The sequence below is a fragment of the Candoia aspera genome, chromosome 3 (assembly GCF_035149785.1).
Source record: "Candoia aspera isolate rCanAsp1 chromosome 3, rCanAsp1.hap2, whole genome shotgun sequence".
NCBI classification, from domain to species: domain Eukaryota; kingdom Metazoa; phylum Chordata; class Lepidosauria; order Squamata; family Boidae; genus Candoia; species Candoia aspera.
Genome location: NC_086155.1, coordinates 102,451,993 through 102,557,367, shown reverse-complemented (window position 1 = coordinate 102,557,367; position 105,375 = coordinate 102,451,993). Strand labels below are relative to the sequence as shown.

Here is a 105,375-nt window from a genome sequence, read left to right as displayed (position 1 = left end):
AGACAAAGGAATGAATTTAAATCTAAACTATGATGGATTTTATCATTTTATGATGAAGGTTTGAGAGAATTAGTGAAGGATACAAAGATGATAAATTCTGAATATGGCACAGACCATTTTTTGGTACTGTGAAAACTCCCCCACCCCAAAAAAGATTCCTACTGATTGCTGATGAAGGAAGATCCTAAAGTCCAGTGGACCTGTCCCACCACACTTTTAGGGGAGCAATTGGTGGGGTGTTTTCTCATCCATAAATGATTCTGGATTGGGAAGAAGAAGCAGGGATTCCATCAATCACTGCCCTGAAACTACACTGTGTTCCATGTGTGTGGGCAGCAACAGAGACTGGCCCCATTGCAGAGTCACAGTAAAGTGCACTGTGGGGGCAGTGCTTTTAATTCTCACTCAGAGATGGGAGGAAACCACAGTACCATGGATATATGGATCGACCCAGAGTCAAGAAAGAATAGTGTTGAATGAATCTGGCTTTTATATAAAACAGTTCTACAAGAACTCACTACAAGTAGTGCATTAAGATGGTTTGATCACATAGAAAATGAATGAAAAAATCCAACATAAATATATGAAGGAAGAGTGGGATCAAGAGGAAAGGGAAGATCAAGAAAATCATGACTGAATGGAGTTGGTAAGATCCTCAAAAAGAGAGAAGATTAAAGAAGAAAAGGTGAGGTTTGTAATTGTATATGGATGTCATGGAAGCAAGGGTAGTTTGCAAGGACTGAAAGCTATGGAGAGGTAAAGTGAATCATGTTGCTGAAAGTACTGTTTTCTCTCTTCTCCTCACACATTTTTTGTCTTGGTACAATCTAGTGTCCTTCATCAACAATATACTGTAGCTGACGGCATGGTCAGAAGTTGGAATCTGGCTCCTACTGTCCTCTTTAGGCTGCTGCTGCGGGTGTGCTCCCTACCTTCCAGTCACTGGACACTACCCCACAAGGCCTTTGGGGTTTGGGCTGCTGGACAGACCAGATGCCTGACTTCTGCAGAGGCAGCTGCTCAGGAAAGCTTTCCAAAGCACTTACCTGTTCTCATGCAGGATCCCTATTCGGATGGATTTAGAGTTCTTTGGAAAGAGGCTAGTCCAATTTTTTAAACATGGGTTTAGCATTTATTTGAAAGAATGTTAAACCTGTGTTTTAAAAATGGGACTAATAGTCTCTTGAGAGAGTGCTAAGTTCTATGCTGCAGAGAAGATCTATTTGTATTAGGAGACAGAGCTGAATTCTTCCAGCTGTGTGTTTCTGGTTCAGTCATCAACGGATGCATTACAGTTGTTCACTGATTTCATTGAAAAGGTATGCCTGGTTATCCTCTTTACTATCTTTGTTACTCTGGGGAAAACAGTACCGTGTTGCTTACTCCTATGCCACTTTGACTGCTTCTGGATGCCGCCAGCCATGGCTGCTCATTATCAGCATTGCCAGTCCCTTGAAGCAGTCCCCCACCTCTTATCAATCACTTCCTCCTCTTCACCCCACAGCCCCTCCTGCCTGTGACTTGTCAGCTGGGTTATTTTTGGATAAGGGTTTAGGGCTCTTTCAGAAGAGTACTACACCTGACGTAACACTTGAGAATATGAATAAGTATGTGTCACTTTGACCATTGTCTCAAGAAAAGGGTAAAGAACTTGTGAGTCAAAGCTACCAAAACTGGGTTACAAAAATCTGGTGGCCCCTAGAAAAATGGCAAAGAAACAGACTCTAATTCTTTCCTCCATATGGTGGTTGTCTGGATTTTTGCAGTCCACATCTGGCAGCCTTCTGAGTGCTGCTAGATGTTTCTAAACTACAGTTCCCAGCCCTCCCAGCCAACATGGCCAGTAGTGAGGAAAGTTGTGAGTTATAATTCAGCAACATCTAGGAAGCTGCAGATTCTAGTTTGATCAAAGTCAGCCTTCCAAACCTGGTTTTCCCCAGATAACATCTTATTCTGCTTTATAGTTCCTAAACCATGATGGCTAATGGAGGCAATAGCAGCTACATCCCAATACATCTAAAGAGTAGATAAGGCCAGCCTTAAGTACGTGAGATAATTGGCTGCCTTGGATGTCCTTTTGGAACCTCCTCCTCCTCCTCATCCTTCTTCTTCTTCCATGTCACCCTACCTACTCATTGCAACCCAACTTCTTTTTAAATCTTTGTCTAGGAGTGAAAATTCCAGTTTGTCAGCTTATTTTAGGTATGAATAAATAAACTTAGAATAAGATGTTAATTCAGAAGAGTTTTTTTAAAGGAAGTTCATGACGCTTATGTCACTGTGAAAAGTCACAGCAAAAAATAAAGTATCTTGAAGAGGCAAAGTATGTGCTGTCTATTTGAGGGAGAGAGGAATATATTAATTCCTGCTAGGTTTGTTGGGTTATACAAAATAATGCTATGCATATTTTGCAACACTAAGTGATTCCATAAAGTTTTGCTATTATATAAAAAGCAAATGTATAGCCAGAATGAAATTTCAGAAGTAAAAAGTATGTGTCAGAATGTTAGTAGCCCATGTGAGCATTTTAGAACCCTAAATTTTGATGCAAAAATTTCCATGAAGTCTTTCTTGGATTAAAGTCACAGCATGCACCTGAAATCGGGTTTTTTTTTAAAAAAAAACTGTGCCTAATATTTCCACTTTTATTTTAAAGGGGTAAAATAGCATTGTGGAGCCTCACATTTCTGAGAGACAGGAAGTCAAAAGTGCAAAGAACAGCAGATATTGCTTTCAGTTCTTTCCTCTTCCTTGCACACTTTCTCTGGACAACGGAAATAATGTAGATCGAAAACAATACTTTTAATGAGACTTTAAACAATTAGGGAGATAAGAGAAATCACTGTAAAATTACAATAAAGTACATAGTGAGAAGATCTACGATTATACAGTTAAAAACCCCATCCAAAATACAACTGTCTTCAGTTTCTGACTAAAAGGATTCAGAGGGGTCCTGGTGAGTCTCAACTAAACATTATTTCACAGCTATGGGACCAATGCAGAAAATACTCTGCCTTTCTTACTGACCCAGCTTAAGAGCAGGAAACTGAACAAACTTATTTGAAATGTTCGAGCAGATTTACATGAAAATAGGCAGCCCTGAGAAACTTTGGGGATCTCTGAACAGGGCCATCCTAGCTATTAGTATGGATCCCCCAGTTGGCCCAGATATTTTGCTACTTCTCAATTAAATTGGCATCAACTCTTCTGAACCCAGGCACCCTTTGATGTGTAGACTTCAACTCCCAGAATATCTTAGCCAGCATGGTTATTTTTTAGCATTGTAGAAGATGTGGAAGATGGAATAAGGTGAAGATATTTTAAAGATTTAGATGGTATTCATAAGGGCAGAGGAAATGGCAGAAAGGAGTGATTTAGGAAAATTTCCTGATGGGTGGTCAGAGGAGTAATTCAGCCTCTATAAAGTGCTGGGTTCTTTCTGTGTTGGGTGAAAATAATGCCATGAATCCTCTCTCTCTCTCTCTCAGGCCAGGCAACACTATAGAGGTTGACCCTGCTGTTGTTCAGTAAAGCTCAAATTAAGGGAACAGAATGCTACCCTACTGTAAGCCTCATTAGGCTGGAGAAACATCAGGTGATGATCTCCAAACAATGCAATAGTGAGAGATCGATCTATTTTTGTCAGTCTGAAACCTGAAGAGCGCCACACCCTTATGACCTAAGGTGTGGGCACCAGCTGTTTGGGTGGAGCAGCTGGGTGCAAAACTATTGCTGGTGAAACAATTTGCTTCCCTTATTCCCTTATTCATAGAAATGAGCCGGTGATATTTAGTGAGAAGCTGGCTCTAGTCTCTTTATTTTTCCATTACTGAGCTGACTTTTCTGTGATCTTTCTTTCTCATGTAAATTCAGCTTCTATATCAACTCTTCTTTTATTTGATTAAACAAAGTTTACAATTACCACTTTGGAGGCTGATTTTCAGCTTGATGGGCTGTTCAAGGCAATTGGGTACAGACAAATGTTTTCCCACATGTTTGAGAGAGCAGCCAGTAAGTTCTTGTCTTTTGCTGGTGCTGTAAAGGTATATTGCACATAAAGCTGCCGTCAACCTATATCCACAAAGAAAATGTGATGTTTTGTTATGCGCACAAAGAATCTAATACCTGTAGCCCCTTCTTTTGCTGGATTTTTTTTTTTAACCAGAAAAGCTGGGGAAAGAATTGGGATAACTAAGTGCTAAGCTTAAGGTTCTTTATTTCTCTGTACAAATTAAGAAATTGTGTTTTATATCGGACATGGAGCATACCTTGAAGTGTACATGAGGATTCTCTTTCTTTCAGTTTTCGTGGCAGGTTTTTCAGAAGTGATTTGCCACTGCCATCTTCCTAGGGCTGAGAGAGTGACTGGCCCAAGGCCACCCAGCTGGCTTTGTGCCCAAAGCGGGACTAGAATTCACAGTCTCCTGGTTTCTAGCCTAATGCCTTAACCACTACACCAAAACAGATTTCCTAGCTTTGTTAGTGGCTAATTTTTTGGACTGAACAGACAGAAAATTCAGGAAAATGGGTTCATGCTCAAAACAACATGCATAAACAGTGCCATGTATTTCTTTTTTTATAATTTAGTAGAGATTATAATTATATGTATAAAAACTAATAGAAACTATAAACAATTAAGAACAAAAAGAAAAAATATAAAGTACAAGAAAAAAGAAAATATAAGTGCCATGTATATCTGACAAGAAATCTTGTTCATTCTTCCCCACTTTCCTTTTCCAAAATAAGATCAATGGATAATAGTATTGGAAATGTAAATATAGGTGATAATTATATATATGTTAACCATCTATGTATCATTGCTTAAGATCCAGGTATAAATATGATTTGAGAATGCAATCCTATGCCCACAGCATTATAAATAATAATGTGGTTTAGCGTGTTGTGCAAACCTAGACAACTGTGATTTGTTCAATAAAACACAGTAAAGCAAATCACAACTTTAATGTAATATGTGACCAGATCTGGAGTTTATTTTTGTGGAAATACACATCAGATTGTCCTGCTAAAGAATGCATATAATTGTAAACAATTGGGAGGGAATTCAGCAGAAAGCAATTAAGTTGTTCAGAAATGATTGCAAATGGGAGGTGGTGGTGAAGAAGAGAGCCATAAGCATTGCATGACATTTGTGAAATTGAATTGGCAAAATATAGGCAATTCTTGAAAACACTAGCCAACTTTAAAATAGACTTTCTGCATAAAAGTTGAAGATCTTGTGTCATACAGTAAATGATATCTTCCAGGATGATTTCCTTAAATAATGAATCTTCTTTATGGGAAATTGCCTTCTGGACCCATCTCCCCCACACGGGGGACCCTGGGCAGTCCACAATAAATGCTTTCTTGTTACAGATCCTATGAAGACAATGCCCTTGGCATGGCAGTTTTTCCTGGCTCTTTCCTCTGGAGGACAGCCTATTGTAACTTTATTTTCCCCTCAAAGAATTATAGTCAAAACTTGACTGAGTCAAGACTTGCAGTCTCTCACTTTCCAAAATGCTTGAGAAATTTTCTTAGAGACTTGAACAGTGGTTCTTTGAGAATTAAGGCTACAAAGAGATATGGCTAAAAACCTGTTGCTATGGCCTGCTTTGAAGGAAATTTCTATATAATAAAGAGAAAGTCATTACTTACATGTTGGGTGCAATTAGGAGCTCTTAAGGAGTGAAAGCAGAGGTTGCATTTACTGGCAAAAGAATGTGGTACTAAACTGTGCTCTGTAAAAGAACTCTCTTTGTTCAGCATTTCATTGTTGAGACCAAATGCTTTGGTGGTCAGTAACTCAGCTCTGGCTCACCTACAATCTGATTTTGCCCAATCTGGAGTCAATATTTTCACCATGATTTTTTTTTTAATCAATAGGCCAGCCACTTACTCAGCATCAAAAAATAAACCCAAAAGAGAGCATAGATTAACATAGTATTTCCACAGGCTGATTTGTATGTATGTATGCAAATTAGAAAATTATTATTTTAATTTAAACAAATGCATTTTCTTCACTACAATGGAGAAACTGGTCTCTCCAATCTGTTGTCCTACTATTAAAAGACAACTTCAGCTCCTCTGCTGTCTCTCCTCAGTGTAAACTGAACTTGGAGAACAGCCTTTTAAAAGGACAATGCCTTCAAATAAGGGTCTATCTCTTGGAAAGATACTTTTTTGAAAGGGAAAAATATGGCTATGAGATCAGGGCTGCAGAAATCCAAATGGTACTAGATGGCAGCAGCAAAGAGTTAGAATTTTCTGTCTCTCTGCTGCCATCTAGCATCTAGTTGTAGTTTTACCATCTGGTAGCCCTAAAGAGGAGAACTGTGTAAGAAACACTAGTACCTTACTTACTTATCCAATTCTCTCAAACAGAACTCTTTGATCTGTTTTCTGCAGCCCACCAATGTCATCAGTCTCCAACCTTTTGAAGAATCTCTTCCTGTAAGGTGTTACTGACGGCATTTTGTGAGCCCTAATGAGCATAGAGAATAGACAACAAACCAGGAACTTGCCTGACTTCTGCTACAAATTTAGTGGATGGTTCTAGCTGTCTCTCCCTCCACAATATAGAGAATGTTTTGAAGACTTTGTAGATAAGTGTGAAATACTATTATAAAAGACTCTTCTTGCCAGCTATGATATCACTGCAAATTGTTCAATAAATATTGCCCCATTGCAAGGATGGAAAGCTAAATACAGTCCAAGATCTGTGTTTGCATTTACTTTCACATGAATAGCTGTAATAACCGCATGTTGATTTGCATAGATATTTTAGTCACTTAGCCACAACAACCTCAGTCTATACCTTTGCTTTCAGTCATATGTAATACTCTTTAAAAAAACAACCTTTATTCTACTTGTATAGCAAATAGTATAAACACTGCTCCTAAGAGGCCACTTGAACCTGGATAGGGAGCCCAAAACCACCACCAAGGCAACCACAACCTGATCCACATTATTGAGGGCCTAACTGACAGTGGGCTTAATTCACAACTGGCTTTTGTCTTGGGACAGTGGTTATATGATCTGGAACTGTAGGATATTATCATCAGTCCCTTGGTGTGATCAAAATATTCCTTGTTAGCTTTGAAGTTCTCTTTGGTTTCCCCCTGTGGCAGGGAGGAAAGATCATAGAATCATAGATTCATAGAATCATAGGGTTGGAAGGGACCTTGGAGGTCTTCTAGTCCAACCCCCTGCCCAAGGCAGGGATCCTCATACCATCTCAGACAAATGGTTGTCCAATCTATTCTATTCTATTCTATTCTATTCTATTCTATTCTATTCTATTCTATTCTATTCTATTCTATTCTATTCTGTTCATCTATTTGATGGGTCTGGCTCAGGAGCCTGATGGATCCATTCGAGTTTCAGAGGGAATTTGGGGGGAGGGGGGAGTGTCCCTGAGGCTGTTTATGGTTTGACTGTTGCTGCATGGAATGAGAAGACAATAGTAGCCTTACATCAGATCATGCCAATGTGGATTCTCTGTGTGCACAGATCCCAGAGGGACCCCTGGTTTTCAGAGGAACTCCAGGAGAGACACCTAGGGCATACCAATTGAGTTGGCAGTTTCAGGGTTCTCTTGGATTCACAGTTCAGTTGGAAAGCAGGTGGCAGCCATGGCCTGGAAGGCCTTTGCAAAAATCCATCTTGTGCACCAATTGCTCTCATTTCTAGATTAGGAGCTCATGGTCACTCATGCCAAGGTACCTCCCGCTTGGACTATCACAATTCACTCTACATGAAGCTACCCTTGAAGAGCATTCAGAAGGTTTTTGTCATGGGGGGCTCAGGTTCAGAGTCCATGGGGGTGCTCGGGCTCGGGGTCAGAGTCAGATGACGAGGAGAGGCAGCCAGCCTCTGACATAGAGTTGGAGGGCAAGCAGACAGCTCTAGATAAATGGCCGCCTGAGCAGTCAGAGGAGGCAGGGCTGGTCAGTGACCAGCAGGCACAGGTGCTGCTGATTAGTGAGGATGAAGACTCAGAACTGCCGCCCCCTCCCAGTGCTCAAGAAAGGAGAGAGGAAAGGAGGGAGGAACAGCGGAGGTCGGTGAGGCAACACGCAAGAAAGTAGCCCCGCCCTCCTAAATAAGCTCCACCCACGTCTGCCTCCATAAAAAGGGAGCCGCAAGCCCAGATCGATCATTGGAGACAACCTTCTGCTTACCGGGCTCCATGTGCCTTGACTCCTGACTGGAAACTTTGTGACCTGACTCTTGACTCTTGGACTCGCTTGACTGATCTTGTTTTGAATGTGAAACTCTCTTAAGGCAAGCTCACAGGACTTTTAGGGCTTGTTTCTGTAGAGTGTGTGAGTTTGCTCTTTCACTTCTTTGCCAGCTGTTCGTTACCTCATTAGTTTACCTCACCAGTTTCTCAGTAAAGTTTTACAACTGCCTCCCTGGTGTATTGTGTGTGATTGGGCTGGGACAGGACATTGTAGTTGGGCCAGAATGCAGCGGTGTGTGCCCTTTCAGGCCTATAACACAATGCCCACATAACACTACTGCTTCACAACCCACAGTGGCTCCCAGGAGGCTTCTGTATGAAAGCCTCACTCCTTTTGGACTTGTGTTGTGACATCGCCCACATCTCCAAAAGAGGCAGCACTTGCAACACAACAAAGCAACACTGTTTTGTCACTTTGACAAAAGCAGCAGGAGCCTACAGATCCCCATGAAACGGGACCCTAAGTTACTGTAAATTTTGATACAGATGATATGTTAAAGCACTATAATTCTGCCCCCCAATAAAAGAAAAATAAAAGAATATCTCAGTTCTCTGTTTCTTCCTGCTGTACCTTTCCATATTCTCATTACATTAAATCCTTTTAGTAGGGTTGGGTTATACAGCACATGCATGGACGTTTCTGCATTATTGTCCATTCTTTCTGCATTTTATCCCTTGCCCTGTGTCATTTCTGTCCATCTCACCTGGCAACGATATATCTAACAAAGTCTTAAGTGTAATTACTTGAAGCAGGGCAGTCTGCTAAGGCGAGGGCAGGAAGGGAATGTGTCAAAACAGCTGATGGCAGCAACAACTGTGCAAAGTCCCAACCACCCCCTGCAGCTGCCCCTGAGTTGAAGATGAGACTGCAGGTTAGAAGAAGGAAATAATCACTGGCTTTGGGTGTCTTGCATCACATCTGAGTTTCCTAGAACATTCGATTCTGAATGAGAATTAGCCAAAGGCAGGACAAGACTGAAATATTCTGTTCTTCTTCCTTCTTTAAATTTGATGGGCCCTGGCAATCCCTTTTTAAAATCTGAAGTTTTGTTATAGAAGAACAGTTAGTAGGACTTGTTTGCGCTGCAGTTAGAGAGATGTGAGGAGGAGCTATCTGAGAACAGTTCATTGCTGAAAGCATTAGCTACAGTTTGGGAGCCCAGGTGACTGGTTAACTTCATGCTTGATCTTGGATTGTTGAGTTCTTGATCTTCTGAGTTTGCTTCTCTTTCTGCAGGCATTTCCTTACCCAGCTAGGTAACGTCATCAGTGCATGGGGCAGGGAAATGTGCTGACTATTTATATGTGGCTGCTTGTTCTCCCAGCCTTGATTGGGGTATTGTTTCTTCCTTGACTGCCCCCATGCACTAGTGATGTTCCCTAGCCTGGTCATGAAATGTCTGCGGGAAGAGAAGCAAGCTCAGAGAACACCAAGAACCCAGCAATTGTTGACTCCAACAGTTCAACCCTGAGTTACATATATTCTCTACTATGATCTTAGACTGCCTGGTATATTGACTCCTTGCTGTTGTTGGACTCTGGGACTTTGCCCTCTGGATTCACCCTTCGGAGTCTTGAATGGGACAAGGGATGGCTCCATACAACATACAGGACCAGAAACTACCCAGCTGCATTTTACCCTATTCTAGTGTCTTGTTTAAAATCAGACTTCCACACATCCCTTTGGCTATTAGAAAGCCTTAGGGGAAACTGGACTGAAGAACTACCTTTTTGCTGTTCTTAGTCCCAGCCACAATGCAGAGCTGGACATAAACCCTTTTGCTGGGCAAAGCAGAGGAAATGTTTCACTTCCCATTCCTTCTTTCCTAGCCTGGCACGTCTATAGCAGTGAGGACAAGAGTAGTGGACCTGCAATTTGGGCCTATCAGCTTCCCTCCTTTTTGCAGCCCCCAGACCATGCCTCTGAATTTGGGTAGTAAAGTACAAAATTTGGTAGTATGTTTTTTCAGGATTTTTTGTGGGGGGAAAAACAGACTTATTCAATTCCCTCCTGTCCTTGAAAAAAGGGCCAAAATTCAGGCCCTGCTATTTGGGTCACGGTAACATGTCACTGTTTTGCTCTCTGAACCTCTTAGAAGATGTTTTTAAAGAATTTCCAGCTGCAGAAGGTTTGCTTGTCCCTTTTAGCCCATACACATTATCTTTCTGCATTTTTGAGGCATGCAGGTAGATTTTCCCCCATTTGGTCTTTGTCTTTTGTCATGTTTCTTCGTTCCTTCTCCGTGAGTCACTGATCAAAGGTAGGTAGTGAGCCATTTCCTCAAGCCAGCTTTCAACCCCTCTCCAGTGCTATGGTGCTATCGGAAATGCAGTTACCTGGCAACAGCAGTGCTTATTTTTACTACAAATATCACCCCTACACCCTAGCATGAGAGTAAAAAGGCCTATTAATAGTAGGGAGCACCAAAAGAGCCTTATCAAAACGAAAACAGGTTTTGGATCCTTTTGCTGTTTCCTGGACTCTTTTAGAAACAGAGTTAAGGGTGAGGGGAGGGGAGGGAGGAATCATATCTGTCTTAAAAATCAAGGGCTTAGAGTATGATTTTCCAGGCCTTGCAGTAAAGGAGGGTCCAAAGTTATTTTGTCCCTCAAAAAGCTTGCCTTGTTCCCTCTCAGAATAGGACATCCCATTCTGCAAGAGCTGACAGCTAAGAAGCAGCTGCTGAGGAAGTCCCTGTTTTGACTTTCAGCTCAACGACACAAGTTCACTAGATGGAATTAAGCAAATATTTGTTCTTTCAACTTCACACATCCACCACCCCATCTCATTTCTTGCAATGAAGGGATAATACGTCATCCTACATAATCAAAAAGTTGTTTGGGCTATCACTTAAAACATTTGAAATGCACTACAGTATGTTAACCAATATTTAAACGCAAAAAATTAAAGCTGGAAAATAGCAATATGTCAGAGTCATGTCAAAGCTGAAACCAGCCCATAAAGCCAGAATCCACATTTTATTTATTTGCTTGCAGAGCTTAAAGGACGCTCCAATCAGCTAAACCTGAGCAGTGCATGACTAATAAATTCTTCCAAAAGCTATGCTAATCTTACTCAAACAATCACTTGTTTTTTAGGTTACAATTCTATGCACATTTGCACATTCATCTGAAACTAAGTCCAACTGAACTCATTGGGATTTACTTCTGAATACCCATATACAGGATCTCTCAATTCATATGATGAACCCTAACTGAAGGCTTGCAAGCCACACACCCTTATTGTAATAGATGCTTTTTTTAAAAAAAAAAATCTTCTTGTATTCCAGAATATTTTAGCAACTTCAGGGCTTTCTTTGCAACAGTCACCATCGCTCAGCCCATTTTTCACTGATTATTCTATTCAGACCCTGTAAGTTTTTTCACACAACATGCTAAACCTGCCTTAATATAAGCCATGTGAATGTTTTACTTTCGGTTCATACCACCATTTTGCTGTTTTGCCTCTTTCTAAAATTGCTTAGTAAGGAGTTTCCACATTGCTGTTTTCAACTGAATGTGTTGTCCAGCTGGGAAGAAGAGGCTTCAGCTCCTCTCCCACTCCTGAAGAGGCTTTACCTGGCTCCTGGTGATCAAGGGGCACTTCCATACCTTAGTATGTCCCCTTCCCAATCTGTCACAAAACCTTTGACAACAATCTTTATTCAACGTCACTTTGGAAATCTGAAATCATTAAGAACATGCAAGAAATGCCATAAGCCAATAAATTTTCACCTCTTGTTGACCAATAGAAGGTAAAAAAAAATGGCATCCAACCAACTGTTTGAGCTACTAAGTTCCTGGAGCAACAAAAATCCTTCAAATCCATTCCTCTTAAGAATGAAATAAAATGCATTGCTGATACTCCCCCACCCACATTCTAGTTCATGAACTGAGCAGTTATCTGGTTTTCTGAAAAAAAAAACCAACAACAACAACCCCCTCATGTACACACACACATCCTGCCCAATAAATGTTAGCAGCTGTTATGAGGAAAGTTTGCAAGCTGTGAAGGTGAAAAAGTAACCAACTCTACCCAATACTGTACCTTTAACCCTCGTTGCATGCTGTTGCAGTGAGAGAAAGAAATTTGTATTCCAAACAATGCCTACAGACAGGGATCAGGAACATGGTATTAAAGCTTTAGGGGAGGGAAGAAAGAAATGGCTGGGTTAAGCATAACAGCCAAGAGATGAAGTAAAGAAGGAGTTCTCACCAGTGGGAAAGCCAATCATTCTGCAAAATAAAAATTCAGCTATGCTGCAGTTGCAAATAAATTGGCATAGAATGACAGCAACATTCCTCTTAAATACTGCTGAAATCTTAGGAACGTTACAGTTCTGAGCCAGTCTGAGCTGGCGAAAATGCCTATGTGGAAGTACCTAAAATGTGATAAGAAATTTGCTTCCAAGGTAATTCAAAAGGGAAAGAAAATGTTAAAAGAAAGCTCACACTTTACTGTCATTTCTCTTTGGAATTTGTTACAATATCACTATTACGGTTGAGTGGACATGTTCTGTACATCTGAAGCTCTTATGACACATTACCATCATCAGTTTTATTATAGAGCTTTGAGCTTAATGAAGTCTTTTTGTTTGGCAAAATACAAGTTTATCATACTGACCAGTGCTTGAAGCAGATGTCCTGAGAATACAGTTCACTCCAGAATAGACTGCTTGCTTAATGGCTTTTGATAGCTGGCAGCTACTAGGTATTTTGGGGACAGGAACTGAAAGTAATGTTGTGCCTTTATGTATGTGCTTGAGATGGGAAAATTGTAATGTGATCAGCTGGAAAAGAAAATATCTGATTTTCAAAGCTGTCTGAAGGGCCCCAGAACTATGTCTTATTTTAGGAAAAAGTTTTGCTATTTTAAAAGACTGTATGTCTTGATGTATATTTGTTTCTACATTTACAACTTGTACATTTGTAAGTCAACTGATATCACAAAACACCATCAATGCTTTCATAAAGGAACTGTCAAAGGTTGCTGCCTGGAACTTCCTACTGCTCTGCTGGTAACAGTTGACTTTCTGGAACAGGGAGATAAACCACAAACTATGGTGCCAGGCCTATGTCAGATCTGAGAAAATGACTCCCCTGATTTCCAGGAAGGAAGGAAGGAAAGAGGGAAGGAACAGAGAGAGAAATAGTCACTCAGTTGGGATTTTGCCTGGACCTGATATTCTGTCAAACAACCTTCTGCAAACAGACATAGAAATGAAGATACTTGACTAACATATCTTTTCCTAACTTGTGAATCAATCAGCCAAACACTTAAGAAAGCATATTTTACCCCCAAGTTAGCATTCCGTGATAAGATTTAGGACTGCCAATGCATTGCAAGTCAAGGGAGGTAATAAAATAAGTGACAAAATAGATGTTCCACTGTTTCCATACTGCCCTGTGGCAGGTTCAACAGCATACTTCTAGGGCAGCAGAAGGCTAGGCTCATATACTGTTATAAGTAACCATAGTTCAAGTTCTGACCCTGTATCTACCCTCATATAAATTGAGAGTGAATTTAAGGACTCTCAGTAGAGACGCAAAATGTTCACATTCACATTTTGCAATGCAAATGCACCTCTTGGTCCTCCAGATCTTTAATTCTACCCAAAAGCACTAAAAATCTTGAACCAGTCATATACTACTAGACATATTGTTCAGGGAGACTTTTTTTAAAAAGCAGAAGGCAATGTAAGCCCCAAACTATATATTGTGTACAATTATGAATATTATTAACCCAGTGTCCTTTTTCATTGCAAAAAAAAAAATGATTTGCTGAGAAATATTCAAGAACTGGTCAGGAGCAGAGATGATTGTTTTCTACATCTGCGTTTTTCCTACTTTACATAGCAGTTTTGTCACCTTGTAAGAGGGCTTAAATGCATGCTTACATTTGTTTGGAGCCATTGGTGATGGGGAGAATATCAGACAGGATTTGGAAGGTAGTATTACAGTATCTACCTCTCTCTCACACTCACACACACCAACTTCTCTTTGTTTCCCACTTTGTCATTCACCAGAAGAAACGTTTCCAAAACTAAATGGTCTGTCAAGTCATCATTACATCCATATGTCTATGTTAGACCTAACATAAATTTAAAGTATGTTGGGTACGCTTTCAATTCCATACAAACCTCCATACACCTAGCTTTAAAGATCTCAATAAAATCAATGTAAACACAGTGAAGAGGTAAAAGAGACTTCTCGACCACCTGTTGCATGTTGTATGAAAGTGTATTGCTTGTTCTGTGTTTTATGAATGCTCTGAGTAACAGAAAATCTAAAGAATCACTTACTTGAAGCTACATAAGTTCCCATACTATATTCCACTCTGCAATAGCCAAACGTTGTTTTTGCACATTATTCAAGCTCTATACCACATATTGTCATCAAATTGTTATTATTCTCCTTTATTTTCTCTGTGCTTCTTCCTACCACTTTTCAGACAATGGAAAATCTTATTTCTTTTGAAAGAACAAAGTAGCATAATTTTCTTAAGCGCAGATATCCTTTGCCTCAGTATTCCATTTTTTTTTAAAGAGAGCATGTGTTTTGATGTGTTCAGTAATATATCATCTTCAGCAAAGGATCGTTACCTTGTCGTGGTGCTGGAGCTTGAGCAGCTCAATGATGCCATGAGCTAAACCATGAAGGGCCACCCAAAACAGGAAGGTCATGACAGAGAGGTCAGACTAAATGTGATCCCTGGGGAAGGTAATGGCAACCCACCCCAGTATTCTTGCTGTGAAAACTAAATGGATCAGTACAACCAGAGATATGTCGGTATACCATCGGAAGATGAGACCCCCAGGTCGGAAGATGGTCAAAATGCTACTGGGGAGGAACAGAGGATGAGTTCAACTAGCCCCAGACGTGATGACGCAGCTAGCTCAAAGCCAAAAGGACGGCTAGCGGCCAACGGTGCTGGTGGTGAACGGCGAATCCGATGTTCTAAGGATCAACACGCCATTGGACCCTGGAATGTAAGATGAGCCAGAGCAAATTGGATGTGGTTATTGGTGAGATGTCAAGATTAAAGATAGACATTTTGGGCATCAGTGAACTGAAATGGACTGGAATGGGCCACTTCACATCAGATGACCACCAGATATACTACTGTGGACAAGAGGACCACAGAAGAAATGGAGTAGCCTTCATAATTAATAATAGTAAGGACAAGAGGAAGGACAAGAGACCTCTTCCAGAAAATTAGAAACATCCGAGGTAAATTCCAGGCAAAAATGGGTATGATCAAAAACAAAGATGGCAAAGACCTAACAGAAGAAGAAGAGATCAAGAAAAGGTGGCAAGAATATACAGAAGACCTGTATAGGAAGGATAATAATATCAGGAATAGCTTTGACAGTGTGGTCAGTGAGCTAGAGCCAGACATCCTGAAGAGTGAGGTTGAATGGGCCTTAAGAAGCATTGCTAATAACAAAGCAGCAGGAGACGACAGCATCCCAGCTGAACTGTTCAAAATCTTGCAAGGTGATGCTGTCAAGGTAATGCATGCTATATGCCAGCAAATTTGGAAAACACAAGAATGGCCATCAGATTGGAAAAAATCAACTTATATCCCCATACCAAAAAAGGGAAACACTAAAGAACGTTCAAACTATCGAACAGTGGCACTCATTTCACATGCCAGTGAGGTAATGCTCAAGATCCTGCAAAGTAGAGTTCAGCAATTCATGGAGCAAGAATTGCCAGATGCACAAGCTGGGTTTAGAAAAGGCAGAGGAACTAGGGACCAAATTGCCAATATCCGCTGGATAATGGAAAAAGCCAGGGAGTTTCAGAAAAACATCTATTTCTGTTTTATTGACTATTCTAAAGCCTTTGACTGTGTGGACCATAACAAATTGTGGCAAGTTCTTAGTGGTATGGGGATACCAAGTCATCTTGTATGCCTCCTGAGGAATCTGTATTACGACCAAGTAGCAACAGTAAGAATAGACCACGGAACAACGGACTGATTTAAGATTGGGAAAGGAGTACGGCAGGGCTGTATACTCTCATCCTACCTATTCAACTTGTATGCAGAACACATCATGCGACATGCTGGGCTTGAGGAATCCAAGGCTGGAGTTTAAATCGCTGGAAGAAACATTAACAATCTCAGATATGCAGATGATACCACTTTGATGGCTGAAAGCGAAGAGGAACTGAGGAGCCTTATGATGAAGGTGAAAGAAGAAAGTGCAAAAGCTGGCTTGCAGCTAAACCTCAAAAAAACCAAGATTATGGCAACCAGCCTGATTGATAACTGGCAAATAGAGGGAGAAAATGTAGAAGCAGTGAAAGACTTTGTATTTCTAAGTGCGAAGGTTACTGCAGATGCTGACTGCAGTCAGGCAATCAGAAGACGCTTAATCCTTGGAAGAAGAGCAATGACAAATCTCAATAAAATAGTTAAGAGCAGAGACATCACACTGACAACAAAGGTCCGCATAGTTAAAGCAATGGTGTCAGGGTCAGTCTCGCTTCGCAATAAGACACAGACTCACTTAATGGGTATTAAGGATTTCTGGTTTATTGGAATGATAGCTGACAGAACGAAAAATGGGAACGGGGGTGGTGGTGCGGAGGTGCCCCTTTTATACCCTTTTGTATTGCCCCGGGCTCCCCCACCCTGCATTGTCCTGATCCCTCTTGATGGGACCCTTGATGGCTGCCTGGGCGTTTTCCCGGTGTCTTCCTTTGTCTCCCGGCGTCGGTTGTGTCCTCCGGGGCACCAGGTGCGGCTTATCTCCGTTCCTCCGACGCCCTTCTTTTCAGCTGCCTATGGGTCCATGGGTGTGGGTGCTTTTGGGTGCTTGTGTTAATCCCTAGTTTGATTATCTCCTTCCTCTATTTCTTAATGATCATGATCTACGTTGTGAGGCTCTTTGTGCCTTGCAACGATGTCATGACAATGGTGTTCCCCGTAGTAACATATGGCTGTGAGAGCTGGACCATAAGGAAGGCTGAGAGAAGGAAGATCGATGCTTTGGAACTGTGGTGTTGGAGGAAAATTCTGAGAGTGCCTCGGACTGCAAGAAGATCGAACCAGTCCATCCTCCAGGAAATAAAGCCGGACTGCTCACTTGGGGGAATGATATTAAAGGCAAAGCTGAAGTACTTTGGCCACATCATGAGAAGACAGGACACCCTGGAGAAGATGCTGATGCTAGGGAGAGTGGAAGGCAAAAGGAAGAGGGGCCGACCAAGGGCAAGATGGATGGATGATATTCTAGAGGTGACGGATTCGTCCCTGGGGGAGCTGGGGGTGTTGACGACCGACAAGAAGCTCTGGCATGGGCTGGTCTATGAAGTCACAAAGAGTCGGAAGTGACTAAACAAATAAACAACAACAAGTGGCTCCTATCATGCAGGTGAGCTATTATTTGCTGTTTCCTGACTTGTTTGTGGTATACTGACTCTCTTGGAATAACTAGCAACTACAGTAGCACAGTATCAACTGGTATTTGCTAATAGTTTTTCCTGCTACAGTGTTTACTATCAGACTGTATCAACTATCAGATAATATTTTGAAGTTTATTTCATAAGGATTTTCTAGTGCCCCCAAAACAGCTGCACAACTATTGTCAGTTGAGATACTTTTAAAAAATGGCATTAAGGAATCAGATAACTAGACTGAGGTGAAAATTAGTTTTCACATGGTCAAATATAAACAGCCAGATATCAGATCTGGTTGTTACCAAAACAAGGAACTGATAAAACCGGTTATCTCCTGCTCCCAAAACGATTACCTCTAGCCCCTTGTGTAAATCAGGAAGGAGAAAGAGAAGCAAGGACTTTGAACACTATTATAAATAGAGTTTGTATTGGATACACAGCAGTGACTGAAATTCTTTTGTACTGGTCATTAGCTTTTCTAAAATAAAATAAAAAATCAGAAGTTTCTGGGTTTTTGTGTGCCTGTTTAATTATTTCTAGTCCAGCCTGAGGAAAAGCCTGACAATAGGAGACTATATGGAAGTAGAAATGGAACATTTATAATGTTTATAATAAAAAGCTTGTTAAAACAGAACCCATTGTAGAAAACATCTGATTTAGCTGATTAGGACATTTAGGCTGAGAAGAAGAAGTACTACCATTTTCATTCCCAAATCCCTCAAATTAACTTCACACCAGTTGATCCAAGAATATGTCAACTCTGCTCCTGAATAAGGACAATGAAGCTGGACTGTGGACACCTGCAGCTGATCCTGAAGCAGTGCAAGGACTGTGTGCAATGCGCAAATGTCTGCAGTTTCAGCTAATAAGCCCAGGTCTTTGTTCTGCCAGCAGAACTGTCTTTCAATAAGCACCTGAAAATGGTGATACCAATGAGTAGATCACCACTTGGGAATGGAATTCAAGCCTTCTGCTTAAAATGGAGTCTTTCTCAGCATATATATTGGCTGTTTGAATTCCACTGTTAAATATAATGGTGGAATTTCATTTCAGGATCAAGAGTCCATGCTTGTGGCTCACATAGCATGCATGACTACTTATTCATAAATAGCTCTGTTGAGTTTTGTGTATGTGAAAAGGCTAGCAGGAGAAGAAAGAATCAGAATATGTTGCTTCTGGAAGAGATAAGGTATGGATTCTTCTTGCTGCACATTATAAAAGCTGATAAGGATAGTTTCCTTTTTTTTTATTATGTCTTCTAATCTTGGATGCTTTCATTTGAAAGTATTTCTTCAGGACATTTTGCTGTACAAAAGCAAAGTGAAATTCAGCCTGTGAATTCATTCCTTTTCCTCTCTGTTCTGCATTCCTGTGGAGTTTATACTTTCATCAAACTTCTAACAAGTCTGCCGAGCTTAGATCCCCTTGCTCTGCAAGTTGGTGTCCTTGAAGACTCAGAATTTCCACTTCCTTTGTAAAGACATATACCATAATTTCAGGGAAACTAACCAGCCTCACAAACATCCCAATTTACCCTAAATATCTCTACGGAAAAAAAATCAGCAAATGCTTTGATGATTGTCAAAAAGGAGGGGGTGGACATAAAATAACAATGCTTCATTTTTTACCCTTTTAATGTTTCTCTTCCTGACATATTCGTGCTAAAATCAAACTCAGTCCAGCTGCCCGGAATAATCTGCTTATTCATTGTGTGGTCTTCCAAACAATCAATTACATATTACACACCTACATTAATTTACACATCTGGAGAATTGTTTTCCTTTTACAACATGAAGTGGAGAGGAGAAAATTTGCAGGAATGAAGCAAAAGGGAGGCAGAAAAGTGATAATGCTTCCCTTGTCTAGCACTTTTTCACTGCAGTGTTTTTTGCCATATTCTACCCAGCCAAGGTTCCAGAGAGGCCTATGGCAGAAATGAGTATCTGGAGCCTCAGTCAAGTGAGTGGGGCATAAGAGCAGGAGGAGCAGTGGCAAGGATATATCAGCCAGGAGCAGGGCCGCAACTGGGGGGGGGGGGAAGCGGTGCATGTGCCCCGGGCACTGCACTGGGGAGGCACCAAAATGAGCACGGGGGGGCACCAAAATGGGCACAGAATCCATGTTTGCCCCAGGTGACACAGAGCCTAGTTGCGGGCCTGGCCAGGAGAAGGATTAAGCATTTAGTTTTTTGTCCCCACTTCCCTGAAAATTGCCATTGTCCAATGTTATTGTGGATTGGGAAAGAAGGAAAGGCAGCACTTCCTTAGGCTGTGGTAATCCCCCTCCAAATGAAATGTTTCCCAGGGCAAATTTTTTTTAAGGCTTCAGTCGGCACCAATAGAAAAGTTTTTAAAATAATTTTTTAAAAAGAGGCTAACAGATTAGAAGGCAAGGTGGCTAGATACTGTCACTGATGACATAAACCTTCATTTATAAGAACTGAAAGAGTCCTGGTGGAATGCTGTGGCTCATTGGGTTACAAAGAGTTGGAAGTGACTGAACAACAGCAACAACTGCCAGAAAGGAAGGAAGGAAGTGGGGGAGGCAGCCATGGCTTCAGGACCAGATATTCTTTGGGGGCTTCCCTAAACGCTTCCTCAACTATTAAATACTTCATCCTTTCTCCAGCTTGGAAAATTCAGTTCAGTTCTTCCTCTGTCCAATATTTGGGACAGAGTCCCTCCTTGTGGGAGGATGGGTGGTGATAAAAATTTGATAAATAAATAAATTTTCTGGGCAATTGTTTTTGTCTACCCATCCTGGATTTGTTGTTTATTCGCTTCCAACTCTTCATGACTTCATGGACCAGCCCACACCAGAGCTTCCTGTCGGTTGTCAACACCCCCAGCTCCCCCAGGGATGAGTCCGTCACCTCTAGAATATCATCCATCCACCTTGCCCTTGGTTGGCCCCTCTTCCTTTTGCCTTCCACTCTCCCTAGCATCAGCATCTTCTCCAGGGTGTCCTGTCTTCTCATTATGTGGGCAAAGTATTTCAGTTTTGCCTTTAATATCATTCCCTCAAGTGAGCAGTCTGGCTTTATTTCCTGGAGGATGGACTGGTTTGATCTTCCTGCAGTCCAAGGCACTCTCAGAATTTTCCTCCAACACCACAGTTCAAAAGCATCGATCTTCCTTCTGTCAGCCTTCCTTATGGTCCAGCTCTCGCAGCCATATGTTACTACTGGGAACACCATTGCTTTAACTATGCGGACCTTTGTTGTCAGTGTGATGTCTCTGCTCTTGACTATTTTATCTAGACATGTTTCTTTTCCAAACCAGGATATTTAAAGAAAAAATACTACAGTATCCTATTGAAATCCTGCATTTAGTGGCATGATTTTTAAAATGTCCTTTAAAGGATCCACATTGAAATGAGATGCCCTGAGTATCTCTCTTCCATTCTTCACTTGCTTTTCCCCTACATATTTCTGGGCTTAAGATAGAATTGCAACATAAAGTCCTGGGCTATTTGTGAGAAGCAGCAGCATCTGCAGGAAGGCAGAGAAATGATGAAAGCAACATTGCACTAATGCAGTGGAGGCTCTGGCCTTTTTGTATTTGTATTGTGATGTTGCATGCACAAACAAAAGCAGCAGGGCTTGTGGCATGTTGACATGATGCTACTTTCATCATTTTGATGAAAACAGTGGATCCTGTGGATGCTTCTCATGGAAAAGAAGATGGTGGCTGCTTCAGAGCTGCCTGACCTTGTGAAATTTATTTCCAATTAATTTAAAATTTAAATTCCTGGACTGGCCAAAGTGGCTTTCTGAAGCCTCTGAGCTGAGATATTTTCCCGGCATTCATGGGCTGGATGGGAAGGTGGACTCATCTGGCCTGCTGCTTGCCATTTCCTTGCTTATACTTTAAGGAAATGTTGAATAATGGACAGCTGCCAGATATTGAACTTCAACTCACATGAGCCTAAAATAACATGACCAATGGGGAGGGAGGACAGGAATTGCAGTTCAACATTTGGAGGGCTACAGGTTACCCACCTCTTCTAGGATCATTTCCAAAATAGGTGTGCACTTCTCATTTAGGGAGGTTGAGCTCTGCCTCTCAAATGAGATTTGGGGAGGTGGAGATAGAAGCAATGCATTTCAGTATTTTGTTTCAGTGGAATAGAGCTGAAGCAAAAGAGCTTTGTGCCAGCCTTTTACATTTCCAAACAATATTTGACTCAATTAGCGACACTGATATCCCATAATTACAAACAATTTGGGACAGGTCTGCCATGTTCTCAACTTTGCTTGTTAAAAATGTAACTGCCAGTTACTTTCCAATGTGTTGTAAACAAGAAGCCAATCCTACTTCCTTTGAAAACAGTAACATGTCAAAGTGACAGCCACAAACTGACAGGAACATGGTGTTTAACAGGAAAGGAAGAGATGGGAATGTTTTCCAAATGAGCATAGTTATGTGTGGGTTTAATTATATCTGTGCATTTGTTATTTTGGAAACCAGGGCAGCGGCTACCCAGAGGGATCAACATTGTCAGTGGCAAAATAAAGCACAAGGTGTTCCAAGGAAACGGAGAGACAACAAGTGGCAAACAGGATACATTTAAAGAGCACCATCAACTAGTATTGCCATTCATGCAATCAAGCTTTCATTTTATTGAATTTAATACAATGTCTTATATCAGGCTTGAAACCTGCCAGACCTGAACAAAGACTGAGGTGGGGGATCTTGACCAAATGGGGAAAGGTGGGTAAAATGATGTACATAATGAGTACACAGCCTGTAGCCAGGGATCAGGCTGCCCAAGGACTGCATGTAGTTGTATGTATGATCTCCTGCTTTTTTTCAGCAGCCACTGATTTTCAGTAAGTTGAAAGAATGGAGATAGTGGGAGAGGGTGGGTGGAGGAGAATAATTTTATTTTTTAAAAGTTGATGGAGTTTAAGTAAGACTTGGTCTTTATTTTGGATATGTGCACACTTTCTGCTTAGAACACATTCACTCTCCCATCTAATATGACTTCTGATGTATTCTACATAGTGCTTCCATGATATTCAGGACCAGGGACAGTTCCCATGGGAGAAATATGTTGCTCTGAGAATGGTGGGCGTGAAACAGAAACCTGGTAGCAATGTAAACAAGCATTAATCTAAACCAGGGCCATGATCTTTGCTAACTGTCCTTCAAGTATATAATTTATCTTCACAATCAGAATAACAGATAAGTGAAGAGAATTATAATGAAGAATGATAATAAATGAAGAATGATTGAGCTATAGATTCCATTTCTGCATTTGAGGAATCCACCCCGATCTTGAGGGGCAATGTCAGACATTATGACCTCCCCAGGATGGGTTTCAGGATTCTGTTTCTCAGAAGGGTCCTAGGTAACCCAGGACTGAACCCAGGACTGAACCCTGTTGATCCTTACACACACAGACTCCCTTTGGACCAGAATCATTACTCAAAGTGCTTAAGAACAACACTTAATAGAGCGGAATTTCCCAGAGTAAGACCACTGGGTCATGGCTAAGGGCCATCTTTTTTATATTAGTGAGAACAATGGTCCTACTGGCTTCATATAGAATTAATTACAGTACAAAAGTACAATCTGGTTTGATCTTCTCTTTTATAATGGGAGTGATAGCAAATGAATGGGAGCTGTGCATGAGGAAATTCATTCTCCATCCATCCATTAAATTTTTATGGACACCCATCTCACCTAAGTGACTCTGAGTAGCTCACAACAATTAAAACAATATCCAAACCACAAAGCAATAAAAAAATAGAAACATACAAATCATCAGTAAAAACCACATTAAAACAGAAAAACTATCCATAATCAGCAGCCGCATCCAGTCAGTACCTCACATTCAACACAACCATTGAAGAGGCTCTCCACTACCACCAGCCCCCAGGTGTGATGGCAGAGCCATTTTTTCAGGGCCTTCCTAAAGGCCAGTAGGGTTGGGGCTAATGTAAGCTCTGGGGGAATGATGTTCCAAAAGGGCAGGCACCACAGCAGACCCTGTCTTCCTGGGTCCTGTCAGATAACACTCCTCCATAGACAAGACGCACAGCATGCTTCTCCTGCCAGACCTGATGGGATGGGTAGATGTAACCAGGAAGTGGTGGTCCCTCAAGCATCCCAATCTCATGCCAGGGTTTATAGATCATTACCAGCAACTTGAATTGAACTCGGATGCATACTGGTAGCCAATGAAGCTCGTGGAGCAGAGGTATAATGTGTGCTGATCTAGGTGCACACATAACTGCCCATGCTGCTGTATTTTCCACCAGCTGCAGTTTCTGGATGTTCTCCAAGGGCAGCCCCAGGAAGAGTGCATTACAGCAATCCATTTGAGAGGTGACCAGGCATGAGTGATTGAGAGAAGAGCCTCCCAATCCAGGAAGGGGCACATCTGGTGCACAACAGGAAGCTGTACAAAGGTTCTCCTGGCCATGGCTGTCACCTGTGAGCAGGAGTCATGAATTCATACCTTACTGTTTTCTAAAAGTTAAGGTTACAACTAGCATGACTGCTACTGGTTCCCTCATTACTTTGATGACAGCAATAATAATTCAGGCTGCAAGGTTAACTGGCTAATTGGTAGCTTAATCAAATTTGAAACATTAATTTAATGGAGTGCTGATTTTAATTGGCAAGGTGAAAAGTTAAGATCGTACCTGTTTCTTAGGCTTTAAGAGTTCTATTAAGTTAGAAGTTGTTAATAAAATATTGAATACGGGCTATTTAGTAAGGGGGGGATTTCTTGATTAAATTGTAAGTTACCTCAGCTTTTGCTTCATTTTTTCAAAAGGGCATCTATATTAATGATTTGGCTGTATATGTATTTTTTGAAAAATTGATCAGCACTCAGATAAAGGCATAGGAAACAGCACCATTCCTAAAAGACATGAGAATGTTCATACTGAGTCATGTCATAGGTCTTCTTAGCTCTAAACCATGATAATCAATTCACAGCTATTGACAGAAGTCTTCCTCACCCTAAAGAGAAATCAATGCCAGGAACTGAATGTGGGATCATTTGTACAAGTTCATTTTTCTTTCTTTAAAACAAAAGAGTGAGGTGCTAAATGGATGTTGCTGAATGTGAGGCTTTCATATTGCCTGCATAACTCCTTTCTTCTTCCCTTCCCCCCCTCATATCAAAATGAGATTTTTGGCAGGAACAGACTGAAGTCCAACTCAGACAATTAAGAACCTCATGCCTAGTAAGTTCATAAGAAGGCTTCTTTTTCCAGATGGTATCTATGCATCCATAGGGAAGCCTTGCTAGTGATGACTAGGAACCAGGACCAATTGAGCAGCAGATTGGAAGCCACTGATGATTCATCTCCTTACTGAATCCAGAAATTGAGAAATGTCCTTTAAGTAGCAAGAGAACTATCACTTAAAGAGACCTCCATTTTCTGAATGTTCTGGATTTTTGTTTAATTGCGAAAAGGTGAATCTTGGAGATAGTTAAGCCACCACTTGAAAAGCCGCAGTTTCTAAAAGATCTCCACACATCTGTTGTTAACATTTTAAGATAACTTCAGGGCTTCAGGGAGAGGTATGGTGAACTGAAGATGGCTCTGTGAAAGTGGAGCTGATGACCACAACAAAGACCAAGGAACAGGTAAGTAGACCAGTTCCTTGGAACCTCTCCGGATGAGGAGAGGATGGGAGATTGCCCACATGTGCTCTGGACATCTATTCCTCACGAGGAGACCACTGGACAGCATTTTTCCATGGGTTTGAGTGCCAGGAGACTATGGGATTAGCCATCTTGCTCACGACCATGGCAGAGACTTTTAAAGGACACTAAGTTCGCAAACCTCACTTTCTAATCACTTTTGGAAATTGCTTATCAACTACAGTACTTCTAAGCCATTAGAGACCTTCAGAAAGACAAGTTTAAAAATGCCAGGTGAGTCTGCCTTCCATCTTGAACAAATGAAAATTTTAATCATAAACTTAAAAATTTAAAGAATCTGAAATAAACAGCAAAAGCTAAATAAGATTTTGATTTTAGAAATTTATAAACAGACTAAGGGTCCAGATAAAATTGGAATGTTGAAACGTTTACAATAAGATTTTGGAATTAATTATACAGGCAGCCTTGACCTACTAAGGCAACTGGGGCCATAAAGCTGCAATTTATGATGGCAATTTATGCGTTCATAAAGCACAACTGCATCACTTAGCAACAGTCCCAGTTGCCATTGTTAACTGAATCCCACAGTCGTTAGACTAGGCAACTTCCTTACGGCTTCCCACAAACAAAGTCAGTGAGGAAGCTGGCAGGAAGTTGCAAGTCCCAGGCTGGCAGGCAGGTAAGTGGCTGCTGCCAGCTGAGGGAGGGAGTGAAGGGGTGCAAGTTGGAATTGAGGAGGGTGCACAAATGGCTGGTGTGGTACAAGCACAGAAGGGCTGGGGGAGGGTGCACAGGTGGGGGAGACTCAGCCCAGTGACTTGCAACCTTCCCTGCTGGCTTCCCTACTGACTTTCTGGGGAAGCCAGTAGGGAAGGTTGCAAATAGCAATCATGATCACAGGGCATTGCAACTGGTCATAAGTGCGAACTGGTTGCCAAGCACCTAGATCATGATCACATGACCATGGGGGTGCTAGGACACCTGGAATTCCAAGGACCAGTCATAACCACCATAAGTTCAGCGCTGTTGTAACTTCAAACAGTCACTGAATGAATGGTCATAGGGAGAGGAATACCTGTAAAGAACAAGCAGCTTCTTGTGGGAAATAGGTCCTGTTTTGCTTTTTATAAGACATAACAGAGATAAGCAATTTCATGTTTTCAAAAACTGGATGTTAAATGGGACTAAAGATTTTAGGTAGAGGAAAGTTATACAAGCCTACAATATGATGCAAAACATTATAACAATAAAAATATTGAAGGAGACTTTTGAAGAATGGAATCAGAAAATAGTAGCCACACTATCAACAATGTCAGTACTGATGTCTGCTTCAATGGATAGACTATGTCCAAAAGATGTTACTGAAGAAATGTCAGTGTAGAACAAATTTTATCTGGCAAGGTAGAGATGGTATCAAAAGTGGATTTACAACTGACAGGCCAAGAGAATGACTTAGAAAAGGTTCTTTCACTAGATCTACAAAAGAAACTGGCCAATGCTTTAAAATTTAAAAGAGAAATACAAATGATAAACTAAGAGAGTGACCTGGATAATTTTTTTCCTATTGGACTTACAAAAGAGGCTTGTTAAAGCCTTGAAGAACTCTGTGTGATGGGACAAAGAAGAAATGCAGAGAAATCAAATCCTACAACAATATTTGAATGAACTAAATATCAAGACTGTTAGAAGTAAAAAGAAGGAATATAAAGTTGGTTTATTTGATCACAGTTAAAACAAGATATGCTGTTACTCTTGGCAACCCTGTATGGACTTTCTGCTGACCCCAGGATTGAAAGATTATGTTTTATGGATTTGTTTATAGATAAGAGATGGGATATGGGATGAAGAGATAAATGTTTGTAACCCTAGAGGGGGTGAAGAGTCACTAAATTTGTTTATACTTGTGATGAAGGTTGGAAGTCACTTCTTTATATATTTCTTTTATCTTCCTTTATTATATGCTTTTCTCTTCTCTCTTTTTTAATTTTTTCCTTGCACTTTTTACTTCTTTTTTCTATTCTCTTTTCTTTCTTTAAGTTTAGTTACATTAGATTTTACTATTATAATTATATAGATATAGATATATAGATATAATGACTGCAGTTCCTCAACTTACTCTTCCAGGTTTCTTGTTTCAGGACCATTAACCCATAAACTTCTCAAAAATGTTCTTTTGGACAGAGAATTGGAGACACCATATCACTCACTTTCTCCAACAGGAAGAAAACTTCCATAACATTTTATTAAGAATGTGACACTAAGATAGCTTCTTAATGGCACAAGCAGGCCCACTGGTAGAGAGGGATTATGGGGACTACCCGCAATCTAATTTTTCCTTGTTAAATTGTATGGCTCAGGCTGGCTCAAAGAAGGAGGATTCTTTGTCTGTCTTCTAACACTTCGGGGTTTAGCTTCAAGCCTGGAACTAAGGTATCTCCCCTAAGGATTTCTATTTCTCTGTGCTTCTCCATAAATGCAGTAGCAGCAATTGGGATGACAGCCTAGTTACATTTTCAACCTCCACAAGATCCTGAGCCTGCTGCAGTTAAACTATTGACCTTTAACTGGGTTGCACGATCTGACCACAAGTGGGTGTCATTAGAGATGCTGCCACTATTTTATTTTGTCTTTCTTTTATGTCATCCACAGTAGCTGCAAGCTTGCATCCCTTTGACAGGTGTAGCTCACAAATGAGCTAAGGAAATCATCTGTGCTGTTAGGCATGCACCTCCCTTGCTGGATCAAGGGGAAATATTAAGGATTTTAAGAAATGTGTAGCCATGAACCACATCCATTATAATTTGTGTGTTCGTCATACAAATTCATTACAATATTATACATCTTCCAGGCATAGGAAATACTTAAATTATCAGGCATTTCTCTAAGGCAGCATGATTTGTGTTGAAATATTTCTAGCTGTCTCTTTTTAAAAATGGAATCACTTTGATTTTCAGAGAGTCCCTATGGAAACGGAAGGGAGTAGTCCAAGAAACAGACATGACACCTCTCTGCAAATACAGACACCTTAATGATTCTCCTAACTAATGAGCTCAGGGAACATTACTGGTGTGGCTGCACTGTAGAAGGAAGAAATACAGATGTCATTTACATCTGTAAGTGGTGACTTAAATTTTCTGCAGCCTGCAGCTCTCACAATGTGGTGTCAGTTTGAGACTGTTCTCAACTGACAGCAATTTTAATAGACTCTTGAGCTTCAGCAGAGAAGCACCTGGCCACATTTAGGGAGTGTGAAGGGACTGGAAAATGAGGATGCCTTTTGCTCTATGGTTACATGGCTCCTTATGTAAGGCATCAGATGCTGAGATAGGTTGGACTACCATTCCCAGAATTCTGAGCCAGTATGACTGTTTTAGAGTGTATTAAATAGGTTTTAAGAAATGGCTATATAGATATGCCAGTGGTATGTTATCCCCTAAAGAAGTAGTGAAATATACAATAAGGAAACACCCAGAGCATTGCTAAACAACCAGGAGCCTTGTTACCAAGTTTCAGCCCTTCAGGGTAGACCAGAACAGGAAACAGATTCCAAGGAAGACTAGAATTACCATACACCAGACTGGTTATAATAACAGAATCTTGCAAGCCTGATTGTGCTTTACATCCCTTCCCTCTTACATCCAGTGAATCAGGGAGGAGCTCTGGAGTCTCTTCCAAATACTATCTTCTTTCTGAGGACTTAAGGAATGTTTCAGCCCTCTTTGCTTACTCATTGTTTTTTGCCTATTTCCCTCAAAGTCACCTCCCTGATTCTTGACACCAATCTGCTGATTCTATAGTGTTTACAACATATATTAGCATCTTAACAAAGAAATTCTTCCCAAATTCTGTTCCTCCAATAAGGCATGCTTTAATGACCTCTAATTGGTTTTATTGATACAATTGTTAGGATCCAGTAAATTCCAATTACAAATAATAAGGCTTCTCCATTTTAAAATATAGTTGATGTTTTTAATTTCACATAAAATTGTGAGTATTAGTGTTTGGTTATTACTAGATTTGTGTGTGTGTGTGTGTGCCTTTGAGTCAGTTTTTGACTCCTGATGACTGCCTGGACAGGTCCCTGCAGTTTTCTTGGCAAGGGTTGTTTTTGGGAAATGGTTTGCCATTGCCTGCTTCCTAGGGCTGAGACAGTGACTGGCCCAAGGTCACCCAGCTGGCTTTGTGTCTAAGGCAGGGCTGGAACTCATGATCTCCTAGTTCCTAACCTGGTGCCTTAACCACTACACCAGACTGGCTCTCTATTACTAGATACTATCCAGCCTTTTTATTCTTTCCAACCCAATGGGATATTGGAAAGAAATTATATAGGGGACTCATGACTTTCATCTGTCCACCTATCTGCAAGCAGGATAACTCTCTGAAAAAGAGAATGGAACCAAGTTTCATGTAATAGGAGAAGCTGGCAAAAGAAAGACTACTTTGTGGGCCAGATATGACAGGAGGATGCAGAGAGAAAAAAATCTCCCAATAGTATATTCCTGTGAACAGTGATTTGGAATGTTGTCACTGCTTCATTCTGCTTAAAATCTCCTCCCTGATCCTTCCTGATTACATGACCTAGAGTGAATTTGCTATTAAGGGTTGGGAAGAATTCCAGAACCCATGTTCTGTGTGCTTTCTCTGCCTAGTTTTAAAATATATTTAATACAAAGAAATTTAAGAAATTCACTGTCAGGTCTCCTTTCCATCACTTTAATTTTAAATTTAATTTAATATTCAATTTAACTTAATTTTAAATTAAATTTAACTTCATTCTGCTTTTTTTATTTAGACAAAAACCAGGTATAAGCTGCTCTTGAGTTAGAGAACTGTTATTGTCTTCAGACATCCAGAAAGTTAGGGGTATCAGATGTAGATTGCAAAAATCTGGTCAATGACAACCACTAGAAAGCACCAAAAAGAAGTCTTTTGTAACTTCATCTTGCCATCTAGAAATGCCATCTGGATTTCTGCAGCACAGATCTGCTAATCCCAAAATAAAACTAATGTCATTTAAAAAATGTGTAGATGACAGTGTCCTAGAGAGCAAACTGAACAGTGTTCTTTAGAAAAACATCTGGCTGTGACATCTATCACCCTGCTGATCACCAGGGTTAATTTGGCAGATCTGGCTGGCTAGGGAGGTGTCCCCTTCCTACCTCACTGCTCCATGTGCATCCCTCCCAAAGCTGTGTACTCAGTGGAAGAGTATGACCATCCCAGATGGAGTGTATCGATCTTCTGTCAAGAGTACACAGTAGCTGCACTCCCCTACTAGAACCTCCAAACAAGCTTTAACATAGCATAATTTTAAAAAAAAACAAGTAGCTGGAGTGATGCCCTGGTTTTATGACTCTTCCCTGGCCAGAAAATTAAAGAATGATTCACAAGATTGGATTCTTCTTTCACAAGGTAGGAAAGTTTTGGGTCCACAAGGAACTCATTTATTTATTTATTTATCAATCATATTTTTATCACCGCCTATCTCTCCCACACAGGGGGACTCTGAGCGGTTCATGAAAGCCATATCCCCAAAGTATGTGTCAACAACACACTTGGCTAGAATATACCAATGTTTGGTCTGATAGGGCTCCTGAGAAAATTTCTGGGCCTAAAGCACATAACTGTTTCCTTGTTCATTGAATCATGTTAGTAGCTGAGCACAAATAGCAAAATGATTCTCTCTGCAGGAAGGAAGGGACAGGAAAAGGGTTTAAGGAATGGTCTCCCCCTGATCTTAGCCCACTGGCTCAGAAGGTCTTGTGGGCTGCATTCGATACATAGGCCAGCCCTGCCTCCCCCCTCTCTTCCCTCGAGAGATGAGGAATTGGGTTTGGAAGAAATGCAACTGTAACCAGTTCTGACACTCAAAATAGATTCCTGGCTCAGCATTTGTTGAAATGTAAGTGTAGGGCTTTTGTCCCAGTCGGTGAGATTCTGCTTTTTTAACACAAAAAAAACAAAAACTCCTAGGAAAATGTAAAAACTCTCAGGGCAGCCACCCCATTTAGTTTTCAGTCATGGAGATCAACTTAGGTGCCTGGATGGGGACTGGTTTTTAGAACTCATTTTGCTACCAGGCCCACATTCATAATGGTTCTGGGCCTTTGTGTAATGGTTGCCTAATCCCAAATACTCAGTCTCACAAGCTCGGGCTTAAAGATAACTGATTTATTAAAGGAATAGTATGCAAATACAGAGAAAGCTGAGAATGAGCAAAAGTGCGCCAAATACAAACTTAAAAGCTTTGCCTGTGAGCAAGTTCCGCCCCAATCCCTCGTCAGTGCGCACCCCCTCCCAGGTGCTAGGAACCGTTAGACGCGCCTGGGAAAGTAACCTTGAACAGGAGCGCAAACCCAAACACACATTCCAAGCCTTCAAAACAACGGAGGGCGGAGGAATGGAAAAAGCCTGGATGGGCGAAGGAACACGGGAAAGAAGATGACATGTGAAACGTTACAATGTTAACAGAACATTGAAATGGGTAACATGACACTTTGGTTTCAAATTTACAGGCAAAGTTTTTGTGGAAGAGGAGAGGAAAGAGTGAACTAAACACTGCAACAAGGGGGCATCATAACTCAGTCCAAGTAATAAATATGGATAACTTTCTACATTCAAAGATAATCACCTTAATAAGAACACAATACATGTGCCAAGGGCTTGACCTATATCTGCATCACTAACCAGAAGGAAGTTTGATCAGTAGAATGGTCTTTGCCAGAGGAATTAAAACACACAGCCACACATATACGTACAGAGAGAGCCTGGAGCTTTTCAAGTTATAGCCCTGAGAACAACGTTATATGCCTCAATATCCCACATTTCCCAAGAGAATAAGGGTTAAAAAGTGTCCCCAGAATATTTCATGAAAATATTGCTTCATTGCCTCTTTTTTGTATTGGAGAATTTCAAATGAGTCATCCTTTATTCCTGAATAATCTTGGAACGAAGTCTTCTCTGTCAATTGAGAACCTGAGCTTCAAGCAGAAAATAAAATTATAGCTTGTCACTTCTTCCATCAGGCAGCAGTGAGAGATAAAAGAGACTAATGTGCAGAACAAGAAGAAAACAGTAATTAAAGAAGTGGGGGGGGGGTTAAATTATATATTGTTAGTTGGAAGAAAAATTATTGAAATGCATGCAATATGTTGTCATACTGTATCAGGAGAAGCAATGCTACTTTTCCCCCTTAAAATATGGATTCATCAAGACAAAACAACTCTGTTAACAGCATTATGTAATATGGCAACATATTTTCATAAGCTGTAACAAAGTCTTCTCTGTCTGGCAAGATTGTAATACTTAAAATATTGCACCTTCATAGGAGACAAGCAAATAAATCCCTTTTCCTGAGAGATTTAACTGTTTTGTAAAAGAGAAACTGTTCCTCATCCTTTTTCCCACTTTCTCTTCTGGTAAATAGATCTGTTTTTTACATCAGACCAGATGAAACATGACCTTCTTGTTCTCTGCAAGCAGTGTTTCTCAACCTGGGCAAGTTTAAGATGTGTGGACTTCAACTCCCAGAATTCCCCAGCCAGCATGGGTTAAAGTAAAAAAAAAAAAGTTCAGGATGAAGTATCATCAATATGCTGATGATTCCCAGTTATAAATCTCCACCCTGGACCAAATGGGAGATGCAGTAGATGTCCTGAACCAATGCCTGGAGGCACTGGATGGAAAGAAATAGGATTAGACTCAACCCAAACAACATGGAGTGGCAGTTAATACAGAAGCTTACTGATTCCAGGACTGTACAATCCTGGTTTTCCTTGTTCTCTCAGGGTCCTTCAATACCATCAGTCATGATATCCTTCTGGACCCACTACAGTGATTGGAACGGGGGGCACAGTGTTGCAGTGGTTCTTCTCCTTTCTCCATGGCTGGCTCCAATCAGTATTGATGGAGAGAGCCATCCCTGATCAGAAGGGTGCCACAAAGCTCAACACCTCCCTGCTTCTGTTTAACATCTACATGAAGCTGCTGGGTGAAATCATCTGTTGGCATAGGGTCAGGTATCATCAATATGCTGATGGTATTTGGCTATATATCTTGTTACCTGGATGACTGAGTGAAGATTTTGTTCCAGTGCCTGGAGGCTGGTGGGGTCTGGATGAGGAGGGACAGATGTAAGCAAAGATGAGTGTCTATGGGTGCCAGGACCTTCTGGGTCCAGGGACTTTCCATGTCTGGTTCTGAATGGGGTTGCACTTTCCCAGACAAAACAGGTATACAATTTGGGGATCTGTCAGACTCTCAGCTCCTGCTTGAAGAGCAGGTGGCAGTTGTGGTGAGGAAGGCCTTCGCACAGATTTGTCTTGTGTATCATTTGTACCTGTTCTTGGACTGGGTTTCCTTTCTCACAGTCATTCAAGCCTTAGTCACCTTGCATGTGGATGACTACAATGCACTCTATATGGTGCTGCCTATGAAGACTATTTGGAAACTTCAGCTGGTCCAGAATGCAGTAGCACAAGCAGTTATGTGCATGCTGTAGTATGCCCATGTAACACCTCAATTTGGGAACTGCACTGGTTACCAGTGCAGTTCAGGGGCAATTCAAGTTGTGGTTATCTCTTATAAAGCTCTACGTGGCATAGGCCTAGTTATTTGAGAGATCATCTCTCTTCCATTGTTTCTGCCCATTCTGTAAGATTAGATAGAGCTGACATGTTCTGGGTCCCATCTATTAAACAATGTCATCTGATGGGACCTGAAAATATGTTGTCTCCACTTTGGAGCCTGCCCTCTGTATCCCCCAGAAATTCAAATGGCCCCAACCCTGCTGTCCTTTAAATGAGCCCTGAAAACTTGGCTCTTTCTCCAGGCTTTGGGCTAGGTTGAGATGTGGTTTCCTGTTAGAAGTTTTTATATCTGATCCACTAGAATGATGGTCTCCTTTTTCTACATCTGATGCTGTTTTACATGATTGGTCTTGCAGGCTATACATTTACCCGGAGTCACTGAGAAGCTGGATGGCTTTAGAAATATGAATTATCTATCAGTCAGTCAATCTTGATGGGCTTGCAATCTGATGTCCCCCCTGGACTAATGCTCTTGCAAGAGGATCAGGTGGAGACCATGGCTAGGAGGGCCTTAGCTCATGTTGAGCTGGTGCACCAACTATGGCTTTACCTGGAAAGGGAAGCACAGCTATTCATGTCCTTGCCATCTCTCATTTAGATTACTGTAATTCATTCTGCACAAATCTGTCCTTGATGGCCACTTGGAAATTTCCATTAGTATAAAACACAGCCTTACTCATCAGTCTCAATACTCCCATATTATACTAATGCTGTAGGAGCTGCATTGCCTACCAGCGTGTTTTGAAGTGTAATTCAAGGTGCTGGTCACCACGTTTAAATGGTTTAGGGCCTGGATATCTAAGAAACTGCTGTTCTTTGATCAAATCTGCCTACCCAATCCAGTCAGAACACCACTGAGGATCTCACCTGTCAGGAGGTGTGATGGGAGGAGGCTCAAAGGTGGGCATTCTCTATAGGGGCTTCCCTCCCATGGAACAGTTTAACCTCTGAGATGGGGATAGCCCCTGACCTTATGGCCTTCTGGAAAGACCTTTTCTTCTGGAGGGTCTTTCAAGATTGATTCTGAGACATCAATGTAAGTCAATGATATATATTGTTTATATTTTATATTACTGCATTGTTATTACTGTATTTTATTATATAAGTTGCAAATGGCACAGGGTCCAATTGAAGGTAAATAAATTTTCTTTAAAATGAAATAAAATAAAATGCCTTTGCAGAACTTCATATTCACAAAGCCCTACAAAATCTATTTTATCAGAAGCAATAGTAGAATCAAAGAAACATACAAACTATGGAAAACCCTCTCTTAAACTGCTGTCAAACCATTATAGTCCAAAGCTATGCACCTCTACTCAGAAGCAAATCCCCCTGAATTCAGTTGGGCCTCTTTCTCAGTAAAGTTAACATTTCCCAAAGTTGAGCATGACTCTTGGTCACAACATGGAGCATCCATGTCATTTTCTTGGCAGCATTAGAGAAGTGGTCTGCCCTTGCCTTCTTTGGGGATATTTTTTCAACTGCCCAGTCTAGCCTAGAGTCCTGGGATATCCTGCTGGTCTCCCATCCAGCTACTAGCCAGGCCTGATGCTGCAAATTTGAGATCAGACAAGGTCAGCCAGTGCTGCACTTATTTCCAAAAAAGCATCTCTATAGCATGACTGTCTTAAAAGCTCAAAACACACAAGCATATTGAGAAGACTGGTCTACTCACCGCCACCAATTCAAATGCAGCTGTTAAAATGTTTGACTTGAACTGTAAGGATATAGATTGTCTTCCATGCAAATCCCTCTCTCATTTCTCTCAAAAACTCCAAATTTATCAGGAGAGTCACTTGTTGAGATGGCTGCTATAGAAATCAATTAAATAAACTTCCCAAGATCAGGATATAGAAGCTTGAGTTCCTTTTGGCTAGAAAAATCAGACCCTTGCATTTCTTCTGGAGCTTCCCAATTAGCCAAATACATTCAGCTGATGTTCTTTTTGTTGTTGTTCCAGATCTTAGACATTTTCACACTTGAGATATTAAAAGTGCTTTTTTGCATTACTTCCATCCTTAATTCAAATAAATGTGTTATCTTTCACCTTTTCACTTGGACCTGCATTTTAGTTGTGATATTTATTTTGGGTATGTGGTAATACTGCCACCAGGATCCTCATTCATTTCACTCAGTGACTGGCCCCAACTAATAATTAACACATCATATTAGCATGTAAAAATAGCAATTAACCCATCTATTTGTCATAGTGAGCCACGCGCATAGCATTTATTTAAATTGTCATTAACTTTTCCAGTGCCTAAAGTGTCAGCAAATGTTTGTGCATGACCACAGTCAGGTGCCCAATTACATGATGTTTTTGCAATGCCAATTAAATAAATGAATGAACTGCCACATCTCACTAAATAGGCATAGAAATATGGAAAGACCATTTACAGAGAAGGGAGGAAAAAATTGTGTAGGGGGCTTTCAATCTGTACTGCTCTTTATATTGAGAGGGGGGAAATGGTTTCTCTATGTGGCAGAATTGTTGTTTACATCAGTGTTTCTCAACCTTTTTTTGCCCATGGCCCCCTTCCGACCTTGTTTTTCTCCCATGGCCCCCCTGTCCAGGTCCCATTACTGGTGAAAAAGATTGCCACCTACACACTTGGCTTATAAATAGAATATATACTTTTGTTTATGATAATTTTAGTAATGCAGTTTACAGCACAGAATTACATACAAAATTTTACTCTTAATGTAATTTATTAGTCGATTAATGTAACCCTTGTGACAGTAACTGGGGCATTTTCTGGTGTCAACAAAACAGTATTTGCAGTATAATACACTTTGCTTTTCTGTGCTCCCTCAGCACATGTAATGGGGGGGCTGTTACATGTTTTTCACCTGTGGCCCCCTTGAAAGATCCAAGGGCCCCCCAGGGAGGCATATGGCCCCCGGTTGAGAACTGGTGGTTTAGATGACTTGAATATTTTATTCATATAACATCAATTGGTAGGGATGGAAATGAAAGGAGACAGAATCCTCTTGTGTCCCAGAAAGCACATTTAGATATTAGGAAACCCTGTTGTCCACAAAATGCATACTTAGGACATTGCACAGCATCAGGACTTCGTACACCTGCTCATCTTCTAGTGCAATATACATAATCATTTACCCACACTTCTCCACTTCACTATGGATACAAAAATGAGTGGTGTCTAGTGAAATAATTGGACTAGCATTTATTGAATATTTTTTCCAAAGATCGAGAGACCACAGCTTATCATACTTTGTTAAATCAACTCACCAAAGCCAGAATATTTGTTACACTGAACATACTGAATAACTGCTCTCTATAGGTAAACTATCATTGCACATACCGTTTGCATTTCATTTCCCTCTGACTGCATACATCATAGCTGTATTCAGGTAGTCCTCACTTAGTGACCACAATTGGGACGAGCAACTCCATCACTAAGTGCCATGGTCACTAAGTGGAAAATCACATGACTGCAATGGACTTATGACATCACTTCCCATTCAGTTTTTAAGTAAGTCACTGTGGTCATTAAGCAAAACATCACATGACTGCAAGTTCTGATTTTACTTCTGCGTTGTCCATTAATTCTGCTTGTTGCAAGCCAGTTGGGAAGCATGCAAATGGTGGTCACATGACCGCAGGACGCTGCAACAGTTGTAAATGCACACCAGTTGTAAAATGCCCAAATGGTGATCACGTGACTGCAGGATGCTGCAATGGTCATAAATGCGAGGATCGGTTACAAAGCTTTTTTTTTGCACCATCGAAATTTAGAATAGTTGCTAAATGAGGCAGTAGGTAAGCAAGGACTACCTGTATATACTCCCTTTTCAGGGGAATGCTCCATACATTTGATAAAGTAGATTGTAGTTCAGGAAAAAGTTTGCCATAATAAATGTGTTAGTTCTGTGCCATAATATTCTTTGTTGTTCATGAATACTGTGGCTGCAGTTGAGCATGAATTAGGTAATGCCTTAGGAAAAGCTTTCTTGGGGAGTGAGATACAGAAGAGAACAGCAATGAGGAAGTACAGCAATGGAGGTAGTTGGACCCAGAACAAATTAAAAGCCCTCCAAAAAAATAGACAAAAACTGAGCATAAACATTTTAGAGTATTTTTCTATTACTGAAATCCTATTATCTCAGCCTGTTTCTTTACTTTGTTAATATAACAGATTTCCCAGAGCTGCTAGGTTCTGATGCTGTTAAGGAAAAATTAGATGCAATTTTCACAGCAGCTTGTATTCATTGCCAAGAACTCCCTTTCTGAAGCTTATATTGCATATGGGTACAAAATATTGGCCTTTACCGTACAGCTTGTCTTTAAAAAGTAATTTTCTCCCTTCCTGATGCCGGAAAAGGGCAATCAAAAGGTCCTTCTGACTGAAGTGTCAGTCAAGAGATGTGTTTTTTGTAAAGATTTTCAGCTGTTAATCTTATTTCTCAAGAAGTGTTAAAATGTTATTTCTGGGAAGAGAAAGCATGAACCTGAACATTAATCAAATCTGAGCAAGTTGCTGAACCGTTGGGTGTGACAGGCATAGCACCAGGGAGACACCTCGTGCTCAGTCTTAGCAATATTCCTGACTATTAGCTAATCAAGTCAAAAGTGAGTTTCCCAGCATATGAATTGCTCAAACTATAGTCAATTACTTTCTGAATATATTTTTGCTTTGCCCACAGTGACTTCATCTTTCCAGGATGCTTTTTATTTGGATAGGTCAGATCCCATCAAAACATATTCCAGCCTTTGTTTCCTCTGTTGCTAGGTCTCTAATTACAGTCTCTCAAGACCAGCAAATACCTACAGCCCATTCACACACACACACCCCAATCTTTATGGAGAAACAGAAAAATTGTAAGCCTAAAGATGGAAGTGTTGTGGAAATTTTATATTCCTGTATCTTTTCTCTGCTAATTTTCTTACTTTTATGTTGCTGTAGCTTTAAGCTTTTCTTTTTTCCTTATTTTACTCATGGCCATCTTGGGTTGTAGAAAAGGACAAGTCTACCTCCCTTGTTCCTTGAATATTGAATATATATTGATATTCCTTGAATATCCCTACCTGCTTGTTCCTTTGTTATTCCAATCTTCAGCATTGCTGGATCTTTCCTCCACCACTGAAGAGAATAAGTCTCTCAGATGAGCTCAACTAAGACTGACCTTTACATGCCCAGGAGGATACCTTATTTAAAATTCTTCCTGTTTATCCTCCTCAAGACTTCTGTTAAGTCTTAAGTGCCTGTATATCAATAGGTATTGTCAACAGTTGGGCTAGCATTCTTCTTAATCACTGTTAATAGCTCAGCCTCTTGATCACTAAATCTCAACAGGACATTCCCTCTGTCATTGTTTCTATGATTTTCTCTTCTCTCTTTCTCTTGTCCTGTTGATTTCAAGTTTGTGTTCAAGAAATATATAAAAATCTGTATTGGTATGCTGTAGGGTGGAGGGGTAGCAAGTCAAAGAAAGAGGTTCCTATGCTATAATTCTCCCAAACCTGGAATTTAAAATAAAGTATCATTGCCTTTTGCCCTGTCTACAAATTTCATTAACAGAAGCTCTAGACTTCTGTCTTAGTAGGATAGGTGGTCCTAGTTAATCAAAGATTCCTGTGGACCAAGATATAGGTTTTCCTATTTCTGGGATCTTGCTGTTCGCTAAGCATGGTTTTCTTCTTGCAGACCCAAACTGACTCCCTTGGGTTAAAGCACCAGTGCTGTTACTCAGTTTGGCAATGAAAGGTTTGCAAGAAGAAAACCAAGCTTAATGAACCCCAAGATCCCAACAGTCCAACTCTGAGCAATACATATACTCCCCAATTGTTTCCTACTTCTGCCAGGTAGAACCATAGCTTCCCCCTGCTTCAAAATACAAGGTCAATGGGTATCAGATTTGAAAAAAATAAGAATGGCTGCTAGGATAAAACTGGGTTTATCAAGAGCTAGGACTAATGGCAGGAAAAAGAATTTTGTAGTACTAGGGTTATTCAATATTGAGCCCTTTCTGTATTTTGTGGACTAAATCTAGTCCATCCTCCACTCTCCAGTTACAGTACTTTGTAAACTGATCTAGCAGGACCTTCCAGAAAAGTAATCTCTGAATCCCTCTCTTCTGTGTCTAGGCACGATTTGTGACTCAGGAGTTTCTCTCCCAGTTCCTTTCGAGTACGTGCTCATCTTAATCAAGCTTTGATTCTGTTTTCTGCCAAATGCTGCCTACCCAGAGCTTTTCCTCACATTTATTTATTAATCACATTTATATGGCACGTGCACCTATCCGTGGCACAAACATGCCCCCACAATATTTTTATGCCATGTCATCACGACACTGCCTTCATCTAATTCTCCATCCATATCTGAGGTTGCCTATCATGAAGAAAATCCATCTGCTAAGAGCTGACATTGACTTGATGGCAGATAATCCATCAGTCAATCCTAGGCAGCCTTAAATTGCCCTTAGCTGTTTAGGTGTTTTTCCCTCTTTATCTGTGTTTGTTTCCCATGGATGTAATCTGATGTGCTTCATTGAGTATTCTGTGGGTGCAGCAGTCAGGTGACCCTGGGATGGACTGGCCCAGCTCCCATTAGCCCCTTTAGATGGCTTGCACAAAGGCTGGGCTCCCATTCTGTCTTTGGGTACACACACATATAGCTGGATTGCTGCCAGCTGGACAAACCGTCAATCCTAGGTGTTTCTTGGGGGTTTCACAATAATACTACCAGGCATGCCACCTCCCCTGCCTGTCACCAGGCAGCATTTCACCTACAGCAGATTACAGGAACTGGTAAAGTACTGGATAGACCCTGTTAGGTAAAACAGTCCTACATCCTGTTTGACAGCAGGAGCCCTGTCAGAGTGTAATGTGACAGTTGCATTCAGGCTGTCACATGAATTCCTCTTATTTGCAGAATTGTCTTGCAAGTAACTCTGAAGCCTCTTGGTTATAATGATTCAAAATTTTCTAGTAAGTCAAAAATGAAGAAAATAAGAATAAACACAGAATTATTATGATTGCATACACAATGACATGAAATCACAGCTGCCAGTTCTTTAGCTGATGTTGGTCTTCATTCTCCAGTTCTTCCCAAGAACCTAGGATGTTGTAATGTATCAGCATAGTACATGTGTGGACCCAAGCAGTGTGGTTTTTTGTAACTGGCAGATGCAAATTTTGTCATTGCACAGATCTTCTAAGTGCCAAGGTTTTTTTGGTATGGCACCCAGTGTGCCGATAACCACTGGGACCACCATGGCCGATATATGCCATAATCTTTATTATTTATTATTATTATTATTTTATATTTTTATCCTGCCTTTTTAAATATACAGTATATATACCACTCAAGGTGGCAAACATACCTAATTTTCCCCACAACAACAACCCTGTGAGGTGGATTAGGCTGAGAGAGAGAGTGACTGGCCCAAGGTCACCCAGCTGCCTTTGTGCCTAAGGGAGACCTAGAACTCAGTCTCCTGGTTTCTAGGCCAGCATCTTAACCACTACACCAAACTTGCTGTCTTTAATGTAATGTAATGCCATTGAACATAAATTTATCAAATTAAGCAATCCTAGCCCTACCCTATGTTAGCCACACACTCTATGTATGAAATCCTGACCTGAGCTACTTACAAATTCTCCACCTCATTTACTTAAATTTTGTCTCTCAACAAGAGCTGAAATTCAGAAACAGTATACAGATATACAAATGTACTAAACAATGCACGCTTTCTGACTGGATGTGTGAGCAAAGATCCAATTTCAGAAGTGAGGAACCTATTCTAAAGACAAATGAATTTTGCTACATCTTTCTGCACTTCTACTTCAATTTTCCATCATTCTATTTTTTGTTACTAATTTTAAGGAAGTTTGTTTGGAAGAGGCACTCTTTATTTCTAAAGGATTTCCTTAGGTTTGGCCTGGGATATACTTGCTGATTCCCAAACAGGTTCTTTCACAGGCACTGACAGCCACAGAAGTACTTTAACTTGTTTTGCCTGAAAAATAATTTTTCCCAGCTCTTCTGGGATGCGTATCAGTGGAAATCTTACAGGAAGATTTGAATCTGAATGAATCTGATCCCCGAGTAAGAAACAAGAGACTTGGAAGTCTTTTCCAAGTTCAGCTGCCTCTATATTAATTTCCCAAAGTGCTGCTGACAGCAGGAGAGGAATCACCAGCAAGAGGGATTGGCATGTGTGAGGACTTGGTTTTTAGCTCACCAGGGCTCCTTCGCACTGCACAGGGGTCTAGTATCTTCAGGCCAGTGTTTCTCAGCCTTGGCAACTTTAAGATGTGTGGACTTCAACTTCATGCTGGCTGGGGAATTCTGGGAGCTGAAGTCCACACATCTTAAAGTTGCCAAGGTTGAGAAACGCTGACATAGAGGATTGTGCTCCAGGCTGCTCTTTCCAAATGCGGGGTTACATGTCTTAAAAATAACTATAGCCTTTTTTTAAGCAGCGACGAACATCCTCTTCACAACAAAGCCCTCCTCAGTCTCCGTAGTGTATAAGGGCACGTATGTTTGAATTTCACTCCGCTATGAATCCTGTTCGACAACCCCGCGCTTGGAATTTAGGAAGTGACTTTCTGCATAAAATGTAGAAGTTCAGCTTCTACCAAGGAACTCAGCCGGGTCTCGATTGAACAGTTAAAATCAAGGCAGCGGACTCACGTGTTGTTTCCGAGCATGCTCAGTGTTTCCAAAAGGAGGGAAAGAGGAAGAGCGGGGGGAGGAGGCGGTGCTTCTGTTTGGCTGTGAGTTTATTGAAACCCGTGTAGGACCGTCTGGATAGGGGAGAGGTAAGTTTGTTGTGTATTGTGTCTGGAGATTGCTGACTTAGCTTAGGTTGGGAAAGGAGAGTATCAGGATAGATCCCTCCATTGGGTGCAAAAGGCTCTTTAAAAAATTGCATGACAGCTCAGACTGGGCAAGAGAAAGTACTGACCGGCTGATCATCTGTGCTGTAGTAATTGATCTTGTTTTGATGACCGTTTACAAGAAGCACATGACGTTGAATGTATGCAAAAGCAATGTGTTTGGGCGCAGGGGAGGCCGTAGTGAAAGTATATTTTCACATGGGCTTAGAGGAATTTAGGAAGTGACTTTCTGCATAAAGTGTAGAAGTTCAGCTTCTACCAAGGAAGTTGGGTGTGCTTCTGCCCGTTGTGAAACATTAGTAGCCCAATGCCTTCATTAGGATGAAACTTACGAAATACTGGAGTTAGCAATGAGTTTCATAAATTTTTCTCAGATTGGATGATTGTGTTTGATGCTATCCATAAGGTTGTGGCACAAATTCCACCTACAATATGTTGCTGCCTGTTGAGTATTTCTGAGAAAATCCTGATTAAATTAGTTTACTGTATATAGAGATGAAGCAATGACTGCTCTCTGTTTGAAAACATGAAAATAAGAGATTACTCTTTGGATTACCTTTGTTCTCTACAATTAACAGGAACCCACAACATTAGCGCTCACTCTTTCATAGTTGGAGAACATAAGTCTAATAATAAAAATAAAATAGCTCTACAGTATTAACCAAAGTAAATTATTCACTGAGTTGGTGGAAGACAAATGCCAAATGTGATAGCAATATTGAGTAGTTGTCTAAGAGGAAAACCTCAGGGCTCTTCATTTGATGGGAGAAAAAAAAATTCTTGTTTTTGTAAGATGGAGAAAGGATGTGTTTTGAATTATGTAACAATGCCTAACAAAATCCATAGACCTGTGAGCCTGAAATTTAGCAGATTTCATATCCTCTTATGAGGCTACTATTCCTGAAAATTATATCCATTAAAAAACTTAGGGATGATGATGATGATGATGATGATGATGATGATTTCCAATTCTAGTCAGGGAAAGAGACCTGAGTTGAATTGAGAGCCCTCTGAACCAGCCCAAAATGAATAAGCCTGTTTTCCAAATCCACTGAATTGGGGTCCAAACCAAAACTTTAGGTTGGTGCTCATCTGTAGAAAGATCCTTGAGTATCTTCCATCTCCTCAAGAATATCTTCTGGCCCTGGTCATTCAGTGCTAGCTCAAATCTAGTCAGCCAATAGCGTCAATGTGTTACATTCTCTAGTTATTATATGTTGTTGATGAAATCCTCAAAGCTGTTTAAGTCTGTGATGTTGGTACAGAATTTATGGCCAGAGCCCTTGTTCTTGCTATTTATACCAGAAATAATAAGTTACATTCTTGGAAGATGTTCACACATTCTTTTGGTCCTGAACTTTGTCTTAAAGTTTTAGTATTAACAGAAGTTACTCAGTGCTCAGTGCTGATTTTTTGCTTTTTCCAGATGGATTTCTTCTGTATCTCTGACTCAGCCTGTTCCATGGCACCCCAGAAGAAACTGCAGGGTCTGGTTGCAGCCATCATTACCCCAATGACTCAGGACGGGTAAATGTTTCATTGGTGTTAAAAGCAATGTTAGTTTAGTTTGGTGGGCTCAGAAATTAATTAATTTAGTTGCACTGTTCTTTTGCAAATTTCTTCTAAAAAAAAAAGGGCCGTGGTCTTCTGAATGGCAATAATTAACTAGTGCTTTGGGTCTTATCATATTTGTTTTTTGGTTCTTGTAAGTATTTAACTTGCCTCATTTGCTTGAAATACCTTTGTTCAACTATAGAAATGATGGAATTTGCACTTTGCAATTTTCCCTTCCTCTCTTCTACATTCTCTATAAAAGCTTTTATCTTCCCTGTAGTTAACAATAAACAAAACCCACTACACCCTCACCCCCTAGTTCATCCTTAACTGTTAAGGATATATACTACTCAGGACTTAAAGTAAACTTAAGAACAGTTCGTGGACTATGAGGCTGCTGCTGATATTGTGCAAGGATGAATTAATTGCATTCTATACACCCAAAATTAGCCTTTCTCAGGCTGTTGAAGATAATATGACATTGGCTTTCTTTTTGTGGAGAATGCTTTAGTTCTGAGCCAGATATAGAAAATTTGGAGTAAGTATCTATACCATAGAGGGCAATGCCTTTGGTCACTTTCACATTTCTGGAAGAAAAACTATTATCTGTCTCTAGCTGGGAATACTTGAGAGCTTTTTTTTCTTCACTGATCCTACCTGGGTTTTAATAGGAATTGTGAATAGGTAGGTGACAAAATCATGAAAGTGCCCTTTCTATGCTATGCTGAAACTTGGGCAGAAGAAAAATCTTGAAAGTCAAATCAAAATTCAGCTCTTAGTAGGTTCTGTCTTGAACCACTTTCTGCTTATTTTTATCAGCTAACTTCTTTCCCCTTCATAAATGTACTTTGGGGGAAACAGTAGAAGCTGCTTATTAGATCTTATTTAGTTACTCAATATTTTCTGCCAGTGACACAAAACAAGGAAGACACAAAAACAAGGAAAAAATTCTGATTATTTAAAGCAGGAATGGGCAATCTCTGGCCTTCCTTATCCTCTTGAACTACAATTTCCAGCATCTCTTCTCATTGGTAAGACTGTGATTTTTGGTAGTTGAAGTTCAGTGACATTTGGATGGAATTAAATGTCACTAGCAATTGCTTATCTCTGACTTAAGCCTCCATCTTTTTAAGAACTTTAGTTTGTAAGATGTTACCTGAAAAGGATTTTTATAACTAGCTACATCTGCTCTGCTATGTTCCTTTTTTCTTCTTTTTAGAAACATCAATCTCTCTGTGATCAGCCAATATGTGGACTACTTAATAAATCAGCAGGGTGTCAGGAATGTTTTTGGTAAGACATAGATTATAACATGTGTTCCAAGGAAACTTTCTTTTTGAATAAACGGAACAGCTTCTGGCTCAGAAATGGATACAGTATCAAATGCAGATAACCAAGAAGAGATAACTATGAATTGTGACTTACCCAGCATACAAACAAACAGAGTACAAGTGCATTCAGTCCATTTGTTTCCACTTTGCCCCTCCATTTGTGTAAGTGACTAACCAAACTAGGAGAGGATAGTCTAAGTTTGGGATTATGTGCCCAAGCAAGCCAAGATTTAAAAGCCCTCAACTGTCTTAGTTGGCACTCTTTAGAAAGAAATAGGCTGGGGGCTTATGACCAGGGCAAACAGGAGAGTAAAAGGAAGTTTTACAAGGAAACTAGTGAGTTGTGGAGCTGATCTTCCAAGGTTTTGCAAATGATGCTTAGCTGATTATGAGCAACTGCTTGTTGTTTTTTGTTGCGGGATGCTGTGGTCACTTATTTGCTGAGCACATGATCTGAGGGGGAAGGTCTTTTAGCTTCTGCTGACTTACTGATCATACCTAGCTAGAGGGTGGGCCTGCATTTGTTGGCTAGCCCTCTGTAGAAGGAGGATAGGCAACTCAGAGCTAATGACTGGAGTAAGGGTACAGGGGAATAAGCAGGAGAAAGGTTTGTGAGGAAGATTAATAGGAGAAGGAACCAGTGCATCTCAGGTACTCTGAAAGGATAGGCCAGTGTTTCTCAACCTCAGGAACTTTAAGATGGGTGGAATAATAAGCAATAATAGTAATAAGCAAGAGGATGTCCTGTCATCTCTGCTTGGTTTTTCAAAAGCTCCATTTTGACTTTTCTAGTTTTAACTGCTCCTGTTGGTTTGGATGACAAACAGTTCTGCACAATTTTGCCTTCTTTTTATTTCCAAATATGGTTGGTGTGAATGCTCCAAATAAAACTGTTTTAACCTGCCATCTGAAGTTTTTGAAGGAAGTAGCCAAGTGAACGCTAGGGAAGAAGCCGTCATTAGGAGTCATTTTGATATTTACAACCACATTAGATGACTTGGTAGGCAAAGGAATGTAAAGCAGAGCTTTCTTTAACCTTCTTTGTTAGTTACTTTAAAAACATACTCTATTCTTTTTATATGTCAAATGTATATATTTTAACAACAGTGAATGGAACAACAGGAGAAGGTCTATCCCTAAGCATTCAGGAGAGGAAACAGCTGGCAGAGGAATGGGTGACCCAGGGCAAGGAGAAGTGAGTAATTCTTGGGGCAAAGGTTGCAGTGCTTTGTGTGAAATTGCTGCCTAGCTAAGCAAAGACCCTAGATTGTGAAATCTGCATTCTCTGATTGCTGCTGTTGCTTTTTTTTTGTTGTTGTTTTTTGGAGTGGGGGTTAAATGCAAGTGAGTGGGATTGTTTTTTTCAGAATATTGCTGAAGTGATCATTTATAATAAGTTAATCTCTACTTGCAAATTCCCTGCATCTTCCTGTTGTTGAACAAAGAGTTAATATAGGAAGTGATTCCTATGACAGCCCTCCTCAACCTGGTCCATTTCAAAGCTGCTGACTTCATATTTTGTAACTCCCAGTGGTTGACCATGCTGACTCAATTATGGAAAGTTCAACACATCCGGAGGGTTCCAGGTTGGATACACTGAATTAGTTGTATCCGCCTTATTTTGTTTCAAGCGGAATTGGGAAAGTCTGTGAGCCTTTGAATGCTGCTGAACCACAACCATTGGTCATGTTGGCCGAGGCTATTGGAAGTGGTAGTTCAGCACTAGCTGTAGACCCAGAGGCTGAAAATGAGGAAGAAAAGATGATAAGTGGGGAAAGGGAGAATATTGCTGACCAAGGCGGGATTCTTGGTGTGCTATAATTCTGGTTCAGAAACAAGAATGACTCCTATGTGAACGCCCCTCCATGACAGCATTTGCACTGTGGCTTTGTAGCTGCCTGTCATTGTGATCACTCAGACTCTATGCAAAGACCCTTTTTTCCAAGGACAAAACACCAGACAGAAAAATGTGGATCTGGCAATAGGGGAGGGAAATGATGGAGGATTGTTGTTCATGCTGTCTTATTGATAAGCTGGAAGTTGCACCGATGGGCCATGTGAAATTCTGAGCATTTCAAGGGTGTTTTCCCCTTGTCTGTTAGAATGTTCTCATCCTGTTGGTCAGCCAGCAGAAAACTAAATCAGCATAGAAGTTCCTGTTGTCATTGCCAGTCCCAATTGCCTCTGTTCCTACACCTAGCTGGGGGTCAATGTCCTCATTTCCTATGCCAGGAAGACTGCTTCCTCCCCCACCTCCTCTTCTTAGTATCGCCAGCCAATGAGAAAAACATCCACTGAACAAAGTACTAGCAATGGTTTGGACAGATGGCTAGATACACAGGTTTAGCCATCTGTCAGAACTCTCTCTTTCACCTGCCAGTTTTCACCACCAGGCTGGGAGAGGCAATGGGCAAAGAGGAAGAGGAAGTTCTTCACCCATTAGGTCTCCAGACCTGTTTCCAGTCTGGAGGCCTACATCACCTGGAATGCAGGAGTAGCTGACACCCTGAACAATAGCTGATAGGGATAAATTTAAGCTGCCTCAGGTATGGGTTGGGGATAAGATGAAGGCAACTTAATGGGAACATGGCAGGATGCCAACCCATGTCCATACCATGGTTAGATACTAGTAGGGAAAAACCACAAATTGCTGGCAGTGAAAATGATCATGAGTTGGCTGAAAAAGTTTCTGAAGCTTTGGAAAATGAACATGGTAGTATAAATGCCTTTTCTAGGAAATGTTCTCAACACTTAACAGATACAAAATAATTAGAGGTTTGACTTTTTTCACTTAATATATAGTTTCAGATAAATGGTTCTGGACACCTGCACAAGTAAGATTACAGGATATGATGTGATTGATTTTGATTTGTTTTGTATATGTGTAAAATATCACCTCCAAATTTTGGAATTCAGAGTTGATTGCAGTGAGATGACTGTAGGGGATGAAGCCAATGTATCAGCCAATTCTGTGGGTGGGTGTTGTTGTTGTTTTTAATAAAGCAGGCATGTTAAGCTGACTTGAGGCTTGATGCACCCATTTAAACACTTACTTCTCCTATTCAGCAGTGTAATTTTGGGTAGCTGCAACAATGGGCCTAAGAGCTATTTGCAACCAGCAGGCCATGAATTATTTGCACTTCATTTAAGGGAATATAACGCTTCCTTCTCCAGCTTTTCCCACATAGCATTGCTGATATGCGAGCTTCTCAGTGATAGACAGCAGGTCCATATAACACATAGAGCAAGATAATACTGTGAAATGAATGTAATAATACAATAATCTTCAGGTGCTGGGCTAGAAACCAGGAGGCTGTGTGTTCTAGTCCCGCCTTAGGCATGAAAGCCGGCTGGGTGACCATGGGCCAGTCCGTCTCTCTCAGCCCAACTCACCTCAGAGGGTTGTTGTTGTGGGGAAAATAGGAGGAGGAAGGAATATTAGGTGTGTTTGCCGCCTTGAGTTATTTATAATAATAATAAAGGCAGGATAGAAAATAAAATAAATAAATATTCCCTGATAATATCTGCCTGACATCAAAAACATTTTAAAAAATAATTTTTCCTTTCCCTGCAGGCTGGATCATGTAATAATTCACGTTGGAGCACTGAGTTTACCTGAATCAAAGGACCTGGTGAGTGTGTCTGTCTGTGGACTTTTTCCTTTGGCCATGGTTTGATTTTTGCACATCAGAACACTGGAGGGCAAGGAGAAAGCTTTTCTGACGAGGAGGCATTATTCCCAGATATCGTCTGAGAGATCAAAAAGGGAGCTAACTTCATTATCACTGTAGGTTTGCATTCAGATTGACTGAGATGATTCACATCAGAACTATCTTGATGCTTGAGTGTCCTGTAGACAGTTGTTGTGTAATAAGAGAGGCCACAGTTTGCCAGGTGCTGAATCTGTTGAACACCTTCCCCTACTCTGAAAAAGTTCCAAACCTCTGCATACTTATTTAGAAGACGGTCTCACCAAACTCAGGTCCAGGCTAGATGGTGTTTGTTTTAAATGCTAAGGAAGCCCTTGTATTATATTGAAAGAAATTATGCTGGTTGAGGGGTGCTTTAACATTTTCCCATCCCTGTTTTATCCCCAACTTGGAGCCACAGTCTGCTGAAAAGGAGAGGAGACATTGGTAGAGAACAATGTTGATTTTCATGTGGCATAACTAGCTGGGCCTTCCAGGTACTTCATTTCCAAGTAGTTCTGCATAAGGCAAATTCTATTTAGATGAGCTGTCAGGACTTTTTCTCTACTTGCTGATGTACTCAATGAAGCTAATTCCTGACAAGGTTCATTCAATTACTCTGATGCAGGCACCTTTAACTGCAGGGTGGACGTTTCTCTGAAAAAGTGCCTGTAAAATTCCATGAAACTTCATTTGTATTGGCCAGTGGTATAAAAAAACATCTTAACAGGGGAGGTACTATATTGTAGATGATGTCTAACAGATGTGGATATGGGCAGAAAGCCAGGGTAAACATTGAAATAATGATATTAATAGTGTGTTTTGCAAAGGTGGCATCACTGCTTTTCTAGTTTCTCTCACCAAACATGGAAGCAGAGACTCCTGTATTAAAAATGATACTAAGGAGGAAGCCTTCATTTTAGAAATGGAATGTATTGGACCAAAAGGCTTAGAGCAGGCATTTCCAATCATTATTGGGGTTCGAAGTACATTTGGAATTTTGAGAGTATGTTGTGGTTGCTCACACAAAATAGCTACAGTGGGAAGACTTGACCGTTCACAAAATGGCTGCCATAATGAGCATGACCAGGCACAAAATACTTATTTAGCAGAAGGGAAACTGGGAAGTTACACTTCTCCATCCCATCTAGTTCCCTGGATGTTGTCTGTTACTGGCAACACTTATTTATTTCCTTACTGTGGGCAGGTGGTCTTACTTCAAAATAAAGGACTGGGCTACACTTACCTTCCATTTTTTTTTTTTTTGAGAATACTCATGGGGGCCATGTGGGACCACAAGCATTTTTGGAAATAAAAATTACGGGGGAGGTTGGTGCTTGCCTTGCAGCACACTGGTGTTTTCATAAATATTATCAAAGAGTGTCAGCCTCTCAAGGCATCAAAGATGGTGTCTCTGAGGACCATGTTGGGGACCCAGATCATAGAGTGATCATCAGCCGTGAGGCAGAATGGTTTTTGTTCTTGTCACATGTATCTCCAGGCAGAATGTAGTGCTAAGAATGACTTTCATCCAAAAATTTAAGTTCATTGTCTTTTCATTGCATCTTCATTAAATTGTATATCAATGTAGAAGATGGATAAATACTGTATGCATTCCCTAAAAAATGATGACTGCTTTTAAGATAACGAAATGCTGTGTGTAAGTCAAAAGCTTATACAGTCTGACATGAGCAGAAGCTGGTCCCATTGTCAAATTAACTATTTTGCATTTCTCATTTTTTTAGCATTAATTTAACAATAGTCATATAAATGTCCCTTTTCAGTTCCTTTCCTTTCTTCCTTTCTAGGCCAAGCACGCAGCCCAGATAGGAGCAGATGGCATATCTGTCATCTCCCCTCTTTTCTTCAAAGACGTGAATAAAGGTGAGTAGATCATTACATGTCACTGAATAGTTTTCCCACTTGTCAACCGCTTCTTAAACAGTTTTCACCAATGCGTAAATGTGTAATTGTAAAGCAAAGATGGGCAATCTTTTGGTTACCGGTTTGGGGTGATATTAAAGAGTATGCTAATGTTTTAAACTGAAAACTACCCCATCATTCAGAGGAGGCTCCAAGCACTACAAAGAAAGTTGTTTGGGGATCATAAGCCGCCCCCAGATGTGATAAAATCTCAGATACTATGGCAGTTTTTGCAGAACCAACACTTTGGCTGGATGCTGTTTCCAACTTATAATTTTCCCTTCAAATTCCTCAGAGTACACACAGGCAGAGCTGTGCATTTTCTGTGAGAGGGTAGAAAAAAGGTGAATGCAGCACTGAATGCAGATTGAATGTCAACAGCCTGTATCTTGTGAAACCTCAGCAGCCAGATGAGATTTCCAGAGGAAAGGAGATAGGTTTTTGGAGTCCTTGTTGCTTCCCTTGATGAACAAAAGGCAAGATGAGCATGCTGAGTTTGTGCAAATTAGCATGATTTACACAGAAGAATCCAGCTTTGCTCAGTATAGAATCCAAGACTAGGTGTTAAGTTTGGATGTATACAGGTGGTCCTCCTTTAATGACCACTCATTCAGTGACCGTTCAAAGTTATAAGTGGTAAGTTGTGAACAGTCCTCATACTTACTGCTGTCACAGCATCCCTGCAGTCACATGATTGCAATTTGAGACCTTCCCTGTTGGCTTCCGACAAGCAAAGTCAGTGGGGAAGCTGGCTGGAAGTCTCAAGTTGTGGTCACATGAGGTCCTTGCTTAACCCACACAGTCCTCACTTAACGATGGCAACTGGGACTGCCGGAACTGCTGTTGCTAAGTGGCACAGTTAGGTGGTTTTTAGACTTATGACCACATCACTTAACAATGGAGCTCACAGTCCCAGTTAACATCGTTAAGCGAGGACTACCTGTATTCCATTTCGAAAAACTACAGAGTATGCCCAGGCCTGTTCATGAGTAGGTAATATGAAAAAAGACTTTATCTTCTGAGATAGCATTCTCCAACCTGGTGCCCCTGGATAACTAGGATTTCCATTCCCAGAACTCCCAGTCAAGGTTTTGTAAATAGCCAGCTGCAAGCTCCTTTATTATCAATGAAAATACCCTGCCAGGTCATAGGAAGGGCATTAGAAAGAAGCTTCGAAGGCTCCATCATAATGTATTGGGAGTAAATTGGTTCTAAATGGAAAAAAGTTCAGTTGCTGACATTCTTGTGACCCTTCCCCTTTCCCTTTCATCTCAAACTAGCTAAAGAAGATTCTATGAGAATCTTGCTTGGAAAGGATTACTTTTTGTTTGAGGCATCTACTAAAGAGCCTGGCAATGTATGAATATTTAGGGAAAAGCTGAAACTTTCTCTGTTCTTATTCATCCTAGACACATGCCTGAATATTTACAAGCAGTGAAGATACATGCATACCTTTTTTCTTTATCAAGAAACTACTGTTTAAAGTCATTAATATGAACTGAGGGGCTAAAATCTTCACCTTTGACAACCTGGTGCCCTCCAAATGGGCTGGATTGTAGTTCCATTCATCGTTCCCAGCATAGTCCTTGGCAGTTCTGCCTGGATGAGGATAACAGTTCCAAAGGGTGTAAGGTTGAAGTGTACTGTCCAAGAAAAAGTCCAGAGTAATGTTCTTCCTTTTGCTTTCCCCATTTTCAGCTGTGTATTTACAGTTGGTCTGTGCTCCATATTGCTTCCCTTGTCTTGCTTTAGGTGAATTGGTTGCCTTCTTCCGGGATGTCGCATCTGAAGCTCCTGACATCCCATTCTATTATTATCACATCCCTCCTATAACTGGCATTAAAAGTAAGTGCTGCAAATCTAGAAACCCAGTTCATCTCAAGGTAACTTTAGTTCTAAGAAGTTCTGTTTTGTTTATTATATTTACATCCCATCTTTCCTCCATGGACTTCTCTAGGGGGTTTCCTCAGTAGGCACTGACAAAACTCTGAGTAGCTTATTTTCAGTATCTTGAATTTTTAAACCATGTCTAAGTAATATTCCTTTAAGGCTGCTATTCTATGCTTGTTTTCTTCCAAGGAAACTCTGGTGAACTCAATGGGACTGATTTATGGGTAAAGATAGAGAATAAAGCCTTCACAATAATGTAGTAGCCAGGTCAGGCCCAAATGTCTTAAGTGGGAGTGGCTTTAAAAAAAAAAATCTGGAAGATGCCACATTGCAAAAAGCTGCTCTGGAAAATGCTTCCCACTCTTTGCTTTGTTGAGTAGAATTGCAACACAGTGTACATGTGTGATAAATAAGTTTACCTTTAGTTTATTATTGTAATGGTGCCAACAGTAATGATAGCTCTTGCTTGATCAGACTTGAAAACTTAGTTTGCTGTGAATCTCTTTCCATACAGTTCGTGCTGAAGAGTTACTAGATAGTATGAAAGAACAGATTCCCACTTTTCGGGGGGTGAAGTTCAGTGACAGAGACCTCCTGGATTTGGGGCAATGTGTACAAAAAAGTGAACAAGGCCGGTTTGTAGTTATGTATGGTGTGGATGAGGTAAGGATGTTATATGGAAAGTTCTTAGCTATAGCAGACACAAGATGGCTTTCTATGAGAACATAACCGAATAGAGTTTTGGATGTCCTCACAGAGGACATCCTCGACCAGCTTGAATATTCCTAGTACTTTTCCTGAGCAAAAAGAGATGTGTTCTGAGAAGCATGCTCTACATGGAGTACAGGCCAACTGTTTGGCTGGCTGGAAAAAGGATGTAAAAGCTGAAATCTGTTAAGCAGAACAATCCCAAGAGAGAATGGAAGAGGAAAATTCTTTTGCCCTGGAGAGCTTTTGGCAATGGATGGAGGGAAGGAATAGCTGGATGTGTTGGAGGCTGGGGCGGGAAATGGTTGCCATCTTGCCAGAGGACCTCCGCATGTCAAAACCGGCATGGCTCCATTGTTGTTGAATGGTGTAGAACCATGTCAGTAACAAGTGGCTTTACTGGAACACCTTCATTTGGCTCAAGTGATGTGCAAATAAAACCCACCTTTTCTGTCCTAACTACCAGGAAACACACTGAGACAATGACTTGGTCTCTAATATTTATTACTAGTACTTAACAAGAATCCTAACAAACTGAGGAAGCGTGGGAAAAACCCAGCCATATAAACCCCAAAGGTTAAGGCGGTCCCGATCTGTGTCTCTTTGAATGGCTGCCCAATTCCTCAGTGCTACGCATGCGCTTGACAGTCTGGGTGGGAGCCCCCTGCTCGCCATCCTTACTCATGACATTTTCTTTCTTTTTCACTAAGTAGCAACTCCTGAGCGCACTGGTGATGGGAGCGACTGGGGCAGTTGGAAGGTCAGTTGTCTTTTACACGTGGCTGAGGGGCCTTCGGCAATTGGGGTGCTATATCTTCTGTAGAACAGTCTTCCCCAAATGAATGCTTTCCAGAGTGTGCTTAAACTGTAACTACTTAGAATTCCTAGCTAACTTTATTCTAGTTATCAGCCAGCTTTTTTTTTCAGCTCTTACAAGGCATTAAATAAAGGAACTCATCCTGAGAACTGTACTCTCAGAATTGTTTAGCTCTTAAGAATTAAATGTTAGGAAGAAATCCTTGTGAGCTCTATTAGACAAATCCCAAATCTTATTACAATCCTGATACCGTTAAGGGCCAATTATTACATCTGATGGTGGATAATATTGCGTTGGTGTAATATGCGATGGCATGTGAATTCTTATCACTGAAACGTGTGTATATACTGTACGTGAGAACTAGCTTAAAGTTAGTTATACCTTGAACAATGCCTAAACACTAACTTTTGAAGTCTAAGCTGTTCAGGAAGGGTCTGAGGCAGTCGAGCAATTTTTTTCCCCTGGCTTTTTCCATTTGTACGCCTTCAGTTTCCACATGCAGATGCTAACACTTCTAAGCAGAATTCCTACTTTCCCTACCAGTGAGTGGTATATCTATCTTTGGGTCATGTCGGCAATGAAGGGGGCACAAATGTGATTCAGGTGGAATTGCATAACTGCATAGCACTTGCCATGCTGAGTGTTTTTACAATCAGAATTATTCCCATCCATGTAGGAAAGCGCAGCACTTTTAATTGAGCCATTCTATAATTAGATTTTGAGTAAAAACACACACGGGGGACTCATTGCTCATCTCCTCTGTAGTTTGTGTTGGATTATTTAATTTGTAATTGAACTGTGAAACTGTTCCTTTTGCATAATTGCACAAATGTCATGGGACTCCACTGGACAATATCTATGCTATTAGAGATGAGGGCAGGGTAACTCTTTGTCCTGTCCAATCAAAAGGGCACAGATGGGAGGAGATAGGCAGGTGGAGGGCGTTCAAGAGGAGACAGCCCCTAACCTTACTGAGGCTCAGGGCTGGGAGGAACCAAGCCGGGAATGGCTTGGATCAGGGTGGATCCTCACTTAACGACTTGTGCGATTCAGTTAGCTATGGTAATGGGGACTGCTGGGATTGCCTTCAAAGTGATGTGGTCATGTGGTACCACGCTTTATGACCATATCACTTAGCAACAGAAATTCTGGTCCCAATTACTACTGTTAACTGAGGACTATGGGTACTGTGCTGACAAGTCTTGAATGCTTGAATTTACTTTGTATCCCTATTTCTTTTTTCTTTTTTTTTAAACAGTACATATAACTACCTGGGCAAGATAAATAACTTAATGTTGGAAGCTTTTGCCTCTGGAGATTTCTATACAGCACAAAAATATGAGGTATGATGTTTCTGCCTAAAAAATAAGTAAAGTCTTCCTCAGGTCAAGCTCAGCTCCTGATGAATTATATGGACACATTCATATTACTTTTGTTTAGCAATATGGAAGTGGTTTGCCATTGCCGCCTTGATACTTTTTTATTACCTTCCTCCCTAGTTTACAGCCTGGGATTTCCCAATGATCTCCTACCCAAATAGTAACCATAACAGACCACGTGTACCTTTTTTCAAGGTCGGCTAGATCCTGCCATATACTGTATATGTCTGACTAAAGCCAATTTTAAATTACTTTGTTCTTTGCTATAATTACCACTGGGAGTCAGGCAGCATATCAATTTAATAAATTAAATTAAATTAAAAATTAAACCATAGCATATACTACAGGCCTATGAAGGAACTATGAAATTAAAAGTGTGGAATCGATTCAGAAATATGAATACAGTTTAGGAGAGAATGGAACAGTGTTTGGATGAATTAATAGAAACAGATGGAAAGTGACAAGAGAGTACCAACAGATTTCAAGCATTATCAAACAGATTATTGCTGGTAGGAACATATCACCATAATACAGGTTGTGATTCTCAAGAGGTCCTGATCTGAAAAGAAAAGTGCTCTAAAGCATCCTCCCCTTTCCCATTTATGGAAATCAATGGGATTGGTACAATAGAATGCAATTCCTCCAATCCCGTGAGTCCTTTGAGAGCCCAGATATCATTATAACTTTTTGATAATCTTGCTTGAACTGGACATTAAAAAAATTGCAATGTCACCTATGTAATGATGACATCTTGCTTAGCATGCTCATGTAGATGTTTAACCCTCTGTTGTTAGTTTCTGAAATAAGCTCTCCAAACAGCAATTAAAGTGCAGTATAATGATTATACGCTCATTAGCCTCCCCAGAAGAATGTTATGACTAATAGCATCAAAAGCCACTGAAAACCCCAGAATTAACAGTCACATTTGCTCTCGACAAGGTCATCCAGAAGGTGACCAAGTCAGTGTCCATTTCAAAACTACCCCTTAAACCAGATTAAAATAGAATCAGGCACTCATCTACGTGGGTCTGGAGATAAGAACATAACAACAGTTCTGTAGTGAATCAGACAAATGCTAGCCTATATAGGCCTTTTGTCTGATTCATTCCAGAACTGTTCTTATATCCTTATCTTTCATAGTGGCCAACAAGGACAAGAGAGCTATAGTTCTTTCCCTCTTGTGCTTCCTGTTAACAACCCCATTCTCCATGAATTTTCTTAATTTTGGCAGCTTCCAAGTAGACAGCCGTTACTATGATAAGAAATATCATTGTTCGACTTCAGTATGCATTGTGTGAAGAAATTATATAACTACTCAATCTGACTGTCTTGTCAGAAAGGAATATGTGCAAGTAACCTTCAGATGTTACAATAGTTGCTTCAGAAACATTTTTCTGGTTGTTTCTGTTGGGGTAATTGGGACTGTCTCTATTCATAATTTGGCAGCAGTAACTGAAATTGTTGCATAAAACCCACTCTTTCATCTCCCACAACTGTCCAGTGGATCTGTATATCATATTGAAGGCATTAGGTTAATAATAATTTTACGTTGTCTCTCTTAGTTTTGTATTCAGGACTTCCTCGGTTTTCTCATTTCACTAGGTAAGTACTTCAATGATTTAACCCTTTTGCCGCTGCACCCTAACATGGACTGAATGCTTCTCAGTTCCCCCAAACTTCAGTTTCCATCTCCCAGAAGTTCAAATCTATAGAATTCCACTTACTGTAATTCATTAATCTCTTTTATAAGAGATTATTATCATGTCTCAATTTCTTTTATAAATTGCCCTTCACACTTCCTTCTACAAGTAGTCCTCTCTTAACGAGGAAGAGCAATGCAGTTGTAAAGTGCAACATCACGTGACTATGCCACTTAGCAACGGCAGTTCTGGCAGTCCCAGGTTACTGTTGTCAAGTGAATCACAACGGATCACTAAGCAAAGGAGACCTCACGTGACTGTGACTTCGACTTCCTGCCAGCTTCCCCACTGACTTTGGTTGTGGGAAGCTGACAGGGAAGGTCACAAATTGCGATCACGTGACTGCGGGACGCTGTGAAGGTCAAAAGTTCCGGTCAGTTGTTGAGTGCCTGGATCACGATCATAAGACTGCAGGGGCCCTGCAGTCATAAGTACCACTCATTCAGCCCCATTATAAGTTCAAACAGTCACTGAACAAGTGGTTGTTAACTGAGGAACACCTGTAGTTCATGATTGGACAATCCTTTTCCAGCTACATTTTTTTCATATTTTTTTTTATAGGGCTGTGCAGCTATTGCAATCTGAAGCAGGTAAAACTGTCAACTGCGCCTTGAAGAAGCCATATGTTTTGTTAGGCTTGCATGGTAGCCATTCATTTCCAGGAATTAAGGAGGCAGTAACATAGTTATACCCTGTGCCGCCTCCTTAACTCTAGCCCAGCAAAAAGTGCCTTCTTTAGGAGCCGCTGACAGGTACAGTGAGTGCACCCATACCATATTTGAAGCATCTATCACACTTAGTATCTGAATCCCTATCTTCCATATTTTAATACAGCTAGTCCTCGACCTATAACCATCATTCAGCAACTGTTTGAAGTTATATCAGCACTGAACGAATGGTGGTTATGACCAGTCCTTGGAGTTCCAGCCATCCCAGCACCCCCCCAGTCATGTGATTGTGATCTGAGCACTTGACATCTGGTTTGCACTTACGACCGGTTGTAGCACCCCACAATCATACAATTGCCATTTGCAACCTTCCCTGCTGGCTTCTCCAGAAAGTCATTGGGGAAGCCAGCAGGGAAGGTCGCAAGTCACTGGGGTAAGTCTCCCCCACCCGCGAACCCACCCCCAGCCTTTCTGTGCTCATACTGTGCCGGCCACTCATGCACCCCCTTGCACCCTCATGCACCTTCCCTGACCCACGTTATGCCTCTCACGCACCTCCTCATGCACCCCCCCAACCCTTGCCGCAACTCTCTCACCCTTGCAGCCTCCTTGACCTGTGTTGCACCTCTTCCGCACCGCGGTGCACCCTCGCGCACCCTCCCTGACCCCCCCCATGCCTCTTGCGCACCCCATCACACCCACATGCAGCCTCCTTGACCCCCCCCCACACCCCCTCACTCCCACACCCACCTAGCAACAGCCACTTGCCTGCCTGCCAGCCTGGGACTTGCAACTTCCTGCCAGCTTCCCCACTGACTTTGGTTGTGGGAAACCAGCAGGAAGTTACCTTGCCTAACGACTGTGGGATTTGGTTAACAACGGCAACAAGGACTGCAGGGATTGCTGTCACTAAGCGATGTGGTCATGCTTTACTCCCGCATCTCCTAGCAATGGAAATTCCAGTCCCAGTTGCCATTGTAAGCCAAGGACTACCTGCATTACATTAATACATGGCTAAAAACCTATCTTCCAATTATTTGATATGATATAGGATGTTAATGATCGTTGCACTTTGTTTGGGCAGGCTTTGGTGTTCCGCAAATCAAAGCAGTCATGACATTATTTTCCGGGATCCCAATGGGGCCACCACGACTTCCACTTTCATGTGCCTCTGGGGACTTCATTGCTAAAGCAAAAGCCAAACTGGAGAGCCTGAAGGACTGCCTCTCTGGGTCATTTTGAACATGAGATGTTCACTGTGGTCTTAAAAGAATAGTCCATAAATTTGGTAAAACAGCCTAGCCTGAAAGGTAATATTTGGAATACTTGCTGATTACACCATTTTCATGAAAGATTCTGCTAGTGTGTCTGGACTGGGCCGCTTTCTATCCAGAACAATCTATATCTTCTGGCCTTGTGTGGAAGATGATACCTGCTTTCTAGTCCGCCAATGCTGTGAAGTTTTCCAGGGGGAAGAAACCAACTTTGAAATAGGAGGTTTGCAACAAGAATGTCTTGTCTCCTGAAATCCTTCTGTAGTATTAGTGAGCAGGGCACACTTTAAACCAACCAACTGATGTATTTTTTATTACTTTCATATCTCAAAGCAGTGTGAAGAATAATTTGGTGTTTAAAGCTCTACATTGATAGAACCCAAACTCTGGGAATCTTTTAGATTTGCTAAGTTCTTGAAATCTGCATGCTGTTGAAAACTTTCAAAATAGGAACACGTCCAATTGGAATAACAATTGTGATTAATGAGTGTTCTCTGGCTTTTGTTTTTAAACAAGTGCCAACTTTAAAATAATGAAGGAGCAAAAGAAAAGAAAGGAATAAAGCTTTGTGTACACTCCTGAACTGGATGGCTGAAAAGCAAAGTGTTATTTGAAAAAGAACCTGGGATTTCATCTCAACTTTTCTAGGATACATGTAATATAACTACATGCATTCATCTTTACTGAGAAGTAAATCATGAAATGGAACTTATTCTCAACATGGTATTTTGAGCCTTTGGAAACCACATGGGGTTTTTTTACTATCAAGTTTTCAATCATAGGCAGTTTATGAGATGTTCAATGTTATCCTCAAAGTATATTATAAATTTAATACCACAGGAAGAGAAGGGAAGGATTTTATACTAGCCTTGGATGACCCTGTTTTGATGTGAAAATGACCATTTGTAAAGCAGGCACCTCCCTGATTAAACCGAATTCCAATGATTAGAAGGCTACTAGGATCAGAAATGATAAAGGAGACTATACATCATGGGAAGAAACTCCTTCCCATCTGATAATATGCTAGATGTGTTGGACCAACTCCCATCTCCAAGCCATCAATATTATTTTGGTTGATCATGGGAGTTCTAGTTCAACTAAATGGATGCAAACTTGGAGGCTGTAGCAGATGTTGTCATTCTGTGACCAAACAGTTATTTAGAAGTAATGTTGACTTCTTCTTTAAAGGGGCTGCAAGAGGTAGTAGGATCTTGAATTTAAAACAACATTCCTGTGAAATTAACTTGTTATATTTTTTTTGTAATCCATGTTGTTGTTGACAGATTTTCCCTTTTGCTGGTCAGTTAGGGAAAAATGGAAGTTCTTTACTAATAATTAGTATGCATCAAGTACATCCTGACCATTACAGTACATGTTTATCATACAGTTGTAAGGATTGCCTACCCTAATAGACTCAGACTCACAAGCAGGAACTTAATGATATCTGATTTATTAAAGAATAGTATGCAAATACAGAGAAAGCTGAGAATGAGCAAAAGCGCACCAAATACCAACTAAAAACCCTCGGCTCAAACATAATCCCTCTCCTCACCCTGCCGTTGCAAACTCCCCCCCCCCCCAAGGTGCTGGTAACCGTTTCTGCTGATGTCCTGGGAAAGGAACCTTGAACACAGGAGATAACCCAAACACATTCCAATCCAGCTGCGAACATATAACAATCCCACGAGATGGAATCCTCCTCCCCTCCCAGACGAAACACGCATCAGCCAAATGACATGCGAAACGTTACGATGTACCGGCAACATTGGAACGGTGAACATGACACAGTAGATTAATATAAATATAGATGACTTTGAAATAAAATAAATTTTTCTGGGACACTTTTGGGTGGGAGAAAATAGTCTATCCAGAATTTACTAGTGATCTGCTATGCCTTGGATTAATCTCTGAGTATATAGTGTAACAAGAGTATTTCTTGAAATTTTCAGTGTATTTTTTCCCATTACTGACTGACTACAGCATGTTGATAGCCATTTAGGATTAAAGTAGAGGGCACCGGTTAGTGGCAGATTTTAGACTTAAATTCCTTGCAGAAATATCCTAGGAGTCCTCTGCCAAGAAATACCATTACTGTCTGAGCCATACCCTTGAGTTGGTAGAGGTAGGACCTCAAGGTGCACTTTCAAAGCTAACATCAAATGTATTTCCACTTCTGTTATCTTAATAAATATGGAAATATGTTAAAGGTTGGTTATCATCTTGAATTGTATTTCTTTGGTGCGAATGAGGTAGGGACTCACAACCTTTCTTCTGCATTTTTCTCTCAATTTATATCCGAAACCACCTAACACAGAGGTCCCCATTGTCTTAACACTTGGAAATCTCAGCAAGTAAACAGGAGTTTGGCAAGGAAGTTGGAAGAGGCAAAACAGGGAGGAAAACCAAGGAAGGGGAGAAACAGCTGACGGATGCAGTTGGTTGCCTGCTGATCTTTATTGTCCCAGAGGGCAGGACAGATCCAGTTTCAGCCAGACATAAAGAGGAATTTCCTGACTGAGCTGTAAGTCAGCAGAACAGGCTGCTTCATGTAGTGGTGAATTCTACAATGGAGTTCTTCAAACAGAAGCTGGATAGTCACCTGTCAGAGATGCTCTAATGGATCCTGCAGCAAGGTGGACAAGATGACCCTTGTGGTCCTTTCCAATTCAGTGATTCTACAAGCATTCTCAGAAAGTGGTTGCTGTGATTGAGTATGCACCCCCCCCCAAAAAAATGCACAGAACATGCATTTACAAGAAAACAAAATCAGGATTGATTTATTTTATTGGATTTAGAGGCCACTCTAGGTGGCTTATATTTTAGAAGTAGGAACCAGAAAAAGAAGAGACATGCACATCTGGAGAAAACAAACCCAACACCAGAACAAGAAAACCAATAGATCTCAACAGCCACCCTAACCCCAGGCCTGGGAGTAAGGCCAGTTTTTCAAAGACATTCAGAGCAACTGCAGGGTAGGAGCCATAGAAATCTCAAGAGGCTGCTGCTTCAGAGGGCAGGTGCTATGACAGAGAAGGCTTGTTTCCTAGGTCCCAATATATTATATTGTTTAATTGAATGGACCTAAAGCATGCCTACTCTGCCCAATCATGCTGGGTGGGCAGAAACTATTGGAAATCGCAGTCCCTCAAATAACCAGGCCCTATGTCATAAAGGCTTGAATTGCACCCAGAACCCATCTGGCAACCAGTGTAGCTTGTGAAGCAGTAGTAACACCGGCATATTGTGGCCCATACAACGCTGCCCACACCACTGCATTCTGGACTAGATGTAGCTTCCAAGTAGTCTTCAACGGCAGCCTTATGTAGAACATGTTGCGGTAATCTATTAATGAGTTGACTAGGGCATGAGTGACTTCCTGAAGGCCCTCCCATTCTAGGAATGGGCACAATTGGCACACAAGATGGACCTTGCGAAGCTGCTCCTAGCCACAGCTGCCACTTGCTACTCAAGCAGGAGCTGTAAGCCCAGGATGTTCTCATAATTCTGTCTAACTTTCCAAGATGTTTCTTCCACCTTCCTTTTGTTTCCCTAGGCAATGAATATAGTTCAATGTCCCTGGGGAATTCTGGGAGTTGTAGTCCACACATCTTAAAATTGCTGAGGTTAAGAAACACGGGAGCAAGGGGAGGTATTCTATAGGAGGGGTTGAATGGAATGTATATATAATGTGCTCTAAGAAGGGGGTCCTGCACAATCGCCCACCAAACAGCTTGCTGCCCTTGCTTTGCTCTTGGGTGAAGAAGAAAGAACTTAATTTCATGTAATTGCCTGCTATTTCTTTCATACCAGCTCAGAAGCAAATCAGGTAAGGAAATAAATTCTAACATCTTGCAACATCTTAAAGCTGTTACTCATCAATCACAATTGATGCACAAGACATATAATCACCTCTGTGTGATAATCACCTCAACTAATTTTCTGACACAACACAGGAGAAGGTATATGTATGTGGTCACTAAAAGTCGACACTGACTTGATGGCACTTAATCGATCCATCCTCTGTAAAACCAGGGCATGCTTTTCTAATTTGCCCAGATTTTCTGCTTTCAAAATGTTTAAGAGAGCACTTTGTTATAAAAATATAAATAGAATAAATGAACATAAAGAAAGAGCTGGGTGAATGTTTAAATGTCCTTGAAATAGTCTGCTGCAGATTTGAAAGATGACATTCTCTTACCGGAGAAATTCCCACAAAGGGTCTAATATGAAGCTGAATTAAACTATAATTTTAATTCAATCTGGGCTTGAACAAAGTCAGTAGTATTCCATATGCTACCAGGAGTTAATTTAGCAATAGGAGGATTTTATATTGCCACATAAAACAAATCACCATGCTATATGTGTGTGTGTGTGTATGTGTATACATATATATATACACACACACACACACACACACATAGAGAGAGAGAGCACGCGCACGCTAGTTTGATCTAGAGGTTAAGACAATGAGCTAGAAACTAGGAGTCCGTGAGTTTTAGTCTGGCCTTGGGCATGAAAGCCGGCTGGGTGACCTTGGGCCAGTCACTCTCAGCCCAATTCCCTCAAACTCCCAGGTCTCTGGTGGAGGACCTGAGGTTGAAGAAGACACATTGTTTTATAAATACACATATACATATACAAGCTTATGCTGAGCCTACTTCTGCGATGCCCTCATTGTGGCTCCCTATAAAAATAACGGAAGCAAATCGGACTGTGGAAACTACAAAGGTTTCTCACTGCTGTCCATCACAGGCAAGATCTTTGCCCGCATTCTCCTGTACAGACTAGTCACTGTCTTGGAAAGGAACCTCCCAGAGGTGCAGTGTGGCTTTTGGCCTGAACGAAGTACAGCAGACATATTTGCTGTGAGGCAAGTCCAGGAGAAATGAAATGAGCAGAACCAAGCCTCTTTATTCAGTTTTCATTGACCTGACAAAGGCATTTGACACTGTAAACAGGGAGGCTCTCTGGATCATCCTGAGACATTATGGATGCCTGAGGAAATTTGTGAAGTTGATTCAGCTACTCCATGACAGAATGACAGGACAGGTCCTGTCCAGTGGTGATTCATCAGCTGCATTTGCCATTTCCAGTGGGGTAAAACAGGGTTGTGTGCTAGCCCCTATCCTGTTCAATCTGTTGTCATATGCTGTCCAGGGTTCAAAGGAGGGAGTTTTATCAGGTACTAATTGGATGGCGCTCTATTTGACATTTGCTGCTTGAATGCATGAAGTGCCTCCATACAGTCATTCAAGAAACCCTCTTTGCTGATCACTGTGCTCTCCTGGTGCACAAAGACAGTGATCTACAGTTGATGCTGAACAAATTCTCAGATGGTGCTATGCTCTTTGGCCTTACCATTAGCCTGAACAAGACTGGAGTACTTTACCAGCCCGTGCCAAATACCAACACCACAGAACCAAAAATTACTATCGACAACAGCCAGCTGACAAATGTAAACAGCTTCAAATACTTAGGAAGCATCATCTCAAGTGATGGGTCTTTAGACAAAGAAACTGACGTCAGGATCAGCTAGGCCAGCCAGGCTGTAGGTCAGTTGCATACTAGAGTGCTCAACCAACACAAAGAGTCCCCCATTTGGGGGAGATGGGCGGTGACAGAAATTTGAAATATAAATAAACACAAATCTGCATCTCCACAAAGTTGAAAGTCTACAGAGCTGTGGTTATCCCTTCTCTCCTATATGGATGTGACTCCTGGACTCTGTACCAAAGACACATCAAACAACTGGAGAAATTTCACATGTGCGCTGTCTGCTCCATGCTTGGCATTCGCTGGCAAGACCTTATCTCCAACCTGGAGACAACTTGGAGGTCTTGGATCATGCAGAGTCCACCAACATTGAGTCCATGGTTATCAGAGCCCAGATGCAGTGGGTGGGACACGTCATCAAAATAGATGACCACCGTATGCCTCGCCAGTGTACTGGAGTCTGGGAAGAGACCTCGAGGTCATAGCAAACACTAAAAAGATGCTGTGAAACCCTATGCCACTGTGACATTCAGCCAAGGGAACTAGAAGTTGGAGCTGCTGACAGAACCCATGGCAAGCCCTGTGCTATGAAGCCTCCACCAGCTTTGAAGACCGGCGCCACCGAAAACTGATAGAAAACCATGAATGGCATCACAGATAACACCCACAGTTACTACAAAAATGGACTTACAGTGCCCCCATTGTGCCAGAGTCTGCGCTTCCAGACAGGGACTGCAGAGCCATCTCCGTGTTCTCAGATGAGCTGCGCAACAGCTTGTCTTCTTCGAACCAGAAGGACTACCATATCTATGCTAAGCCTGCACCCTCAGCTTTTCATTATGATTTGAGCTACCTGTATTGTTCCCCACTCCCCAACCTTCAATCATGTATAAAGCAATACTTCATGAACCTATGAAATGATCCTTGAATGTGTAAGCCATTATTTATTATTCATTTAAGGTGCCACAAGAGTTGTGTTTGCTAAGACAAATGAGTTCCCTTTCTGTAGATTCTCATTTGAAGAGTACAGTATTGTCAATAGGGCTTCTATGATGACCCCTTAGCATATTATCACTTCTTAATCATTTAGTCATTAACCCAGGGACGAAGTCTGTAAGCTTTTTCTCAGTCATAGGTTTTATTCTTATGTGATTTCCAAGAATAAATCTATTACACAATTCCCATTTGGAAAGCCTATTACACGCTGCAATTCTATGTCTTCCCACAGGAGGCGCTTTACTCCTTATTCCATCGCGGACATGCTTCAAAGCAAGGCTATTGATCGTGGAGCCATGCTCTGCGCAAGCGCGAAGCCGCCGTCGCCGCCATCTTGCTGGCGCGCTGAGAACGGGAGCCTACGAGAAGGACTTGAGTAGGGGTGCGGGCCTCCCGTGCTGTCTCACCCAGCCCGAGACGACGTTCTCCGGACCAGACCAGACCAGGTGGTGTCTAATTTTTTTTTAATATCCTATACATATGTATTAATACGCAATGCGGCCGTTACTTTGGGGATGTAAACAGACCAGAAAATCTGGGAAGGTAGTGCGCAGACGCGACGAGGGCTGACAGAACGCTCACGTGCAGAGGGAAGAGCGAAAAGGCAAGCGGCGAAGAGCATGCGCAGTAGAGCTGCTTGGTTTAGGAAAGGAGCGCGGCCCTTTTTCCGCAGAGGTGGGAATAGCAGAGGAGCCGTCCCTCTTCAGATGCATTAGGCTACAACTTTCATTGTATGCGGTAGTGTCATACTGCTTGGGATTGTTCAGGATCTGTGGAGTCAGGTGGGAAAAGGTTAACGGATCCATTTGAGATTTAGCAAATCTCATTTGCTGCGTTAAAAGGAGGAGAAGGACAAACCTACCTAGAAGTGATTTCAGTACAAGGTGCGCTCGTCCATTCAGTTGGAAACTAGATTTGGGTTGGGTAAATGGGGCGATAGAGGGGGTAGTTTAACTGGAATAGTCTGGAAAGATTATTTTCTTGAGATTTCAGGGACCCTTTCCTAGTATCTAAAATAGCAGCTGACAAATCAGTGGGAAATGAGCCTGTCAGGTGGTAATAAGCCCCACATAAAGCTTTTAATGGATTTTATACCAAACTTGTTTATGATATAAAAGTGAGTTACAAGGTGTTAGAGATACTTGTTGGTGTAACTTTAGTTCTGTTGGTAAAACAGGAAAATGATGCAGTGTTAAATTAGCATATAAGAACATTTAAAAGAACTGTATATGTTTTTGAGGGCGAATTTCTAAAACATATGAATGTCAAAAGATACAGTTTTATTATATTTGAAAGCCATAAGGCCATGATTTCCTATCTTTGCTTTTACTTGGAATTGAATGTGTATGCATGTGAGAGAATACACAACTAATTATTTTCAGACAACTCTTGAATTTCTCCTGTGGCCGGTTGTTGTTTTTTCCATGCATGAGAAGGCCTGTCTCTGTACAAATAAACTGGCAATCTAATGCTTTATATTTTCACCCCATACATTCTGTCTACCTCAGGCTGCTTCTGCCATGGGGGATGTGAAGAATTTCCTATATGCTTGGTGTGGCAAGCGGAAAATCACCCTTGCTTATGAGATCCGTGCTGTGGGCAACAAGAACAGGCAGAAATTTATGTGTGAGGTGAGCATTTGATGACAACAACCCAGAATAATTATCCATCAACTCCCTCCCTTCACAAGGATTCATCTAAACTTACTTGATATTACATAGAGGGAGAGCTACAATAATTGTCTCAGCCAGAAATAGAGGGAGCAAGATTGACCCCCAAAGGGTCAGACATGACTCAATGCTTGCACAGGGGACCTTTCATCTTTTTTTCACAAGATTGTATAAGTGGAGTGTATTTATTTAGGATACAAACCAGTCCAGATTAAGCACTTCGTTGATTCCTACATTTCAGGGAGAGTTAGGCATGTACTTAGCCTTCTTAGTTAAATTAATTATACTAAAAAATGGTTCACTTATGTAAATTATGCCCTTATTACTTAATCCAGATCCCATCCCACCTTAAGGTTGAGCCTTAAGGTGGCTTGCAAAAGTAAACAAAAATATCTGAAGTATAATAAAATGACAACTAAAACATTTAAATGATCTAACATCTGATGCTTAGAAAATTCTAATTTAGAAGGGAAGGTTTATTTTTTGTATTTGCATCATGACTTGAGTTTGCTGGAAAAAAAAGCAGAGGTAGAGACTTGAGTCATAGTGAAAAATGATCAGAACCTGTGTTGACCATTTGACTAATCCAAAAAGATTGGGCATAGAATGAATTGGGCAAGTAAGCAACCATTGCTCTGTAAGAGCAGCAGTATGTATTGCTACTTTTCATGTCAAATAGATTGTGGGAATTGCAAATACAAACTGCTGTAGGATTTGCTATATGACCAAGTTTTCTTTAAGAAGAGTAGCAGTGCTATGCTAAATTGCATTTTGTTCTGAACTTTACACAACAAGCGTGTATGTTGCTGAAGTTATTTATTTAGCAATATATATTTAATAGGTTCGTGTGACAGGCTTCAACTATATTGGTATGGGCAATTCCACCAACAAGAAGGATGCTCAGACCAATGCTGCAAGAGACTTCCTTAATTATCTTGTTCGAGTGAATGAAATCAAAAGTGAAGAAATACCAGCTTTTGGAGTAAGTGACACTATCATCTGCAGAATATGTGTTATATTTTACCATGTCTGGTGCTTAGGTTTTTTTTTTAGTTTGCATACTATTTTGCTTTATGGGGAAGAAAGGCAGTATAACGTATTTTTATTAATAACAGTAGTTGAAACTGTTTTAAAAGAGACCATATTTGGAAGTCACAATTTTTTTTTTTTTTGCATTTGCTAATGGAACTTACCTAATATCTTTCATTTCAGATACTTGATATTTTGATCAGTATAAAATTGGTTTTGAAAAGGAAAACAAAGAGGAGGCACCACTGGGAGGGAAAGAGGCATTCATTTATTCAGAAGTAGTTTGTCTACCATTCAATGGAATTTACTCATTATATGTGCATTCAGGATTACAGGTTGATATTTCATGAAGCACATTTTGCACCTTTTAAAAGGTTAAGCTTTTTTAACCACACAGGTTAAAGGCTATATTTTTTTTCTTGAGGAAGGGGGGGGGAAGAATAACAGATACACAACAGAGTCAGTGCAGAGAAATGCAGTTGTACTTGCACCTTGGTTTTGTAGTAGTAAACTTGACTTAAGTGTTACAGTAATTCTACTTACTGGTGCTTCTGGGTTGGCAAAGTGCACTCTTGTCAGGAATGCAGACTTGAAATTTACAGAGTTTTTGATCATGCTTAGGCAGGAGCAGTGGGTACTCCTGCTGGAGAAGTCACTGGAGCAGAAGAAGGCGGAGAAGGACTTGATGCTCCTTTGGGAGGGCCAGTTCCCCCTCATTTGGCTCTCAGATCGGAAACTGGTAAGTCATTCAACCTCTGCACGTTCATTGCATTGTATATGTTGCCAAATAAATTATAACTGCTTATTAGGCAGTGGAAGTTCAGTCCCATCCATCATGACGGTTATCTGAATTATTTATTTGCTTTCTTGCATTTAATCTGGATTCACATCAGAGTTCTTGACAAAGTATTTTTCTGGATTTGTAAAACTTGTTTTCCTCTAATAAAAAGTTGTTTCATATTCTACATTTTTTGTGCATATTGATGATTTAACTTGGTTTTATGTGACATTTCTATTGTTTATGCATTTATTCATTGTATTTTTAATTTGTTTGTACCCTGCTCACAGATCTCCAGATATCAGGCAGTGTGGTAAACAAAATTTGTAAAAAAAAAAAATGGGCCCAAATCATTATTTTTTCCTTTATTTTTGTTTCTCTTTTTTCCTCAATCTAAATTACTGAAATATATGACCTTGGGATTTGGGAAAAACTGGAATTCCTAATCAGAAAAAATCAAAAGTAAATTTCTATTTCTATTTATTTTTGGCACTTATTCTCTCATGCTTAGAGCAAATAATTTAAAAAGTTAGAGTTGATCAACTTTAAATATGTCATGAGTATGGATGGTGAACAAGGGGAGGCCCGTATCCAGGGGGGAAAACGCATGCGTAGTTTAGAGACTTTGAGCTGTCATTCAGAGAAGCCCAGAGCAGACCCGCCTTGAGTTTTGGGATTTATCTCTCTGGGTTTTCCCACACTTCTTCAGTTTGGTAGGATTTTCTGTCTACAATAGCAGTAAATAAAACACTAGAGACTTTCTTGTCTCCGCGTAGTTTTTGCTTAGGACAAAATAAGTTGTAAATAGAGGAGATCAAACAGTCTTTCTCTTCCCCAGACCTAGGCTGCACTTCCTGCTTGTTCTAGTTTATTAGGAGTCATTAAGATAAATGAACAAGCATATTCTACCTGTCACTGGACTGGCTTTTTCTGTCTCCACATCTTTTGAATTTGATGTAATAATCACAAATGGTAATAAATCATGAAAACTGCTCAGAAAGAGAATGTTTACTACTGTGTTTACTAATAAGGTTGCTGCATTGTTCATACTTTCAAATGAAAGGACTGGGACAGGATTTGTGAGGTTCAGACATTTATATTAAAACTATTTGCATCACAGATGTTATGCTATTAGTAAACATCAGTGTTTCTTTCCCCACTGCTAGAAATTGCTCCTCCTACTGAAGTTGGAAATTCTGGCTATGGTGGAGCTCAGTGGGACCGTGGAGCTAACCTGAAGGATTATTATTCACGGAAGGAAGAACAGGAGGCACAGGCTGTAAGGTTTCTTTAAGACTTATTACCCAAGCTCAATTTTCATTATAATAATTTTGTCTGTCATCAGAGCTATGATTTTCTTGTTTAAGAAAAATAAGATGATGGGAAGAATAACACAGTCTAGCACAGATATAATCATATAGAATGTATAATGCTATATACAGTCCTGCCAAAATATTGACATTTTTTACTCCTTGATTAACAGATGGTACAAATACTGTCTAGTTATTATTACTCTTGCTATCCAAATAATCTGTAGTAATATATCTGAATTATAATACAATAATGCTGTACATTCTAGGAAATAAGTTTTCAAGGGCTCCTGTTGCTATCTGTTCAGAATTCTATAAGAATATAACTCTTTGTAGCATTAAAACTTAAATTTCCTGGGATAATCCACTTGGTTATCAGAGAATATAACTGAGTGTTAAAAGATTTTTTTTTTCAGTAGCATGTAAGCAAGTTAAGAATAGTATTTGTAACAATTTAAAGTCAATTGTTTCTTGCTGCTAGACCTTGGAGTCAGAAGAAATTGATTTAAATGCTGGTCTTCATGGAAATTGGACTTTGGAGAATGCTAAAGCCCGTCTGAATCAGTTTTTCCAAAAGGAGAAAATCCAGGGCGAATATAAATACACTCAAGTGGGGCCTGATCATAACAGGTTTGGTAGATCTTCTTCATAGAGCTGATGATGATGATGAAATACATTTTAATTGTTAATAGCTGTGCTCTTCATCTCTAAATGGAGAGATACCTAAATGGTTTAGCAGGGTAAGACAAGACAGCATGGGCTGTTCCATTTAAGTGACCTGAATAATCTAATCTACAGATATTATTTCTTGCCCTCTGCTTGAATTTGAAAATTGTTTTTGATTGCTTTGTAGTAAGATTTGTAAAATGTACTTAGTTCTGTCTCACAATCTCTATATAATAGTCATAATTTGTTAAATTTGAAAAGCAGAAGATCCTCTGAAAAGCATTTGTTTTTAATACGATGGTGTGTGAAGAAATTCAGTAGTTGAAATCCAGTTCTTGAAATCTGAGCTACAGATTGAAGAAAATCTCATGGAAGAATGTTACTGGGCCCTTATTATAGGAGTCAGGGAGATACTACAGTCTGAGAATATAAAACACTTGTCTACATGTAAAAGATAAAATGGTTACATGTAGAAAGCTAGCATATGCTCACCAAAACAAAGTTAGAACTTTGTATTTGTTCTACATGCCTGATGTTTATTTTAATCCAATTTGTTCAGAGATGCAGTTGCCTTCGTGTATCCCAGAAGAAATTTACAATATGAAGCGATTTGCCAATCAAGCCTTGATTTTTGCAGTGTTTGACATCTAATTGCTATTGCAAAGTTCTTTATAATATTAAATAGAGCTGAAATAGTTTATCTTTCCAAACTATTATCATTGAGTAAATACATATTAGGCTTAGAAAGAAATAATTATCTCTCCCCTGTCTCTGCCTTCAGTTATCTTCCTGTTCCTCTTTGTCCTTCAAACATCCACAACAATTAACCAAGGTGAAGCTATTCATCTTCTAATAACTTCATAAATTAGTATCTTTTTTCTTATCTCAATCATATTTTTTCATGAATATTCCTCTGAAAAAAAATTCTAGTTAAACATTTGCTTTTATATGATATATACCCTCTAAAAATGAAATCTCTCTCTGAATACTGAACATTTTAACAAGAAAATAGAAATTAGGGTTGTACGTAGCTTTGGATTCAGTATTCAGAAGGTGCTGTGGAGCTTGTGGGAACATGAACATAACATTTGTCTACAATACCTTAAAACAGCTGTGGCTTTTTCCAAGATCATGCTGCACAGCACTAACGGAAGTTATGATTGTAGACTCCCTGATTTAAATCTAAATCAGATTCAAAATGCTTACGTTAACTTTTTCCAATCTGCTATTCTCCAGATGTGTTGGGGCTGCAATTCCAAGCTAGCAAGGACATGCTGGCTGAGAATCCTGGGAGTTGTAATCCTAATATATTTGAAGGAAACCAGGCTTTCTAACATATAACTAGCTACTCTGTATATGTGTTTGCCTGAACGTTCCTTTCTTCCCTTCCTTCTTCTGATTTGCAATCCTTGTTCCTGCAAATCACAGTTTTGCAGTTGGATATCAAAATGAAATTGTTCTGCAGAAGGGGAAAAGAAAGAAGGGGAAAAGTTACACAGGCTTCTAATTCCTTCATAGTTTGGCTCCAGCAAATGATAGGGAAATCATGCCTGATCTAGCTTGATACGTAAGTTCAGAGTTAGATTCAATTTCTGATTTGAAATACTTCACATCATTTTTCTTTCAGCTTCCCTTAAAGATATTTCTTTGAGCATTTGTTGTATGCTGTCAGGGATACCAGATTTATTCAAAGCAGCGTTCCTTTATATTTATCAGCAATCTGACATTCAGAAATGAAGTAGCTGAGACTTTTCCCATTCTGACACTGTGCCCAGAAAAACTTCCTTGCCTAATTTCTGCAAGATTCTTCAATAAAATTATTCTCCTTTCTTCCATAGCTCTAAAAGTTCTACTTGTTTATAATGTTTTTCTTCAAGTACAAGCTTTATTTAACAATTATTTACTTGGTGAAGATGGAGGCATGGGTGACAGTATGTTTCTCGGTCTGTTTGCTGTTTTCCAGAGAGCATTCCAGGGTGTAGGATTTGTTACTCCCAGGAAGGCTTGGAGGGATCTCTTGCATTTTTAAAGAAGAAAATGGTGTTGAAAACATGCTATGGGGTATCAAGTTTTTTAGGCATACATTGGCATAGCTTTAAAAAGAGGAATAATGAATTTACAGGTAGTCCTTGCTTAACTACCATAATTGCAACTGGAATTTAGGTCGCTAAGCATGCGGTCGTTAAGTGAATCCAGACCTGATTTTATGACCATTTTTGTGGTTATCAAACAAATCACCTCTGTTGTTAAGCGAATCACATGGCTGTTAAGTGAACTATGTGGTCATTAAGCGAGTCATGTGGTTCCCTATTGATTCTACTTATCAGAAGCTGGCTGGAAAGGTCAAAAAAGTCATGATCACATGACTGTGGGATGCTGCAGCCGGTTGTAAGCATGAACCGGTTGCCCAATGCCCAGATTGTGACCATGGGGATGCTGTGATGGTTGTAAGTACAAGGAATGGTCATAAGTCATTTTTTTCAGCACCATCATAACTCTAGATGATCATTAAACAAACTTGTTAAGTGAGGACTACCTGTATAGCAAATCTCTGTAACTCTGGGATAAAAAGCTCTTAGAAAGCAAATTCCACTGAAATTGGAATGTTTAATATCTCTTACAATTCCTGCCAAGCACCATGTCCCTTTTATTTCATTTTCTTTTTAAAGTAATGATGTGAGGTTTTTAAAATAACAAACAGAAATTTTTCAAAACCCTCTCTTTCATTGTTTTTTGCAATAACTGACAGTAGTTGAATGGGTTCATCTAGATATGGGGGAAAAGTGAAGGGCGTGGTACATTGAAATAGTACCTTTAAATAGTACATTTTTATTTGGGAATTAGTAATATTGGAATATTAATGTTTTGATAAATTTAAACATACATTCAGATACAATAATTCCATAGCATATTTGTCCTTAACTTGAACCTGCTTCAGCTTCAGAGGCTACAAAATTGGCATATATGCCTAGGATTAAATCCCACTGAACACACTGAAACTTTCTTTTGTTGCATTGTGATCTAGATTTAATACTACCTTCTCAAGCCTTGGACTCTTATGCTTTCTTTCATCTTTCTGCTCTTTCAGGTGTCATGCCAGAGATTGCAACCTTCTGTTTCCCAATTAACTAGAATTCTCCATGATACCCAGCATTAAAGTCTATAAATTGGATAGCTTTAATTGTCATTCTAACAAACCAAAATGAATTAGTGTTGTGCAGTCCTGGTTTTTTCCACCAATCACAGTTTAAACTGACAGAAATTCACATTAATGGATAACTCTGGTTAATTGAAAACTGATAGTACTTCTAATTTCTTCCTATGTGCACAGGGCGGTAAGGAGAGCATATAAGCTTAAGGCTTCAGTAGGTTGTTCGTGCAATAAATGTTTAAAGGTTTGATTAGCATTGTATCACTAAGTTATTAATTAGTTTATTTCATAAAATAGGACATTTTTAAAAATAGAGAACGTTTTGTAGAAATACAACAGTGGGAATTTCCCTGTTCCACATAACGAAAGCAGAGTAGGTACCTTATGTTGGTGAATGTGTACACTTATGATTGGAAACTACTATAAATGTATTTTTGAAAACATAAGCACATTTCCCTGTTGCACAAAGATAGTGTTCCATCAGATGAGGATTGGGAAGATGACTTCAACAGTGATTCAGTATAAGTTCTGCGCTGAATGGGGTGGCAACTGCGATACCAGAGATTTTTGCTCATTCACACATGTGCTGCTGCTTAGGCTGTACTAAGCAATCACATGGTACTCTATTGTAAACTGATTTCTGGTGTCGCTGTTCCCCCCCAGGTGGAGGAAATGAATTGAGTGCTGAATTTAAGCTTGGCTGAGAAACATACTGGCATCGGTGTCATTAATGAATGGGTGGCTGTTGTGTCCCTGAGAGCCAGTGGTCTTTTGACTCATGAAGCCGCTGTGCCTGAAGGTCAGTTCATTGGTGGTTTAGGAAGGATCTAAGAAAAAAACTCTTAGCATCATCTAGCTTGTTTTTTTTTTGTCCACAGTGAAATAACTAATATTATGACCTAACATATGAATTACTCTTCCTATAGCGTAGTGCATTACTACCGAATGCATTGCAATTACTATCTTTAAAAAAAATCTATGGAGATTGTCTCTGCAAGATTTTAAATCTAGTCATCTTTGCAAAACCTGACTAAATTCATAACGCTTTCCAGGACTGCTCAGAATGATCTGTCTAGCTCCTGTGATGTTGAGTATCTGATCTCAAGCTGCTTTAACAGTCCTAGAATGTTTAAATTCTAAATGTATTTCCTTAGAATAACTAAGAGCCTATTTGTATCCATGTTTAAGTAGCTAAAGATATCTGCTGAGCAAATGAATTTTTGAACAAGCATATACTGTATATACTTGTAGATAAGCTGAGAGTTTTAGGTGCCAAAATATACCCCCCAAAATTGGTTCGGCTTATCAGCGGATGGGCTTATCTGTGGGTATATGTGGTAATACTTTTTTAAAGTGCCCATGTGTCCTGCATATACTCACAGATAAGCCCATCTGTGGATAAGCAGACCCTCCAATTTTTAACCAAAATACCATGAAAAATGTGCCACCCATGGATAAACCATTTGCGAAAATTAAAGCATATGTAAATTTCAAGTGTCCGTAACTGGATTTGTTTCTATTTGGAAGGTGCTTTTGGACTGTTTGCTTGCAATACAAAAAAAAAAAAAAAATGATTTTGGGTTTTGGCGATTAAAGGGTTTGATTTTAGAGAAGTAATGTTACCAAATGTTTAATTCCTAGCAAGAGATTAACTTTTATGTACTTTTATATCTGTGTGGGAGAAAGTCAGAAGCCACCTGTCTTAGAAGTTTTTCTGTCTGTTCTGGCACTGTTTTAGTTTCTCTTGTTCCGTTTGTAGACTTGTATTCTATCTGTTCTATATTCTGTATTTTGTGTTTTAATCATATTCTGAAAAATTAATAAAGCTCTATAAAAAAAGAAAATTTCAAGGGTCAGCTTATCTACAGGTGGTGTCATGAGTACTGATGGTGAGCAGGAGGGGGCCCCTATCCAAGGGGGAAAACGCATGCATAGTACTGAGGAGTTAAGCAGCCATTCAAAGAGACACAGATCAGACCTGCCTTAACTTTTGAGGTTTATCTGTCTGGGTTTTTCCCACGCTTCTTCAGTTTGTTAGGATTTTCTGTCTAATGTAGCAGTAATAAAGCACTAGAGACCTATTCCTTGCCTCAGCATGGTTCCTGACTGTTAGGACAGGTGGCTGATTTTTTTATGGTATTTTGGTTAAATGTTTTAGGGTCAGCTTGTCTGCGGATGGGCTTTCAGAGTATATATAGTAGTATAAGCCTCGGTCTCATTGATAAAAATGGAATGCATTGTCAGAATAAGCACGTTACAGCCTTGTTCACTAGAACGTTTAGGTAAATTGTCACAGTATAAATGTCTTTTGCCAAATAAGAGTATTCCTAACTCTGATCAGATCCCAAAACAGACTGAAATAAGAATCACATGGAACTGTCTGTGTATATTGATTTATTGGAGGCAAGTCCCAAACTCGAGCATATATTTCTTGGATATCTTGTTCACAGATGCACTGCCTTTGTTGAAAGAAAGGTACGTATAGCCAGTCTAATCATGTATGGGCTCCTGTTAGGTTAAAAGACAGAGGTAGGCAGAATCCTAGTTGAGCATTTGTCATGTGATTTAGGGCTTTGGTTACTTATTGTGTGTTTTTAGTCTGCAGAAAGGATCCAGAAAACATTTCAATCCAAACTAAAATTTTATTTTGCATGGATCCTTTAGTCCCAATTGCATATTCATCTGACAGCTTCTTGGTTCATCTATTAAGCTTTATCATTATTCCCAAGAAATACAGATTACAGAACCCAGATTCTTTCAGCAGTACCTTAAACCCTAAGGCATGATGAAATTGGACATGTTTGGAAAAACTACTCTTCAGTGTTGCATTCAGAGTAGAATTATTTTAAAATGTGAGTTCTAATTCAATGTATGAATATTTGAACTTTAATGAGCTTTATCACAGCATTTATTAGATGACTATGTTGGAAATCCCTTGTCTGATCCATCAGAACTAAAGTACTGATGCTGCCTTCTTTATATGTGTTTCAGGAGCTTCATTGCAGAAATGACTATTTATGTCAAACAGTTGGCCAGAAGTAAGTCCTTCTTTTATTGGGAATGAACATCATGGCATTATATATCAGTCCAACTTAAAAGAATTGTTTTCTTTTTAGAGGAATTAGCCTGAATTGTTCCAGTACATTGGAATGCTTCATTTTGACTAGGAGTTTGCAGCCAAAGAACTTTCAGGCTAATAAAAAGTGTGGAATAGCCTTTCCCACACCCCCATTGCCTCATTGAGGTGTCATTATACTTATAGTAATGGTAAAACCACAGCTGACAGAATCCCTGTCTACATTGTTACTAAAAGTACAGTAGATATATCATAATCTAAAGACAGTATTGTTAAGTACTCTGTATTTCTCTGATTCCTTGCACATAATTGCTTGTCCTTCAAAATGGACTTAATACGTTTCCTTCCTGCTACTGTACACATAGTTTAGAAACTGAATAATTACTAAAGAAAAAAGGCCTCTAGTCTTATCAGAGATTGTTGTGAATTTCCTTTTCTGTTTAATCTCTGCTTTGTGTAAATAACTAAGACTGAAGGGATATCCACTCCTGAATAAGTTAATAGACTGTGCTGTCTTCTTTATGGTCTGCTTATACATTTGTGGCTGAAATCCTCTTGATAACTGCTTTCCTGTATATGTTGTTACATTTGTAAAAATTTCAGTGCTCAGACATGGATGATTTTCAGGCAGTTGTGTTTGTGTTTTAACCTTTTCATTCTAAAGCACTGTTTCTCTAGCTTGTTTTCTAGGTATGTGGACTTCAGATCCCACACTTAGAGATTTGAAGTCCACATACCAAACATAGCCAGCATGGCCATTGATGACAATTCTGGGAGTTGAAGTCCACACACCTGGAAGCTGCCACGGTTGGGAAACAGTGTTCTAAAGCAAAGCAGTCAGAGGACTACCTTTGGTTAATTACTCTCACATGTAACATTCCTCTATTGCAGGGATCATTGCTCGTGAGCATGGCTCAAATAAAAAGCTGGCAGCACAGTCCTGTGCTCTTTCTCTGGTTAGACAGCTCTATCATTTGGGCATCATTGAGGCTTATTCTGGACAAGCCAAGAAGAAGGAAGGTGAATCGGTGAGGTTTTTAAAATTTTTATATTTAATTTAATTTTATTTAATTTAATTTTTTATCCCACCTTTATTATTTTTACAAGTAACTCAAGGTGGGGAACATACCTAATACTCCTTCCTCCTTCTATTTTCTCCACAACAACCACCCTGTGAGGTGAGTTGGGCTGAGAGAGAGTGACTGGCCCAAGGTCACTCAGCCAGCTTTCATGCCTAAGGCGTAGTCCTGAAAAGCAGGATATGAGTAAGTGTGCCTACAGCATATGATTTAGCAATCTGTGGAACCAGGTGTAAAGTTTCCCATATGTAAATAGCCATGATGTTGTGATGCCATTCTATTTTCCTGGGGAAATAAAAAGTATTTCAATAGTGGAATAACTGGGCTAAAGAAACAAAAATTTAAATTAATAAATATAGTGGGTAATAAGATGTTCCCAATATGACATCAGCCAAGAAGACATTTGGAGAGTCAAGTATGTAAAATAAAATATATTAGAAGTGTTTCCTGCTATGATGTCCTTTTTCAATACCTAGAATTAAGTATGCTTCCTACTTCCATTCTTATTGTCTTTTGTTTAGATTCTCTCTATGTATTGGGTTTAAACATGGTCCATTAATACAGTATTTGTTTTTTTTAAAGTATACATGTTAATGATTTTAGATAGTTGTTGTGTTGTGAACCAAGATTATTCTGTAACTTTTTTCTATGCATCTTTTACAGTGCTAGTAAATATTTCAAGTATTTGATCTCTTACATTGTGTGAGCTTAATTTTATGTGACTATTTTGGATACTCACTTTAATTCAATAGGTAGAGCCTTATGAAGTCAATCTCACTTCTAATTTGGAAAACCAGTTGCAAAGAATTATAGAGGATATGAGTCTTGAAGTCATTTCACCAGTGAGTATATGTTCAAGATACATTCTGTTTCCTTTCCTACTTCGGTAGAATTTTGTTAAGAGTTTGCACAGCCATTTTTTTTTAACTTGGCAGCCTGAGGATCCCAACTCACCAGTTCTACTCAGCATTGGAAAGTTAGCTCACTTTGAACCATCCCAAAAACAGAATCAAATGGGAGTTGTGCCATGGTCCCCACCTCAGTCAAACTGGAATCCATGGACTAGCTGCAATATTGATGAGGGTCCTCTGGCATATGTAAGTCTACAAATTGTAGCTTCTCATAAATTCCTTGTTTATCATCACATCTTCTGTTTTTCCTGTTTATTTCTATTTACATAAAAATATGCACATGTACCATTCTGAAGCATACATAATGCTTCTTTGGAAATAGATGAACTGTATACCTAATTATCTTCTGTTCCCAGGCTACACCAGAACAGATAAGCATAGACATAAAAAGCAACCTTTTGTATCAGCTGGAAAATGATCAGGAACTACAAAAAGTAAGTATGCAGTTATTTGAATTTGTAGACTCCTGAAGGGTAGTTATACCTTAAAATAGAGAGTGAAACTCAAAATACATATTTACATATCTTTACCCAGTCTTCTGCATTTCTGGAAGGTAGGGTATGTCATTCTATGTCTCATCAAAAGTTTGCCTAACAATATGTTTTATATAAATAAGCTAAAGAGCATGTTTAGAGCTCCTTTTAAAATGCTTGCGTATTACTGATAGTGTACTGTTTCGTGTCTCAGATTCTTAAAGAGAGGGACACCCTGCCTGTGAAGAACTTTGAGGAAAAGATTCTAGATGCCATACATCAAAATTCTGTTGTGATCATCCGTGGGGCTACAGGTTGCGGCAAAACCACACAGGTTCCACAATACATCTTGGATGAATGTATTCACAATGGAAGAGCTGCAGAATGTAGCATTGTTGTCACTCAGGTGAAAAACCTATTCAGCATAATATTTCTAATTAATCTACTACTTGACATTAATGCCATTGGAATTAGATAGGAAGATGTAGTACTTTCAGATCTGAAGCTGAAAAGGTGCTTTGCAGCAGACATGAGTGCACACATCATGCCTGTTGGCCCCTCCTCAAAAATGCTGCATTTTTTCTTGGATTCATACGGTAAATCAGTCTGAAGCACTTTTTGTTTGTTTTTTATCTAAAGTGCTACACATCCCTAGTTCCAAATATATCTTCCAAATGAGGTTGGGATAAACTTACTTATATATAAAGGCTATGCCTGGACCAGTATTTCACTTTGTGAATTACCAGCATGAATGTTTGGGCACCCTTTATTCATACAGATGAAACTTAACTGCAAATAATTAGATTCCCAGCATGCAGTATTTGAATTTCAAACTCTCAAAATGTCTATAAAAATCCCACTTGAGAAAAATTGTATGGGCGTCTTGGTTCCGTTCTGTGATTTTTCTTGATGGGCTTGTTCCGTTTGGTGAGCTGATGTGGACTTCCTACTTAAACTCTGATATCTTTTCTACACAGCCTAGGAGAATCAGTGCTGTCTCTGTAGCAGAAAGAGTTGCTTATGAAAGAGGAGAAGAACCTGGAAATAGTTGTGGCTACAGTGTTCGCTTTGAATCAGTGCTTCCCCGGCCACATGCCAGTGTGATGTTCTGCACTGTAGGTGGGTGTTGCTTGTTATAAAATTTATAGGCTATGATAGAATGGTTAATAGAATTTGACAAAAATACAGAATCTCTTCCCATATTTCTCACAGAGAATATGAAAAGACTGATGCCAGAAACCTTTTTTCTGTGTGCTTCCAATTGTCCATTCAGAGGTGGTTGAAAATAAAAGCATTTTCTTGTGTGTTAGGCTGGGCTCTTCTAGATAGTAAATAACTGCAGAATCTATAATAGCAATTGGAAGTAGTTGTGGGATGTTTTGTTTCTACCATTTCTTATTATTTCCCATAATGAATTGAAATCAAGGATGAGATTTAGAAAGGTTTTTATTTAGTTCCTGGGTTGTAAATTGGTTTTCTCTTACTAGTTTTCCATGGTGCAGGGTAAGAGCTGCTAAAAAAGAAAGAGGGAAAATAAATGAGGAATTGGCAGAACACAGCATGATTACTTTGCTTGCCTGTATGACTGAGTCTGGCTGGTATCTGGCTAGTTTAACAAACGATGATTAAAAATGGATTGCCTGATATGTTCACAGCTAGTGACTATACATGTTGCATTACATTGCCTTCCCTAACCTGTTCAGTAAAGGGATCGTTTGTCCTAATTAATCCATCCTCATTGATAAAGACTTACGTTTTAAGGTGTCCTCCTGAGAAAGCTGGAAGCTGGCATTCGTGGAATCAGTCATGTCATAGTGGATGAAATTCATGAGAGAGACATTAATGTGAGTAATCTGTGAATTTGTCCAAGCAGAGCTTTTTCAGTAACTGATTCTCTTTATGCAGTATGTAAGTGTTCCTGCTGTTGAGCCATATGAAAATGAGCACAGACTCACAATCATCGTTTTGATGCATTCTGCCCAAATACACACATTAGTTTTACATTAAAAGTGGGCATTTTTTAGTACTTGCTTTGCTCACATATAGCCTCTTACAGTTATCAAGAGTAAAAGTTATTCCCCTGGGTGGGAGGAAAAATATAAGTAAAATAACCTTGTACAGCTGTTAAGATCTAGCCCACTGTTTTTCAACTTGGTAACTTGAAGATGGGTGGACTTCAACTCCCAGAATTCCCCAGCCAGCCAAATTCAAAGAGGAAAAGATGATTCAGACATATGGGGTTATTCAGGTTAGAGCTACTGACACCGGCTTAAGTTGATCACATCTCTGTGATAATCACATCTGTGATCATCATGTGTGATCACATCTAATGAGCAGGAGCTGCACAAGCCCAGCAAATGACACACCTTTTTTAAAAAAGTTGCCACCAGGTACAAATTGAGTGCCCTGGTGTTCTTGAATACACCTTTTTTCCTTTGAATCAGGATCATTGCACAGACCTGATATTCATCATACAATAAGTAACTAGAAGTAACAATATAACTTAATCTTTGGATTTTGGATCTGTCATGAGTACTGATGGTGAGCAGGAGGGGGCCCCTATCCAGGGGGGAAAACACATGCGTAGTACTGAGGAGTTAAGCAGCCATTCAAAGAGACACAGATCAGACCCGCCTTAACTTTTGGGGTTTATCTGTCTGGGTTTTTCCCACGCTTCTTCAGTTTGTTAGGATTTTCTGTCTAATGTAGCAGTAATAAAACACTAGAGACCTATTCCTTGTCTCAGCGTGGTTCCTGACTGTTAGGACAGGATCACAGTGCACTCTTAGTTGTAATATGATGGTTAAGAAATAACCAGTGGCCCTTATAGGTTACATCTACAAACCCAGCATTGCTTAGCCTACATTATAGAAAGAATATTGTAGCATGTGGGCTTTAGTGGTCTGGCAGGGCTGCTGTTCTGCTGGTGTGAGCCAACCATTGGAGTGAGTAAAGCGGGGTGGGGAACAGCTCAATTCCAGCCTAGGAGGGCAGTGCTGTCATGGGGCTGATGAGCTGACCTGGCTGCTAGCCAGGGCTGGTGTGAGAAGATTTTGAGACAGCAGTCCCATTGGTCCAGCCTGGTATATAAGAGTTGTGGACTAGATCCCTGGGGTGACACCAACTTCCTCAGTTGCTAGGGGACATGCTGCTGATCTAACCTAAAAATTGGAGACAGAGAGACAGAATGAGAAGAGAAAAATGGTATGGGCATGGAGTGAACAGAATGACTAGAGAGAAAGGTTGGAGAGAGAAGTTAAGTGTTTGGAGAAGTTGTCAGTTCCTGGTCAGGAAGGGAGAAGAAAGGTCCAGGGGTGGCTTCCCTGGAAGGAGGGAAGAGAAGACCCAGAGGGATGAGAGCTTCACCCAAGACCCAAGAACGGGAAGGAGGGACCTGGCTGGCTACAGATAGGTGGCTTCACCCAAGATGCCAGAGTGAAAGGAGGAGACCAGCTGTTGGTGGAGAAACCCTGGTTTCTGGGGAAGGACTGGGCAAAAGACCCTGAGAGAGGTTCTTCCCACAATGGAGAAGCAGTAAGTGTTCGGCTGACCAGTTCCAGGAAGAGGTCAGACCACACTGAGCCACTACAGTAAATTCCAGCCCATTTCTTTCTTTTCACTCTTCTCAAGCCCAGAAACAGGAGAGAGACAGAGAGAAAGGGAGAGGAACCAGGAGAGATAGAGTCGGATAGTCTCTGGGAGGCAGGCTTAGGAGGAAACTTGACACCAGATGAACACTGGGGCTGTGTTGTAAACACTTGGCTGTGAATAATGTCACTGAATGTAGTAAAAATGCCTCCCCTGTCTTGTTTTCTGTGTCAGTTGCCACCCTTGCAAAATAATACTCCTCTAGTTCAAAAGAGAACCTCATTACAGTGTGACAAATACATTGAGGTTGTCATAAAATTACGTGAACTGCTTTGAATTATTTGTGTATATATGCAGAATAATATTGTGCTATGAAAATACTTCAGTTAGTTGGTACAGTAACTGAATGGTGCTATATAAAGTGAGCTGAAGTTAAATATGATAATTATCCCCATTTTTTAAAATCGATTTAAGGACAGTCATTTTCTTCTCTACAGACTGATTTTCTTTTGGTAGTTCTGCGGGATGTTGTTCAAGCCTATCCTGAAATCCGGGTTATCCTCATGTCTGCCACCATTGATACCAGCATGTTCTGTGAATATTTTTTTAATTGCCCCATTATTGAAGTCTTTGGTAGAACCTACCCAGTTCAAGGTAAACACTTGCCTAGTGGAACATTTGAAAAATTTTCCTGTTTCTTTGTGGAATAGAGAAGGTTGAGACATTTATTGTTTGTGTGATTATAATATTAGCAGAGCACTGGTGCGGTTACGTTTTTAATGCCAAAAGTAGACCCGAGAAGATTGAAAAGAATGATGTAGTGATATACATTATATTGTACAAAAAAACCATTAAAGGGGTTTTTCTTCATTGGTGAAGGAAATAAAAATAGGCTTCTGAAGTATGACTTATAATGCCTGTGAGTGTTTTGTTCTGAGCCTTCAACTTCAGGATTTTGAGGGTTATCTACGGACAACTTTGTTGCCAGGGGAAAAAGTTGGATGCAGGAGTGCCCCAGGAAGAAACACAAGATATAAACCTAACAAATAAATATATGTCTTGTTGGAAATCCCATCAGAAACTGGCACTTAGCTGATCAGATGATTTCTACAGTAATCTTACTCTTTTGGTTTTAGAATATTTTCTGGAAGACTGTATTCAGATGACTAAATTTGTTCCTCCACCAAAGGATAAGAAAAAAAAAGATAAGGATGAAGAAGGTGGTGAAGATGATGATGTATGTATGTTGTTAAGGATTTTTAGTCCAAATAAAATGTCAGTATTACTTATAAAAGCTAGAATTATAATGACTTTATTTATTTGTTTATCAAATTTGTCACTGCCCATCTCCTCCCACTGGATATACATAAAGCATGCACGGTTATACGTCTTTTATAATGGTATATGTCTGTGTGTGTATAGTGCTTCAAGTTTTGTTACTATTCCTTGTTATACTAAGCAAAATAAAATATATACTGTTTCCATTTGAGAAACAGGGCACTTTATAATGAACTCCACCAGGATTTAAGATTATTAATTTGAGTTGATCATTGCAGTCCTTTTGATGTGGAGTGCTCATGAGTCTTTCTGCTTTCCCAATCTCCAGGCAGTGATCTGCATAATAGTACTGTTATTAGTGAGGAGTCTGCCATCTGCCATATATAAAATTTTCTTCTAGGCGAATTGCAACCTTATCTGTAGTGATGAATATGGCCCAGAAACAAAACACCGCATGTCCCAGCTGAATGAGAAGGAAACTCCTTTTGAACTCATTGAAGCTTTGTTGAAATATATTGAGACCCTGAATGTCGCAGGAGCAGTCCTTGTCTTCTTGCCTGGCTGGAATCTGATATACACCATGCAGAAATACCTGGAAATGAATCCACACTTTGGTACAAGCAATTTTCAACTGTTTTTTTTTCCTTTTCTTTTTTTTCCTGAGGTGACCATAAAGCTGAAAGAGCTTTCCTTATGTATGGAGGAGTGAATTGCTGAAAAGAATATATCATATTTAAAATTGGAGCTATGCAAATGAAATAAGCTTACTTAAAATGTTTTCCTCCCTCTACTCTTACTGTAGGAAGCCAGAGATACAGAATCCTTCCTCTGCATTCCCAGATTCCCCGAGAAGAGCAGCGCAAAGTATTTGATCCAGTGCCCCCTGGAATGACCAAGGTGAACCTCTTGGAGTGGCTGTAGCTCAGCCACTTCCAGCTTGCTCCCTTCCGGATGTGTTATAATCGTTATTCCTGGAATTTGTAGTCAGCATGGCATTGGGGAGTTGTAATCCAAGCACATTTGGAGAGTTCAGATGCGAGGATACATTTGTGAATGCAGCTTTATATTCAGCATACAATGTTGTTTGTCTCCTTAGGTGATCTTATCCACCAACATTGCAGAGACCAGCATAACCATCAATGACGTTGTCTATGTTATTGATTCTTGCAAGTGAGTTGTTGATTCTCTGCTTTACTGAGCTGCAAATGATGTTACCATCTATTTCCTCCTCTGCTTGGGAAAAAAAATCTTAAGTCCAAACAGCAGACATTTTTCCAAATAGGAAAACTGCAGTTTACATTTTTTTGCTATGGGAGTTTGTTGTTGTTCATTCGTTTAGTCGCTTCCGACTCTTCGTGACTTCATGGACCAGCCCACGCCAGAGCTTCCTGTCGGTCGTCAGCACCCCCAGCTCCCCCAGGGACAAGTCCGTCACCTCTAGAATATCATCCATCTTGCCCTTGGTCAGCTCCTCTTCCTTTTGCCTTCCACTCTCCCTAGCATCAGCACCTTCTCCAGGGTGTCCTGTCTTCTCGTTATGTGGCCAAAGTATTTCAGTTTTGCCTTTAATATCGTTCCCTCAAGTGAGCAGTCTGGCTTTATTTCCTGGAGGATGGACTGGTTTGATCTTCTTGCAGTCCAAGACATTCTCAGAATTCTCCTCCAACACCACAGTTCCAAAGCATCGATCTTCCTTCTCTCAGCCTTCCTTATGGTCCCGCTCTCGCAGCCATATGTTACTACGGGGAACACCATTGCTTTAACTATGCGGACCTTTGTTGTCAGTGTGATGTCTCTGCTCTTAACTATTTTATCTAGACTTGTCATTGCTCTTCTCCCAAGGATTAAGCGTCTTCTGATTTCCTGACTGCAGTCAGCATCTGCAGTAATCTTTGCACCTAGAAATACAAAGTCTTTCACTGCTTCTACGTTTTCTCCCTCTATTTGCCAGTTATCAATCAAGCTGGTTGCCATAATCTTGGTTTTTCTGAGGTTTAGCTGCAAGCCAGCTTTTGCACTTTCTTCTTTCACCTTCATCATAAGGCTCCTCAGTTCCCCTTTTTTGGTATGGGGATATAAGTTGATTGTTTCCAATCTGATGGCCATTCTTATGTTTTCAAATTTGCTGGCATATAGCATGCATTACCTTGACAGCATCACCTTGCAAGATTTTGAACAGTTCAGCTGGGATGCCATCGTCTCCTGCTGCCTTGTTATTAGCAATGCTTCTTAAGGCCCATTCAACCTCACTCTTCAGGATGTCTGGCTCTAGCTCACTGACCACACCATCAAAGCTATCCCCGATATTGTTATCCTTCCTATACAGGTCTTCTGTATATTCTTGCCACCTTTTCTTGATCTCTTCTTCTTCTGTTAGGTCCTTGCCATCTTTGTTTTTGATCATACCCATTTTGGCCTGGAATTTACCTCCGATGTTTCTAATTTTCTGGAAGAGGTCTCTTGTCCTTCCTATTCTATTGTCGTCTTCCACTTCCGCACATTGCTTGTTTAAAAATAATTCCTTATCTCTTCTGGCTAACCTCTGGAATTTTGCACTTAATTGGGCATACCTCCCCCTATCACTGTTGCCTTTTGCTTTCCTTCTTTCTTGGGCTACTTCTAGTGTCTCAGCAGACAGCCATTTTGCCTTCTTGGTTTTCTCTTTCTTTGGGATGTATTTTGTTGCCGCCTCCTGAACAATGTTGCGAACTTCTGTCCATAGTTCTTCCGGGACCCTATCTACTAAGTCCAGTCCCTTAAATCTATTCTTCACCTCCACTGTATATTCCTTAGGAATATTAATGAGCTCATATCTAGCTGATCTGTGGGTCTTCCCTAATCTCTTTAGTCTGATCCTAAATTGTGCAAGAAGAAGTTTGTGATCGGAAGTACAGTCAGCTCCAGGTCTTGTTTTTACCGACTGTATAGATGTCCGCCACCTTTGGCTGCAAAGGATGTAGTCAGTCTGATTTCGGTGCTGTCCATCTGGGGAAGTCCACGTATAAAGCCGTCTCTTAGGTTGTTGGAAGAGAGCGTTTGTTATGCAGAGTGAGTTGTCTTGGCAAAATTCTATCAGCCTATGTCCTGCTTCGTTTTGTTCTCCCAGGCCATGCTTACCTGTAATTCCAGGTGTCATTTGACTGCCCACCTTAGCATTCCAGTCTCCTGTGACGAAAATATCATCTCTTTTAGGCATGTTGTCCAGTAGGTGCTGCAGATCCTCATAGAACTGCTCCACTTCAGCTTCTTCAGCATCTGTGGTTGGGGCGTATATTTGGATCACTGTGATGTTAGATGGCTTGCCATGAATTCAAATTGAGATCATTCTATCGTTTTTTGGATTGTATCCAAGCACTGCTTTAGCCACTTTACTATTAATTATGAAGGCTACGCCATTTCTTCTGTGGTCCTCTTGTCCACAGTAGTAGGTCTGGTGGTCATTTGATGTGAAGTGGCCCATTCCAGTCCATTTCAGTTCACTGATGCCCAAAATGTCTATCTTTAATCTTGACATCTCACCAATAACCACATCCAATTTGCCCTGGCTCATAGATCTTACATTCCAGGTTCCAATGGCGTGCTGATCCTTAGAACATCGGATTCGCCGTTCACCACCAGCACTGTCGGCCGCTAGCCGTCCTTTCGGCTTTGAGCTAGCTGCGTCATCACGTCTGGGGCTAGTTGAACTCATCCTCTGTTCCTCCCCAGTAGCATTTTGACCATCTTCCGACCTGGGGGTCTCATCTTCCGATGGTATACCGACATATCTCTGGTTGTACTGATCCATTGAGTTTTCACGGCAAGAATACTGGGGTGGGTTGCCATTACCTTCCCCAGGGATCGCATTTAGTCTGATTTCTCTGTCATGACCTTCCCGTCTTGGGTGGCCCTTCACGGTTTAGCTCATGGCATCATTGAGGGGCTCAAGCTCCAGCACCACGACCAGGTAACGATCCTTTGCTGAAGTATGGGAGTTTAGGGATTAATAATTCCCAGTCATTCGACAAGCAAACTGTTGGCCTTCATCAGGGAAACCATGCTTTCCTGAGGTCTGTAGTAGTGATTTAGACGTACAGGCATGGCATGTTTTGATCTGTTTGCTTTTGATAGATTAACAGAATTTCCAAAGTGTTGGGAATAGTAGAGTGTTAGAATTGGAGGAAACACAGTCCTTCCTATTAAGATGTTTCTTGGGACCCATTAAGACATTTCTTGGGACAGGTGTATGTAGATTGGATAATACCTGCTAGGAGACAATTGGTAAAGATGTGGCAGTAGGACAACCAAGAATGAAAGTGAAATCAAAGGGAAGAACAATGTTTGAAAAAAAATTGCTTTATAGAATATAGTATGATGTAAGGAGATTGCATACTCCTTCTCTTTTTCTACAGAAAAAAGAAGGGGGGTTTTCTTAGTGGCTCTTCTACAGAGGTTCTTCCCTCTGCTCAGCTTCAGGCAAGTGAGAAGGAATTTTAGCAAATGTCTCTGCTAAAAAAACAGCCAACATTTGTAGACAGCTGTGTTTCTCTAGTCACGCTCACATCCACTGACAGGGGTCTCAAAGAAAATAAAGGGCAGATTTAATCTTTTAAAGGATAAGAGCATCACTTTGAATCACCTTAGGCTTACAGAAGGGAAAATATGACTTGATCTTATTGGGCATTATTAATTTATTGTGATTAACCAGTTAAGTGGCATCAAGTTGGTGTCAGTTCTTAGTGATCATACTGACACTCTCCAGAAAGATCTGTCTGCAGTTTTTAGGTCTCTCATAGGTGCATTCATTGCTGTCATAATCAAATTCATCTAAGCCATCCTCTTTTCTTTTTTCCTTCAATGTTTCCAAGCATTATGGAATTCTCAAATGAACTGGATCTCTGCATGTTATGATCAAAATATGATAGTTGGAGCCTGAATTGTTAATGTTTTGAGTAAGAATTCTGGCTTGATTTGTTCTATGATCCATTTGTTTGTTTCCCTAGCTAACCATGGTATCCTTAAGTCTTTTCCAGCACCAACATTCTAATGTGTCAATACCCTTTCTATCCTGCTCCTTCCAGGACTGACTTTTGCTTCCATAGAGTGTCACAGGAGGAAAAAAAATGCATGAACAATTCTAATCTTCAATGGAATAGACACACTGCAGCCTTATCTTACTCCTTTGCCAATTTGGAACCAGTCTATTTCACCATGTTCTGTCCTGATTGTGGCTTTCAGCCCTGTGTATAGATTTCTCAGAAGTTCTGATACTCCCATGTTTCTAATGACATTCCACAACTCATCATGGTCAACACAGCCAAGTACTTTTCTGTAGTTAGTGAAGGACATGTTGACAACTTTTTGGTATTCTCTGGCTTTCTCAATTATTAAACATGCATCAGCAATGATGATTCTTGTTCCTCAGCCTTTTCTGAGACAAGCTTGAGCAATAGGCGTTTCTGTTTCCATGTAGGGCTCTAATCTGTTTTGGATGATTTTGAGCATTATCATGTTAGCATATGAAATTAAGGATATTGTACAATAGTTTTCACAGTCTATTAAGTCCCTTTTTTTTTTTTGGTATTGATACGTAGACTTTCAATTTGTTGGCCACTGTTGTTTTTCAGATTTGCTGGTGTAATTTAGTTAGAGACTTAAGTGAGTTTTTTATGTGCCATATTTTTGTAGGCAGTACATCAATTCCTGTAGCCTTCCCACTGGTAATGGCAAATTGCTGATCTGGCTTTATCTTCCAACACTAGAGATTGTTGCCTGTAGGCAACAGTCTTCAGAAGTATCTCGGAAGTTGGCATCTCTACTGTACAGATTTTCAGTATTATACTTTCTCTGAGCTTTTCTCCATTAACCATCTGTGTATTGGCATCGTTTAGCAAACCAATTGAGATTGGAGCATTCTTCTGAATTCAGAGATCTGTTGGAAAACTTTCCTTGTTTTTCCATGTCTGTTTCCATCTTCAGTGTTTTTACAGATATCGTTATAATACTGCCCTTTATCTCCTAACAGGTTTCTGAAATGTCTTATTAAGCTCCATTGTGAGATCATTAACTTTATTGACTTGGGCTTCTTCCTTATTCTTAGCAATTTCCAGCATCTCTTTTGACATCCATTTTAATAGTTATAATTCTTAGTTTTTTGGCAGTCACTTTTCACATTTGTCCTTAATGAGTTTTTTTTATTTCTGTCCACAGTTCCTCATCAGTGAGGTTTAGGACTTCAAAGCTGTTCTTGACAGTCTACTTGACACTTTGAAGGTCATATCGTAGAAGTTGGGTAGCTTTGTTTTTCTGCTTTAGCTCGACTTGGAATTTGCACTTGAGCAGTTGTACTATTATTGTAGTTTTCCAACAAGAAATCTTTATACAGTAATTCTTTTTACTTATGTTTAGGATAGCTTAAGTTATAGGCTTCCATTTTTCATATCAGTTTGGTTCCCCTCTTCTTTTTCAGGGTTTTCATTGTGCCATTGAACATCTGTTTCCTTTCCTCAAACAAATTATAGAAACTACTAAAAATGTGACAGGAGATCTGTAGAGAAGTAGCAAATGGGGAGGGTAGAAGGAGTCAAGATTTGGGGGGCGATTGTAGCCTATATGGCTGTATTATCTTTAGATTAAGATCAAGTAGACTAATTTTAATTTCAATTTGAAAACCTCAGCTCCCTCAAGTGAAGTTCAGTTCTTGGTGCCTCTGTGGATAGGTTCATGTAGTTTTCTTGGCTACAGTACAGAAGCGGGTTGCCGTTGCCATCTTCTGGGGGAGAGATGGATGAATAAATAGGGAAGGACTTCCTAGTCTAGCCCTGGAATTTTCTGATTGACACTCATCTTTATACTGACCAGATTTCTCCTTGCTTAGTTTTTTCAAGATCTGCCATGGTCACCTAAGTGCTGTCACCTGCTAAGGCTGGCGGGCTTCACAAAATTGTATCTAACTTGACTGGTCTTGCCTTGCACTGCACAATATTACCCAATGCTAATTTTTTACAAATTTGGGAGGCTGGCTCTTGTTGTGAAAATGATCTAGTTTCCTTTTTATCCCAATGTTAAGGAGTTATTCAATATACTCGCAGGCTATTTTTGGCGCCCCTAGAAGGGCGCATTTAACACCTTTGCTACACGAGCTGCATTGGATACCAGTCTGCTTCCGGGTCCAATTCAAGGTGTTGGTTATCACCTTTAAAGCCCTACATGGCATGGGACCGGGTTACGTGAGGGACCGCCTCTTCCCCGCTTCATCAGCCCATCCCACCCGATCATGCAGAGAAGGCATGCTGCGGACCCCGTCGATAAGAGAATTCCATCTGGCAGGGTCCAGGAGGCGGGCCTTCTCTGCAGTAGCACCCGCCCTCTGGAACATCTTGCCCCCGGAGGTGAGATTAGCCCCATCGCTCCTGGCCTTCTGGAGGAATTTGAAGACCTGGCTCTGCCACTGGGCTTGGGGCAGGGAGGAGAATAGTCATACTTGGGGTTGGCTAGTGCCTTGAAGTGGCCCTCCTACGCAATGACTGAATGAGTCCACAGCCATCTGGATTTTATTAAATTGTTTTATAGTGTATTTTATATCGCAATTTTATTATATATTTATTGTTTTATATTGTAAACTGCCCAGAGTCCCTCTGGTCGGAGGAGACGGGCGGTGACAAATTTGATAAATAAATAAATACTATTTTTTCCAACCCCACAGACAGAAAGTGAAACTGTTCACTGCTCATAACAACATGACCAATTATGCCACTGTGTGGGCCTCAAAAACAAATCTGGAGCAACGGAAAGGGCGGGCTGGTCGTGTCCGTCCTGGATTCTGCTTCCATCTCTGCAGCAGAGCGCGTTTTGAAAGGTAGGCTCATACTCTGAGTTTCTAAATATTCTGAGGCCTGGTAAGTAATTGATGTGGAAAAACAAATCGAAATCCAGGTTACACAATAGGAATTAATTGTGCCGGAGGGAGACGGTTACATGCATTCTCTGGTACTGTTTGAGCCAACAGCAGATGTCTTGTAGCATTAGTAAGCTGATAGTGCAAGTCAGGTTTATGTATTTGTTGTATGATACAGCAATAGTTTTTATGAAGAACTTTTGCGATGAGGTAAGTATAAAGAATAACTTGGAGATCATTATTAGCAAGAGTTTGTAGCATGAGCTGTAGAGATGAATATATCCAAAATGACCCCTATCTTCTTTTTGTATTGCTCCCAGGCTTGAGACTCACATGACCCCTGAAATGTTTCGAACACCACTGCATGAAATTGCTTTGAGCATCAAGCTGTTAAGACTAGGAGGGATTGGACAGTTTCTGGCCAAAGCTATAGAGCCACCACCTTTGGATGCAGTGATTGAAGCAGAGCATACACTCCGAGGTATCTCTTGGGCTGTCTTGTCAATAAACATGGTGTAGGTTTCCACAGCTCCTGTTTATTGGTGAAATGAATTCCAATTTATTTATTAAACCAATTTATACTGCTGACCATCTGTCCAAGAAACTGGGCAGCGAAGAAGAGAAAAGCATAGGATTCCATTAAACCAAGAAACCAAATAAAACTGAGGCTCAGTAAAACTAGAGTCACTAATCACATACACCCATACCAGAGCCCCCATGTTACATTCTGACTCCAATGATTGGGGGAAGAGTCAGGTCTTCTCGGACTTGCGAAAAGCCAGTAGAGTAGACGTGTCCATATTTCAAGGGGGAGGCTGTTCCATAGGGCAGGGTTCCATAGGATAATGCCATGTAAGGTAGTGAATATGTGCTGGTGTTGCAGTCAGTAACATTTAGGTCACCCAGTGTTTGTTGTTGTTTGTTCGTTCAGTCGCTTCCGACTCTTCGTGACTTCATGGACCAGCCCACACCAGAGCTTCCTGTCGGTCGTCAACACCCCCAGCTCCCCCAGGGATGAGCCCATCACCTCTAGAATATCATCCATCCATCTTGCCCTTGGTCAGCCCCTCTTCCTTTTGCCTTCCACTCTCCCTAGCATCAGCATCTTCTCCAGGGTGTCCTGTCTTCTCATTATGTGGCCAAAGTATTTCAGGTTTGCCTTTAATATTCCCTCAAGTGAGCAGTCCGGCTTTATTTCCTGGAGGATGGACTGGTTTGATCTTCTTGCAGTCCAAGGCACTCTCAGAATTTTCCTCCAACACCACAGTTCCAAAGCATCTATCTTCCTTCTCTCAGCCTTCCTTATGGTCCCGCTCTCGCAGCCATATGTTACTACGGGGAACACCATTGCTTTAACTATGCGGACCTTTGTTGTCAGTGTGATGTCTCTGCTCTTAACTATTTTATCGAGATTTGTCATTGCTCTTCTTCCAAGGATTAAACGTCTTCTGATTTCCTGACTGCAGTCAGCATCTGCAGTAATCTTCACACCTAGAAATACAAAGTCTTTCACTGCTTCTACATTTTCTCCCTCTATTTGCCAGTTATCAATCAAGCTGGTTGCCATAATCTTGCTTTTTTTAAGGTTTAGCTGCAAGCCAGCTTTTGCACTTTCTTCTTTCACCTTGGTCATAAGGCTCCTCAGTTCCTCTTCGCTTTCAGCCATCAAAGTGGTATCATCTGCATATCTGAGATTGTTAATGTTTCTTCCAGCGATATTAACTCCAGCCTTGGATTCCTCAAGCCCAGCATGTCGCATGATGTGTTCTGCGTACAAGTTGAATAGGTAGGGTGAGAGTATACAGCCCTGCCGTACTCCTTTCCCAATCTTAAACCAGTCCGTTGTTCCGTGGTCTGTTCTTACTGTTGCTACTTGGTCGTTATACAGATTCTTCAGGAGGCATACAAGTTGACTTGGTATCCCCATACCGCTAAGAACTTGCCACAATTTGTTATGGTCCACACAGTCAAAGGCTTTAGAATAGTCAATAAAACAGAAATAGATGTTTTTCTGAAACTCCCTGGCTTTTTCCATTATCCAGCGGATATTGGCAATTTGGTCCCTAGTTCCTCTGCCTTTTCTAAACCTAGCTTGTACATCTGGCAATTCTCACTCCATGAATTGCTGAAGTCTACCTTGCAGGATCTTGAGCATTACCTTATTGACATGTGAAATGAGTGCCACTGTTCGATAGTTTGAACATTCTTTAGTGCTTCCCTTTTTTGGTATGGGGATATAAGTTGATTTTTTCCTATCTGATGGCCATTCCTGTGTTTTCCAAATTTGCTGGCATATAGCATGCATTACCTTGACAGCATCATCTTGCAAGATTTTGAACAGTTCAGCTGGGATGCCGTCATCTCCTGCTGCCTTGTTATTAGCAACGCTTCTTAAGGCCCATTCAACCTCACCCTTCAGGATATCTGGCTCTAGCTCACTGACCACACCATCAAAGCTATCCCCGATATTGTTATCCTTCCTATACAGGTCTTCTGTATATTCTTGCCACCTTTTCTTGATCTCTTCTTCTTCTGTTAGGTCCTTGCCATCTTTGTTTTTGATCATACCCATTTTTGCCTGGAATTTACCTCCCGATGTTTCTAATTTTCTGGAAGAGGTCTCTTGTCCTTCCTATTCTATTGTCTTCTTCCACTTCCGCACATTGCTTGTTTAAAAATAATTCCTTATCTCTTCTGGCTAACCTCTGGAAATTGCATTTAATTGGGCATATCTCCCCCTATCACTGTTGCCTTTTGCTTTCCTTCTTTCTTGGGCTACTTCTAGTGTCTCAGCAGACAGCCATTTTGCCTTCTTGGTTTTCTCTTTCTTTGGGATGTATTTTGTTGCCGCCTCCTGAACAATGTTGCGAACTTCTGTCCATAGTTCTTCCGGGACCCTATCTACTAAGTCCAGTCCCTTAAATCTATTCTTCACCTCCACTGCATATTCCTTAGGGATATTAGTGAGCTCATATCTAGCTGATCTGTGGGTCTTCCCTAATCTCTTTAGTCTGATCCTAAATTGTGCAAGAAGAAGTTTGTGATCGGAAGTACAGTCAGCTCCAGGTCTTGTTTTTACCGACTGTATAGATGTCCGCCACCTTTGGCTGCAAAGGATGTAGTCAATCTGATTTCGGTGCTGTCCATCTGGTGAAGTCCATGTATAAAGCCGTCTCTTAGGTTGTTGGAAGAGAGCGTTTGTTATGCGGAGTGAGTTGTCTTGGCAAAATTCTATCAGCCTATGTCCTGCTTCATTTTGTTCTCCCAGGCCATGCTTACCTGTAATTCCAGGTGTCGTTTGACTGCCCACCATAGCATTCCAGTCTCCTGTGATGAAAATAACATCTCTTTTAGGTCTGTTGTCCAGTAGGTGCTGCAGATCCTCATAGAACTGCTCTACTTCAGCTTCTTCAGCATCTGTGGTTGGGGCGTATATTTGGATCACTGTGATGTTAGATGGCTTGCCCTGAATTTGAATTGAGATCATTCTATCATTTTTTGGATTGTATCCAAGCACTGCTTTAGCCACTTTACTATTAATTATGAAGGCTACTCCATTTTTTCTGTGGTCCTCTTGTTCACAGTAGTAGATCTGGTGGTCATTTGATGTGAAGTGGCCCATTCCAGTCCATTTCAGTTCACTGACGCCCAAAATGTCTATCTTTAATCTTGACATCTCACCAATAACCACATCCAATTTGCCCTGGCTCATAGATCTTACATTCCAGGTTCCAACGGCATGTTGATCCTTAGAACATCGGATTCGCTGTTCACCACCAGCACCATCGACCGCTAGCCGTCCTTTCGGCTTTGAGCTAGCTGTGTCATCACATCTGGGGCTAGTTGAACTCATCCACTGTTCCTCCCCAGTAGCATTTTGACCATCTTCCGACCTGGGGGTCTCATCTTCCGATGGTATACCAACATATCTCTGGTTGTACTGATCCATTTAGTTTTCATGGCAAGAATCCTGGGGTGGGTTGCCATTACCTTCCCCAGGGATTGCATTTAGTCTGAGCTCTCTGTCATGACCTTCCCATCTTGGGTGGCCCTTCACGGTTTAGCTCCTGGCATCATTGAGGGGCTCAAGCTCCAGCACCACAGCAAGGTAACAATCCTTTGCTGAAAACACCCATTGTTTACCCTTGGCATAAAGCTAATAGTTCAAATAGTAACTAGGAATAGCTAAATGTAGGTAGCTGTTAGGCTTAGTGTCTGCTTCTGATGCATAAATGAGTTCTCCCTAGCAGGTCTTCTGCTTTCCATCAAACCTGGCTTTGCTAAACTGTACCTTTGCCAAATTCCTCATATCTAGAACAGATTTAACGTAGCAGTCATCTTCTGTTTCTAGAACTTTCTGTTCCATCTTTATGATTTAAATATTTCACCACTTGGAATAACTGATGAAAAAACTCAGTTGAAAACTACTAGACTTTACCAATATATTGCTTTTGTTTCAGAGCTTGATGCCCTGGATTCCAATGACGAACTGACACCCCTTGGGAGAATTTTAGCAAGGCTCCCCATTGAACCTCGACTGGGCAAAATGATGATAATGGGATGCATATTTTAGTAAGTGTTAATTAAACGGTTCAGAAGTATTTGGAAAAAAGGGTTCTGGATGAAGGGAATTAACTTTCTGATAAAGTCATGTTTATCCAGGAATAGTAATGTCAATACTACCTGCAGCCTTTCTCCTATTCATTCCTTCTGCTCAGCAGTGCTGTTAATTATATCGGAGTGTAGTTCAGCTAATTATTCTGGGGTTTTTCTTTCAGTGTAGGTGATGCTGTGTGTACCATCTCTGCTGCTACCTGCTTCCCTGAGCCATTCATCAGTGAGGGGAAAAGGCTGGGTTACGTCCATAGGAATTTTGCTGGAAACCGGTTTTCTGATCATGTGGCCCTGCTCTCGGTCTTCCAAGCCTGGGATCATGCAAGGTAATTTAGTTTAGGGCAATATACACTATGGTATCTACGAGACATGCTACTTCATATAAAAAGCTCAGTGTGTTTGCACTTACATGGAGTGGTTTTTCTGATTCTTACCCATTTTCTTGCAGAATGGGTGGAGAAAATGCTGAAATTCGTTTCTGTGAGCATAAGAGACTCAATATGGCAACACTCAGAATGACCTGGGAGGCCAAAGTACAGCTGAAAGATATTCTGGTTAACTCTGGATTCCCAGAAGGTAAAAACAAAAGAAAAACTTCCTGTGAATGTACAGGTAGTCCTTGCTTACTGACCATTTGTTCTGCGACCGTTCAAAGATGCAACAGTGCTGAAAAAATAACTTTATGGCTCATTTACGACCTTTACAGTGTCCCTCAATCGTGTGATCACCATTACAGTCAGATGCATTGTTCTGTGCCTGACCTGTGGTTTTTCCTTTTTTTCCCCCCTTGTAGGGCAGAGAGATTGGAGAAAGATTTCAAGAGAGTAAGCTGTTTGCTGTTCTACGCATTGAAGGCAATGCGATCACACTGGCAACCTTGGGCTGGGAGCTGTGGGTACACTATTCAAACAGCTTAGAGTACTCTCTTGAAATCTCTTTCTCTCCAATCATTCTGCTCTGTGAGGTGGGCAGGGGGAGAAAAAAAGCAAGCAATTTCTGTAGGCAGTCTCTGCTTTGCCTGACCCTTTCCCGCTGCCGGCTCAATCGCATTGCTTTTGATGTGTAGAACAGCAAACAGCTTACTCTCTTGAAATCTCTTTCTCTCCAACCTCTCCACTCTGCAGGCGGGGAGGGAAGTTTGCAATTTCTGTAGGCAGTCTCTTCCCCCAGCCCTCCCCCTCAGAGCAGAGAGATTGAAGAGGAAAGGATTGCAAGAGAGTAAGGTCTTTGCTCTTCTACACATCGAAAACAATGCAGTTGTGCTGACAGTGGCAAAGGGTCAGGCAAAGGAGAGCTTGCCTACAGAAATTGCTTGCTTTTTCCCTCCCTCCCCCCCTCAGAGCAGAGAGATTGGAGAGCAAGAGATTTCAAGAGAGTACTGTAAGCTGTTTGCATAGCGTACCCACAGCTCCTAGCCTGCCAGCATGATCACATTGCTTTTGATGTGTACAAGACAGTAAGCAGGCACTGGAGGATTCCAAAGGGCTGGGGAGTGGTTAGGAGGCACACAAAAGCCAGAGGTGTAAAATTGAGTAGCCTTGTCTCTTTCCAGGCAGAAAACACAGTCACGGTCTTGTGATTTCCCACTTAATGACCACTTTGCTTAGCAGTGGAGTTGCCAGTCCCAATACAGTCATTATGTGAGGACTACCTGTAGCTATTTGTGATAGCACTTTTTTATATTCTGAAGCTGGTAGACTCATCCCTGCCAGTTGTAAGCTGAATTTCTTACCACACATAATTTGATCATTCTTCATATTTAAGGTTTCTGGACGTGGAAGGTATAGAAAGTGTGTATGTGTGTGTGTGTGCGCACACACACACGAACAGTTCTATAACTTAGCTCAAAGTCTTGTAATTTCTCTCCACAAATAATTTCCACTGTTTGCTTCCATGCTTGTTTTAATCTCATTTTGAACTGATTTACATAAACATAATCTGGATTTCAAAGAATATGAGAAAAATTGATGTTCTTTTCCTTTATCTATTTCAGCTGTTAAGGAAAGTATCTTTTGTGTCTTGTGGCACTGAGGAGAAAATAAACTTTCCACAGTGTACATTGTCTTAAAAAGTAATCTTTAATTTATTCATTGCAAACGAAACTCTATTTGTAGCACGTACGTGTGCTTTGAGTTCATGCATTCCTGAAGAACAGACATGGATTGAAAAGTTTCAAACGTTGAAATGCTGTTCAGTTTATATAATTAGTTTTGTGTTTTATTTGTAAGATGCTGAGAAAAGCCCACGTTTTGTCTCTTTCCAGAGAGTTTAATGACACAGACGTTCAACAACACTGGGCCAGATAACAACCTGGATGTTGTGATCTCTCTGCTGGCTTTTGGCCTGTACCCCAACGTCTGCTTCCACAAAGAAAAAAGGAAGATTCTTACTACTGAAGGACGTAATGCGCTCATTCACAAATCCTCTGTTAACTGCCCATTCAGCAGCCAGGATATGAAGTATCCTTCTCCATTTTTTGTTTTTGGAGAAAAGGTAAAATGAAAAAATACCTTGGACTATCAGATGTCCATGTAGTCTTTGAATATTGAGACATTAGGTGACATGCAGGTATGTCAGAAAGAGGCCATGCGTGAGTAATTTTGTATGCAGGACAGATGGTTTTGATTGGTCAGTGCCTAGCCTAAAACATGCAGGTATTGGACTTTGTGTGGAACAGAACAGACCTTGTTTATTCTAGGAAGGGGGAGCAAGGAGAAAGACAAGGACATCAGTGGCTGAGGGGAAGGAGGGAAGGGAAGGTGCTATAAAGATTGCAAGGATAAGTCAGGCGGATATGCCATGCTGGAGCAGTGGCAGCTAGGAGAAGGAAGGGGAGGAGCTCAGAAAATAGAGAGGGCTGGAATAATATGCCACACTGGAAATTGCTAAGGGGAGAAGGAGAAATATACACCAGGTTTGCTCCCCCAGATTTTGTTTCATTCAGAACCCAGAACAACTAAGCCAAGGTTTCAGTTCTGTCAAACAGTGGCTGTTTTGAAATGGTTTGGCAGAACCTCTGGAATGTGATGGCTTACTGCAGACTCAAAACAATGCATTTTCCCCATTTCATTCACGCTCCCAGTGACAAACATTTGTTTTCCTAAGAAAAATGCTTCCATCTGGATGTGAGGATTTCCTGTTTGGTGTTTGTATATACTAGGAACCTAGTTTTGTTTCAGTTTAATTAGAACAAGTTTCATTATTAATAAGTAACTACTTACTAGTCCATGTAGGCTGTGTTTTTATAATATCATTTTACTTTTTTAATATCTCTAGTTTGCCAAATACTTGTGCTTTATGGGCTTTGAAAAAAATGTAACCTTGTTTCCTGCTTATTTATTTCTTCAATTTTGAGACTGCCCAACTCCATAGCAACTCTAGGTGACCTACAGATAAAAATTCAAAGAAAAAAAAATAGATCAAGAAAAAAAAAGACAACTGACTAAACCCCAAAAGTAAAACAGCAAAAAACAACCAAAGAGGCTCAACCCCCATTCTAGCCCTGTGCCTGGGAGAACCAGGTCTTAAGTAAGTCAGACGGGTGGGAGCAGTACAAATCTCCTGTTCAAATGCTAAACAGATTCAAGCCTGCTTAACTTTTTAAAGATCAGTCAAGGTCAGGTGGGTGCTGCCATCTGCTGGGACACTACATTCGATTAAGTTAACGAATCCCATAGATGATGGTCTTAGGTGCCACTTGAAGACATCCAATGAATGGGAGCCCAATACCTCTCTAAGTAGTTGTGTAAATAATAGAAAGCTGTTGTATTTCATATTATAGAATAGATTGTGTATACTTCTCTGTCTGCAGATCCGAACACGAGCTATCTCTGCCAAAGCAATGACCTTAGTGAGCCCTTTACAGCTGCTGCTCTTTGGCTCAAAGAAAGTTGTGTCTGATGGAGAGATTATTACATTGGATGACTGGTATGAACCGTTGGCTACGTTTACATGATAAAGGTGATCTGGGCAGACAGGGAATTGTGAAGTTCAGTAGCTGGTTTCATAATTTAAAAGAGCATCATAAGACGTATAAGCTCATATTATTCTTGTTTTAAGTGGCATAATTCTTTATTTGGTAGTTCTTTCAGCTGGCAAATAAATGTACTCTTTTATTGCTTTGTAAAAAGAGCTGCTATGCTCTGGTTTCTTTTAATTTCTTCACTGCAACCGAGACTGTTTATATAGTGTAATACTGGTTATTAGCACAAGATACTCAAATTGGCTTGTGGAGTATCTTTTCAGGAGTCTCCTTCATAGCGATGTAAGATACTTAGTAGATAGGAAAAGAAATTTTCATTTGCTAAACTGCTTTCTTTGCTTTAGGATCAAACTGAGGATGCCACACAATGCAGCCACCTGTATTACTTCTTTGCGTGCAGCAATGGAAGCTCTTGTGGTAGAAGTAACAAAAAATCCAGAAATCATCAGTGACTTAGACCCTATGAACAAACACATGCTGAATGTAATTTGCGAAATCTCCCAACCGTTGTCTGCCGGAATTAACCTTGCAGCAGGTTGCAACATGAGGTTAGCTTCAAGCTGTTATCTTGGAATCATAATGAAATGCTTACCTTTTGATAATTTGGTTCTCTGAAGATTTGAAAGAAGTCTCCTTTAACCAGAAATTTTACAAATATAATGAGATCCTGCAGTTAGACACCGTTTATAGTGAATATGAAATTGAAATAGACAGATGACATAGAGATTAAAATTATGGGATCCATAGGGATCCATATTAGTAAACTACTTAATATAATTCAAAAATAATTTGAAGATCACACAGCTAGAATTTTGGATTGATTCCAAAAGAATTCATTTTGGATAATAAAATAAGTTTGGATAGTATTTTTTTAAATAAATGCAGACTAAAAAAAGCAGATGTGATTTAATGGCATTAAGAGCAAATAATACACAGTAAAAAAATAACCCCACTTATACAGGTCTATTGGTTTTAATAGTTCCTTTCAGGTCTTTGGGATGCTGCTTAAGTCTGTACTGATAACAGATACCTAAGCAATTTGCAATGCCTTTCAGCATCTGGGTCAAGCTATATCTTTCATAGGAAGTGCTAACCTGGTTGCAGCTATCTATATGCTAGTAACCTTTAAACTGGACAGATGTAGTGCATTGTAGACAAGACACCCATGAAATGTGTGTAGAAATTATAGTGGTTTCCAAATTTAGCAGCTACCCCTCCCAACAGATTCGGTGTTGTGCATGTATCATGACAATATTAAAAGAATTCTGCTAAAGAAGGAAATTCAAAAGAATGTTTATTTCTTTTTGCTCGTATATTTAATTCATCTTCAGACCCTCAACCAGGTGCTTCTACCAAAAGAAACTAGGCAGATTGCTATTAAAACCTTCCCAGTAACAATGCTTTAATTACAGAATGGCCTCCCCTGGGAGGAATGTCTTGTAGTGCAAGCTAGATACTCCTATTTTTCCTGAAGGTTTTTTAAGAAATATATTTATGGGGCTTGCATGCAGCTCCAGTCAGTATTGACTCTGAGTGGCTTTCCCCCCTATTTTTATAAATAAGGGTTAAAAATATACCAATTAATTACAGTACAACATTAGACTTTGATAATATCGTTTGATTTTAAATTCCTCCATGGATGGTGACTTTACATATTTTATTTAATTCATTTTAAGGGTTTTTAAAAAATAATGTGAAAGATTTATTGAAGGTAGTATATAAGTCCTGAAATGAAACAATTCAAAAATCCTTCAGAAACAATGTTTTGAAGTGTAATGGAAAGGCAATAAAAAAATACAAACTTTCTTCTTTGACAAAGAATAAAACGAATATAACAAAAATGATTTAAAAATAAGATGGCACCAGCCTTTAGGGGTTTTTTTAAGTAAATATGGCGGATTTTAATATACGGTGATTATGGAACCCTTCCCCCTGAGATCCAGCAGGCCCCTTCCCTCCTGGCCCTCCCAAAAGCCTTGAAGAATTGGCTGTTCCCACAACCCTTGGGGTAGTGTGAGGCTAGAACCCAGGGAAGCTCTAAAGTTTTTTCTGGATGTGGGAGGATGTGTTGTGCTTGGGGGCATCAGGAGGTCCTTTATTGGCTTTCATGTTTTTTTACTGGTTTTATTGTTTTACAGTTGTTTGTGAGCAGTCCAGAGTTATGCTGCATAAGATGGGTGGCTATAAAAATATTTTAAACAAATTTCTTACTTCCCCAGCTTACACAACAGAATAGTAAAAGATACCAAAAGTTCTATATGTAGTGTTATTTTTAAAGCTTACTGTTAAAACAGTTGAGGTTTTTCAGGTCCACATAGGGATAAAACTATACCTTTTATACAATAACGAATAGTATAGAGAATTTTTTACTGTTAAAAGTATGATCAAAATACTATACGTTACTGTCTTAAAGGCAAAGGCACAATTTTCTCACACTTCTAATTACTTAGGTGCAGTAAGTTTTTCCTAGTATATATACACAATTGTATATTGGTGGGATTGCATCTCTCTCTCTCTAGATAACCATGAGGAATTTTAATTTTTATTCCTAGGTTTGGCGATGGACCTCGTCCACCCAAAATGGCTCGATATGACAGTGGAGGTGGCTACAGAGGAAGAAGTGGAAGTGGCTACAGGGGGGGCTACCAAGGTGGATATGGAGGTGGATATCGTGGATATAATTCTTACCGCGGAGTTTCTGGAGGAAGGGGATATTCAGGGGGTGCTGGAGGAGGTGGTTTTCGAGGTAGCGGAGGTTTTCGAGGTTCAAATGGAGGATACCAGACGGGAGGAAACAGAGGTGGTGGATTTAGAGAAGGGTGGAGTGGTTACTGACAAAACGTTAGTGAGGATGTGCTGCACTTTGGATCTGAAGCTGAAAAGGAGCTTAAAGCTCAGTCCTTTCCTGGGTTCCCATGGTAGCCACTTGATCTCTGAAAAATGTGTTTAGAGTCAAGATGGTGCCAATAGCCTCTGCCCAACCTGAAGCATTTTTTTTGGCTATATCCAAAGCATAGCCATCCTTCAGTGTTAGTAAACCCAGAGTAAAAGTATGCATGATCTTGTTTTATTCCATACACATCTTCATTTGTAGTATAGAACTCTTCCTGGATTAGGAGTTCATTATACTTTGAAACATTAATTTGAAATGATATTTGTATGCAGTATTCACATGGTTTTTATTTTGTATGTGTTTATCTTGATCCTAATGAAGTTGTTGATTATTAATGGATTATGTCCTAGATATGGGCTTAAATATTTGGTGATTACTTGTATGATCAAAAATTGTATGAGCTGGTTTACCCCTTTGGTACTAGGATGGCAAGTTAGGAGTTTAAATTACTTTATCTGCTTAAACATTTGTTGTTTGTCACTTACAGCAACTTCTAAAATAAAAATACAGTACAACTCCAAAAATGTCATAAAATACATCTTTTAATACCTGTCAAATAGCTAATCTGCCAACTCAAAAAATATACCATGTATCTTTTTTTAAAAACAAGAAAGAAGGTAGAGAGTTCAACATCAGCTATTACACAGCTTTGGAGCAATCACTTTACAAATCTTGCTTCCAGTAACTATAATTTTGTGCATTGTCACAATCTGAATCTATCATGCAGAGTTATAAAGAGAAACATGGCCTTCATGGTATATGTACCAGATATTTCTAAATGGGTTCATTTCACAAGAGACTACTACATAGAATACAGAAGAACAGCTGTGCTCAAACCCCAAACAA

At 40.3% G+C, this 105,375-nt stretch overlaps 2 protein-coding genes across 4 annotated transcripts; both read left to right on the top strand.

Annotated features, from left to right (window-relative positions):
• The first annotated feature begins 42,598 nt into the window (after positions 1 to 42,598).
• Positions 42,599 to 61,876, top strand: NPL (N-acetylneuraminate pyruvate lyase). Of its 2 annotated transcripts, XM_063298444.1 has the most exons (12): positions 42,599 to 42,655; positions 44,160 to 44,260; positions 45,507 to 45,580; positions 46,726 to 46,813; positions 49,193 to 49,250; positions 51,116 to 51,191; positions 52,983 to 53,075; positions 53,635 to 53,783; positions 54,542 to 54,588; positions 55,904 to 55,988; positions 57,587 to 57,626; positions 59,477 to 61,876. In XM_063298444.1, the coding sequence occupies exons 2-12, from the start codon at positions 44,160 to 44,162 to the stop codon at positions 59,632 to 59,634; spliced, it is 969 nt and encodes a 322-aa protein (XP_063154514.1). In that variant the 5' UTR covers positions 42,599 to 42,655; the 3' UTR covers positions 59,635 to 61,876. The 2 variants fall into 2 exon arrangements, with proteins under 2 accessions (XP_063154514.1, XP_063154515.1); XM_063298445.1 differs by lacking the exons at positions 57,587 to 57,626; positions 59,477 to 61,876 and having other exon boundaries at positions 54,539 to 54,588; positions 55,904 to 55,925.
• A 4,938-nt stretch (positions 61,877 to 66,814) lies between these two features.
• Positions 66,815 to 105,063, top strand: DHX9 (DExH-box helicase 9). Of its 2 annotated transcripts, XM_063298440.1 has the most exons (28): positions 66,815 to 66,893; positions 67,664 to 67,786; positions 68,667 to 68,807; positions 69,476 to 69,593; positions 70,799 to 70,911; positions 71,424 to 71,572; positions 77,751 to 77,797; positions 78,727 to 78,863; positions 79,667 to 79,756; positions 79,850 to 80,011; positions 80,182 to 80,259; positions 80,513 to 80,704; positions 81,276 to 81,417; positions 82,060 to 82,142; positions 84,384 to 84,540; positions 85,023 to 85,123; positions 85,565 to 85,778; positions 85,967 to 86,061; positions 86,261 to 86,334; positions 92,849 to 93,001; positions 93,361 to 93,521; positions 97,501 to 97,612; positions 97,819 to 97,980; positions 98,103 to 98,230; positions 99,918 to 100,147; positions 101,466 to 101,581; positions 101,981 to 102,184; positions 104,189 to 105,063. In XM_063298440.1, the coding sequence occupies exons 2-28, from the start codon at positions 67,676 to 67,678 to the stop codon at positions 104,469 to 104,471; spliced, it is 3,753 nt and encodes a 1,250-aa protein (XP_063154510.1). In that variant the 5' UTR covers positions 66,815 to 66,893; positions 67,664 to 67,675; the 3' UTR covers positions 104,472 to 105,063. The 2 variants fall into 2 exon arrangements, with proteins under 2 accessions (XP_063154510.1, XP_063154511.1); XM_063298441.1 differs by lacking the exons at positions 66,815 to 66,893; positions 67,664 to 67,786; positions 68,667 to 68,807; ... (1 more) ...; positions 70,799 to 70,911; positions 71,424 to 71,572 and adding an exon at positions 75,447 to 75,558.
• Positions 105,064 to 105,375: the final 312 nt, after the last annotated feature.

Bases quoted from the DNA above. Each gene is read 5' to 3' on its own strand.
- NPL (XM_063298444.1), top strand. From the start codon at position 44,160: ATGGATTTCTTCTGTATCTCTGACTCAGCCTGTTCCATGGCACCCCAG. The intron at 44,261-45,506 runs GTAAATGTTTCA...TCTTCTTTTTAG, and splicing joins ACCCCAATGACTCAGGACGG to AAACATCAATCTCTCTGTGA. The intron at 49,251-51,115 runs GTGAGTGTGTCT...CTTCCTTTCTAG, and splicing joins TACCTGAATCAAAGGACCTG to GCCAAGCACGCAGCCCAGAT.
- DHX9 (XM_063298440.1), top strand. From the start codon at position 67,676: ATGGGGGATGTGAAGAATTTCCTATATGCTTGGTGTGGCAAGCGGAAA. The intron at 69,594-70,798 runs GTAAGTCATTCA...CCCCACTGCTAG, and splicing joins GGCTCTCAGATCGGAAACTG to AAATTGCTCCTCCTACTGAA. The intron at 78,864-79,666 runs GTGAGGTTTTTA...TTAATTCAATAG, and splicing joins AGAAGAAGGAAGGTGAATCG to GTAGAGCCTTATGAAGTCAA.